Raw genomic sequence first — 112,500 nt, 5'->3', positions numbered from 1 at the left:
TTACTTTGGGAAGCTCGAAATGGCACTGTTAGGTGTGGTATTCCATCTGTAGTCAGGCCTTTCAGCCCAGCACCCAGGAGGCAGAGACAAGCAGAACTCTTAGTTTGAGGCCAACCTAGACTACATAGTGAGTTCCAGGACAGCCAAGACTACATCCATTCTACCTCAAAAAAAAAAAAAAAAGAGACTGGAAGGTCAGATGGGCGAACCTGTCACAGGATTCAACAGTAACAGAACTGAATGACCGCTTAAGCAGGTTCGCGGGGCAGCAGCCTGAGCACTCTAGGAAGAAAGGAAGTCAGGAGGGCCAACCCAGCATGCTCTGAGGTTAACCAAGTGTTCTCCATAGCCTGCTTCACATGCTAAGGCAATGCTACTGAGTGAGGCAAGTAACAGCTGTGTGCTTTGAGATGGCTGTGAGGGCTGGCTGTGGGTGACTGAGGACGAAGCTGGCACTGACAAGGTGAGAGCAGGGCAGTCCTCAATGCATCGTCATTCTCAGCTACACAGAAGGTTCCAGGTCCACATGGAACACATGAGCCTATGGCTAAGGAGACAAATTTAATTTCAGAGTAAATTTAAAAAGCAATGTTGCAAACTCTTCTAGACAAACATAAAATTTTCAATTAGTGCACACACCCTACTAACTGGTGGGTCTCTACAGTTGAATTGCACCAATTGTTCAACTATCGAGCAGAAAGTTTGCCATTTTTTTTTTTTACCATTTTTTTTAAGTGGTTAGTGGGGCCAAAACCCAGATAGTTAATGAGGCTAGAATTCAAAGGTTAGATGCCTGTGTCCCAATATTACCAGGTATGTCTGAGCATGTCAGACAGGCTGCTGTCCAGTGCATCTGCAGAGGACCCAAACAAGTTCCACATGGTTTTCCTCCTTGGATGCACACTGGGCTGGACCTGCTTTTAACACCCCACCCCACAGGCAGACTGAATTGATTTAGGGTTGGCTTAAGAACTGCATTCTTTAAAAAGAAAAAAAAAAGCTAAATAAATATGTACCTAGATTACAAAGTTACATTTCCATGTTTGTACAAGGGATGAGAAAACCAGAGGTGACTTCACAAGCTGGAATTGTCTACAGAAATGTCAAGACAGAGCACTCAATCCTCGGAGCACTCAATCCTCAGAGCCACTCTGCAGAAGAGCTGAGCAGCTCAGAGAGCACGGGCTGTGAAGATGGTTACACACTGCCCTGGACCTGAGCTTTAAAGCCAAGATTTCCCACTTGCCTTCACTTAGCATGATCCTAATACACACAGGACTGAGATAAACTCCAACTGCTTAGGACTTGGGAACCACTACTTGACCATTAACTGGACTCTCAGGCATACTAAGAGTCACAGTCATACTCAGCCTACTGAGTCACAACCATCAGCTGCCCAGTCCCCCTACCAAGTCATAGACACTCAAGGGAGGGAGTGAAAGGCCAACTCCAGTGTAGGAGTGGTCAGCTCTGCAGACTGCCTCCAGCCTTTCTCCCCTGACTCTCCAAGCAATAAGCAAACTTTGGAAGGGGGAAATTATATTTTGATCATATTTTCCCCACTACATAGAAGCCAAGGAAAAGCATAAAGGTATAATCTGACACTGCCCCAGAAGCAGCTTCTATTTATGGTTTGGAATGAGTTTTCATGTAGTTTACACCTGTTAATCTAAGAATGTGTGAGAGAGAAGAAGACTGTTCGAGGCCAGTCTGGGAGATTACAAGGTCCTGCCTCAAGTGTATTACATATTGTTTGTACCCTTTTTCCATTTAAAGTTACAAAGCACTATTTTCTGCCTTTTCTACAAACATTTAAAGCAGTCCCAAAATAGCTTAATAATCCAGTTCGTTTTGACCCCTGCCCCCAATTCCCCACTAAGTACAAAGGGGTAACGTGGATGAAAAGGTTTTAATCACACAAACATCCTCCCAGGACACTGTGTGGGCTTTCACCAAAGCTGGATGAAATTTAAGCCCTGGCCTGTAAGACTGGACTTAACAACTTGAATTGAGCGACTTGAGAAATGGTTATGGGTGGTGCTTTCAACCCCCAACTCAGTGCTGCGAATCCAACCCCAGATGACTCCATGAATGCCAGGCAAGCCTACCACTGAGCTAACCCTCCAGCAGGCTTTGCTGCCCTCAAGAGAAAAACCCAATTCAAAGCTACCTCCTCCACCAATCTCTGTTGAAGCCACCTTAGGCTTGGGGTTGTTGCGGTATTTTTGGTCAGAAACTTTCTGCATTAGCTACTCCAACTCATTCCGCCTCACTGCCTCCCCGCTAAGGAAAGTGCTGTGACTGCACTTGTCTTGCTCACTCCTAGGTCTATTGACCCACCAGGCGGGTCAGGGCACTGCACACACCACCTCACCTCCCATCCCCAGCTGCACACACACACTCTGTGCACCATCTGGCTAGCAGCTTGCTCAGTCTCCTCCCTTGTTTAATGAACACATAGAGAACAACCACACTAGCAGATGACTCTTCCAGTGCCTAAACTGAACTACACTATCAACAGCCAATGCATGTAAACACCATGTGTGTAAGGATTCAGGACATTACAGGAACTGGACTGTTGCAGCTGACTGGGTACAGAGGAAAACAACAGTCACTCTGAGAGGACCGAAACCTGTTTCAATCACAAGAGGCCTACGCACAAAATTAATTAATGTAAAGGGTTTTCCAGAGTCACTATGGAAACTGGTTCACTGGATGAAAACAAAATTATCTTGTGTTGGGCCAAACATGAGAGGGAGGTGGCGTTTTAGAATCTGGAGAAAGCAGCACAAAGGACACTGTAGTCACAAAGGAGTAAGTTTGAGAAGTTCTGCCTGTCTTGTTCCTTTGGTCAGATAGAGGGACATGTTAAGAGTACAAGACAGCGCACATAGCGGAGCACACTGGGAATCCATGCCGACGCTGTGATTTCAGGGCGGCACCTTGTTAGTTTTGACTCGATATTCATATAAGCTTTAAAGAAAATTCTCATTCTTAATGATGCATATGTTTCTGAGAGTGGAAATGGGCATGCCAGTTACAGACAGGTGTGAGCTTCCCGAGGTGAGTTCTGGGCTCTGAGCTCAGGTCCGGTGTTTGAGCAGGTAACAGCACATATCTTAACTGCAGAGCCATTTCTCCAGTAACTCATATACATTTTCTAAGGAAATGGTAAAGCCTTTTAAAAAACAACAAACCAATGGCTTCTAAATTGAATGTTTCATACTCCAAGAGTATTATTAAAAAGGGGGTAAAAATCCAGGATGTGGCTTGTTGGTAAAGAACTTGCCTAGCGCATATGTTCAAAGCTCTGATTTAAATGCCCAACATTACCAAAGGGAGAAAGTGAAGGAGCACCAGGAAGTGGTGGCGCAAGCCTTTAATCCCAGCACTTGGGAAGCAGAGGCAGGCGGATTTCTGAGTTGGAGGCCAGCCTGGTCTACAGAGTGAGTTCCAGGACAGCCAGGGCTACACAGAGAAACCCTGTCTCGAAAAAAACAAAAAGAATAAAAGTGAAGGGGCACAACTGACCCAGGTTCACCTCCCTCACTCACCTGCGTCAAACGAGCTGCATCCTCCAGCACCTCGTTCACTAGTTCCAGCTGCTCCTCCTATTCTGAGGTTTACACACCAGTCAAGCACGGATTTAGGTGTCTAAACTCTGATCTGGCGCCATCACTAAGTAATCATGAAATTCGATAACAGTTCATATTTACACACTTCGATCTTCATATGAATACCAGAATTGGCTTTATAAATTAAACAAGGAAGGAACACAAATGACATAGTAAAAGTCAGTAAATATGCTGTTACTATGGCAATATCAAATTTAACATGTGAAGAATCAAATGCTGACACATAAGAGGTAGGTAGGTAGGTGTGTGGTGGTGAACAACTGAATATTCATAAAGACCCTAGGAAGAAGTCTTAGTCGTGTTCAGTATCAACATCAAAAGCAGAATTAGGAGCTGGAGAGATGGCTCAGCATTGCTGCTTTCAGGACTGGGGTTGGGATCTTAGCACCCAGTTCTGGGGAACATGATGCTCTCTTCTGCTCTGAGCATCAGGCATGCACATGGTGCACAAAAAAAGGCAGGCTAGAAACACAGACAAAGGGTAGGTTCAAATGAATTAAACTCCTCCGAGAATGAATTATCCAGATTTAAAATAGGAATATTCTGAAATCCAGTCGCCAGAGTAAACAGAGAAGGTAAAAATCATCAACCAATCACAGAGGGAGCTCACCAGGACAGGTAACAACCAACCAACCACTGCTTTCAGAGAGTACAGTGAATCCGCATACTGACTGCAGGATGCATCGCTGTCCTATGAGGCAGGCAAAGAGCAACCCAGAGCAGTAGTCACAACAAGGGCAGGGACGTGAAATGCGCTTTGCCACAGACCTCATAAAACTAGTTTGACAATGGAAAGAAACACTTTTTTCCTGGTGTGTCTCTATAGACAAAAAAAAAAAAAAAACAAAAACAAAACAAACAAAAAAATGACCTGAAGTAAATACTAGTAATAATTGAAAATATACAAATTTAGAATTTGTCAATCTTTAGCAAAAATTAATGAATAGCCAATTCTTAAACTATTCATAACTAACAGTACAACGTAGGTATAAAAACTCATCTACAAAATGCTCTCCTATGAACAACTTTGGGTTGTTTTCTGAGTATCGGATAACCCAGGCTGAAGTCAAACTCAGCTGACCATCTCGAATCCCTAACCATCCTTCCTCGGCCTCCCACATCCTGAGGCCAAAGCTCCATGCCCTACACGTGGACAAAAACATTTTGGTTTTGGTTTTGGAGACAGGGTTTCTCTGTGTATCCCTGGCTGTCCTGGAACTCACTCTGTAGACCAGGCTGGCCTCGAACTCATCTGCCTGTCTCTGCCTCCCAAGTGCTGGGATTAAAGGCATGTGCCACCACTTTCTGGCTAGGACAAAAACATTTTTAAGTAAAACTTTGTACTCCACTAATTTATGTAATCAATATTTGTACAAATAATGTTAAGCATGATGGTGTATACCTTTAATCCCAGAACTCTGGAGGCAAGGCAGAATCTCTGTGAGTTTGAGGCCTGCCTAATCTATGTAAAGGTGTTCAAAGCCAGCCACAGCTGCATGGTGAGACTGCCTCAAAAACAAAACAAAACAAAAAAAACCAAAACCAAAAGAACAAAGCAAAACATCAAACAAACATCCAATATTAAGGGACTGTTTTCAAAGTACATCTGTGTAATAGAATACTATACAGTCACCAGTAGTCATGCTGTCAAATTAATTTTTATTAAAATGGAATATTCTCAATACATTAGTTGAAAAGAATAGGTCATAACATATAATGTGCATTGAAGCCAAGCTTGCAAGAAGTTAACTTTGGTAGAATTACAGATAATTTTTTCTTTTGCTTCCCAGTCTCTTCCATCTTTAGAAATTACTCAATGTTTTAAATTTGCTACAGTGATTATATAATTAGGAAAACTACTATTAAAATATATGTTTATAGCTAACTCTGACCTTTTTTATTGCCTAGATATTAATGTAGTCATGATGCTCATTACTTTGGTAAAAATCCAAGAAATAATTAAACACATTGGAAATGGTGTAAACTGATATAAAAGTCAGCATTCCCCAGAAAACTTAATAAAATTTTAAAGACACTACTTTGTTTAGCAAAAAAATTTATTAGGATATATTACAGACCACAATCTGTTTTTAGAGTGTTGTTTCAGCAGACAGCACTGCAACTTATACTACCATGTCTCAAACTCAGGGCAGCCACCACGCTTGAGGCCACATGTCTGGGTGTGGGGGGTGGGCAGGGACGGTCAGCAAACACACCATGGCCATTTGAAGGCAGGTAATGGCGAAGATGTAGTGGTCATCACCAAAACAGCAACAAACAACTGCACAGCCTTTGGAATGTTAAAATAATGAGTAAGTCCTACTGGGCATTTCTACAACCTGAAACATAGGTCAATGTGACTGCCAAGTTAAAGGGCCCATGGCGCCAAAGGTCAAGTCAATACTGAGTCACGATCAAGAGGGACCTGCAACTCCCAAACTGTGTTAACTCATATACGTGCAAAACGAATGTGGATTTCTAAGAAAAAAATGAGAAACCAAGAATGTAAAAGCAATGGTATTTTTTAATGCAAAGTATGCGTTTTCTAACCCAGTAAGAATACATTTCTAATGTATTTCTAATCCAGAGTATATTCTAATACTAGAATATATTAGAAATGAGCTATTCTGAAGCACTCGACCCAGTGCCCTACCAGATACAGAACACAGAACTTCAAAAAGAGTGGAGTTCTACCAAAGCATGGGACCTTAAGAGTTCACACAGCGCCTACTTTTCCCCTAAACTTTAAAACTTGCTTTGCAAGAGCTAAACAGTATAAAACACAACTTAAACTGCCATTTACTCCCAGGTGTCAGTAGAACAATGCAGGCAGAGCATTGCTGCAGAAGAACGAGGACAGACAGCATCTGACACACAAATGTCAAAGCAGGACCAGAAGTGGGCACCACTGTTCAAGGGATCCTGAACTGAAAGGAACAAGGTGAGCCGCTGGTGTTTGCAACTGTCTTCCAAACATCTGCCATCATAAGCTGAACACAGACTTTAATTAAAAATGTAAAATATTGCATCATAAATGACAGAAATGTAGAAAAGAAGATCACAAACTTTTTGGAAATGTTTTAGGACTATAAGCACAACCTAACAAACCTTATTTACCTAGTGCAATCACTATGGGTTAAAATCACAAAATTAGCCTTCCTTTCAAAGCTAGCTGGAATGCATTATGCAGAACTGAGAACCAGGTTGCCTGTACTCTAGAAAGTACAGTCTCACAGAGACCACTGTCCTTGTCAGTGAATGGGTAGGCCTCACTGAGTGTTTATCCTGATCTATCCCCATATTATTGGCACATCTTCTCAGCTATTTGATACCTACTGAACACTGTCACTGGAATCCAAGTTTATCAGTTTCCTTTCTAGATGTCAATGAAAGTAAGTGTCATAATCACTGTCAACCCACTTTTCATAAACATCAACATATTAACATCTTGGTGCTTTAAAAACAACAACAACAAAAAACTCTAGTCCCTGATATCTATGCAAAAATAGCATTATTTAATTTTCCTTTCTTCTGTCAGACATAGTTATCATATCTAGAATTGTGCAGCACAGCTACCAATCAACAAATTAACACTTTATTCACTGTAAACCATTAGGGAACTTCTTTCTTATTTATTTATTTATTCATTTTTATTTATTATTATAAATAAGTACACTGTAGCTGTCTTCAGACACACCAGAAGAGGGCCTCAGATCTCATTACCGGTGGTTGTGAGCCACCATGTGGTTGCCGGGATTTGAACTGTGGACCTTTGGAAGAGCAGTCAGTGCTCTTACCTGCTGAGCCATCTCGCCAGCCCCATTAGGGAACTTCTGAGGTGTGAGAAGAATTTCACTGACACCATGACACAGGAAAAGCAACCCGGAGCTGCAGAAGCAGGTCGTGTAACCTATGCTAGTCCCCCGGACAGGAAGCTCACCACCAAGTAGCATGTCTCCAGGTGGCACAAGTAATTTACTACCACTGATAAATAGAAGGTATAATGAAAGAGCATAGTTTTGGTTTTTTTCCCCAAATTAGTCTTCTAAATTCAACAAAGCCTTGAAATGGCAAAGTTGTAATGTAGCAAATTAAACCACTAATTTTTTATTTTTTCCTAGGTTGGGAGAGAAGACAACAAAAGCAACACACAGTGTGACCTTCACCTGGTGACAAAGAGGCGAGGAGCACCCTCAGGTGTGAGGCTGATTTCTACTCAGGATGACTTGCTCTCCGTCTAAGCCATTTACTCAGATGTGTGCTTCACAACTCCGTATTTGGGCCCTGCACTTGGCATGCTCTATTAGTATCAGATAGATTTAATAGCAACACACTGTTTAAGTTTCTATAGTTAGAGGGCAAGGTCCTAAAGGTCATCCTCTTTGAGCCTGACAGAATAAATGTATTGTACATAGATCCAGACAGACGTCTTCCAAAGCCGGCACTCGTACAGGCTTCTGGCTTATGCAGGCCGCTGTTCTCCTTAAAAGCTATACATCTTTCAGTATCCACACGAGAGGAGCACATTCCTGACAGAAACGCACATTCCATTACACCCTTGGTTTTCCCTTGAATTTGTTTTATTGGAGTTTAGGGTTAGATGTAGAAGTTGCAGTGCACAGCTATATTTTGAACAAAACATATCCTACAATAAAAAAAATAATTTTATCAAAACCAGATTTCCATCACAGTTGGGTGTGATTCAGTCAGGGAGCACGCTGAAGTGCACGCTACAGACATCTCCACAGTGTCCTGGGCAGGGCTCCTCCCGTCAGCCTAGGTTTTTATCTGTAGACACGGGTTCTTCCAGAGCTTTCTTCTGGCTTCCCTTCCGTGAGTATTTGTACTTGTCTACGTACGCTTTAACCAGATTGGCCACTTTGGTAGAGTTTACTTCTCCACTCTTACTATGACAAACCTAGAAAACAAGGCGGGGGGGGGGGGGGGTGTCAAGCTCAATGCCAAAAAGATGGCACTATGAAAAATCCCAGCTGAAGAGGCTACAGCACTCACGCTGTAGCCACACTTACTTTGTCCACTGCCTTCCGCACGATCTCTTTGTACTCTTCCTTAGTGATGTCTTTATTCTGATAAAACGGCTTAATAGCCAGTTTCACCTCCTGTGCTGCTTTCTCTTGAATTTGCAATTTCTGATAAGAATAAAAAATGTATAATTAATCTGTCAGTCTTACACTCTCAAATGCTTTCTAGAAGTTGATGAAATTGAGAACAATGCATTTAGACATTGTAAGCAACTTTTCAAATGACATAAACAAGATGCATGCACATATAAAACATTTCTTTTTTAAAGGGGCTGCTTGCTCCCTCTGCTCTCGCTCTCTTCTTTTTTTTTAGATTTATTAGTATACATAAGTACACTGTTGCTGTCTTCAGACACACCAGAAGAGGGCGTCAGATCTCATTACAGATGGCTGTGAGCCACCATGTGGTTGCTGGGATTTGAACTGAGGACCTTTGGAAGAGCAGTCAGTGCTCTTACCTGCTGAGTCAAGTCAACAGGCCCCATACCAAACATTTCTAAAAATGATTAAGCAATATTAGCAGTAACTCACCAAGCATCAATACCATTTAGACAAAATCCAACTTTGAATTTCAAACTCGTAATAACAAATCCCCTCCACCTCTCATAAAATCCACGCTGTTATCGTCCATCTTTACTGTATACAGAATTGTGTGGTTGCTCTCAACCTGGAACTTGCCTTGTCTGTCCTCGAGCTATCTGCGCTGGCTTCCACTGTAACACTTACTTTGCTTTCTGCCAATTTTACAGCAGCGTTAGAGGCTTGGACGTGACTTGATGACGAAGTATTACCAGAACTTGGTCCCTGAACTGATCCCGTGTTTGCTGGGGCTGCTGATGGAGCAGGCAGCACTTGTGTAGTCATGTTATTACTTACATGAGAAGCACTTGGAAGGCCCTGTTTTAAAGAGTTAAATATCTGTCAATAGAGTACTATACTCAAAAGAAATATTTACGTCATGTATCAGCAATGACAGAAAAAGTGATTCAACCTTATGCCTCAGAGAAGCACTTAGTTTAGGAAACATAAAGGGCCAGGTGAGGAAAACCAAATGTATGCTTAAATACAGCCTTTATTTCAATGTCAAATGTCTTTTAAATTACGTAGCTGAAGACAGCAAAATGGCTGGAGTAAAAGTGCTTGCCACACAAACCTGAGGACCTGAGTTCGATCCCTGGGACCCACATGATAGCAAATCGGCTCCTAAAAGTTATCCTCTGACATCCACACACCCACAGGGTGTTATGCACCATGTCTACACACTCTCTCTCTCTCTCTCTCTCTCTCTCTCTCTCTCTCTCTCTCTCTCTCTCTCTCTCTCACACACACACACACACACACAGAGCAATGAAAATACAATCAATAGAAAAACATGATCAGTATCAATAAATTACAAGCACCAAAAATGTTTGCCAAGTATCTGCATTTCTGTTGCCCATAGCGATTCGTCTCTTAGTGCAGTAAATTTAAAATGGAAATACAGCAGACGGTAATGGATAAAATCTTTATCCAAAGTTTACCCAAGCAAGACTCCCACAAGTATTCACTAATTTCCAATCACCTTGCTCCCAAAAGCCTTTAAGATTGTAAGAAAATTTTAAAGTGAACTCAAACTTGATAACTAATTCACTAATTTGATCCAGCCAAACAACAGAGATGTATTTGGCTATAAATAATGGCAAGCACACAGCATGTATGGTCCTGGCCAATTTCCTGGGGCTGGAAATAGGAATTAGCAGAGGATAATGAGTAATTTCTAACCAAATATACCACCATTTCTACATGCAAGGAAACCCTTTCTTAAAATGTCTGTCCCTAGTTACTCTGTTTATAAGGACTGTTGATTTAACTCAAGCTAAAAACATACCTGCACTTGTTTCCCATCTGGTTGTGAGGCGATGTAGCTGACCTGCTGGGATGGTGGTGGAGGGGGTGGTGGTGGCAGTCCCTGAGGTATACTTGCAGGGGCAGCTACCTGCATGAGAGGTACTCCTGTGTGGAGATGCAGGGGCATCGGAGGGTGCATGGTGAATGGGTTCCGCTGCATATTCATCATCGGGGCGGGAACACCCACTGGGTATGGGAAGATCCCCATAGGCGGGTGCTGGGCATTCACTGGAGGCTGCATCACACTCATGTGTGGCTGCATCATATTCACAGGCAACTGAGAACCGTCAACTTGGTTTGTTTGGTCTTTTAAGTTAGAATCTGTCAAAAGAAAAAAGGCTTTGTAACAACAAAAACATGTCATACTTATCATAAACACAGAATCAAATAGCAATAGGCTTAGGACAACAATACCAAAAGCTACTTATTTAATCTTGTCGTTTTAAATATGCAATCAATTTTAACAACACAAAAATTCTCTAAGTTTCTAATGCCAGGTTACATAGCATACATCAAAATTAGTAAAGAGAGCTAAGAGGTGGCTCACACTTCTTAACCCCAGCACTCAGGTGGACCTCTTTGAGGCCACCCTGTTCTGCTTAGGAAATTATTGCAAGGGCTACATAGCTGTCTTCAAAAACAGAAGAAAAGAAAAAATTAAAAATTACTAATTCAAAAGACTAGTTTCAAAAAAAATCACATAAATTACAAAAGTTATACCAAATATTTAACAGCTTTTTCTTTTGTTTTAGAAACAAATGAAATACTAGTTAAATTATGTATAATAACATCCCAAATTCCTCTAATGTACAAAACAGCACATAAAATATTTAAGCCTTTGGTGAAATCTGGTGCTAAAAAAAAAAATATTCATTTAGCCAGGTACGGTGGTGTACTCAGGAAGCAGAGGTACGTGAATCTGTGAATTTAAGACCGCCTGGTCTCTTACAGCCAGTTCCAGGCTAGCCAAGGCTACACCATGAAACGTGCCCCCAGCTCCCGTGTGTATATACACATATATTTAAGTAAAATAAATGTTGATTTATTACGTAGTTATATAATTAAAAGTGAGTTACGAACACTGGAATTTGGTTTAGTGTTATAATTTTAGTACCTATTGAGTTAAAGATCACTTCAATGCAAGCTGTTATAATCATAGCATCTTTTTTTCTCAAGTTAAACTTTCAGAACAAGCCAAAACTGTTACCCTGCTCAGGTGTCTCCTCCTCCTGTCTCATCCACCCCGACTGTGGGCCTGAAGAGTTCCTGCCGCGCCGGGAGTAATAGCTCTGCACGTCTGCGGGCAGGGTCTTTCTTACTGCCCAGCTAGATGCAGACGTCCACCCTGACCTGTCTGCTGCTGTGCCAAAGGACAGCTCCTGCTCATTTTTCCGCTTAGAGGGCTGCTGCTCCGCAGACTTGAAAGAGTCGCTCCCTGAGAGGGGTGTGCGGCTTTGCCACCTGTTCTCGCTCTGGTCACTACAGGTAAAATTACCTCTGTAAGCACCTTTCCCACGGCCGCCTCGACCACGGCTGGACATCCAGCCGGGGCCAAAGTTTTTAGTCCAAGAATTCCCTGAATTTTCATTTCTGTTTTCTTCCCAGTGGGAATCTTTTAACTTTTCTGGATTTCTGGTCCTTGGATCTGGCCCAGAGTTTATTTTTTCTGTTACCCAACTGGGACAGTCATTTCTATGCTTATCTGTGGAACCTGGATCATTAGTATCTGCAGTCATGTCATTTTTTTCATTTCTTGTATTTTCATTTTGTTTCTCTGAATCATTCCTCCGGTACCGGTCACTTCCTCTAGGACACCTCCAGCCATCATTTGTCCATCTTTCCTTCCACCGAGGAGAGTAATTATCTCTCTCATTTCTACCAAACGATGAACTCTTACTTTTTGTTCTTAATCTTGATGGCGATCGAGAGCGGGATCTGGACCGGGACCATCTTCTAGCTCTCCTCTCTCTGTCTCGCTCTCTCCTCTGAGCTTCTCTATCACTTTCTCTTTCTCTGCTCCGGGACCTCGACTTTTCTCTTGAGGAAGAATCTTTCACTCGGGACTGAGACCTCTGGTTCTCTCTAGAAGTATCTCTTCTTGGGGACCCTGACTCAGATCTTTTAGCTTCCCTAGCATTCTCTCTCTTTGGAGAGCGAGACTGCCTCCTTTCTCTTGCTACATCTTTTTTCGGTGAGAGAGAACGAGATTTTCTCCGTCCTCTGGCAGACTCTCTTTTGGGTGATGGTGACTGAGTACTCTGACTTTCTACTGCAGTCTCTCTTTTTGGAGACGGAGACTGAGCACGCCTCTTTTCTTGTACAGCATCTTTATTAGGAGACCAAGTTGTAGATGGAGAATGGAACCTAGATCTTCGAGTACGAGGCTTTGGGGCTTTATCCACTAAGCTTTCAGCTGGTTGTGCTACAGTTTCAACCTTCTCAACTGCAGGATCAGAAGACAGCTTGTCGTCAGAACCGTGTGGCACAGAATTTTCACTCAATTGTTTAGAGTCAGGATTTGCCGAGGACTCTACTTCAGACTCATTCTGGTCACTACAGAAGGAATCACACTCCATAGGGACTGTTTCATTATTATCTTCACTGAAATGTTTCTCACTCTGTTCAACCTCTCTGTGAGGTAACTCTGCATGGATGGGATGTTCAACCAGAGATTCTGTCCTTTCTTCTAAGAATGCATCTGACTGGGGGTTGTCAAGATCATGTTTTAATAAGTTATCTTCACAATCTTGAACAGCATCAGAATTTTCATTTTCTGAAGTGCCACACACTGGGATTATTTTTGTATTTTCTGTTTGAATATGCTCACATGCTGGAATTATTTCTGTATTTTCTGTTTGAATCTGCTCAGGCAGCTCAGTGTCTGAGCTGGGAGCACAGTGTCTGTTCAGGTCATGTACAGTTTCACCCTCAGAAGATTCCATTTTGGGGCTCTCTACAGATGCTTCTGTGTTTACTGCAGAATCTTTCAAATCAGTACTTTCCACAGTGGGACTGTCCTCTCTTCTTTCATCGTTCAAATCAGTACTTTCCACAGTGGGACTGTCCTCTCTTCTTTCATCGTTCAAATCAGTACTTTCCACAGTGGGACTGTCCTCTCTTCTTTCATTGTTCAAATCAGCACTTTCTACAGTGAGACTCTCCTCTCTTCTTTCATTGTTCAAATCAGCACTTTCTACAGTGAGACTGTCCTCTCTTCTTTCATCGTTCAAATCAGCACTTTCTACAGTGGGACTCTCCTCTCTTCTTTCATCACTAACCACTGGTGTGGTGTTATCAGATACTTCACCCACGGGACTGGACATGGGTTGTTGTTCAATGTCAGAAGGTGGACAAGTAAGAGACCCTTCAGGAGGACTCTGCGTACACACAAGTGCCTGTACCTCTGGCTCTGAGCTCCCAGACACCTGCTCTTGGTTTTCTGCGGAATCACCTCCTCTTAGAGAAGTGTCTTGTGAAATATCATGGTCTGCACAGAACTCCTTGGCCTCTATCTCTGTATCTTCTCCAACAAGCACAGGAGGATACTGAGTGCAAGATTCAGAATTTAAACTTTCTGTTTGCTCCTCCATCTCATGATTGTTGGCTTGTTCATTTTCTTCTGTTTGTTCACTGCAACTTTCCAGATGCAGATGATTCTCTTCATCTGTCTGAACCGAGCAAATGCTGCTGCTTTCTACACATGATTGTTGCTCCTTCTCCAGCACGGGTGGAGTGTCAGAGTCCACAGTTTCTTCCTCTACTGAATCGCTGGATGATTTTTCAGCGGGAGGTACAGATCTCCTAAGTTTCTTTTTCAATAAAGGCGGTTTTCTTCCTCTCCTTACAGACTTCCGTTTTGGAGCCTGTCTTGTTTGCTTTTCTGGTTCAGCTGGAGGGGAAATACTTACAGAGGAATTACTATTCCCTGGGGCATCACACTCAGAATAGTTTGACACTGGGGACTTCTGGGACTGACTGACTGTCTCGGCTCGTGTGTTTCGTGTGGACCTCCTTGTAGGAGCAGTTGCTGCAGGTTTTCGTCTTGATCCTCTGGTGTTTGATGTGCCTGAAGTTTGCTTTTTTTCTCCTCCTCCTTGGGTATGTGCTAATGCATATCCCTTATGAGAAGTACCTGACAATGAAGACAAATAAAAGGTGTTAACATAGAATTTGACTATAGTTAGTTTCAGAATAAGTAACTAAAATACAGTAAAACAGTATACTTGTGACTCAAACTGTTAAGTGCATCTCTAACAAATGAGTAATAGCTTTCATCAATATCTAGGGGGAAAGAAATTGCGACTCTCTCTTGTAGCCCAGGTTAGCCCTATATCATTATGTAGTCAAGGATACTCTTGAGCTCCTGGACCCTCTTACCTGCAACCTCCCAAGCATGGGACCATGGGCATGAGCCACATCACATCCAGCTGGCCATCAGTATCTCTCTAATGGTACTGACAGAGGGCACAGACAGAGGGATTTCCTTAGGTACAAACTGTTTATGAACTCTCATTTTCTAGGCAAAGGAAACAGGAAATGCTACCCATGTGTGAGTATAAAGACTACTTGTCTATACTGAACTAACAGATGTTATTTTTAAAGAGCTACGATTTAGACATTCGAACTCTAAACAAAAAAGACATCTAGTCAGTTTCTCTAAGTTTTAAAAATGTTTAAAACAGATTTTCTAGTTAGAAAATTAAAGTAGTCCATGAAGCTATATATATTTGCCATGTACATGATGTTTTAAAGAACATATTGTGAAATGATAAAATCTAGTTAACATACACACCATCCCACAGTTATCTGTGTATGTATAATGTGGACATTTCACACTCACTCAGCATTTTCCAAGATGATAACTATCCCTTACCCTAATCCATACTCAACCACAGCCCACTGCACTTTATGGTAACTACCATGGTAATCTCAATTCCACCTGAGTGTAATTAGGTTTATCGTCATTTCATGCCATGACTCTATCACTCAGCATAACACCATCCAGGTTCATCCATTTCAACAGATGGGATTCCTTCCTTTTAAATGGCTATATAATAAGCCACTGTGCACATGTACTCTAGTTGTCATGATTTTAAAGTTGCACACTGCCCAAATAGTACATAAATATCCAAAAATCACTGTCATTTATTCTAAATCATCAACACTCACATGTGTGTGAAGGCAAATGGAGGTAATAATTATTTTTGTAACAAAAAGTAAATTCACAAACTTTTACCAAAATGCTCTAGTGACGTGGTACTTGCTGGGAAAACCGTCCTTGGCAAGTCTGTGGAAGCCAGAGAGAGGAGGCCTGTCTCTACACTCCAGGGTACGGAGCCAACCCTGAAAAGTTAAGCAAAGATTTCTTTAGTTATGTGCTCTAGAAACTTGAGCTACTACAGTCTACAAATTAGATTAGTAACATTAAAATACATTTAAATAACATTAAAATAATTATACTTTTTGGTCCATTAACTAAACATGCAAAACCAAGGTTATTCATTACCCAAACATGGCCACAAAATATTTGCAAAGAAAACAAAACAAAAACAAACTTTAAAGGCATATCTTTGTATTAAAATGAAAGCAAACGTTTCTCTTTTAAATAATGGAATATTTTACACAGATCCCCACCCCCACCCCCACCCGGGCGGGAGGAGTTATAGCAGGGGGTGCGGGGTGAGGAATGGTGGCTTAATGGTTCGGACTCGTTCAGTCCCAATGAGCTGTATGGCTCACGCACTGACGCTAACTCCAGATCCAGGGGGCTGATGCCCTCCCCAGGCCTCCAAATGCAGTCACACAAATGTGCATGCACTCACACTTGGACGGACACACACACACACACACACACTTAGACATAGTTATATAGCTTCGAAAAAAAAAAAACAAAATAATTCAGTCTTTAAAAAAAGATCTTAACTTTTATTCTTTTTTGCTACTATAAAAAACACCAACTTTCAGGTACAGCTGATGTAAAATATAAGTTCATTTCAGTATACAATTTGATGATGTTTAAACAATACACACACAGAGAACATTTTCATTTCTCAATAAGCATCCTCACTCACTCTTCTGAACCTGCCTCCCTCTATCAGGCCAACACCTAAAGGAATCTTCATACTACGCTACACTTTACAGGTCCTTAAACTCAGTTCTGAGGAATGATGTGCAGCAGGGAAGGTCCCCAGGTTGTCTGCATTCAAGTCCAACCGACTTCCCAAGCATTTTCTAAATAAATTTAGAGATTTAGTTAAGTCTCCTAACGGAAGACCACTTCAGTCAGGATCAGATGAGATTCTACAAGAAATAAGACTTAAAAAAGAATATTTAACTTGTGTAAGTACAAAAACAAAAACAGGAACTGCAAAAAATGGTTGGAAGTATAAGTATGTGTGAATTAGAATTCCTTTGTATTTATGTTCCACCATCTCTAAAGCATGAGAGCAGGACACACAGCATCCATCCCAGTGACAGATAAAGTCTGTTATGAGGAAGAACAGAAAGCTCAGGAACTGCCATGAGTGCTGGCAGAAGCCTAACTCAGTAGAACCTATCTGCCCTGCACCAGCCTTGGGACTACAGAAAGGAAAGACTGGACTACAGAAAGTCCTAAGGCAGGGGCAGAGTAAGCAGATGACCAAATCACTATTAGAATGTGTATGTCTGAAAACAGAAATGCAGAAACAACGCTTCAGCAGATAGCACGAAGGTAACCTTTATTAGGCATTTATAACACCAAGTTTAATTTATACAGAATCTCCTTTAGAAGTACAGATGGAGCCTATAGTTAAGAATTTTGCGATATTTTGGGGTTTATTAGATATAAGTTTTAGTGAACAATTTTTACCTTCCATTTCCAGGTAATGTATTAGGAAACCATGACAACTCCAGTTCCTGTCGTTTTTGTCTAATCAATGCACTGATTTCATTCATTTCTATAGATTCTGTACTAAAAGGAAAAAAAAAGTAAAGTTTCATTAGAATTCCCAGAAAGTTTAAGAAAAGCCTGAGTTATAAGGTGAATAGTACACGTTTCCACAAGCATCATAGATAAACACCTTCAAAATAAGCACATCCCTGCCACAAGAACTTTTATAAAACAAAACTGTATTTAAATGCATACTACAAAGAATTGCTTAGAATTCTGAATTAACATCTGCAGGATGTTGTGCGCCTTTGAGAGTCCTAGATACAGAGGCTAGGTTGGTCTCAAAAGTCCATCATGTACTAGTTCTGATGAGGACTGACAGAAAGCCATGAACGCTGGGCTGAGTGGGCACTTGAGTTATTAACACAGAGTTATTAAGATCACCTTCAATTCGGACATTAACTCCAACTGGTGTGAGAAATTCTTACTCAGGACAATCATGTTCTACTTTAATCCAAAAGAAGAAAATAAAAATGGGTGTCATTATCTTGACCCAAAATAGATTTACCTCAGCTTTTCATGAAGGGAATCAGATGTAATTGTTTCTTGAGTACTCAGACAAGCTCTAAAAATATCACAATTCTACTTTGTTGACTCAATAAGTCTGTGTGATTTTAAAACATCAGTATTTAAATCACACAACTATATACCCAATATCTACCTGTTGATCACTATGTATCCAGAGTACAGGATCAGCTCTGACACAGTTGATTTCATAGGTGCCACACTTATGATTTCACACTTATGTTTCCCCAGCATATATCGAAATTATGCTCAACAACCTATTTAAGCAAACATTGTAGAACACCGAATAACTATCTATCACAAAAGTTCCCTCTTTGCTAGTACTAGTTTGTTTTCTAAGGAACAAAAGTAAAATGAGTTCTATCACTTTTATTGAGCCCAGTTTAAATCTCTACCAAAAGTCAATTATGACTACAACACAATGTGTAACAACTACAAAGCAAGGACAGTAAGCACTAACCAGGAAGCTCTATAGGTGCGAGGTCCCCAGCTGTGGCTGCCACATAAAAACACACTGGACATGTCATTTCTAATACAAGAATCTGTACACTGATTTGATCTTTGAACCTAAAAATATAAAAAGTTGTTAATGAAACCAGAACACAAAAATATTTAAAAGGAATTATATGCACCTTAAGCAGTAAATCACTAAATAATAAATCACTGAATAACTATGAAGAAAAAAGAAGTTTTCCTTTATTTCAACAAACCTTATTTGTCTTTACTGTAGCATTTTTCTTTCCACCCATTTTGTTTGAAATGTTTCCTATAAAACAAGCAAACAAAGAAAACAGAACCTGGTTATTTGTTTCAAATTTTATTTCAGAAGCCTATACACCTTTGACATTGATAAAGAATGTCAAAATGTCAAAGTGTCTAGAAGTGCTGCATCTCTAATAACATTTGCATTAAAAACTTTGCAATTGTTCACTGCATCTTATTCGACCACAGACAAAGGGAAATGCATACAGTCACAGTGAACAGAACCCGTACACTCACAGCATTATGGGTATGACTCTAAGCAAGGCTTTTATCACCTTAAGCAAAAAATGTGACATAGAAGTCTTTAAGCTTTAAGAGCAATTAGTTACATATAGGGATTCTCATCTACCTAATACTTAACATAGTCACAAACTCATGTCAAATGGGAGCTTCTTAAGGGAAAGGGAGGTTTGGGGCCAGGTTAGTCAGGTGACCTTCAGTCACTCAGCCTTCAGAGCAAGCACCTCGTTCCTCAAACCTTAATGAACACGAGGTGCTGCATGGCACTGCTTCTGCCACAGCGTTGCTGCTGGCCATTGCTCACTGCCTTCTCTTTCCCTTCTTTCTCTTGTTTTCTTTCTTGGTTTTTCGAGACAGGGTTTCTCTGTGTAGCCCTGGCTGTCCTGGAACTCACTCTGTAGACCAGGCTGGCCTCGAACTCAGAAATCCGCCTGCCTCTGCCTCCCGAGTGCTGGGATTAAAGGCGTCTGCTACCACTGCATGGCCTTCTTTTTCTTTTTCGTTAGTTTCATCAGGAAATATTTCTGTGTAATTTCAAATTTGGTAATGTAAAGCATATCTTCCTTTTGTTTAAAGATTGTTTTATCATTTTTTAAATGCATATGGGTGGGGTGTCTGTGTATGTATGTGAGTACTGTGCCCAAAGTCCAGAGGCATCAGACTCTCCATAGCTGGAACTGCGCAGGCATTGAGCTGAATGCAGGGAAATACACCTGAGTCCTCGGCAAGAACAGTGCATGATCTGAACTGCTGACCAACTCTTCAGCCCTTTAGAAAAGATAAATTCTATTAACATCTTTAGAGCTTACTAAGTTTTTGTTTACTGCTAAGCCTCATGTGTGCGTGCACATATTCGTGCATCATGCATGCAGAGACGAGAGAAACAGGTCAGGCGTCCTCCTCTACCACTTACTCCGTTGGATTAGGATTGTTCTCTGACCGTGAAGATCTTCCAGGACTTACCTACCTCCACCCCACACAGCCAGGAATACACTTTCACTGCTAGGAACTTACATGGGTCCTGGACACTCAAACGCCTCCACATTTGCACAGCAAGTGTCTGACCCACTGAGCTATGTTCTCAGCCCATGAGGTCCGTCAACGTATTTATGGTTTATCATAGACTGTTGCTGATACAATCAGAGGTATTTCCTAAGAGTTCTAGGAAACATCTACATTACAAATAGCCAGGTTTGCTTGCTTCACAAAAGGAATATTGATCATCCCATCACTAAAAAACAAAACAAACAAACAAAGAAACAAAAGCACACAAAGTTGCAGACCTCTTTCCTGCTGCTCAAGGCCATATGTCCCCGTCCTCAGTTTTCTTATGTTAATACTATTGGTTAAACATATTTTCTATTTAATAGCACAATAATTTCCTTTTTGATTGCCAGCAACATGCCTTAATACTGATGATATAACAAATATAATGTGAATATAGAGGTCAAGGGAGCTGACTGAGATTTGGCAACTTACTGTTATGCATTATGAAGCAAGCATAACTAAAAGATGAAAGTTATTTTTTTTTCAAGTCATGGTTTTGCTGTGTAGCTGTGTCTGCCCTTTCTTAGAACTCGCTCTGTAGAACAGGCTAGCCTCCAACTCAAGAGATCCACCTGCCTCTTTCTTCAGAGTGCTAGGATTAAAGGAATATGCCACCATTGTCCAGCTGAAACAGTGATTTTTAAGTTTCTTAAAAGGCCATCGTAAAACCTGAGTATCCAGCTGCAGCTTACAAATAAGCACTTTCTGTTCAGCCGCATACAGAGTTGCTGTACTGTAGTTACACCGTATCTTCTATGTCCCAAAGGCATTGAACTGTTTGGATTCATCCACTACCTAATTAATATGTAGCGTTTACATAATGCTGTTTGTTGTTTGGGAAACGACCTTTGAGAACCCATCATCAGACAAACAGCTTGTGGAAAGAACTGTTCATTTTCTACCAATGTTAAATACTGAGAGTTCCACTGGCACTCTCATTAAAGGATTCAACGCTGGTTAATGTCTCTAAATTGGAGCTGGAGAAATGGCTCAGTGCTTAAGGGCACTAGTTGTTTGTATAAAGAACTAGTTTGCAAAGGGCCAAGGTCGGGTTCTCACCACTCACGTGGCAGCTCACAATCATCCATCCGAGGTAACCAAAGCCTGACTAAACTTCAAGGGCACCGCACAAAACATGAATACACATAAAATTAAAATTAATTTAAAAAAACACCTCTATATTGTGATTATCTAGAAATAATTTCACATGCCCACTATCCTTCTAAAATACTGAACGTATTTTGAGAAAGCCATCAAGCAAATCATTCAATTTCTGCTTCTCATCAAATCAAGCACTCATCAAATCCTGTTTCCTGCAGTGTTGATTTTATTGTTTTTGAGAAAAGCTCTCAGTCTATCTCAGGCTGACCCTGACATGAGATAGAGCCATGCTCCTGCTGTGGCCTCCCAGGCCCAGTGTTATAAAGATGAATGACCTCACGCTACCTTTCTCTTTCTAAACAACATCTCTATCTTGGTTTCTTTTGTCTTTTTTAATCACGTAAGACACCTATGTTTGCTCCTCATGCCCCTGGCCACCCATCTCCTTTGCTACCTTCACTTTATTCTACTTTATATAGTAACATCTGGCACTGCAGGACAAATGTAAAACTTACAGCCACAGCAGGAGCTAACTTAGGATTCATTTCACAAGTTCTTTGCTCTTGTTAAGAACAATCCTTTGCTTTCCCCTGATAAGACACTGAGAAAGTGTCTGTGGAAATGACTGTCTAAGCCCTAACATATTTACTATGTCTTTGCTTTTATTCCCGCCCTTGGCAGAGCATTACAAAACTTCCTAGATGATGCACTGTTGTCCTCAGTGTTTCCAGGTATAACTCCATCAGGATAATCATTGTTGATACTCCTACAACTAGCCTGTTATGCGTGATCTGCTGTCTTTCTCTCCTCACTTAAGACAAGCAATATTTTTAAAACACTTGGTGTACACAGTTCTTTCCTTATTCTAGGGTGCATTTTTGTATATGTATGTGTGTATATTGTTTGTGTATGTGTTTATATGTATACGTGTGTGTCCATGTGTGTAGGAAATTTCCTTTTGAATAACTTTAGAGCTTTATTATCTAGTATTTAATCTTCTATATAAATACCATCTTTGTTGATTCTACTTTCTGAGATACTTAATAAATCTCCTATTGAAAATTTAAATCTCTAAACTTTTTTAATTTCTAAAATACAAAAGATCTTTAAAGAACTTTTTTCTTAGGGTTGGAATTGAAGTCAGTGGTAGTTTATGTACCTAGCAGGTACAGGAGCCTAACTTAGGTCTCTACCTTGTTCCTTCTTATGAGATTGGTGGCTTCATCTCTCAGAATATTAATTTCTAAAGTTGTTCAACTCCCAACATTGAGTCTCTGACCATGTCTATTCTGATTTGTATACTGTCATTTTCCTCAAAAATGTGGAAATCCTCAACTGTTTCTGGGACACTAAAATATGGATAGAAAATAAGGCCCAGGGGACTAGGCTAAGTGTGTTCACTGGGAGACTCCTAGAAGCCATCAACTCTGAGCACGTATCCGTGGATGCTTCCTAGCTTCCTATTTTGAGTAAAATATTTAAGAAGATATCAACACTTTAAAAATGATCATCAGTGGAAGGCCAGTGACTTCAACATTGGATTTAATTTCCCTCTTTATCACTGGTTCCTCTGTCTCCATTTGTCTAGAATTTCACCTAATTTATTCTCCACTCCAGAAAAATGTTGCAGTCTGAACAAATACTCCCTTTCCTCTTATCTGTTGAGGGAAGAATCGACTGGAGGAACTGTACCTTTAAAAACTGTTAAGCAGCCAGGGTGGTGGTGCACACCTTTAATCCCAGCACTCAGGAGGCAGAGGCAGGAGGATTTCTGAGTTCGAGGCCAGGGCTACACAGAGAAACCCTGTCTCGGAAAAAAAACAAACAACCCTGTTAAGCAAGGCATAATGGCACTCACCTGAGAGCAACACTTGGGGAGCAGTGGCAACTTGGTCTCTCTGAGTTCCAGACCAGACAGTTCTAAGTGAGCTCAGGACAGCTACGACTACCTAGTGATATTGTTTTTTATTAAAAAAAAAAAATGTAATGTAAAAAACTGTTTCTTGAGCCAGGCAGTGGTAGCACAGGCCTTTACTCACAGCCCTCAGGAGGCAGAAACAGGTGCATCTCTGAATTTGAGGCTAGCCTGGTCTACAGAATGAGTTCCAAGACAGCCATAACTACAAGAGAAGCCTAATCTCAAACAAACAAACAAACAAACAAACAAAGCAAAACAGAGCTGTTTGTCACTACACCTCTTATCGGTCTTCAGATAACAGAAGCCTCTAAATCTGTGAACTGACTCTCAATTGTTAACTCCACTCCCCCTATGAAAGCTTCAAGTTTCTGCTAAGGCGATTTTTTTCCATCCCACTTAGAGAATCACATTCAAGCTTCTATTCTAAGGTCATCTCTTCTGTGTTCTTCCTTTCCTAGTTCTCTGTGTTGCTTAAACAGGTGTTCAATCTGCTATGCTAAACTGGAAGCATGGCTTGTCTTTAATTCAATGTTACCCTTTTAGGGTACATAGTGTGAATGTGTGTCTCTGCATACTCAACTATTAATTCTGTACCTCAGAGAGCTAACGGCCCATCCCTGGTCTCATAGTTTGTAAATATTCATTCTCTCTTCTCTACCTAAAGCAATCTAGAAGTGTATCTAATTGGCTTTAATAAAGAGCTGATGGCCAATAACTGGGCAGGAAGTGAAAAGCAGATCTTCAGGGTAGAGAGAGGGACTATGGGAGAAGAAATGTCCAGAGAATGTCTGTATAGATGCATCTGCCAATAATAATTCCGGCTAAGGCAGGAAATAGAAGATGGGACATCCGGGAGGAGAAAGTTCTGAGATAGAGCTAGGCATGGGAAGATCAGCCCGGGAGATGTGAGGAGATGGATGCATGGTACCTGAACACAAGCAGCCAGCCACATGGCAGAATGTAGATTAAAATACTTGGGTTATCTAAGCTATGATCTAGTCAGAGAAGAGCCTAGCTACATGGTCAAGGTATTTATAACTGTATGTTGAGTCTTGAGTATTTTGAGAGCATGCAACTGGGAGGACGAACCAAACCCAACTTGTACAGAAAGAGGCTAGGGAGCCCGTTAACATACAGGCAAGAGCACAGTAGAGAGGTAGGCCTGGCCACATGGCAGGATATAGTGCAGAACTAGTCAGGTTAGAGTAGACCACCCAATGAAAGGCCTAAGCTTTACAATATTAATAAGTCTCAGGGTCATTATTTATATCGTTGGCAGGTCTGAGATAGTCCCATTATATCTCCCAAACACATTTCAGTAAACACTAATCCCAAAGACATTTGATGAAAACATCTTTCCATGGACTAGGGTACAGTTCAGTGGTAAAGCACTCTCTCGTCCAGACTGTAAGAGTTCCTGGGGTTCAATCCCAAGCACTTCTGGGCAAGTGTGGGAAAACTCTTGTATACAACATAAATTAATAAACACTCTGAGCTTCATGTTAAGCAGGCGTTCAAAGTCTGACTAATACCAACAACAAATGTGTAATTAAATACAGATAGCATGTCCTTAAGAAAGGCCTGAAAGGAGTTGGACAGAGGGCCCAGGGAGTAAAGTGTCTGCTGGGCAAGCATAGAAACTTGCATTCGGATCCCTAGAAGCCCCATAAAAAGTGAGAATGGAAGTGGATGACTGTAGTTCCAGAGCTGAGGAGGTACAGACAGGAGGCGCCCAAGGGATTAGCAGCTGGCCAGTGGAACTGAACTGACAACCAAGCTGCAGGTTTGCTGAGAATCCCTGTCTCAAAACGAAGGTTGAGAGTGATTAAAGACACCCAACATCAACCTCTAGCCTCCAAATGCCAGGACACACACACCCACAGGAGCATTTGAACCAATCAGGACAAAACCCTAATGTGTATTAGCACAATCCTCTCAGTATCAGAAACAGAAATCATCAAGTGTCTATCGCTCCTGGTAGTAAATTTTTATTTCTCATTCTATTATTAAATCAACAGGTTGGGAAGTTTTCATTTGTTTGTTTGACATATTCTTTTATTTTAAAGGTACTCTGACACACACGCTCTCTCTACCCTTTCCTCTCCCCTCATGCATGGCCATACACATACACCCCCATCCCCACCAAAGGAAAAGGGAAATGCCTGAGAGACTTTTGTCATAGATTTACTATAAACAAACACAAATCAAAGTTCATCTTTAAAAGCAAAATCCAGAGAGTGCCCTGAGATGATGCTCAGCCAGTCCATGCCAATATCCCAGACCCCAATGTCTGAGACCCACAGGCATTTACCACCTCCCCAAGCTATGTGCAGTAAGGCTACAAGGCAGGCTACTCAACACCAAGTATTCAGGAGATGGTCTTTCAACACATACTTCCTTTCCTTCCTTCTCCCTTCAAGTCAAAAAAAAAGAACAAGGAACAGTAGAAATGACCTCCATGAAAGCAAAACAATGTAGCACATATGATATATATTGTGGAGAGATCTAAGAAGTGCCATTACCAACTATTTTCAAAATCAAAATAGTACTAAGAAATATGGCATTAACACTGAGTTACAACACAAAGGACACACAAGCGGAGTTACTTACTATACAACACCTTCAAGCCATCAGATCTTTCACATAATACATCTTCTCTTATGGTGTTTCTTTTTCTGTAGATATGAATAAGAGTTTAAAAAGATTTTTAAAAACTAAAATTTTGTTCAGTTTTTTAAATCCACTGCCCATCACAATGAAATATTCTTATATACTCAGATCAAATAATAATAGGCTAAACTAGGTTTTAAGATACAATGAACTCTATTAGTATTTAAACAATAATCTTACTGACTTTCACAACTGGCTACTGAGACACGCAGAATAGAGGTCATTACTTATTTAAAGGAGCGGTTGGAAATGTCTAGCAAAATAAGGTATGCATGAGTGCCACTTGCCATCCATTTAACCTTCTCCCTCTAATGACTTCAACGGGCGCTTTATAGAGGCAAAAACATAGCTGCAATCCTTTCCTTAGAGGCATGGAGATGGATAATCTCATCCCAATATCCCACCCACTGCAAAGGAAGCCCCCACACTACTTCTCACACTTATGTATGGTCACACTGAGTCCCACTGTAGACTTAATTACTAACCTCTTGTTGCCTTTGGAGCTCTCATGATAAAAGAGTTGATTCTTAAAAGACCTTTGATTTTCCTTTTCCTCCGTTTCTCTCAACCATCTTTTCACTTGAATCTGTAAGTAAAGCAAAACTACCTATTAAATAAGTACACCAGCATTGCAAGCAGCTTTGCCATTCTCCCTTGTAATTACAAAATTAAACAAACAAAGCCGCCACACTGAAAAGCGCAATCACAGCCTGACACTATGGTTACACCTTTAAACTCAGGAAAGACAAAAAAAAAAAAAAAAAGAAGACTTCAAGACCAGCCTAGGCAGAACTATATAACTTTATAAAGATGATTGGAAAATAGTTTGTCTTCCAGAGAATCTACTTTGACGTTTATTAACACCTACGTATGTTTTGTCCAATAAATGATAATTTGCATAAGTGAAGAAGACATAAACAATGAACTCTATTAGTATTTAAACAATAATCTTACTGACTTTCACAACAGGCAGATCCTTTTGTTTTGTGTATACATGTTCATGTTCAAGTATGAGCATGCTTGTTTAGGCCAGAGGAAGATTCCCGGTGCTTTTGCTCAAGCACCATCCACATTTCTGTTTGGAAGTAGTAACTAAGTAAGTTATGCTGCTGGCCAGTGCGACCTTCTATTCCAGCTATTCTTTAAATACAGGGATGGAACTCAAGGACTCGTGCTTCTGCAGCAAACGCTTCACTGAGCTGTGCCCCTAGCCCTTCTCTAACAACTTTTAGTGCATTGCCATACTGTTTGTACATTATATTGTTGTGCCGAGTTCACGGGAAACCCAGGCGAGCCCAAGAATTGCAAAGTCCGCAACTCGCAAAAGAGTCTTTTATTTTCAAGTTCAAACTCGGTTCAACCACCTCGCACTCACCAGGTGAATGCTGGCAAGCGACCCTGAGTCCAGAAACATTGGGTTTATATACAGTATAGGGATAGTGTGAATATTTAGAGAAAAGGAGAACAGAGGGTGGAACAGTACTGAAGCGGGAGGGGGGTTAACAGGTGTCTGTTCAAGGACTAATTTTATGGCTGTCATAACTGTCTGTGACCTGACCTCTGTTTACCTTTTTCCCATGGTCTCCCTTGAGCTTGTCATTTCTCTAAGGTCTCAAGGACAGGTGCCCGGAGTCCTGCTGCTCATCAGCAGGAGTGGTGAGTGCCACTGCCCATCTAAGGCTAGGAGAGGGGGAAGGAGCCCTGGCTACTGTAGGAGGATACAGCACGCTGTCATAGATTGCAATCAGTTCCTCCCTTAGAGCTATCACACACATGCATGCACAAGTGTGGTTTGTCATTTTTTAAAGTTATTTATCATTTATTTTCATACATTTGTTGTTTCTCATATATCTTACTCACCACTGTTCTATCTTCCTCTTTTCCTCATGAACTCAGTAATGGTTCTATTTATTTTCTTCTTTTTAAACAAGCAAAAAAAATCAACAATAAAATATTAATCATTTGTAAGGGCCAGAGAACAGGATGTGTGCTATGAAACCAAATCTCCTAGAAATGTCAGAAGCTCACCCGTCAGCACGGCTGCTTAAACCTGAGCAACCCTGGCACCATCAAATACTCTAACATGGAAATGGGTAATCTCAAGGGCCTTCAGCCCTGGATGAAGAACTACAGCCATGTAAAGAGATGGTGTTCCCTAAGAAACAGTCCCCAGTTGGTTATCCAATACCAAGGGGTCAGTCCTGAAATCACACATACAAGGAACATTGTATAGCCCCTAGACATTTAGGAACACACACACAGACACACCTATATAACAACAACGAAAGAAAAAGAGGCCAGAGGCCATCAATTTGAGAGCTAGGAAAGCAGGAGAAACCTGAGGAGTTGAAGGAGCAAAGGGTAAAATGATCTAATTTTAATCTGAAAAGCTAAAAATGTTTCTTAATTATAATCATGATTCATACTAAGGAATATCAAGGCCATGTAAGAACACAAATGTCAATTTATATTAGTTTTATTTATCCAATCTCCAAATTATGCTTTTCATAACAACAGTTTTTTTTTAAGATTTACTTATTATGTATTTATAATCCTGCCTGCATGTACACCTGCAGGCCAGAAGAGGGCATCAGATCCCATTACAGATGGTTGTGAGTCACCATGTGGTTGCTGGGAATTGAACACAGAACCTCTGGAAGAGCAGCCAGTGCTCTTAACCTCAGTCATCGCTCTAGCACCCATAAAAACTATTTTTAGATATTTGGAGCTTAAGTATTATAAAAGTTTATCTTTGAATTCAATACAATTAAAACATTTTTGATGAAAAAATGTATTCACTGTGTTGGGCAACTAAGGTGTTTTAAATACAATCATGCTGCTGATGAAGCACTTCCATATGCATGTGACTTCTTCTGAAGCCATTAATCTATTACAGCATTAGGTGGCCACTGTGGGGTGCCTGCTTTAGAAGCCAAAGGAAAAGCAGTCCAGTATTAGTTACTGGCACTAAACGCTGCGAACTTGCCGTGTTTAAGAGAAAGGATGACACACATTAAACCTAAAGGTGAGCCAATTTTAGCTGGAAATCTATCACAGCAAAGCAGCTGCAGCTAACACCATGAGTGAAACTCAAATGAAATCAAAGGCTTACCTTAGCACAACCTTCAAAAGCACTGAGTTCAAACACGGCCTGAAAAGGTTTCCGATCGATTGGACAAGAAGCCAATATCTGAGAAATGATTACAAATGTGTCTTTAGAAGAGATCACAAACTACACTAAATACAATCATAATTCCCCACTATCATAGAAATATATTTTTCTAATTTCAAAATGAAGGAAAGGAAATATTCCCAGACTGTACTATACCACACAGCAAAAGACACCTTCAGCCTGCTTCATTCTTTCCAATGTTTCCTGACTGAGAGATAACACACTGACTGGAGTCAGGGACCAGAGTAAAGAACCCATTCCTAAGAGCCCGTAAGGACGGGCTGCCCAGTGAGAACTCCTGCTAAAACCAAGGCTCAGCCTTGGACCTAAAGAACAACCCTAGAGCTAAGTACTTAGATTCTTTTGTAGCTTCCTAATATACACTTATCTCTTTAAAATTACAATTCATATGCTGAGTTCCATTTTATTTTTTCTCATAAATTAATGACCATACATTGGTTCACAGTAACTTTTCTTAACAGGAGGGCATGTCACAACAGCGTTAGTTTTCATTTTCTTTAACAGACACATAAGGTTGAGCATATTTTATTTAAGGACATATTCAAAGCTTCTTTCTATCCATCCATACTCTTTACCTAATTTTTCTTCCGTTTCTATTTTTTTTCAAATTGAATTATGTGTTCTCTATTTTGTAGGGAAAATTGTCTTTCAATTATTTTATAATTCTAAATCAACCTAATTTAGATATATGTCCCTGTGCTTTCAAAACTTTATATGTATCAACTATAATTCTATTATTAGATAATTTTGGAATTCAGGTAATTCACTTTATACTATTCCTTATGGAAAATGTTGTAATTTTTGCCCATATTTAAATAAGCTTATAGAACAGAGTATGTGTGGCCCCAATCATAAAACACATTTCTACAAAACTCATGGAATTCTTTAAAACCAGCTAAAATATAAACCGAGTTACTTTCTACTAATTTACTAAAATGTATATATTTTTTATTGTTAGTAAGTAGGCTCTGACATGAAAATGTTTCACCATCGGAAAGAGAAGATGAGGACTTACTACAATAAATCAATACTGACAAGATAATAACTTAATGTACTTCCAAGTTCTCAGGACTTAGGATGCTATAAATTTGCTACCAAAAAAATGTGTTTTAAAAGAGCAAAACAAAGTATTTTACGTCTTAGTCATAATGCGTTTCAATTAGCAATTTTAATTTAAGGAACTGGATGTCCTAACAATAAAGCTGCTTGTCAGCAAAAGCTATAACATTTCTTAGAGATTAGTAAAAGCTATAACATTTCTTAGAGATTAGTAAAAGCTATAACGTTTCTTAGAGGTTACATTCTTAGACTTATATTGAAAATATCTAAAGTACTCTTCATTTTCCCAAAGTTTTTGAATATATTAATTTTATTTTAAAGGTAATTTTAAAAGATTAAACAGTTAATAAATGAAAATTAAAATGCACAGCGGCTCTGTATTTACTGTCTTTCACATTTCCTCTTTGTCCAAACTCTGGCCCTATTACATAAACTCTTTGTGCTTCATGTACTTAATTTGTGAAAACAGGGATAAGAACTTTAAGGTTAATTTATGTTAACTGACTGTTAGCAATTCTTAGAGATGTTCCTCTAAGAATGTTTGTGGTATATACTAGCTCCTACATAAGATCCAGTCTAACTACACTGAGAAACACCTACGTCAACAAAAGGACAATCTACAATGTGATATAGGAAACATGAGTCCTCAAATAATTTATTTTGTTGGCCAACCTATAATAAATTTATGACCCAAAGAAATAAGATTTATCAAATCAGCTGGTACCTGAAATTATACAGTCTCACTGTGTTTCTTATTAAATTTCCTCTTGACATCAACTAGCCATCATTCTTTCTTTTTAATTTTTAAAGTACCAAGATGTTAACCTGATCCATTCCTGCTTTGACATGTTCCAAACATGTGGGTTCTAGGCAGGATCTCCATCTTTTTTCCCACTATGACGACCAGTTTGTATCTGACTAGACTCATTGAATAAGGATCTCCACTGCTATAACAAAAACATACATACAAAGGAAATCAGGGAAAACCTGGCAGGAATGAGAAACTCTACTAAGTTATAGTCTAGACACATTTAACAATCCTCATAATGATGACTTAATTAACATCAGAAAATAACTCACTTTGACCCAATCTTACCAAAGAGGAAATATTAATACCCTAAAATTACATTATCTTCTCCAGGTATGAAAAGTTTAAATAAATAAACCCAGAAAAATAGATAAGATGCTTTCTCTGGGACTAAGAAACAATGCCCATATGTAATCTTAAACACATCTAACTACTGTAGAAGAGTATTTCAGAGACGAAACAGAAATCTATTATTTATTCTCCATTTTCATAGTACACACAAATTAAAAAAATCAATGGAAAATCAAAACATGTTTTAAAAATTAAGAAACATAATTTTCCTTAATGTCCCCTTTAGGTATGAGAGTTCATTAATATATACAAGTATCCATCCACACATCATGTAATAATGGCATTAACAGAAAAGTTTTACAAATGGGATTTTTTTTTTTTGCTTTGTTTTGTTTCAAAATGGCTTAGATTGTCTATTTTAAGGCATTTATAGGGGATTCCCATCCCTACATTTAGCAGATAGTGAGACAATCCCAAGATAGTTTGGTCTTTAAAATAGCATTTTCAAAGTAAAGTTTGACTAGAAATACTGACTGATTTTTTTGGTTTTTCAAGACAGGGTTTCTCTGTGTAGCCATGGCTGTCCTGTAGCCCAGGCTGGCCTGGAACTCAGAGATCCGCCTGCCTCTGCCTCCCGAGTGCTGGGACTAAAGGCCACTAACCGACTGATTGAATTTTTAAGCTGCAAAGTTTTAAGAGCTCCTATTTAAAGCTAATGTAGAGAAAATTTAATATTTTAAATGAGTTTAACTTTAAAGACTATCAAACTGTTTTATATGTAAAAACTTTAATATTCATTATTTTGATTACTTATATAACAAAAATATCATTATTCAACTATTTAATGTGACTTTAAGTAATTTTAAAAATATCGAATTAGTTCCATAATCAAAGTATCTAAAAACACAATTCAACTTTATGATACAACTACAAAGTTAATAGAACTTGCTCACTGTTTTACGTACAATGTATATTAAAAGCAGAGCACATATCTTATAGCAAATGCTCTGTACTACTGTTATATAAGAGGGAAAATTTGATAGAAAAAAACTTTCCTGATGATTTCAGTAAAACATACCCTAGTATTCTGAAGCGTTGTAAATTCCCAGTTCAGACAAACTCATATTTAAATGTAAGAACAGGAAACCTTCCTTATTTGAGAATTCAGCTTCCTGATGCTGCTCTATCCTCAATCACAAAGGCTGCCTATAGATAGCCCCTCCTAGAGAGAGAGAAGCAAGTGTTAAACACTGAGTCTCAACACCTATGCTTACAGCGAAGTCTCCCTGTTCACAGGGACCTACACCACCTTCTCTGCCACTAAGAAATAAAGCACATTATCTACAAAATTACAGTTCAAAATCAAAGAGGGCCTAGGATTGCAAACCGTTAGATGGTCGGTGCTTACTTCCTCAGTGATAGTTCCAACACAGCTAGCCATGGACCTCCAAAAGGCTCACCTGGAGCCAAGCTACATGTTCCCTATCACACCTAAACATTCATCCCAAAACCCTCTGTCAAGGCACATTTAGTTCTTGACAGCAGCTTTCAAAAGCATATGCATAAAATTAACAGCTGTCAGTGGTAATATTAACACTAGGAATATATTCAGCATATCTACTCAAAAGGAATGTTTTCACACTTCCCAAGATACACTCTAACTCTAGGGTAGACTTACACTTTCTCTTAATGTCATCTGACATCTAATGATGATTAAGGTTTTTTTCCTAGTATAAAAACAGAAAATTCAGGAAATTGACTGTATAAATCATTTTAAATATTCTGACATTTGCAACTGGTGTGTGGCATGTGTGTATTTTACCTGATGGGTGAAAAGAATATTAAAGAATCTCACAGTATTCTTATATTCTTTAGATAACAACGTCAACTGCTCTGAGATGTTTGCCTTTGCTGTTTAATCTGAAACCACACTTGCACCTGCCTGTACCAGCCCTGCCCTTCAGGAGCTCCGGGTCGCCTGGTGAATGAACATCTTCAGCTAACTGTCCAGTCTGACTTCACTAACCTTTTATTCTCAGACTGAGCTGTCAGCATTCCACAGGTATAGAGGAAGTTCAATCAACTCTTTATGTAGGGAAACTAATTACATTTTTAAAATGCTTAAAATACTTAAAAGAAATATGTAAGAAGAACTGGGGCTGATGAGACAGCTCAGAGGTTGAGCACACTGACTGCTCTTCCAGAGGTCCCGAGTTCAACTCCCAGCACCACATAGTGGCTCATAACCATCTGTAATGGGATCTGGAGCCTCCTCTGGCACACAGGTATACATGCAGGCAGAACACTGTACATAATAAATACAGGGAAACACCTCAGACGCTATCAAGACTAGGCTAGCTCTATATACTAGCTCTATGTACCGTCAACACTGCATGTCCTTGCAGTGCAGCGCATCTCAGAGCATGGACTTTGCATATTCAACACTTGAGGTCTTAGTTTAATCCTCAGCACCAAAAATAGTGAGAACTACACTAAGCCCTTTAAACATAGAGTGTTTCTAAGTTCTCAAACCATAACTTTCTAAACACCAAACTTTTATTTTAACTATCTTCTGGTGACTGTGCCAAGGTAAAAGGCAAACAAGAAAACAAACCAAAAAAAAAAAACCTATTCTCATATTAATGCATATAGGTGGGATACTTTGTCTGTGAAGGATCATAAATATGGTCAGTTGCCACTATTTCTATTGATGCATCAGACTTTTCTAGTCTTCATGCACATGGACATGAGAATATGTCTGTGCACCATGTCAGTGCAGGAGCCCCCAGAAGTCAGAAAATGATGTCAGATCCCATGGAACTGTAATTATAGACTATTGTGTGCCACCATGTAGATGCTGGGAACTGAACCAGGTCCTCTGCAACAATGGTCAATGCTCATAATTGCTGTGCCGTACTTCCAGCTCAGAAATGCAGTATGTGAGATAAGGAAATACCTTAGGTAGGGTAGTAAACGTTAGCACACTGCCTCTAGTATACTTAGCAGTACAAAGGCCTTCCCTCAATTTCAAGACTCTTAGCTCTAATAGTAATGGTTTAATTTTTATTATGTCAACAGGTCATTTCTGCCAATTATTAAATATCCTATTTCTCTTTCTTCTAGTCCCCATTTCTCTTATTTCAGACAGAATCTTGGTATATAGACCTAGCTAGCTTGGTACTTGCTATGTAGCCCAACCTGCCTACCCTCTAAAATCCTCCTGTCTCAGCTTCACAAGTACTGAAATTGCAGGTGTACACCACCACACTGGTTTTTCAGAACTCTATATACTCTGGTTATACTTTAAGCTAAGAGGCTTACCACCAATTCTTGTAACTGGCCACCATTACAAGAGACTCAATGTGTTCTAGTGTACCTATGGTGGGCCATTAGGTTCTGGAGCCATCAACATTGGTAGAGGGAATATCAAGCTGAAATCTTTTGCCTAAGTAAAGTAGATTTTACGACATATCTATAGATGGTCATTTACTTTAACACTTTAATTTTGCTTATTTGTTTAAATAACCACAGAAACAAGACCTTAGAACATGGAGAAATTCAAACTAATTTTTATTTGAGAAATGGTACTTTAGGGACATGAAAATTTTCAGGAGTGTGTATAATATAAAATCACTAAAGACTAAAATACATTCAAACCTTCGAAATACCAGTTTCTTGTGATAAAATATCTTCAGTGACTAAAGTAAAGTGGAAGGGAAGGGTGTGCTTGACCTCTGTCTTTAGTCCTGCTCAGTGAACTTCAACTACAAACGCAGCAGAGCTAATCCAGAGAAATGATCCAGAATGTGGTCCACGCTTCTTCTTATCATATAGGTTTCCAAGTACAAGCTCACGTGGATCCCTACACTTCTACAAATGGATATTAGTAAGGTTTTAAACTATAGAGTCTTAAATTTTATTTTAACTTTAGGCTACTCTTGAGATATCTGGAAACAAATTACAACTTGAGTCCAGAGCCTTTACTTTTTGCATGAAATAAACATTAAAATAGTGGCCTAAATGAAAGAATGTTGACTATAACCTGCGAAGAGTCTTTACACATACACATTTATTTCTAGTACTGAATCTGAAACAAACTGCATACATCTTTAAACAGGAGGTTGGAAAGAATGAGAGCAAAATCCTTTAATGATGACAATGGAAAAAAAAAAAAAAAAAAAAAAACCATGACATTGAAATCTGATTATATTTTCCAAAGCATTTATATACTTTAAATCCATCCAACTGTTATCACAACAAGACTGGATGGAAATTGAGAGACCTAAGTAACTCTGCAAGCATGCATTTATTCATGATTTATAATGAACAATTTGAGTGTCCCATTGCTAATGGTCAACTTAATGCAAAGGTTGTCAACCTTCCTAAAGTCGCAACCCTTTAATATGGTTCGTTTCTCATCTTGTGGAGACATGAGAATTATTTTCATTGCTACTCTATAATTCAAATTTTACTACTGTTACGAATCCTAATGTAAATATCTGTGTTTTCAGATGGTCTTTAACGACCCCTGCCATAATCCATAGGTTAGACCCGATGACGTAACGTAACGGCTTACTTACTGATGGCTGCTATATCCACCAAGGACAAGGAGATAGTTCAGAATGTTCTCTCTCTCCCCTTTTAAGGTTAATTACTTCGTTAAACAGTAACACAACTCCACACCACCCCGCTATCACAACTAAAGACAGCAGTACAACAGTACACATAACTTGCTTTTGAAAAGCAAAACAATTTCACTTCAATAAATTATTTATTTTCAAAAGAACATTAGAGGCTGGAAAGATGGCTGAGCAATTAGAAACATGTACTGCACTCTTGGAGAGGATTCAAGTTTGGTTCCCAGCACCCATGTTAGCAGTTCATAACTGACTGTAACTCCAACTCTAAGGGCTCAGACAGCCCCTGCTGGTCTTTGTAAGCACATAGTCCCATACACACACACACACACATACACACACACACACACACACACACACACACACACACACACACATAAATAAAAACAAGTATTTCTTATGAAGTATCAAAAAACAAGGAATACATTATATGTAAAAAAAAAATGTGTTGATTTTTACATATACTGCCAGGTATTCTCAAATTTAAAATAAATGAGCTAAAATATAGCTAAGTTTACTAGTGTTTATGCATTAAATATGTGCAGTCTACAACCTAGCAGTTACAACGTCTCCATATGAACCCTAAAGAGACCTGCTTCATGTACATCATGATAAAGCTTATGTTGAAAATGCCCTGGAGGTGGTAAAGGAAGGAGACTCATGTCTACACATTCTATCTTAAACACACACACACACACACATCTTATTTTGTTTGAAATTCATAATTATGTAGTCACTGAACACAATCAGGAAAAGACCAAAGCCTTCAGCTCATGCAGAAACAGGGTTTGATGCGTGGCACATTACACCTACATATCACAGACACAGCAGATCTACAGCTGAGTGATGGACAAAGCGGCCATGATCAACACTGCAGTGCACCTGGAGAGTTACCAACAGTATTCTGCCCAAACTCACAGTATTTTCTCAAAATACATTTCCACCTATCCTTAAGTCTCTTTTTGTTAAAGCTAGTTAGGTTTTTAATCTAAATTATGTTTCTTCTTATACTCTTATTAATTCAACTAGTATAACAAATCTCTTACAAAAGTTAACCAGAAAGCCAGCATTCACTATACACAAAGTCAGTTCTTTCAACAATATTAAGGAACATAAGTACAAGAAAAAAATAACTTTGAGATACACCTAATTCTTTACTAACTTTTATACATTGACAAAATACTACATCAGAAAACATAATATAAAAAACAGTAAATGTTTGATTTTATAATTTATAATAACAGGGCTTAAGATTAATATATACTTCAATTTATCTGGCCCAAATTGATTCACTATAATGCAGTCAAAGCCCAAGATATCTTCTTAATTATTTTTATAAAGAATCTTAAGTAAAATTTCTAACTCAGACTCTTAAGTTAGTTTACACTAAAGACCCCTAGACTTTATTTAAAGTGTAAAACACTGTGGCAGCTATTCTGATTATTCCAGAGGTTTACAGAAAGAAATCAAATAACCTATGTGAAAATTCTCTGAAAAACATTTATATAAAAAGTAGACAGGGATGTTATCAGTAGCAAGCAGGTAATATCGTGCAAGGGTCAGAAGGCTGTTTGGCCTGCTTTTCCTGTAAGGTTTTCTTCAAAGTACAAATTAAAATTGATTACAAAAGAATGAAAAGACTGAGTTTAAAAAAAAATGGAAGAAAATATGAAGACAGATTTTAAACAAACAGGGGGGAAATTTTTTAGGGAAAAACTTAGTATGCGATAGTGTATGAAAGGCAGTGGCAATAAGTGAAATAAAATCATGATAAGAAATTAAATGCTCATTCTCAGACTTACCTCTGCCCATTTAAGAATACAGGCCATACAGAAGACATGACCACAACTTTCTGGAGAGCCAACTTCCTTCCCTAACAGGCAACTGAGACATACTGGACATCTGTCTGCTTCACTGCACAGTGAGCCAGAGGCGTCAGCATTGTTTCTGTTTTCTTCACCTGCAAAGAAAAAGACAGGCATGCTTTCAAAGGCCCCAAAACCAATGGTTTATACTTAACAATATGGCTGCCTACATCCTCAAAGGGCCAGCCCTGCTTCTTTGCAACTAGCTCTTGGATGTCAAATGACAAACACACTCTTGAAGTTCAACAGCACGAGCATTTACTTTTTGTGTGCCCTGTGTGTCTGTGTGTGCTGTATGTGTGTGTGGATGTTGTGGGGGTGATGTATTTATCTGTGTTGTATCTTTGTGTGTGTGTGTGTGTGAGAGATTTCTAGGAAATTTAACCCAGACTTTGTCTATACTACACACATGCCCTACCACTTAGCTACATTCACAACCAACTTTCTTACATACTTCAGTGGGGAAGGGGGACATAATGGACCATGGTTTATTTTTAATTATTATTTACCTGGTTCAGAATTTTCAAATAAAAATGACTATACTGACAAACCTAGTCACATTACTTCTACCATATCCAATAGTAACTTGTTTCTTTTGCTATATCAATATTTTTTAATGCATAGAAGAAAAGCAATTCCTTCCTTGCCCTCCCCTCAGTTAAAACAAGGTTTCTCAAGACAGGTGGTGACGGTGCACTCCTTTAATACCAGCATTTGGGAGGCAGAGGTAGGTGGATGTCTCAGTTCAATACCAGCTTGTTCTACAGAGTGCATTCAGGATAGCCAAGGATACACAGAGAAATCTTATCTCAAAGAATCACTTGCTTCAAACTCAGGATATTTCTATCTCAGCCTCCCAGGTACTAGGAGCACAGGGGTGAGACAAGAAGCCAAGATAAACCCTAATATACATTCTCCCATATGTCTTTTCTTTCTTCATCGAACACTGGAGTACTATACATATTAATCTGCTTCTCAAAACAACTCACTAGTGGACATTCATGTGTTCTCCGCCACTGGCTATGACAACGGATGCTGAGGATAGAGCCCAGAGTTCCACACATTAGGCAAGTTAAGTATTCTACCAAGGAGCTTATATCGCAACACAATTATTTCACATTTCAAAAAGTGTTATCTACAGATCAATTCTTTGAAAATGGATTTACTAGACAGGTGATGGTGGTGTATGCCTTTAATTCCAGCACATGGATGGCAGAGGTAGGCAAGGCCAGTGTGGTCTACAGAGTAAGTTCCAGGACAGCCAAGACTACACAGAGAAATCCTGTTTTGAAAAACCAAAACAAGGAGCAGTGTGGGGTCAACATGTATATTTGTAACACAGGAACAGATATGCCAAATCTGTCTCTGTACCAATTTAAATTCCTAACAATAAAGTAACCAACTTACACAAAAGCGTGTAAGCAAGCAATAGGAACTACATAATTCAACACAACCTGGAGCCATCCAAGCTAGGGGGACAAATTAATCTAAGAGATCAGTATTAAGCCAAAACACTCAAATGAGCTCACATGGTTTCAGTATGAGTTTGGAATGAAGAAAATACAAATTCTATAAAGAATACCTGAGTTGGGCATTTAGGGTTTCAGATTAAATTTTACAAATATAAACTAATATTAGATACACACAAGGTACACAGACATGCAGTGCAAATAAAATACCCATATACATAAAATAAGCAAATAAATAAAAAAGATTAACTTTACAGGGAGAAGAAAATATTAATGCTATTATCAGTTTACAAAGGAAGAATGCTCAGTCAATAACATGCTTGTCAATTCCCAGAAAACACATTTTAAAAGCTGGTCAAGTAACGCATGCATTTTGGCTCTAGTGCTGAGAAGACAGAGACAGGCCAACTGCTGAAGCTTGCTGGCCAGCCGACTTGGAAACTCCCAGACCAGGAAGAGACCCTGTCTCAAAAACAAAAGTGAATGGTGCCTAAGAACAACACTCCCAACATCCAAGCTTGTCCTCTGGCCTGCACACACGTGTGTGTACACATGCATGCATGCATGCGCGCGCGCACACACACACACCTGCATACCTACATAGGAACACACACACAACCCAGAAATTCCAACAACAAAAAACAAAACAAAATCATCAATTCAAGTAAAAATTTTCAATGAAAACAAGGAAAAGTGTACAATTCTTATGTCATTTATTTCAGAATATAAAAAAGACAGAAAAATTTAGAAACCTTAATTTTAAAGTCTAGTGACACTATTTGACATTTAACATTACCTTCCATGTCTTCATACTCCTGATCACCCACATTCTGATTATATACAGATTTCTTCTTCATCTCTCCTTGTGAAGGAATTTCCTATAGGATAAATCATAAGAGAATGTTCATGTTTGCCATCTCCCAATCATATGAATTTTAAAAGTTTTGAACCATAAGAAGCTACTTTATAAAGAATGAGCCAAACCAATCAGTTTGTGGACAATCTCAGTACTCTTATTAAAATTATTTATTTAGCTATTATTGTTATGCTGTGGAGGGGTGCAAGTCACGGCTCATGTGCAGAGGACAGCTGTGTAGAGCGCTGGTTTCTTCTTCCACCTTTTAGATGGGCTTTAGGGATTGAATTCAGGTTGTTAGGTGCTACAAGTGACTCTGATCATCCCACCTACTCAATAATCCAGTACCCTTTCATAGTACTTACACATCAAGAAACAAAGGGTTGCCTAATTGACAAGACCTAGAATCACCTTGGAAACAAATCTCTCGATATGTCAGACAAGGATTATCTAGATTAGCTTAAAGTGGGAAGATCACCCTATATAAATTCGGGCAGCAGCATGCTCGGAGTTACATAAAGAGGATGCAGTGATCCTGGCCTGCTGACTGTGGAATCCAGGTGTGCAGCTGGCCTCCTGCTCCTGCCACTTAACCTCCCCTTGAATTCCAAGGAAAAATAACCTCTTCCTTCAACTGCTTCTTCTCAGGTATTTTTCAACAAAAAACAAGAAAAGTATGTAACTAATGTAATAAGTTTTATATAATTATTAATTAGCAAGCTTAATAAATTCCACAACACAGACCTAAAACTATGGAAAAGAGATCAACTTAAAATGGAATTAACTGGTAAACTGTGGTTATGTGTAGAACTTACAATATTCAAGAAACAAAATATGGAGAGATATAAGATAGGTTCACAGAAAATCCCCATGTGGCATCTATAACCACATGCAACCTCCCCTGCTATGAACATCCCACACCAGACAGTGCATTTGTTCCAATCAATGAACCTTACTTCCTAGAGTACTACCACTCAATGTCCACACTCTCTGGGTGTTGTACCCTCCGAGTGTTTTGACAAACCTAAGACTTTTAGTAACCACTTACAGCTCTGTGCTTCAGTGCCCTACAACTCATCTATGTTCTTCCTATTCCTGCCTTCCCACTCCAAATCCCTGACAACTATTCATCGTTTTAGCTGTCTCCATAGTTCTGCCTTTGCTACAACATTATCTGGTTAGAATCATAGCTTATATCCTGTTTTCAACTGTTTCTCTTAAGTACAAATGAATTGAGGTTCCCTTTTTCTTAGCATGTATTCCTTATATAAGACACTGAGTTTGATGTGGTATTTTCCTATGTGCCTATTTCACACCATGATCATGATCATATTCATCCTCCTCCATTCTGCCCCGGGTCTTCCCACTAACCCCTGTGATCTCCCTATCAGTCTCCTTCTGGCTTTATATCTACCCCACCTTTTCTAAACCCAGATGAGTGAAAACATGTGACACTTGCCTGAACCTGGCTTTTCTCAGTTAACATGATTTCCAGTTCCATCCATTTTTCCTGAAAATGCCATAATTCCATTTTCTGTTACCATCACCTAAATTTCAAAGTCAAATATAAAGACCTTGAATGTTATTTTTTAAATCAGTAATTCCTTAATGCTTATGAAGTTCCCTGAAGAGAAATATTATATGTATAGAAAGGAATTTACATTTAGCAGATTAAGCCTATGTCTATTAGAAACAACAAAAAAGACCAGAGATGTTACATGCTCATTTCCTACCCAACCAGCCACCATGCACACACACATACATGCACATCCACATACATGCACACACACACACATACATGCACATACACATACACACACACCTATAGGCCCACAAGTCACAATCAAGAGCAGTATAGCCTCATATCTGGCAAGCAAAAGAACTATGGATAGCAGCATATGAAGTGCAAACTTAAAGGTTCTTTGGAAAGTTAGTTGTGTCGGATGGTGTTTTTCTGGGGCAAACATGTGAAGGAGTGTTGTCCTGAAGCAGACAAGTGAAAGGCTAAGGCAGACTCATGAAGGAACGCTTCGCTGAAGCAGACATGGGAGAGAGGATGCTCTGCTAAAGTAAGCACGTGAAAGGACGGGTGATGAAGGATTCTTTTCTAATGACACACATGTATTGGTCCACCTTACATTATGTAGTTGAGCTCTATTTGTCAGGATGAGAGACAGACAGACAGGCAGACAGACAGACAGACACAGTGAGTGAGAGAGACACACAGAGAGAGAAAAGACCAAAAAACTTCTGGTGGTAGACTCTGGCCACTTGGCAGAGTGCTGTCAGCTGAGACAAACTCAGTGGACTTCTGCTAAGTCCAACTCCAGTGTTGAGGCAAGGTCTGTGGAGTGGAGGACACCCGATTTTTGGAGAGTATAAACAGGACTCCACAGAGTGATGGAGAGAAAGAAAGCTCGGCTTGTTGGTACAACTTAGCTGTGCAACTCTGGTTGGTCTCGCATCTTTGCTGAGATAGGTACAGCCCAGAACTTCTCCTGGTGCTCCTCCAGGTCCCTCCTGCTGACTCATGCTGACAGTCTGGCTGTCTCTGCTAGGTAGTGCCACCACTGCTGATTCACACTTGCTCTCCTGACTCTACCAAACTAGACTGATGGTGTATCCATGAAGTGTTTGCAAATGGACTGGGCTGACACTGCTGACCTGCGAACTGATCTGCTGACTTCCAGACAACACAGAAGGGAGTTGCTATAAAGAACCTTTCTAACCTTTCTAATCTCCCTCCAACCCATCCTTCCTTTTCCTCTACGTCTGGTGGGTGGTGGGCTACAGTAAGGGAGGTTAAGCCCTTAAGAATCATCATTAAAATAAGTCCTGAAAAACTTAAAGTTACGGGGATAGGAGTAGATCTGGTGATCTGTATTGTTGCTGCCATCCTTAAATCCTTCTCTAACCAAAACAGGACAATGAACAACTAAATGGTAATTCCTCCCCCCCTCACCAACCTTAAAAAGAATGGAAAAAGGACACAAAAAATAAACAAATCTGTCTTATTCCATTAGTGTTTTATATGAAAACAAATAAAATTAATGATCAAATATAATTATCATAAAGGATGAGAATCTATAATAAGAAAATGCTCAGCATACTGTTTCTGAATGGCACTTTATATTTTTTAAACAAAACTTGTATCAGAAAAAAAAAACAATACACTAATAGGTTATTTTTTGCAAAGTCCAACACAGATCATAAAGTTTTTAGAAATCACAAAATATTGAGATTCTCTACTAAATGTAATCTTAATATCAATATTACAAATTATAAATGGGGTTCTCAAATTATCTAACTGGTCAGACAGTCTGTTATATTCATTATGACTCCTATAGCCTTCAGTAAAAAATGGAATATTTGACATGGTAAGATATGTCAATAAAATATGTTAACAGCAAGAGGAACAGGAGAGAAAAGTAAAAGCCGAATGAATTCATTCCTAGAACAAAATATTCTAAATAATGGGATTATTCAAAAACATTCTACAAATCTACGCTAAAATAATAGCCATAGACTAATTCAAGTTCCTTAAAGGTGTATAAAAGCAAGCCCTAAACAAATGGTCCCTCCCTTAAAGTTCAGAAATCCACACCCCACAAATCAGAAGTACCTTTCGTTTTTATTTTTTTGAGATGGGGCTTTGCTATGTCAACCTTTTCAACCAATGAAACAAAAACCTAGACTTCCTCCTATAAAAGAAACTAGATCTTTTACCCTACACAAAATCATCTCAAAATGGATCAAAGAATCAAAATGGACCTTAATACAAATGGGTCTCAGCCTTCCTAATGCTGCAACCCTTTAACATAGTTTCCTCATCTTGCAGTGACACCCAATAAAATTATTTTTGTTGCTACTTTATGCAAGGTATCTGATATACAACCCTATGAAAGGGCCATCTGACTCCCAATGGGGTTGTGACCCACAGGTTGAGAACCACTGTGGTGTCAAGACATAGACATGGGCAAGGATTGCTCTGAAAATTCCTCCAACATCACTAGAAATAAATTTGGTAAACAGATCGCCTGTAAGAAGTGTCTGCACAGCAAAGGAAACAATCACTGAAATAAAAACAAAGCCTCCAGAATAGAGGGGAAAGAATCTTTGCCAATTACATGGCGAATTTTACCCAGGATATATACATGGTGGATTTTATCCAGGATATATAAAGAACTACAAAGTTTAAACACCAAAACATCCAAATCATCCATTACTTAATGGGGCAATGAACTAATAAATGAGACAGTTCTCAAAAGAAACCCAAGTGATCAACAAGTGCCTGAGAAAGTGCTGCTATCCTTGGCAATCAAAAAAGAAAAACAAAAACAAAAACCAACAACAACAGTCATTTTGGAAATAAATGATAACAAACACTGGGCAGGTTTCAGAAAAGGCAGATCCCTTATTTATGGAAGCTAGGAATGTAAACATGTACAGCGGCTATGAAACGCTGTATGGAGGGAGGGTCGTCAAAAATAGAACCTCCTACACACACACACACACACACATACACACACACACACACACACACACACACACAAAGACCCAGTACATCTAACCCAGTACATGTCCTCTCGAGTACATCCCGAAGACTCCTAAGTCAATATATCAAAGAGATACTCGTCCATGTACAGAGCTACACTACCCACATTGGTGAAGAATCGAGCAAGTACAGATGCCCGCCAACAAGACAACTGGAAGAATACAGTACATACACAGTGGAGTTTTATGTACCCAGTCACTAAGAAAAATAAAATATCTGAAGAAATATGGATACAAGTGAAAATTATGTTAAGTGATATAAATTACTCTTAAGACAAATAGCATGTTTTCTCCCATATATGGAACATAAATTTAAGTGTGCATGTGTCTACATGTGTGTTCACAAGTAATCAGACTAGAAAGGGAATCAAGAAAAAGGAGATCTCAAGGAAGCAGGAAATAAGGTAATGAAGTAGACGCAACAGGAAACCAAAGGAACCTAACTACAAGAAAGGGAACCAGATAAAAGAGAGAAAAAAATGCAGAGGGCAGTTAGGAAGAGGAATCAGTGAGAATAAAGTATAAGACAGACACACACTTGCATGCCTCACGTGCCATGATGGAATGTAGTATTTTGTGTGTAACCTTAAAAAAATAAAAGATTATTTCCAAGCCCAACAATAAATATATAAAATAAAAAGGAACATACCTCTATTAAGCATAACTTTAATTTTTTCAAACTTATTTTAATGATGATTCTTAAATGCTTTAACCTCCCTTGTAGCCCACCACCCACCAGAGGTAGTGGAAAAGAAAGGGTACGGGGGAAGTGGACCTGTTTAGAAAGGGTTCTTTGGAGCAGCTCCCGTCTATGTTGTCTGGAAATCAACAGGTCAGCAGCAGCAGTTCCATCCACTTACAAACACTTCACGGATACACCAGCAGTCCAGCTCGATAGTGTCGGGACAGCAAACACGAATCAGCATGGCCATGGCACTACCTAGCAGAGACAGTCAGGCCTCAGCCTCCACACGAGTCAGCAGGAGGGACCTGGAGGAATGCCTCCTGGCTGTGTTCTCAGCTGTGCCTCTCTCAGCAAAGCAAAGATCAGCAAAGATGTGAGACCCACACTATAAGCAAGCCAAGATCAGCCTGTCACTGTCCTTCAGGTCCTATTTATACCCTCTAAACATCACGTGTCCTCCATGGGTCTTGCCCCAGCACGTGAGTCTGTCTCAGCTGACGTCATGCTACCAATCAGCCTGAGTCCACTGAAGGTGCAAGAAGCTCCAGCACACCACCAGAAGCTTTTCAGTGAGTTCTCTTTATGGAGGAACAGTAGAGCTCAACTAGGCACTGTAAGGTGGACCAATCCATGTGTGTCATCAGCATCACCTGTCCTTTCAAGAACTTGCCTTAGCAGAACATCCTTTCTCCTGTGTACACCTCAAAAACACTCCTTCACGTGTCTACCCCAGCAAAACACCACCCAACACAACTACTGACTTTCCAAAGAACCCTTAAGTTCCCACTTCAATCAAGTTTAAAAACATTTCTAACACCCTAAAAAAAACCTATTCCCTCTCAAGATTAGCTGATCAGATTCCCTAGTGTTCTTTCCTACCCATATAGCCTTAAGGCGTCATCACTGTGTTCCTTCTCCGTCTCCTCTCATCTCCCCACTCCCCTATCTGTCTCAAACACAGGAAAAAGTGAGGACCAAATCTGAGACTATCCTCTGACCTCTATATATGTTGCGGCATATACATGCCAATACACACACACACACACGTGCACACACACGCGTGCACACACAGACTCCCTAAGTAACTCACTTTATGTACCAACATTAAATTATAGGTGGCGCTGGAAAGATGGCTCAGCGATTAAAAGCACCACTTCCAGAGGTCCCGAGTTCAATTCCCAGCAACCACATGGTGGCTCACAACCATTGTAATGGGATCTGACACCCTCTTCTGCTGTGTCTGAAGAGAGCAATGGTGTACTCGTATACATAAAATAAATCTATCTTTTCTTTTAAAAAAAGTGTCATATTGACAGTATCTTTTGCCCTACAGAAGCTTTGCAATTTTATGAGGTCCCATTTGTCGATTCTTGATCTTACAGCACAGACCATTGCTGTTCTGTTTAGGAATTTTTCCCCTGTGCCCATATCTTCGAGGTTTTTCCCCACTTTCTCCTCTATAAATTTCAGTGGCTCTGGTTTTATGTGGAGCTCTTTGATCCACTTAGACTTGAGCTTTGTACAAGAAGGTAAAAATGGATCAATTTGCATTCTTCTACATGATAACCACCAGTTGTGCCAGCACCATTTGTTGAAAATGCTGTCTTTTTTTTCCACTGGATGGTTTTAGTTCCCTTGTCAAAGATCAAGTAACCATAGGTGTGTGGTTTCATTTCTGGGTCTTCAATTCTATTCCATTGATCTACCTGTCGCTGTACTAGTACCATGCGTAATCAGCCACCAAATGCAGACACTACTGCATATGCCAGCAAGATTTTGCTGAAAGGACCCTGATATAGCTGTCTCTTGTGAGGCTATGCCAGTGCCTGGCAAATACAGAAGTGGATGCTCACAGTCATCTATAGGATGGAACACAGAGTCCCCAATGGAGGAGCTAGAGAAAGTACCCAAGGATCTGAAGGGGTCTGCAACCCTATAGGAGGAACAACAATATGAACTAACCAGTAGCCCCGGAGCTCGTGTCTCTAGATGCTTATGTAGCAGAAGATGGCCTAGTCAGCCATCACTGGGAAGAGAGGCCCCTTGGTATTGCAAACTTTATATGCCCCAGTGCAGGGGAATGCCAGGGCCAAGAAGTGGTAGTGGGTGGGTAGGGGAGCAGGGCAGGGGAGGGCATAGGGGACTTTGGGGATAGCATTTGAAATGTAAATGAAGAAAATATCTAATAAAATTAAAAAAAAAAAAAAAAAAAGGTGTAAGTCTCGGTCGCGGTGGCACATGCTTGCAGGCCAGCTTCTTGGTTGGTATGACCCAACCGTCGGTCTAGGGTGAGGGTCTACATTGTGAGGTTTTGCCTTCAAGATGGCTAGCAGAGCTGAGAAGAAGCAAAAGTGGGTGGCCCCAGGAGCTGCCGAGGCTTCCCAGCTCTGTTGTTCAGGAGCCAGAGCTTGAGTCCATCAAGGAGAAGTCTGAGCAAAAACCAGAGGAACCTGAAGTACTGGACACTTCGATGGACATGAAGGCCCTCTTCCTCTCAAGGAGCTATGTAGACAGGTGCTGTGTAGACAGGGGAGCACGACGTGGTTCTGTCACACTTTGTCCAGGCTCCCACAGCACCTGCCCTTACCATCTTCATTGAGCCCATGGTTGGGCTGACACTGGAGCTGGGCACACCTGTGCAGGTGAGGTGGGTACCCTGCTTTCCAGGCTCCCTCCTGGAGCTGCAAGTGCTGCATCCCTCTCTAATCCTGAGGCACGGTTCCTGTGCCCAAGGCTCATGGAACCCACCGTGCAGGCATCACTCTACTGGGAAGCAGATGTACAGAAAAAGATGGCGAGATGAGGCAGGGAGACCTGGGTAAGGAAAGGCAAACGGAGGCAGTTTAGTAAAGGTCAGCAGTGGAGTGCGGGTGATGGGACCACCTTTGTACAGTAAAAACTTCCCTTAATTATCTATCTATCTCTCTATCATATGTAAGCACAAGCACACGTGCATGCCTTGGTATCTGTGTGGAGGGCAAAGGACAACATGTAGGACTCAGGCCCACAGGCATGGTGGCCAGCACCTCTGCCTACTGAGCTATCTCACTACCTACTGGGCCATCTCACTGGCTCTGATTCTTCTATTTCCTTCTGTATATCTGAAACATTTAAAAATATAATGTTGGGAAAGAAAAAAAAAGTATAGGTCTCTTTTTATAAAATATGGAAAAACATGCCATGCAGACAATAATCAAGAAAGCTGGAGTAGCTTTGTTATTAATATGAAATGCATTTTAAACGTTCTTAAAAGCTTATTTATATTGGCTTCCCCAATAATTTCAACTTTACTACTTCTATGGCAGTTTTAAGACTTTTTAAATATGTATGGATGTTTTGCCTTGTTTAAGTCTGGGCACACGTGGGTGCTGGGAATTGAACCCAGGTCCTCTGAAAAAGCAGCCAGTGCTTAAGAGCTCAGTCATCTCTCCTGCCATCTGTAACAGTTTTGAAGCAATAAAGACAATTACTGTTTCATATATCTCATTCATATTATATTATTGTCTAATTAAGTGTTCCTACAGAAATACAGTATTGCACTGAAGTCACCCAACTAAAAAGTTCTTTCCAATAAAGCTTTCAAGTGAATAATAGCTTTCAATTTTTCTTGAAATTAGTAACATTATATTTGTTATTCTCCACTAGAACACTAGCATTACAGAATGTTTTCTTACAAGTTATCAGGCATACAATAGAGCTGCAACTATATTTACAATAGAATACCATATATAATTTGAGAGATTCATTGCTCTGGGAATTTTCAAAACATGTTGTCTTAATAATGTTTTCATTTATTTTATCTCTTTTATACTGTGTTGGAATATAGAGCCTGACATAGGATAGGACAATGTAAATTAAGATACTGTACCCTTTCCTATACACAGTTGGAGAAATAAAATTCAGAAAATGAACAAAACTGCACATGCAAAGTGCCAAATGTTTGATACAGGTAAGAAGTGTCTAAGAAATCCAGAAGGGAGTAACTATTGACTAATTACAGTAAAGAAAAAAACTGTTTAAAAACATATTCAGGGCTAATTCACTCAAATTTGCTTAAGAAGGGAATAAGTCTGGGCCAGGAGAGAGAGAGAGAGAGAGAGAGAGAGAGAGAGAGAGAGAGAGAGAGAGAGAGAGAATGAAGAGTACTAGTTTCTGGATGATAGTAAGAGAGCCTGATTAATACTAAGCTCGATTTAATAATGTAAGAATCATGCTTTGTCCTATACCTAACAGTCAATGAAAATAATACCAACACTAGTCTTTAAAAGTCTGCATTAACGAATGCAGTGGTTCACAACCACTGCTAGAGGACCCTTTGATACAGTTCATGTTTAGTGACCCGCAGCCACAATATCACTTCATTAGCACATCATAACTGTAACTCTGCTATGGTTATAAATCGTAACGTAAATATCTGATGTGCAGGCTATCTGGTATGTGACACCCTGCCCTCAAAGAAGTCATGACCCACAGGTTGAAAACAGTTGCAATGAGCGATGTCTTAACTGTCAAAGTACTTGCCTTACAAGCAACCTGAGTTTGATTCTCAGATTTGTGTGCTGAGTGAGTGAACTGCATTAAGCAAGAACTATTTTGAAGGTTTCTGAGGATTCTTTCCCTTGGCATTAAACACAAACACAACACCCTTTCCCATATGGTTAAGTCCTTATGCTTTGTTTGCTCACAGTTGAAAGTTCAGAAGATATACCACAAAATACTTTTTAAATAAAAGACAGTAAAAGTCTAACCTCACTGTTGGGGGGGGGGGGAAGACTTGTGGAGCTAGTTCCTGGTATACAAGATCCCCAACCTTTTCTTCTCTTATTCTCTTTCTATCTCACATTCAACACCCATACATCCCAACCCACCCACCCCCACCCCCAAAATAGTAAGTTCTCAACATACTCAAAGCAACTGAAAAGGTAGGCTGGAGAGATGGCTCAGCCATTAAGAGCACTGACTGCCCTTGCAGAGGTCATGAGTTCAAATCCCAGCAACCACATGGTGGCTCACAACCATCTGTAATGAAATCTGATGCCCTCTACCTGTGTGTCTGAAGATAGCTACAGTGTACTTATATATAATAAATAAATAAAATCTTAAAAAAAAAAGCAACTGAAAAGAAAGGCTAACAGAAACTGCACTAAAGAACTCTTTCACTGACCAGATTTGAACAAGATAAATAAGTATCAAGTTGGTTAACAAATGGGCCTTTAATCTCAGAATACTTTCCTACAAAATATTAGCTACTAAGACCTTAAGATTTTTCTAGGTTAACAGTCTAAAGAGACATTAGAATGAAATGGAAACCAGAATGCTTTTGTTACAAAATTACTAAGGAAATTCCCAAAACAATGAGGTCTGATAGTGGTACTATACTAAGATTAATTATTTGACTTTGAAACCTACATTTTAATTACATAATAGAACTGGGTGCTATTAATCCCAGCACTTGGGAGGCAGAGGCAGGTGGATTTTCTATGAGTTTGAGCTTGGTCTAGTGAGTTCCAGGATAGCCAGAGCTACACAGTGAGACCCTGCGTTGAAAAAACAAAAACAAATAACAACAACAACAGAACAGATGATAACAGAACATTTAAGATGATAAGACTGCATCTGCAACTGAATCAAATGGTTCAGATTTTAAAAAAAGCTTAGACTTACAACTCTTCTAAAGTTTGCAATTAAGTAACCTACAAAACATAGAGCACCTAAAAGTCCTAAGTAATCAAAGTGCGCTTAAAACAGAGCAATGGCTCTCAACCTGTGGGTCATAACCCTTTCAGCAAACCTCTGTCTCCAAAACACATTTATATTACAACTCATAACAGTAGCAACAAAGACAATTTTATGTTTTGGGGTCACCACAACTTGAGAAACTATTAAAGGGTCACAGCATTAGAAAGCCAAAAAACAAACAAAAAACCATTTTAGAGTAAACATTTTCCCTTTGAGGGGTAGGGGCTGGGGGATTAGAAATAGAATCATTATACCTGTTAACCAATGCTCCACCGCTGAACTAAATCACCACCCCTTCACTTCTACTTGTTATAAGACATTTCATAGGAGATTCTCATGACTTCTTCTAGTACCACCAAGGTTCAGTCAGGTAACCATAGGTAACCACACTCTCTAGTTCCCCAACTACACCAGCCAGATTTCTTGTCGTTATCAGCAATGGAGATAGACACACAATATTTCCATCACAGAGATGTCTACTGGACAGCAATGCTCTAACGGCTGGAAGGACAACTGATATAATGCCTATCTATGAGCCAACATTAGATGACCCTACACATAGCTATGAAGCAGAGACTCTATCACTTAAATCAGTTAACTGCTCTAGAGGCTCAGGTCAGTTCTGTAAAACAGACTAATTCATCTACTCTTACAAAGCTGCTGCGAGGAAAGGGTAACACATCTGCAGCAGACTGGCTGGCAGCAATCACTAAGGAACATCAGATGTCTTCTATACTCTGGGTTAATAATTTTTTAAACTGATTTCAGCACTTTTAGAACTGGTCAAGCAATTACACAAACACCAATTTGAAAAAAAACAATTAAGGTCCTCCTTGGTCAATACACCAGTGTGTTTCATACTGTTCTATCTGACAAAAGTGTAATTCTCACCCAGTGCTCATCCACATCCGACCTTACTGACCGCCTCCCCTGGAGACACTGTGGCTTCTGTAACACCACGTTCCACTCGGGCTCCTCTGACCTTCAGTGTTCTCTGGGAGCTCACATTCTTCCAGTAAACTTTTTAAGGCCACTGTGTTTCCATTCTAGGGCATCTCTACTTTTCTTCCTAGTTATACTCCCTCCCAGGGCAATTTCACCCATGTCTATTGTTTCAATTACCTATTCAGTGAATTGCATCTCCCCTGACTCCTGCTAGAAGCCTCCACACACACATCTTCCCACACACACTAGGACTGCCTCTCCTTCAAGACCTAGCCCCATAATGCCAGTTGTGTCTATCCTACCAACTATGTATCCACCACAGCTTCTAAACGAACTTTAAACAACAAAAAACTAAAAAGACAGGTTACACCACTTTGCTTTTAGCTAAGTACTCTAGGATTTCTATGTTTCCACAAATGACAGACTTAAGGCCATAAATTGCCACTCTTCTTTTTAAAAGGACTCCTAGGCTAGAGGGGTAGCTTGGCAGAAAAAAACCAACAACAACAACAACAACAAAAAAAAAAAAACAAAAACCACCTGTTCAATAATGAGAACCAGCGTTTGAACCCAAGCAGTCACATGGCTCACAACCACCTGTAATAGAAGTTGTGGCCTCTGCAGGCACCCACGTGCACATGTAAACAGACACTCAAGAGATATATATATACATGTGTGCACACATTAAAAAAAATGTGGACTCTATGTAAACATGGTCTATATGCATGAACGTAAATAATTTGGCAAATTATTCAAGAGTGGAGACTTAATAAACATTAAAAACCTATAAAAAACTTATAAAAACAATAAAACTAGCTTTAATAGTTATAACAGGAAACATGTGAATCCACGAAATAGTTGTCATTTACCTACTACAATGCTATGCACTGTTCAAATTGTTAGGAGTAAAACATTGACAAAATGACAAACTCCGGGCCAGTGAGGTGACTCAGCAGGTAAAGGCACTTCATACAAAGTCTGGTGATCTAGTCGGGTCCCTAAGGTCCACGGGAGAACACACTTCCCCAAGTTGTCCTCTGAACTCCAGTCACTGCACATATACTTGCGATATAAAGAAAAAACGAAGACAAAACCTGTTCCCATGGAAGTTGCATTAGGCTGAAGAAACATAATAAACTTGTTAGATTAACAGCAGTATGTCAGAAAGAGATAAAATGCTGTGGGGAAAAAACTGACATAAAATGGAATAGGAAGCGTGGCAGACAGGGATGCTGCTTCAGATGCAAGAGTCAGAGAACACCTTGGTAGCCCTGGAGAAATGTGGTTGGAGAAAAGGGAAGAAGATGGAGTCAGAGAAGAAACCTAAGTAACTTCAGAGTTATGTCAAGGCCACAGTGATTTCCTGGGACTGAGAAAGAACGCCGTTTGAGAAGGTAAGTAACACAAGCTAATAAAAAAGGTTCATTCTGGCTTAAAAGTGTTAAAGACTGTGGGTTAACAACAATAAATGGTGTTGTCACGTTTGTCTTATTAGGAAGTTATTTTCCAAGCAAGAGAGGATGGTGTTTTAAAATTCTCACACTGAAATTTTATTGTGCCAGCCATAACTTTAATTTTTAAAAAGGGACAACAGTCAAAGGTAATTCTTAGGAATAAAATTCAAAATACATTTTTCAATTAATTTATTACTATTGTGCTAGGGGTAGGGGTGTACAACATGGCACACATACTGAGGCCAGAGAACAACTTCCATCTTTGTATGAGTTCCAGAGATTGGACGCTCAGGTGGCCTTCACCCATTGAACCATCTCAGGCCCACAAAAGCCCTTACTACCAGACCATGGTACAGGCTATTTTAACTCTAGACTCTTCCGCTTACTACAGTCACCACTGTCCAGATGTGAAACAAAGTGCAAGGTGAGGAACAGAATTTTAAGAATTTGGGTTTGGAGACTAGAAAGATGGCTCAGCAGTTAAGAACACTTGCTACTCTTTGAGAGAATCAGAACTCAGTTCCCATTACCTAGGTCTCATGGTTCACAACTGTCGGTTACTCTAGCTCCAGGAGATCACACACCTTCTTCTGGCCTCCAAGGACAAATATAAGTAAATAACAAGGCAAATGTTTAAAAAACAAATGACCCGGGTTTTAAAGCTAGTACAACTGTAATTCCCAGCACTTGGGAGACAGAGGCAGGAGGATCACAAGTTCAAGGCCACCATGAGCTATATGATGTATAAAACTCATCTGGCAAGGCAGCGGTGGGGCCCACCTTTAATCCCAGAACTTGGGAGGCAGAGGCAGGTAGACTTCTGAGTTCAAGGCCAGCCTGGTCTACACCTCATCTGATTTTCAGTAGACAAGGTAAGGCAAAACACCACTTACATCCCTAAAAGACAAGAGCAGAAGCTGGGATGCACGGTGAACATTATTTTATAACTAGCTTGTGTTACTTTGAGGCACACTGCCCCTCTTAGAAGGGTGGTTTACAACTATCTGGCATTGAAGTACCTAAAATGTGCAGGCTGATGGGTAGTTACCATTATACTTCATTCCTAAAGGTACCTGTCAGGGATGACAGCAGGTCAGGTAGGTTTTCATGAAAACCGCTCGTAAACTATCGGTGCTCCAGGAAGATGGGAAAATTGGGAATACCTAATAGAAGGCCCATAAGCACGTGAGGGACTTCCGGGAAGAAAACTCTTCTTAAAAGTTCTCTCCGCATCACGCCTTTAAGTAAAGTAATTTACACTTTCTTCTGCATTTTTCTCCTTTGTCATATTGAAGGCTGCCTTTGCAGTATATTTACAGAAGGGCAAAGAAAAAACTATTAGCTAAAGTGAAGCTTCAGTAGGAACTGCTAACCTTTGAAACTCTGACCACAAGAGGGGCAATGGTGGCGCACACCTTTAATCCCAACACTCTAGAGGCAGAGGCAGGCGGATCTACAGAGCGGATCCAGGACGGATCCAGGACGGATAGGGCTAAACAGAGAAACCCTGTCTTGATAAACAATGAAGAAGAAGAAGAAGAAAAAAATGACTGCATAAACAAAACGCAGATTAATTCATATCTAAAGATATTTTCAATTTTTCTTTTTTGTCTAATTGGGAAAAAAAACCAACAACAATAACAACAAGAAAACTATCAACCTTTTCCTTCCATTTTAAATAATAGTAAAATGGTTAAGCCAAGTGCCAAAGCAGAGGGGGAAGTGGGGGTGGAAACATGGTGTGGAGAGACAGAATTACCCAATAAAATTTTATTAAAAATACTGGTTAAATGCAAGGGCTAAGAATCTATTGCCTTCACTGTTGTGGGGCTGCGGCAAATAAATCATACATGAGTTATCTTTTCCTTGAAAAATGAAAAAAAACATACTTATTGATATACTTTCCCCAAAATTCAGAGAAAACTGCCCAAATTAGGGAAAATTTGAATACTACCATCTCTTAGTCAAGGCTTACTAAAAAACTTTTTCGTCAGTTTTGCCTAAATCCGTTAGTTCGCTGCTAGTATATAAGGATGGTAGCCAAAATGTAATCCAAAATGAATGAGAAGCAGCCGCGGGCAGCCCTGGAAGACGGTAGTTTTACGTAGTACGATCAGCACGTAAAACTTACATTCTGCATTGTTTACTCCCTCACACACGCAGATGATTAGCCGGACTACCGGAATACGATACTGTACAGACCAACGCATGGGGAGTGTAGGTCACCATTTCAATCTGGGACTGTTGCCCTCAATTGCAACCAGGTGTGTCTTTCCAATTAAATTCTTCGAGATCCGTGCGGAAGACGCGCATGCATTGGCCAATCTTCTAATCGGTACTCAGTCCCCGGCTCTAAGGCGGGGTTGAGCGGGGCTGAGTTTCGATCTCCGGGCCGGTTGGACCGCGGGCAGCCCGGGCAGCGGGTTTTAAAAACGGCGGCGGGGGTGGGGAGGCGGCCGCCGAGGGAGGGAGGGAGGGAGAGGCCGAGGCCAGGCGCCGGCCGGCGCTTCCTCGTTCAGGCGCCCGAGAGGTCACAGCCTAGTGAAGTTTGGTTTCACCAGCGGGACCCGGACCCGGAGGCTCGGGGACGAACGCGAACTCCACGGGAAAGCGGGCCAGCCTGGGAGCGCCCGGAAGCCCGGCCGACACGTTCCCACTGCGGGTGGGGGAGCTGCGGGCCGGGCCTGGAGCCCCTTCCTGCCTCGGCCGAGGCCCCGCAGCCCGCGCCGCCCCGCTCCGCTCCTAGGCCCCGCGCGCGCCCAACCTGGACCTCCGCCCCGCGCCGCCCGGGGCCGCGGCTCCCAACTTTGCTCGCAGCGAAAGACGCCGCCCGAGCCGCGCGCGAGCCTCAAACTTTGCCCGCCCGGCCCGCGCCCCCGCCGCGCCGCGCCGCGCCGCGCCGCGCTGCGCCCCGGAGCGGCTCGTCCGCTCTCTCCGGCCCGCCGTGTTTACCTCAGGCCGAGGTCCCGCGGCCGCGCCGGCGCAGGAGGCCCGGTCTCCGTCAGTCCGCCGCTAAGTTCTGCACCATGGACTCCTCCGGCCGCTCGGAAGCGCGCGCGGCCCGCGGGCTGGCTCGGACGGCCGGGTCGGGAGCACGCAGGCAGCCACGCAGCAGGAGACCCGGGCAGGCGGCGCTAGCTCCGCGCCGCTTGCGCCACCGCCGCTCCCCTCCCCCGCCGTGTCTGGCGGCTCCCTCCCTTTCTCCCTCCCTCCTTCCGCGGGGTTCAGCCGCGCCGCCACAGGTCGGCGCACTGTGGTGACGACGCGGGCGGGCGGGCGGGCGGGCGGGCGGGCGGCTGGACCCGCCGCACGCTGCCTGCTCGCGGGCGCTGCCGTACTCCCCCGGACCTGCAGGGGGCGCCCGCGAGCCGCGACGGACGGACGGACGTGGTGGGCGGGGCACGCCGCCCGGCCGGAGAGCGGGAGCTCTGGCGGCTGCGAGTGGCCGGGGCTTCTGGGAAACATTCTTCTTGCCCCGCCTCCTGCCGCTCGGAGCGCTACGCGCACGCGCCGTGCTCAGGCCTCGCTCCACCCCCAGCCCCGCCCCTGCGCCCTGGCCGCTCTCTCTCTCTGGTGGTGGCCTTTCCTGGCAGGGTCCGTGGGCGACAATAAAGATGTTTTGGAGAGACTGCAGTCCCGAGGAGAACTCGTGCGTAGTTGGCACGGATGAAGTACTCAGCCCGCTGCCTAGGCGCACGTGCGCGGCGGCCGGCCAGCCCGAGACACACTCCCACGCCCTAAGCCCGCGGCCCCGAGGCTAGCCGAGCCTGGCTGGCTTTAAGTGCTTCCACTTTCAGTCACTCCGCGATGTCCTCCTTCCCTGCAGCGCCCTCGGATCTTTTGTTTCACCTCGGAGGTGTCTTTACAGGCTTTTCGTCAGGCGCTGGCTTTTTCACCCCCTGCTCCACGCTCTAGCTTTTCCTAGTTGTCCTCTTGCAATCCACGCTGTCGCCTGGCCACCCCAACCCGGGCTGTTCCCTCCCTACCTCCAGCCCAGCAGTGTCCCCTGCCCTCCTCTCTGATCCTGTCGCTTCCCTGCATCTTCATCCTGTGCTGCTTGGCTGTTCAGTGCCCTTCACGTCACACCGAAGTTTGGGATGGTGTCTCCGTTAAGCTCTTGACAGAGCCGAGCACCAGCAAGGGACTGGGTAAATAACCGCTTAGGAATGCATGAATGGCAGCCTTGTCTCTCCCAATGTCGGCTGCTTTGCAGTGAGCTATCTTCATAGGTTTGGAAATGTGGTGTTCCTGTGTGCAAGTATTTCGCAGTGATTTGGAGGTGTTAAAATACTTTGTTCTGATGAAACAAGATTTTCTGAGGGACCTTTCTCTTGTAATGACGACGAATGAAGCTGGTGATTAAGAAAACCTAAAAACCTGTTGAAACTGTTGTGTGACAGAATCAAGTCAAAGGCACTGTTAGCCATCCTGCAGAGATGAAGTTTAGCTTTCCTGTGAACACTCAGGGTCCAAAATTCACCCTAGAGAATATTATCAGTAAGAGCAATTCCCGGTGAAGATGTACAATGCAATATTCTTTTGTATGTATTTTATTTTGTTTTTAATGCAGAATCTCACTGTGCAGACCAATCCTCAAACTCCACATCTCCTACTTCAAATGTATTGCTCTACCTTTTGTGTTCACAACATTTAAAATCCACTCTGTAACCATCGTGCTGGGTAACAGAGCACGAGAAAAGGCTCCTCCTGCCTAACTGCCCTTTGACCAACTCCCGCCCCCATCCACCTCCCCCTCCACACACACAATATTTTACCTAATAGAAACGAAGGTGCATTGTAATATAGGCTGTCTCTTGTTCCCCAAGAGAAAGACCCTGCCTATTTCTATATATGGTGTTCTCCTCTTTACTGTGTTTGCATGATAAGAATGTGTTTTGTTTCCATTTTTTTAAATTTATCAAAGAGGGTAACTATAAAACGGATGGATAATGTTGATGGCATGCCTGTTAATATTTTAGACTCATTTATAATCAAAAACAAATGAGGGCTGGGGAGGTGGCTCATTAAGTGCTTACCACACAAGCATGAGGACCTGAGGTTGACTCCCCAGAACCCACAGAAAGCTGGGCACCATAGCAGGCATCTGTAATTCCAGGGCGAGAGGCGAGAGGTGTCAACAGGAGAGACCTCAGAAGCTAGCCTGCTGTCAGAGACAACAGACCCTACCTGTAGAGTGTAGAAGGCAAGAACGGATACCCAAGGTTGTCCTCTGGCCCCACTTGTGCACTGTGGGACACACACTTTCATGCATACACCACAACAGAGAAGTGCCCCATGAACAGACATGTACATACAGACAGCATTTTAGTTTATTGTTTATGTATATGGGTATTTTGCTTACATGTATGTCTGCACCACATTCTTGCAGTGCCCATGGAGGCCAGAAGAGGAAGACAAGATGTCTGGGGCTGACTTCCAGGTGGGGTTATGAGCCAGTTTGTTGTTGCTGATACTCAAACCTAGCTCATCTGGAAGAGAAATGCTAATAACTGACCTGAACTATCTCTCCAGCCCCCCCCCTCAAAAAGAGATTTGCTAAGATCTACAAATGGTGCACATAAAAATACCTTCATTGAAATTCTCAACTGTGTTGCAGTTGCTCAAGCAACCATCCTTTCACAGTGTGATGGAAACCCATAGCATCGAAAAACCAAAAACAAACAAACAAACCCATAGCAGCAGCTTTGAAAATGAAAGGTGATCCATCAATGTATACATTTTTATGGGTTCATCAGAAATAACTGCTACAATCTGTCTTTTATGAATGTAACACAAAACAAAATCCACATTAAGAGAAGAAGAAAGAAGAAATCATGGGATAAAGACCTTGGGTTACTTAACCCCTTGGCAGTTTTAAACAAGTAATCCCATGTTTTCATCTTCCATTTTTATATAACGGGAGGTTTTCAATTTAATCTGTATAGTGTGCTTATGTCAATAAAAATTTACAAACTCAAAAGGTATGCGGTTAAGACTCATGAACAAAGTGTGGTCAAATAGGCAATGTCCATATAACGGATGGAAAAGAAATGCAATAAGGAAAGGTTACAGGAACTTTCACAAAATAATCTAGCTTTATTAAAACCAATATTCCACTCAAGAAAGATGAGCCTCCAGATTAGTCTCTTAACACTAATCAGCATAACCAAATACAGATGGAGTCAGTGGTGTGCCCGCATTGGTGTGCACGGGGGTTAGCGCTCTGCATTGTAAGTCAGTAAAGCAAGCCCTCCTAGCTCCAGCCCCAGCCACTGGTAAGTACACACGAGTGATTGTACACTGGGCAATAATACCCTAGCCGTGAACTTTGAATCACTCGGTAAATTGCCACAGGCGTGGGTGACACCAGAACCCCCACAGCCCTAGCACCAAATTCAGTGCTGTTCAATCTTGGCATCAGCTGTTCTCACACCACCAAACAAATACTGTGGCCGACCACGGCTGACATGATCGAGCCTGTGTCATTTTACCCATGTTACCACTTATCCAAGGTGCATCACCTTCGAGAAAAGCTGTACCCTCTTTGATGTCACACCCTCTGGCAGAGGCTGGCTATACCTGGGTTTATCGCTAACAGTTGTCAAACAGCAGGGCAGAGACGTCTTCAAAGGCGAGCAAGGCCAGTTTGCTATGTCAAATGTCTTGATTACCCTGAGAATATAACAACCAACACTCCACTGGTAGTGACAGACTACTGAACTACAGACAGCTCGTTTGGTATGGGAAGGAAATCTTGGCTGCAGGCAGATACTTCTGTCCTCAGAGACAAAGTCTTTCAGCATTGGTCATTGATTTCTTTCTCAACGAGACAAATTTTAATCATCTTTTCCACACTCCAGGAGATATAGATGCTCTAGATAATGCAAGGGAGGCTTGATGACACCTCCACTAAACTACCTTGGTCATCCAGTCCATTTGCCAAGTTTGCATAGTCACCTAGAGAGCCAGTTCATCATTGTAGTCCATGTTAAACATTGCCTCCCATCCATCCTCATGTGTCCCTGGAAGCGCTGGGTCCTTCCCAGAATTCCATCTCAGGGCGTGGCAGACAAGCCATGTGACCATGTACAGAGAAGTCCACCTTTGTGTCCAGTTAATGATAAGATTTCCAAGGCTTTGCATCCTCCAGCTACTTCATTCTCAGAATAGCCCTCAGATAAACCTCTTCCAGGACAAAACATCCTGAATGAAATCCCCTTCCACGAAAATGTCTACATGCAGTCTGCCGGGCCTCCACTGTTTAGAGGCAAGTCAGCACTTGAGCAGGATCTGGGGATTGAGACATTGTAACACATAGAAACTGAACTCCGAGGGAAGGAGTTTAAGGATAGCACCGTGTTATGGCAGAAGATGCCTGGGATGATTGGCCCTACTCCGACAAGTCCAGAGATCCAGAGTCATTTTTCTGTGAATCTGGGAAAGAAATGTAACGGAAATAATACCAAGTCATGTCTCAAAGTCCTTTCTTCCCATAAGTTTATGAAAATATTTACCTAAGGGAGCCTGACAGTGACTTAAGTCACTCCTAGTCACGGTATCTGGAACTGCAGACACTACACCTGGTCTACAGTCTCACAGGAGCAAGAGAGATGATAGTTGGCCTGTTTGTGTGTTATTTTTTAATTTATTAAACATTTTGATGCATGTGTAGAATACATTCTGGTCATGATTATCACTCCTGCTGGACTTCCATTGTCCCTCACCTCCTGTTTCCAAGCCCCAACCCCACTTCATGGCGTTTTGTTTTGTTTTGTTTTTTTATTTTTTTTCTTTGTGACCCACTGGGTTTAAACAGGGCCCTTCTCATGGACATAGATTTAATGCTCTCCACTAATCCTCTCGCTAGTGATTACATCACTAAAGATGATGGCTTCCTCTTCTCCAGTAGCCTCCCACCGCCATTCGCTTCCCAAAGTTGAGTCTTGTGCAGGATCTGTGCGAGCAACCATAGCTGTTGGGAATTCGTGCATACCATGCGCGTATGTGAACATTTCACACCTGGCACTTACATTCTTTCTGCCCCTGCATCTACAGTGTCCACTAAACCATGGAGGGGGTGATATGGCTTATGATCCTGCTTACGGCTGAGCATTGGACAGCAACTTAGTCTTAGCACCATGACCTCCCATGTATCACCGCTCTATCAGTGGTGGGACCCAGGAAAATGGAGCCTGAAAATGAGGTAGACCAGGTAGATAATGAGGTAGAAAATGAGGTAGATAGCCAAACAGAAATCAGCAGTGGTGGCACTATCTAGCAGAGACCGCCAGCCCTTGGCCTTGGTTCTTTCAATGAAGCAAAGATCATCGAAGACTCGAGACCAACAAGCATTGCAGATTGTACTAGCATGCCTAGCTCAGTCTCTGCCACTGTCCTTCGAGTCCTTTTAAAAACTCCTTCCAGACATCATGTGTCCTCCGTGGGTGTTGTGTCAGCACATGTCTTGCCTCAGCATGTGGATCTGACTTAGCAAAACTCCATGTGAGTCTATCTCGGCTGACATCACACTGTCAGTCAGCCCCAGTCTGAGGAAGTGGCCAAAAAGCCGCAGCAAGCCACAGCACACCACCAGAAGGGTTTTTGTTGTTGTTGTTGTTTGTTTTTTGTTTTGTTTTTGTTTTTGCGAATTTCTCTCTATGGAGTCCCGAAAAATGTAGCTCAACTCTGCAAGGCAGACCAATTACCTGTGTGTCGTTAGCAAAGAATCCTTCATCACGTGTCCTTTCAAGTGCTTACTTTAGCAGAATATCCTTTCACTTGTGTCTGCTTCAGCCAAACATTCCCTCACAAGTCTGCCTTAGCCTTTTACCTGTGTCCGCTTCAGGAAAACACTCCTTCACGCATTTGCCCCAGCAAAACGCCATCCAACACAACTGACTTTCCAAAGAACCCTTAAGTTTCCACTTCAGGAAATGGAAGAGACAACTATGGCATCTGTAGATGAGAGATAAACAGAAACCAGATAGAATCAGAGTTTACTGGAACTCACAGTGTAATCCCAGAAAGGGATTAGCAACACCCATGGGTCACAGGCAACAAAATCAGTGTGTCTCTCCCTCAGTGGTGAGCCACATAGTCTGGGTTGGTTTCTAGTTAGCACTAAGACAAAAAGAGCTTAAAGAACAGACCAGCTTTCCTGTCCTTGAGACAAGGTGAGACCAAGACACTAATAACAGAAACTGAGACTCTCCTGTCAGAATCTGTCCAGACCACATTCATCACTCACACAATTGGCCACCCAGCCACTCAAACCCTGGTCTCTGTACAGATTTGGGAGGTAGAATCTCTGCCGTTAGCATCCCAATGTAGAATGAGAAGGCTCCTTGTCAGGTATTTCCTTTCCAAATCTTAAAGAGGGCTTGTCAGGAGCTGGAATGGTGGCTCTAGGTGTTAAGGGCACCAACTACTCTTCCAGAGGTCCTGAGTTCAATTCCCAGCAACCACACGATGGCTCACAACCATCTGTAATGGGACCTGATGCTCTCTTCTGGTGTGTCTGTGGAGAGCAACAGTGTACTCATATACATAAAAATAAAATAAATAAAAAGTAAAAAAATATTTTTAAAAAGACATGTTTGGTTTTTTGTTTTTTTTTTAAAAGAGGGCTTCCCAAGAGACCTATCTTCCTTAGACCTTAAAAAAGCTCTTCTTCAAGAAGCCAAATTTTATTTATTTATTTACATCCCAAATGTTGCCTTCTTCCTCCCTCATCCCCTCCCCTTTGCCTCTGAAAGATCACTCTCACCCCCATTCCCCTTCTCTGGGGCATCAAGTCTCTCAGGATTAGGCATATCCTCTCCCACTGAGGCCAGACGTGGCAGCCCTCTGCTGCATATGTGCCGGGGAGGCTAATCTCTTTAGAACCGACTTCAGTGTACAGACTTACCTCCTAGGAATGTCCGTCAGAAGGATTTGATCCATTTTGGTGTCCAGGATAGGGCAGTCATTCCAGACCCCTCTGGGCTCAGTGGTAGGGGCCTGGAATGTTTTCAGGGGATATCTCCCCTACAACCTCCCCACTGGCCAGGGAGGTCTGAGTCCTATAGTATGTATGGGAAAATGTCACTGGGGCCTCAATATATCCAGGTAAGAAAGTTATAGACCACCACACACAGAAGGCCAAAACAGGGTCTTTTATATAAGCCAGTGACCAAGAGCAGGCTACGACCTCAGAACAACCCCTGGCATGGAAGTTCATGGTGACAATGTTTACAAAGGCAAGAACCACAAAACCACAAGGTCAGGTGTAAGTGGGGAGAAACTGGTAACAATTTGCCTAGACTATACACGCAGCAGGTTGTTTTTGGTTGTGCACCTGCAGGGTCACCAAAAGTCTGGAGAGTGTTGCGGAGGTGGCTATGACTGTTCAGGGGGTGAGGGCTGAGAGCAGGAAGCAGGCACAGATGGAGCCAGGGTGGGATCAGGACAAAGTAACAGTCCTTCTGTCACATTAGTACCCATTCAAAAACACAGGCATGTTTAAATGTATTCACTCTCCAGATTAATCCCTTTCATTTTTCACTACAACTAAGTAAAATAGCTCTGTGCATTATACAGCGGTGAAACTGATGGGGAGTGCAGTAGACTGTTGTGTGGTGATTCCTGTCACGGACATTATTGCTAAGTTGACATCCTGTGTCTTACGTTATTCTGTTTATAGAGAATGTGCTCATTTAGAAGTGTTTGTGTATTAATTTTAGGGACGTTAGAACTGTCATGAGAGAGATGAGAAGAGGCTAATAGTCTTACAAACCAGCATGGAGCTGACTCAGGTGTTGGAATGGCAATCCTCAAGGGTAGAATCAATAATGTTCCATTTCCCACCACTGTTTAGAGTGGAAAGCCTCTTCAGGTTTCTGTCCTTTCTCCCGTCTTTGACAACGCTCTCTGGTGCTTTTCATGCTTCATCAGCTATTGCATCTTTAGTTTTCTTTCTGGAAAGCATCTAGTTGATTTTTTGCTCTATTCTGGGATGTCTGAACAAGAGAGTGTTCAAGATACGAACCAAACCATCAAATAGCCTGCACAAAATGGAAAGAGCAAACATAAGGGGGGATTTTCTCTATGAATCTCATCCTGAAGCTACAGGGCTCAGCCAGTGCGCTACTGCTGAAAGAATAGATACACTGATAGACGGGAACAGAAGGGTTGGGGAGAGAGAGAGAAAGAGAGAGAGAGAGAGAGAGAGAGAGAGAGAGAGAGAGAGAGAGAACACAAATGCAGCAAATTGAGTTTTGACAAAGTCAATTCAATGGCAAAAGAATAGAGTTTCTAAAGCCAGTTTAATAATGACTAGACATTCTAATTTTATAAACTAGTAACAAATACAGTAGAATTCTCTAGAGGAACAAACTTATACAATGAATCAATCTCTGTCTCTGTCTCTGTCTCTCTCTTTTTCTCTCTCTCTCTCTCTCTCCCTTAAATCCACAAATCTGGATGTCTCAGCTGATCTTCAGTAGATGCCACAATCTCTCAGGGGCAGGCTCTAATGTCCATGAAGGAATGGACTTACTAGTGAGAGCGAGAGTAAGCAGACAAAGAGAACAAACAAGCTTCCTCCATCCATGTCCTTTCTATAGGCTACCACCGGAAGGTGTGACTCAGATCAAAGATGGACCCTCCCACCTTAAAGATCCAGATTATAAGTGGGTCTTCCCACTTAAAATGATTTAATGATGAAAAATTAGTCACAGTGGTGCCCAGCCATTTGGGTTCTAGTTAATTCCAGATGTAGTCAAGGGGACAGCCAAGAGCAGCCACCCCAGTGGACAGACACACTGTGATATGTTTAGATGCAGCGGAATCTCTTTTCTGTAAGGAAGTTGTATGGCACGGGCTAACCTTGTAACTGCTGTGCTAAGTGACATAGCGTAATCACAGAGGCTCCCAGGGTATCGATTTTTGTCTTCCGTGGAAACTACAGATCACTTCCATTGTCCTAAGCATGGGAATACGGTTCCCCACCATTGTGCTGAAGAGGTGGCTTTTCTCCGATAAAGGTTTCTGAGACTTTGGCAAAAATTGGTGGCTGTAAGGCTAGTTTGGTGGCACACACCTTTAATATTGACGCTCAACGCAGAGGCAGGGGGATCTCTTTGACTTCTAGGCCATCCTGGACCTTAGTTTGGATCCCCAACAATCACACAAAAGTCCAGCACTGAAGAAGCAGAGAAAGTTTTTGTGTCAAAAACTGTCAACACTAAGTGCACACACACACACACACACACACACACACAGTGGGCTGTTTCTAGGTCTTGCTTCTATTGTAGCACGTGTACGATTTTGTGCTGGCACCAAGGCTCTGTAAAACAGCCTGAGAATAGGTCTTGTGACCCTGCCACCGTACCGATTTTGCTACGAGTAGCCTTGATTCTTGGGGATCTTTTTGTGATCCCATTTACATTTTAGAATTTTCTTCTATCTCTGGTTCTCTATCTCGGTGAAAACACATCATTGGAACTTTGGGTGGAGATTGTATTGAATCTGTAGATTACGTTCAGGACTGTAGCCATCCCCACAGTATTAACACTGCCAATCCAGGAGCATGGGAGGTCTTTCCATCTCTAACACTCTCTCCAACTTCTTCAGTGCCTTGAAGATTTCGCTGTCGAGTTCTTTCACCTCCTTGGTGACAGTGAGTCCTAGGTATTTTAATTAATTAATTAATCAACTAATTAATTAATGTTATCATGAATGTTATTCCCACTCCTGATTTTTTTTGTCAGAAATGCTCCCACGTATTTATGAATTTTGATGTATATCCTACAGTAATGCTCCCAGGTCCAATAGTGCTCTGGTTTAGTCTTTAGTCTGTCGAGCATAGGATCATGGAGCCTGTAAATGGGGACAGTGTGGCTTCTTCTCTTCTGTGTGTACCCCCTTTTCTTTCTTTCCTGTGTCTCATTGCTCTAGCTGAGACAGTGAGTATAACATTGAATAAAGAGAGTTGGGCACCCTTGCCAATTTCCTTGACTTTGGAAACAATTCTCACAGGATTTCATCATTTAGAATACCACCGGCTATGGATAATTCATGCGTTGCCTTTACTGCATCGCCTTTACTTTTTTTAAATATGTATTTGTTCATATGAATGCTCTATGCATTTGCATAGGAATGCCAGAAGAGGGCGTCAGATCTCATTACAGATGGTTGTGAACTGCCATGTGGCTGCTGGGAATTGAACTCAGGACCTCTGGAAGAGCAGCCAGTGCTCTTAACCTCTAAGCCATCTCTCCAGCTCACATACATAGCCTTTATTGTGATGAGGTATGTCTTTCTCTTCCAAGCTTCCTTAGGGATTTTATCATAAAGGGATGGTGGAGCTGTAGCTTCACCACTAGAGCTTAGAAGTCCTTAGGCTTTGTCAGGGACCAACACTGAGGCTGACTTACCCGGTGGCCTTAGGCTCTGTGTAGCCAGCCTCTATAGTAATTACCAGTCTACCAGGAATGCTCCAGCTGGCAGACGGCTCCTTATCTTGCTCGACTGGAGCCTTCTGCTATTCATACCTTTGGCCTGTTCAGCACCTGGCTCTCTGTGGTGCCCTCCCCGCTGGCCTTCCCTCTCACTGGAGCTGTGCCAAGCTGAACTAGGACTTGATTTGTGGTTGTTCCATGATTTCAGGCCCTAAGACTGCAACACTAGCTTCTCTCTCAGGATGAAACCTGGCCCTTGAAGTCATACGGATTTATCTCCACCGCTGACCTCTGGGAGAAGAGTCACTGGCTCTCCAAAGCCTCGAGGCCCCTGGGCTTGTCCCGGGGGCTGACATTTTGAAAGTAGCAGCTGTCTCTTCCCTGCTGCCGGTGTCTCTGGCCTTTCCTCTGCTCTTCTAAGGTGACCTTCCATTTCCCCTGTCAGTTTCGAAGCTCTTCCTCTGTGACTCTCGCCCCCTCTCCCTAACATTCATGGCGGCACCCTACAGTAGTCCATGTCACCTGTCAGTCCTAAGGTTAACGCTTTTCTTCTTCTTCTTCTTCTTCTTCTTCTTCTTCTTCTTCTTCTTCTTCTTCTTCTTCTTCTTCTTCTTCTCCTTCTTCTTCTTTTTGGTTTTTCGAGACAGGGTTTCTCTGTATAGCCCTGGCCGTCCTGTCACTTTGTAGACCAGTCTGGCCTCGAACTCAGAAATCTGCCTGCCTCTGCCTCCCGAGTGCTGGGATTAAAAGTGTGCGCCACCACGCCCCGTGCTTTTCTCCTTTTTAAAAAGCCATGAGGAAGAAAGGTGAGGGCAATCTCACCATGTAGCTCAGCAGCTGTGCTTCTAAGTGTGTGTCGTCCTGATTTGAAAACCTTTGTCAACCAGGTGGTGGTGGCGCATGCCTTTATTCCCAGCACTTGGGAGGGAGAAACAGGCGGATTTCTGAGTTCAAGGACAGCCTGGTCTACAAAGTGAGTTCTAGGACAGCCAGGGCTACCCAGAGAAACCCTGTCTCGAAAAACCAAAAACAAACAAGCAAACAAACAAACGAAAGAGAGAGAGAAAGAAAGGAAGGAAGGAAGGAAGGAAGGAAGGAAGGAAGAAAGAAAGAAAGAAAGAAAGAAAGAAAGAAAGAAAGAAAGAAAGAAAGAAAGGAAGGAAAGAAAACCTTTGTCCACATAGGGCCGAAAGAAAGAAAGAAAGAAAGAAAGAAAGAAAGAAAGAAAGAAAGAAAGGAAGGAAGAAAGAAAGAAAGGAAGGAAGGAAAGAAAACCTTTGTCCACATAGGGCCTAAAGATAAACTCATAGCGGTGTTTTCACATAACTATCTAGCAGAATCAATAAGTATGTCCTTCAATAGATGGACGCATAGACATAGTATATACATGTGGTGGGATGCTCGTTAGCCATTCCTTCTGAATGTGCTATCAATTAATCAAACCTGGTACATTTTAAATGTATGTCACCAAGAAACTATCACCATTTTGACTTTGAAAAATATGACACTATGTGTGACTTATCCGCCTAGCATTCTAGAAGTTGAATCTGTATGATGGGATACAGCCAGTGGTTGCCACACGATTTGGAGTAGTTAGGGCAGAATAAGCAAATCATAATGGATTTTTTTAAAAGTGGCGTTGATTATATGTGTAACAATAACCGAATATGTGATTTTACGTCCTTTAAAATTAACAGAACTCGGGCCTGGAGGTATGGCTGAGAGGCTGAGAGTGCTTGCTGCTTTTCAGAGGACCAAAGGTTCTTAATGCTCATGCCATACACATCACTGCTGCCTGCAACCCCACTTCCAGGAGATTCAAAACCTTCCTCTGGCCTCTGTGGGTGCCCACACTGACCACCGCAGCCACCACATTCACAAATGTAAATCAATTCTTAAAGAAGAAAGTTAGAATAAAGAGTGAATGTTATTGTAGCAACTTTTAAAACCTATACTCTTCCCCAGGTGGTTTAGTTAGGGTTTTACTGCTGTGAACAGACACCATGACCAAAGCAACTCTTATAAGGACAACATTTAATTGGGGCTGGCTTACAGGTTCAGAGGTTCAGTCCATTATCATCAAGGTAGGAACATGACAGCATCATGGCACAGGCAGGCATGGTGCAGGAGGAGCGGAGAGTTCTACATCTTCATCTGAAGGCTGCTAGCAGAGTACTGGCTTCCAGGCAGCAAGGATGTGGGTCTTATAGCCCATACTTACAGTGACACACCACACCTACTCCAACAGGGCCACACCTTCTAATAGTGCCATTCCCTGGGCCCAGCATAGACACACCATCACACCAGGGAAGAGCAAGCCAATTGGTTATCCAAAATCAAGTGGTCACCCTTGAAAACATACACACAAGTAGCCTTATACAGATTAATCGGGTTATATTTAGGAATATATACATAGGTATGTAGGCATACATAGATGTATATAACAGCAATGAATGGAGGGGGAGACCATAGATTTGAAACTGAGCAAGGAGGGGTATGTGGGGATTTGGAGGGAGAGAGGGGAAGGGCAAATGATTATAACCTCAAAATCTAAAAGATGTAATCTTAAAACTCGCTTCAGGTGGTTTGGAGAGAAGAAAGGTCTATGATGGAAGGCAGGCTGTGAGAAGAGAATATAGCACATCTGGGAAGTGGGGGGCAAGGAGGCGGTGACCTGACTGTGGAATGAGTCAAGGGTGAGTCTCAGGGTAATTGCGTGGGTAACTTCCTCTCACGCTGGGATGTGGACAGCCCCCATATTGGTTCAGATCTATCCTGGAATGAAGTAAATGCATGCCAAGCCCTGGAGAGTGGGTTTCTGACCATTGAAAAGGGAGGTAGAAGCCGCAAGCAGGCAAGACTGGAAGGTCCACTGTGTTCAAGGAGCAGAGATAGGCACACCTGTGTGAGCTCATATCTCAGCTGAGGCACACAGGGCGGATGCCTGTGGAAATATTCATAAGTAGGTGCATGCGAGCAGGTGGGAACACACCCAGCTATTTCCTCGCCCGATCAACATAAAAGACCGATAGGTGAAGAAAATCTGACAGCAGATCTTAGTTCCTAAGGGTACTCTCTGATAGAAGGAACTAGGGTTCCTTGTTGAAATGGCTGGTTCTGAAGATGAGGCCAGGGACACATGCAGTGGTCCGGCAGCACCTTGTGGTTCCATCAGTAAAGACCACAGTGACATGTGTAAAACAGCAGGTTCCAGAGGTCCCAACCGGATCAGCGGAGCAAAATAGCGTAGTACTGAATGATAGCTCAACATGTAAAACAAATGTCCATGCGTTCACACCAGTATAAAAAGGTGAATAATTAGGTAAATTAGGGAGAATATACACATTTCTCGTGCAAAGGGACTACCCACAACTTGTACAGATGTCCCACTGTCTCAGAGGTCTCCTAGCTGCAGTGAATGGTCCTCCCAAGAAACCAGCATGGAATACAGCATGCTCTCACAGATAAGGCAAATCCCAGAAATCCCTGGCACAATCTAGGTCCACAGCACGGAGACCCTGACACACCAGTGTTAACACAGCACTGCTCAGGCTAGCTCAAGATAGGGCACAACCGACACATCTGTCCGCTGACTGACTAACGGAGAAAGAGACCCCGGCGCGTGCACGCAATGGAGTTTTAGTCAGCCACAAGGAAGAGTGAAATTAATATCATTTGCAGGAAGCAGACGGAATTGGATGTGACCATGTTAAGTGAAGCAAACTACGCCGAGAAAGGCCAAGAATCAAAGGTTTCCTCTCATACAGAATCTATCTGATATATACCTATGCTTTAAACTATTATATAATATATAGCATACATATCATTTACACACTGGTGTTATATAGATAATATGTTACACAATCTATTATAGGTTTACATATCACACTATAAATGCGCCTTCACACTAACTATGAAGTCATATGAGTACATGTTCACCAGTTATAACCAGGTGCACTATGCAAATGTGGAATGTTAGCGAAAGGGAGGCTGGCGGCAAACGTGTGTGGGACAGTACTGATTTGCAAATGTTCTAAAAAGCTAAAAATGGTGCCAAACAAAGCTATTTCTAAAGAGGAACTTACCTCTCACTCAGGCGCGTGCATTCGGTGATGTGGGTGAAGGAGAAAGACCCTCTGGCCGTCTCTGTGGACCTGGGCTCTGGTAGCTCAGAAGGGCTGCTGGCCACTGGGTGAGAGGAGTGAGCACAGGGGTCAAGTGGAGAGTTCGCTATTAATAACAAGCCGGACACAAACAGGAAACAGCTGCGACCATCGATGCCCGAAGGCATTTGCATGGCTTGCTGACAAGCCATTCAGCTCTCGTCCTTCCCCTCTGGATTTCTCTCAGTCTCTCTCCCCGCGGCTTTCCTAGATCTTCTCCTTGTTGCCGTTCTTCCCCCTCCACGCCCTTCTCCACACCATTCTCTTTCTCTCTTCCACCTCACCCTTCTGGAGGTTTCTGCATACTTATTCTCTCAGATAGCTAGTGCAGGCAGAGGCTCAGACACTTGCACAGGCTCAGCTGGGGGGTGGTGGCGCACGCCTTTAATCCTAGCACTTGGGAGGCAGAGGCAGGCAGATTTCTGAGTTCGAGGCCAGCCTGGTCTACAGAGTGAGTTCCAGGACAGCCAGTGCTACACAGAGAAACCCTGTCTCGAAACCCCCCCCCCAAAAGAAACCACAGGCTCTCCCACCTTACACCTTTGCTGTAGCATTGGGTCTCTACAGTGTAGTCCAAAATATTACATATTTTTCACTCTCTGATCTACGATAACTTTCACCAGAACCTTTCCTGTTGTCGTTCCTCAAACGGAGACGTCTGGGCTCTGCTATGCAGCGCAAGAGGGTGATACACAGTGGTGAAGACATCCCAGCTCTCTTGTCTGGGTTTCTATTGCCCAACAACCACGCCATGGCCACCTCTTAATCCTAAAATATAAGCCTGAGGAAGAAGGCGTGGTGAGAATCCAGACGCACGCTCTGCAAGATACCTGAGGGGAAGGGGCAAGAACTTGTCCTAAAGGATGGATGGCTGGTGTTGTGGTTTGAAAGAAAATGGCCCACACAGGCCCATAGGGAATGGCAACTTTAAGAGGTGTGGCTTCGTTGGAGTGGGTGTGGCCTCGTTGGGGGTGGGTGTGGTCTTTGTGGAAGAAGTGTGTCACTGGAGGCAGGCTTTGAGGTATCAGATGCTCAAGCCATGCCTTGTGTAGAGAAGTCACTTACTTATTGCCTCTGCGGATCAAGATATAGAACTCTCAGCTACCTCTCCAGCACCAATGTCTGCCTGCACTCTGCCATGCTTCCCGCCATGCTTCAGATGGTAATGTCTGAACTCTAACCAGCCTCACTGAAATGTTTTCCATAGTAAGAATTGCCGTGGTCGTGATGTCTCTTCACAGTGATAGAAACCCACACTTAAGACAGCTGGTCGAGGGGAAGGGCGTTTCAGAGTCTCAAATTTCTACTGTTTGGTCTCAGGTGGGAAGTGTGATGATAGTGGGAGAATTTTCTCTCAGGTTTCAGAGTACTGAGCAATCGCTACTGCCTTCTTTTAAGGTTCCACTGAGATCCAAAGTTCGACTCCAACAAAGTTTCCCTTGGAGAACCAATGAATTTATTGGGATTACTTAGAGTGTATATGAGGGGTTACTACACCTACATGTAGATGAACTCCAGAAACGCCTCACTGGAAAGTCCTCAGCCTGCATGGAGGATGGCTTCCCTCAGAGCTGCTGATTCCCTTAGATTTCCCCAACCGATGTACTCTTTTCAAGGAGACTGGCCTCAGTCCGGGTTAGGGTGTAGCACTCAAAGATGACCGTGCACGCCCGACAATGGCCACTAGAGGGTGCCAGAGCACGAGGTTGGCAAACCCAAAAAGAACGTCTTCTGTAGCCTGGAGAGTCCTTAGCCTGCCAAGAAATAGACCATAGATGGGTATCAGGCTACGTGGAACCTCATTTGACTGGCCACAGAGTAGGACAAGCAGCCTTGGAGTATAATGGCGGAGTGACCCCCTACTTCACTCGGGGACAATGAGTGAGGCTTGGGTCTCAGGACTTTTGAGTTCAGAGAGGAAACTGCTTAATGGATAACTGAAACAAATAGACTTTCTGCTTCCAGGAACCCCAGTTGACTCTGAGGTAAGCGACCAAGAGCACTGAGCAGTAAAGTAGTAAGCTTTAAGGGAGAGGTGTAGGGTCTCCAAGAAAGCGGTCGGGAGCATGCTCAGATGAGAGCAAGTCTAGAAACAAGGGCAGGTGAAAAATTGTCCTTCCCAGCACCGCATGGAGGAAATGGTGGGCGAGCGGACAGCTAAGGCTTAGCCGTGGAGCACGTGAAGAGGACGCATGTGGAGTACAAAAGAAAATGCCCAAATACTCAGAATCGTCATCGGGTGAAAACAGTATTATAAAGTTGAGTGATAGCCTAGAAGCTGACATTGGGTTATTAAGGCCATATAGCAATCCAAGAAAATTTACATGCGCATGTGTGACGGGAGAATTTTTGAGTGCAGAAAAGGGTAAAATCTTGTTGCAGTTCTCAAATTACTTAGGGCACATAGATGATGCCTTTAGACTTGAAGTAAAACAAAACAAAACCAAACAAACAAAAAACCATGACTGAGCAGGTATGTTGTAGTGTATGCTTTTAATTTCAGCACTCAGGAGACAGAGACAGGCTTCTCTCTGCAATTTCAAGGTCAGCTTGGTCTACTTAGTGAGTTCCAGAGCAGTCAGAGCTACATAATGAGATCCTATTTAGTGTATATTCATATATATATATACATATATGTGTGTGTGTGAATAATATATATATATGAATGAGTAAATAAGGTGCACCGTTTTCAAATTGTGTTAAGAAAAAAAAAAGGTTTGAAAAACCCACTTCAGGAGCTGGAGAGATGGCTCCGCGGTTAAGACCACTGACTGCTCTTCCAGAGGGCCTGAGTTCAATTTCCCCCCCAACCACATGGTGGCTCACAACATCTGTAATAAAATCTGGTGCCCTCTTCTGGCATGCAGGTAGAACACTGTATACATAATAAATAAATCTTTTTTAAAATGGTGATTCAGAGGAAACAATATAGAGGTAAGGAAAGCTATGCCAGTGTGTACCGAGGGCGTGAAGCAAGAGTGGCCACGCAGATGCGACAGGCTGCTGAACAGGCATTTCTCAGTTCGACTGAGGCCTAAATGCTAAAATCAATGCAGTGTGCACTCGATGCTGTCTCAAAGCTCCTCCCTCACATCCCTCGTGCTGACATCGAATCGCCAATGTATAGTATTAAGAAGTAGGCCCGGAAGAGGTGATCAGGCTGTGAGGGAATCTCCCTTCTTGAGTCGCAACCATGGGCGTGGCTTATTGAATGGGCGTGGGCTTTTTGTGGGGGCGTGGTTTGTGGAGGAGGGTTCGGTGAACAATACATTTGTTTCTCTTCTCTAACTCGCTCTCTGCCCTTCACCAGCGATAAAGCTGGAAGAAGACCCCAGCCAAATGCTAGTTCATAAATCTTGGTCTTTCCAACCTCCAGAGCCACGAGCCAATTAAATTTCTGTTCTTTCTAAGAGATCCGGCCTGTGACATTCTGTAACAGCGGTCCAATCTGAAGTGAGGTGTCAGACCCCCAGCCGGATATTCTAATACAGTCACTCCAGTCTCAAAGTTGGTATAAGAGACTGGCACACGGCGCAGACGAGTTCCTGAGGTGCTGCGCCCTTCTCTCACGCTTCCCGATGACCTTCCTTCGCCAGGGAAAAAGGGCTCTATGAGGAGAGCTTGATTGGCATCTCTGGAATCAGGGGAGTCCTTGTGCTATGTGAAAAAGCCTTGGCTGGATTAGCTTAGAGCAACCAGGTTGAGAGAGAGGCGCTTAGAGAAGAAGCTACAGCAGGTGGTACAGTCGGCGAAGCAATGCGCACACTTCTTATTGAATTTTATTGATTATTGATTATTTGTGCATGTTTATTGATTATTTGTGCATGTTATGTATATGGATGTTATGTGTGTACGTGCCTCTGCACATCAGAAAAGGGCGTTGGATCCCATGAGACTACAGGTATAGATGGTTTTGAGCCACCACGTGAGTGTTGGGAATTGAATTCAGGACTTCTGGAAAAGAAAAGCAGCCAGTGCTCTCAACCATGAGCCATCTCTGCAGCCCTGAAATGTATGCTTCCTATGCACAGAAACTAAACCGCCGTGTGTGGGGATGGGGCAAGGGAGCTGGCCTGAGGTTAAACTAAAGAATCTGTTTTCCAAGAGTCTCCAGCAGAGGTGATGGCTTCTGTTCATGTGATGCCCTGGAGCAAAGGCTGAGGGCAGAGGGCAAAGGACCATTAGAGAGGTACGAGACCACTGGGGTTGTCCCTGAGAAACCCCCAAAACTGCTCCTCAGGAGAAAGCTGACTAGGAGTGTCAGATCCTGTGGAGCTGTGCAGCTTCCTCAAGCCCTGGCCCTGGGGAGAGAAAGTAAATGAAGAAGACAGAGGAAGGGAGGGAAGGGAGGGAGGAGGGAGGGACGAAGGAGCTAAGTAAAAGAGAGTTTGGAATCTTTATTGTTTCCCAGGACTGGACCTCTAAACTCCAGGACTAAACAAACAAACAAACAAACAGACAATGTAGACACCCTGTACCTTGCGTGGTGGGAACAATTGTGAAGACAGAGCAGAGCAGCGACCACAGCAGCAACTCTAATGGCAGGAGGCAGCCACAGTTACAACAGTGAGGTCAGGTGATGGGAGACACCCAGGGTTACAGCACTGGAGTTCACGTGGCCCAGGAGGCATAGCATTGTGGGCAGCAAAGCCTGGTGCATTATTACTCGGAACCAAAGCAACACATTGCATATGTCTACAGGTGGAGATCCACTCAAGTTCAGTGTCAACTCGGGGCAGCTTCCAGAGAAAACCATACATCCAGATGCTAGTGGCCATGGAGACGTAGTTTGCAAACACCCTCTAACATAACATTCAGGGGGACAGTGATGGTACCTTTGGTCTTCCGGCTGTTCTCACACACGGAGACTGACTTTGATGGGCAGCCACAGTCAGTCATCTAACTTCTGTGTCACCACAGTGCCAGAGACACGGGGAACACAAACATTAAAGGGTTAAGGGGATTGTAATATGAAACAGCTAGTGTGTCTATAAAAAAAAATCACCTCTGACAAAACCAATTGGGTTTTGTTTTGTTTTTTTACAGAACTATGAAATTACTCCCTTGTGGGATAGCAGTTAGATTTGAACACAATCAAATCATTTGCCAATCTCTCATGCGACTTTAAATAATTCAGATTGGACTTAAGCACTGGCAGCCACAAAACAACTCAGTGAAAACTGGCTGAGGGTCTGCAGATGAAGAGGACCTGCTGGTACTGTGAGACACTCCAACTGAAGCTTGGCCAGTCTGCTCTCCACATTCACAATCTTCATTAATACAACACAGTGGACTACGGAGCCGACCATAAAAGTACAGAGTGGCAACACCTGTACTCTGGGGGCCTGTGGTACCTCTCTGATCAAAACTCAAAAAGAGCTACCCTATGCCTGGCCTTGGGGTTTTTATTTGATAAAAATATGGTGTCTAGGAGAGGCACTGTCTCCTCATTATAGGGAGAGTCCATTTTAAAACTATGTGTGTGTGTGTGTATGTATGTGTATATGTGTGTATGTGTGTATATATGTGTGCATGTGTGTATGTGTATGAGTGTGTGTATGTGTGTGTATGTGTATGAGTGTGTGTATGTATATGTGCATGAGTGTGTGTATGTGTATATCTGTGTGTATGTGTGTATGGGTGTGTATGTGTGTATGTATGTGTTTGTGTGTGTATGTGTGTGTATGGGTGTGTATGTGTGTGTATGTGTGTGTATGTGTGTGTGTGTGTGTGTGTGTAGGCTTCTATAGTAGAAGGTTTCCATTAAGTTCTTTCTCCCCTCTCCCTCCCCTTCTTCCTCCTCCTCTCCTTTTTTCTGAGTCAGAGCCCCACTGTGCAGCTCTGGCTGTCCTGGAACTCATTGTGTAGAGCAGGACAACCTCAAGCTTACAGAGATCCATCTGTTTCCAAGTGCATGAATTAAATGTGTGCAACACTATGTTTGGCTCCATTCAGCTTTTCAAATCTCTCTCTCTCTAAAGATGTTTGCGTATATAAGTACACTGTAGCTATCTTCAGACACCCCAGAAGAGGGAGTCAGATCTCATTACGGATGGTTGTAAGTCACCATATGGTTGCTGGAATTTGAACTCAGGACCTCTGGAAGAGCAACCAGTGCTCTTAACCACTGAGCCATCTTCCCAGCCCCATTCCAATGTCTTAAACATTATTTATTTCTCTCCATACTTGTGGGACCATGAAAGGCAGCCTGTTTTCTGGTTGAGCTGGGTTAAAACCCCAGAGACTAAGCAGATAACTCTGCAAGGGACAGAAGGAAGTTTGCCAAACTCCTAGACCCTAGCCTCCTGACACAAGGCCCCAGCTCCATAATTCTGTGGCCATCAGTCATGTAAGGCAACACCCTAAGCCCCTGGTATTCTGTCTGGACTCTACACCCACAGTTATCTGGCAATAGCCAGGTAGCTATGGCCCACTATAAACGGGGCTGCTTGCCCCTCCTCTTTCTCTTACTCTCTTACTCTTGCTTCTCTCTTGCCCTCTTGCTCCCCTTCTCTCCGCATTCCCTTTCCCCCTCTCTCCACGTGGCCATGGCTGGCCTCTACTTCTCTACTCTCTCCCTCTCTCTGCCTTTCTCTGCATCTACTCCATGACAATAAATGCCTTAAAACCATGGACTGCCTCTTCTCATCGGGCTCTGCCTTGCTGGAGCAATGAGCAGGTCTTCCTCTACAGAGCTGCCCATCTAATCTCCCTCAGGAGGCCTCCCTGTGTTCTCAGTCAAGGTCACCACCAAGCCAAGCCACCTGCTTGACCAAGCCAAGGACTCTTCCTAGCCACGATAACCAGCCAGAACTTTTCTCCTGCCCCTTTCTCTTCATCCCTGGGCCAGAGCCAATGCAGAAGGCCCCTACTCTGTTCTCAGCTCTTCCATGGCATTCAGCAGCATCTGCAGTGTCCAAGAGCCTGAGAACCTGTCGTCCTCGGCCTCCGTGCAGACCTGGGGATCTCGAGCCAACTCCAGCGGTCCTCTGGTGGCAGCATGGTGACTCTAGCCCTGTGGCAAACCGGATGTGGGGCACCATTCTAATCCACACATACTCACTCCTGTGTCTGCTTTCCCATTCCCCACCCCATTTAACCAGTTCTGATCCATTATTTTCTCCTCCTCCCTTGTGTTCTGTGCCCCTGTGTTCTTCCCTCAAACCTTCCCCTACAGAGTCTTACTATTTCCCTTGGTTGTCTTAGCTTGGTTTACCATTGCTGTGGTGAAACACCGTAACCAAAGAAACTCGGGGATGAAAGGGTTTTATTCTGCTTACGCTTCTGCATCAGGGCTTATCATCAAAGGAGATCGGGACAGGAACTCAAGCAGGACAAGAACCTGGAGGCAGGAGCTGATCCAGAGGCCATGGAGGGGTGCTGCTTACTGGCTTGCTCCTCGTGACTTGCTCAGCCTTTCTTCTAGAACCCTGGACCACCCACCATGGGCTTGACTACAGCTTGATCTTCTGGAGGCACTTTCTAACTGAGGCTCCTTCCTCTCTGATGACTCCAGTTTGTGTCAAGTTGACATTCAACTAGCCAGGACACCATGAGAACTCCAATTTAAACACGCACACTTAATGATTCAAAGCTAACATCTGCATCTGAGAGTGTGTGGGAAGTCACATGTGCCGTTGCAGGGTGGCACAGGCTACTGCTGGCCACCACCCATAAGTTTGGGCAAACAACCAATGCATACTTATGCAGTAAAGTTTTTCGCCAAAACACTGCCTGGCCAGGGCATGATAATGAGGCTCTGCAAAGTACTAAGAGAGTTAACCAATCAGATGTGAGACATGCAAATGAGGTATGATAATGAGGTACTGAGAGAATAACCAATCAGATGTGAGACATGCAAATGAGGTATGTTAATGAGGTTTTGTGAGGTACTGAGAGAGAATAACCAATCAGATGAGGAACATGCAAATGAGGTAGAATGCACAACCAGTCCGGGTGTGAGACACGCCTCTCCTAGGCCTATATAAGCAGCACCAGTTCTGGGCTCGGGGTCTCTTCGCCTCTACAATCAAGCTCTCCCAATAAACGTGTGCAGAAGGATCCTGTTGCAGCGTTGTTCTTGCTGGTGAGTCGGACGTGCGCAAGAAGAGTGAATATGGCACGTTTGTCTTCTGGGTCTGGTTTACCTCACTCAGAACGATTATTTTCAGCCCTGTATTTTACCTATCAATTTCATAGTTTTGGTTTTCCTAAGTAGCGTAATATTCCATTGTACAAGTATATCACATTTTCACCATTATCCATTAGTTGGTGGGCATCTAGACTATTTCCATTTTTTTTTTTTTTGGCTATTTGAATAGAGCAGTAACAAGCATAGATAATCATGTATCTCTGTACAAAAAACAATATTTTTTTTTACAAATATGCTCAAGTGGTATAGCTGGATTACGGTAGACATTTTTCTTGGTTATTATCTAGAAATCAGTGGATGGCAAGACCCTGTGGCTGAAAATCACACATACTTGAGTCATAAGACTTGGAGATATCAAGTTGATTTGGACCTAGAAGTTTCATCCTTGTGGTGGCTTGAATACGCTTGGCCCGGGGAGTGGCACTATTTGGAGGTGTGGCCTTGTTGGAGGAAGTGTGTCATTGTGGCCATGGGCTTTAAGATCCTCATGCTAGCTGTCTGGAAACCAGCCTTCTCCTGTCAGCGTTCGAATAAAGACATAGAACTCTCAGCTCCTCCAGCCCTATGTCTGCCTGGATGCTGCCAGGCTCCAGCCTTGATGATAGTGGACTGAACCTCTGAACCTGTAAGCCAGCCCCAGTCAAATGTCCTTTAGAAGAGTTGCCTTGGTCATGGTATCTCTTCCCAGCAGTAAAACCCTAACCAAGACATCTCTACTGGCTAACATTCATAAAAGTTTCTACACGTTCTATCAGGAAATAAAAGTAATCAATAGACTTTCCCAGCCACCAACCTTGAGGATCATGCACCAGAAGAGTAAGGACTGTCCCCAACAAGATATCCCCACTGGCACAATAGTGGCAGGGGTGTTATGGAACTAACCAACCACTTTCTGATGGAATTTACAAATGGAAGTCATGCCCAGTTCACTACACCAAAAATCCATGGCTGCCTATATCATATGCCCTAGGGAAGAACCTACTATTACTATTCAGCCAAATGTACATCGTATTAAACCAACCCCTCTAGGCTGCTCACTACACCCATAGATTAGTGCATGTCTCAACCCTTACCATAGAAGCTTCTTCTTGCAATAGATGGTGGTTTTTAATACATGCTGCCTCCAGGGTGGCTGGGACTTGACCTGACTGGAGGTGGGCAAGGAACGAAGAAAAATAAAGAAAAAAAACAGATGCACTTATCAGTGTGCTGTGCACACTCTGATGGAGCCATGCCAATTATGAAATGACCCAGAAGTCAGTGAGTTTATTATGTATAACACAGAGGGATGGGGTTAGCTAGTCTTGGCAGGAGATATCTGTAGGAGAGCAGTCTCAGGCTATAAACATCCTGAGCTATGGTTGTTTGCATACGCTGACAACATTCACACTTGGACCAGAGGATGGCTTTGCCGTTCCATGCCTGACCCATATGCCGACAGTTTTTGCGAGATCCCGCGGGTCTGAGCCATTAGGTCCTTGACGCGGTCATGCCCTTGTCAACACTGCCCTTCCTGCAGAGGTTCGTGGATTGTCCGGGAAGAAAGATTGTAAGAGTCAGAGTTAGTGGTAGACTGCGGAGAAATAGTGTTTTCTCGCAGGGCAGGACCGTTGCATCCATGAGCTCACAGCAGCTGTGTCTGCATGGATGAGACCGGTACAAAATCCATGCCAGATAAAATCCCAGCTTAGAAGGGGGAGGGCTTTGTGAAGATTCAGCCCACCTGAGGAGTGATTGGCAGCTGGTCGCTGTTGGAGGAGGCAGTTTCCTTCAGTCATGTGACCACTGAGCATGCGCCTGTGCTCCAGTAGACTGTCTTCTGTCGCTCTCGTCTTGTTCCATTGAGACAGAGTCACTGAACCTGGAGCTAGGCTGGCACTCAGCCAGCCCCGACAATCCTCCTCTCTCTGCTCCTGCAGTGTTGGTTACAAGCGTGCAGGAGGCCATTCTCCGCTTTTTATGTCGATGATGGGGATTCCAACTCGGGTCCTCTTGCTTGTGCATAAAGTGTTCTTCCGCAGAATAAAGTGTGATGAATACAGGGTCCAGGTGGCCCAGGTGGCTTTGCGATATCTGGTTCTGTAAACAATAGACAAAGTTGACAAATCCATTGGTAACCTGGAAACAGAATAAAGTTGTGAACCAGATCATCATCCGTGGGGGTTTGAATAGGTATGATCCCCATAGATTCATGTGTTTGAATGCTTGGCCAGAGGGAATGTTCGGAGCCGTGGCCTTGTTAGGGGAGGTGTGGCCTTGTTGGAGGAGGTGTGGCCTTGATGGAGGAGGCGTGGCCTTGTTGGAGGAGGTGTGGCCTTGTTGGGGGAGGTGTGGCCTTGCTGGACAATCCCATTCTGCTGCCTGTAGAACTCTCACGGTTCCTACAGCATCAAGTCTGCCTCGCTGCTATCATGCTTTCTACTCTGATGATCATGGACTAAACTTCTGAAACTGTGAACCAGCCTGAAGTGAAATCTTAAGGGTTCTTTGGAGAATCAGTTGTGTTGGATGGTGTTTTGCGGGGGCAAACACATGAAGGAGTGTTTTCCTGAAGTGGACACAGGTGAAAGATTAAGGCAGACGCGTGAAGGGATGTTTGGCTGAAGCAGACACAGGAGAGAGGATGTTCTGCTAAAGCAAGCCCGTGAAAGGGCAGGTGATGAAGGATTCTTCGCACACACGTATTGATCCACCTCACATTGCGTAGTTGAGCTGCATTTGTGGAGACTCCATAGAGAGAAATGCACCAAAAAACTTCTGGTGGTGTGCCGCAGTTTGTTGATGCTTCAGAGGACTCTGGGCTGATTGGCAGAGTAATGTTAACTGAGACAGACACTTGTGCTGAGGCAAGACACGTGGAGGACACGTGATGTATGGAGGGCATAAGCAGGACTCGGCAGACAGTGATGGGAGTGTGGGGCTGAGCTTGGTTTGTTTATAGAGCTAGCTATGCAACACTGTGGGTCTCCCCTCTTCACTGATCTTCACTCCCCTCTGAGAGGCACAGCAGAGAACTTCTGGCATTCCTCCTGGTCCCTCCTGCTGGCTTGAGCTGAGGCTGAGGCCTGGATATCTCTGGTAGATTGTGTCACCACTACCGAATTGGACTGCTGGTGTGCCCATGAAGTGTTTGTGAGTGGATCAAGCTGCGGCTGTCGGCTGACCTGTGAAATGAACTGCCAATTTCCAGACATCACAGACCGGAGTTGCTCCAAAGAACCTTTCTAAACAGGTCCACTTCCTCCATATCCTTTCTTTCCCACTACCTCTGGTGGGTGATGGGCTAAGAGGGAGATTAAAGCATGTAAGAGCCATCACTAAAAATAGGGTTGAAATAAAATTAAAGTTACGCCAACCCAATTACCAGAGTTGCCCTGGTCATAATGTTTCTTCATAGCAACAAGTCCCTAACAAAAACATCACCCCTCGACAGAGTCATTATCAGTTAGGTTAAATGTCAAAGTGGAAACATTTAAGAGACCTACATTTTAGAGACATCAACCTGAGCCTGAAGGTTTGGTGAACAGCTAGCATGGCACAGGTTTTTGGAAGGAGGACCACCTACTCCTTCAGGGATCACTTCAGTCTGTCACAGTGGCCACGATGATACCTGCTAAGCTCTGTCCTCGTTCAGAAGTCTGCAGCCAACTGTTAGGGTTCAGTTCCCACCCATGCTATTTCTGATGGGGCAGTCTTTTTTTTTTTTTTTAATTATTTATTATATGAGTACACAGTCACTGCCTTCAGACACACCAGAAGAGAGCCTCAGATCCCATTACAGATGGTTGTGAGCCACCATGTGGATGCCGGGAATTGAACTCAGGACCTCTGGAAGAGCAGGAGGTGCCCTTACCCGCTGAGCCATCTCTCTCTCCAGCCTCCTGATGGGGCAGTCTTAGCCTGTGTTGTTCACTTGCCCTGTTTCCTAATCTGTAAAATGAGGATTAAAAACAGATTCTCCCAGTGCTGTTGAGAAGACTGTCAGCTAATAGGTACAAAATGCCCAATGTGGGTAGTTCAAATATTCAATAAATATTCTCATTCGAGTTTTGAATAGACATCTGAGGGAAATGTTCAGGGCCCTGCTCTCTACTTCCACAGTGGGGGTCCCAGGAATTGAACTCAGGTCACCAGGCTTGGTAGCAAGCCCCTTTTCCTGCTGAGCCATGTTGCTTGCCCTCAGCTGTCATTAATATAAAACACCATAGAGTTGTTTTGTTTTGTTTCAGATGCTTTCCTGGAAATACAATCTATGGAATACATACTGGGTATCCTTTCTCGGAGACAGAGTGAGGAAACGTCTTATCTTATGATGTTCTTTTAAAAGATACAGCATTCTTAACGCAGTGGTACACACCAGTAATTCCAGCACTTGGAAGGTAGAGGCAGGAGGATCAGAAATGCAAGGTCATGCTTGGGCTATCTAGAAAGTTTGAGGCCAGCCTAGGCTACCGGAGACCATATTCCAAAACAAACTGAAAAAGACAAAATAAATGATGAATTCGTCTTAATACTTGCAACTCAAGGTTACGGTGTTTGTACATAAACTCCTCCTCCTCCTTTTTCTATTCTCTCTTTTCCCCATGCGGAGGATCTCATTTGCCAACGACTGTAAAAACGCTGAAATGAAGATCTTTACCATTTGTCTGGTAGTTCTGCGCTTGGTTCATCTCTTGCCACAGAATCACAGTCATGCCCCTGCCAACAGCAGGCTGACTGGAAGAGCTTCGGGGTGATTGGTTTTTACCCCTCACCCTCTATTTTTTTGTGAGCTCTTTCGTGCTGGAATTTCACAGCCAAATGTGCTTGGAGATCGTCCGCAGAGCCATGGCTCCGAGTGGCTCTGCCACTCTAGTTTATTTGCTTTGTGCTATTTTTACGGTTTTGTTTTTGTTTTTTATTATAGCAAAGTAAGATGTTTGTGTTCTTCCAAATTAAACCTCTAAAATAAGGGACAAGCTGGGTGTCCACCTGCCAGCCTACTGCTCGGGAGACCGAGGCAGGCAGGAGCCCATCTTGGGACCCAGGCACCACCCGTGTTAACAAGGTTTCCAGTGATGGTGATGGACTGAGTGGGTTTCCCCGGGCTGTGGCTTATTCCGCACCTCACAGATGAACGCTGGGTGGCTTCAGCCCTTTTCTATCTCAAACAGCCGCATAACGAATCTTTTGTGTGTGGGTTCCTGTTTTTCCAGCGTTTGAAATCTCAGGGTTCCTCTCTGGTGTCACGGAGATGAATCAAAAAACTTTGTCTAATAATTTTGCTAAGATCCACCATTTCTTTCCATTTCCTTTGTCAGATGTTTCACAGTTTGCCTTTCTAAGGGTGGGATGTGTCCACCGATGACATTTTTCATTTGCATTCTCTTACGGCTCACGCCCATATTTCCCCAGGTCCCTAACAAAACATTTACTTCCTGTGGTGAGAAGCTCTTTTGTATCAAAGCTCTTTACGCACCAACTCTTTCATTGTGACAAATAATGCAAATATTTTTTTCTCACGACTTATTTTGTTATCACTGTGCTTAATATGTCTCTTCCCAAGCAAAAGATTTTTATTACAGTTATTAACCAGGGATGGGCCGGACATGTGTGTATCACAATATGGCTGTAGAGGTCAGAGGACAACTTGTGAGCGTTGAAGCTCTCCTTCCACTCTGTATGTCTTGGGGATTGAACTCATGACCTTGGACTTGGCCTCAAGCACCTTTACCTGCTGAGCCATCTTGCTGGCCCACATTTTTTTTTTCTATTCCTACCCAACCATTTTTTTCCCCTCTCTACATCCCCTAATTTAGTCCTTTCAAATTTTGGGATACCCTGAATGTCTTTGTGAGTCCTGTGGGGGAAGGTCTGCTTTTCCTAGGCTAACTTGTGGAGAATATACAGCATGAGGAGAATGTGTGGAAATTGCAGGAGAATGTAAGCCTAATGTGCTTAGGGGGCTAAGCATAAATTCACCATGGCGCCGGGCGGCGTGGGATGCAGTGCAGTGTGTTCTAGGGCCTCTAACTTCTTTACGATCACTAACAGGTGTTCAATGGTGTTGGCTAGAAGTTCAAGCTGGGTCCATTACACACTTTCTGGGCTGAATCTTCCTCTTATTGGTTTCCAAATAAATTGTTGCATCAATGCAGGTTTGCAAAGCACTGGGGCTTCCCACTGTGGCCTCTGGTGAAGCAATTCACATAATGAAAACACATAGACTTCGGACACATTGGGAGGCTCTGGGGAGAGCAGATTACATTTGCTTCCCTGGAGTGAGTTAATTAAGAGAATTCAAAGGAAGTTCTGTTACCAGTTCGGCTCTTCTGCCTTCGTTTCCTTACAGATGCATGGCGACCACGTGGTGTATAGACTGCGCTTGGTTTTTTGATGCAAATCCCCAACTGGACCTCAAAGGAGAGGTTTGTGACCTAGGTGTGGCAGTCTCCGTCTCTGGAAATTATGTACATGACTTCATCTTGGACCACGCCATCTAATCTCCTATACTTCTGGCTGTTTCAGAAATGTGAGCCCTTGGCTGTCATATATACATATATATACTCACATATATAATTTTCATATAAATTATTTTCTTTAGCGTCATAGTGACAATGAGGCAGATGGAGAATTGCTTACTTGTTTCAGGAATAACTCAAGACTTTAAAACCATTTGTGTATGTCGCCAGTTGTGCAGAGATGTTACAAGGCTGTCTCCTACAGTCTCCCAGCAGCTTCAGAGAGGTTCTCTGCAGTTGGCCAGAATCCAGCACACCAGCTTACTTTTCTGAACTTGATGAATGCAGGCACTGTGTTAGCAAGGGAAAATGTAGGTAGGCAGATTATAGTGGTCGGAAAAGCGGCTTGAGACATCGGGAGAGAGCAGATTCTGAGAGAGAACGAATGTGAGTAACTAGTCAGTGCTAGAGAACCATGCTCTGACCAGTCAGTGCTAGAGAGCTCCACCCCCACATCCCTGGCCCCTCCAAGTGGAGTCTGGGATGTGGGGGTGGAGTCAGGGCAAAAAACCAGAACTCATTTTAATAGAATGATAAAATAATAGAGCAAAGCAAGAAGAAAAATCACATATGGGAGGTGAAATTAAGGTAGAAGATATTAAATTCATCTTTCCCATAGTCAAAATAAATACAGATAGACTACACTTTTAATCAAAACATAGATTGTAGCACTTGATTATAAAAGTATATAGCTATTAAGGGGTAAGAGGGGACGGTAGTTTAGGAGCGGCTTATAGTATGTGGCCCAGTTAAAGAGAAGAATCGGAAAAAAGCAAAGCAAAACAAAACAAAACAACAGCAACAACAACAACAAAGAAAACCCAGAGCTGAGATGATGGCTCAGCAGGTAAAGCGCTTCCCCCGCAAGTGTAAAGACAGGAGTTCAGGTCCCCAGCACCCATGTACTTGTTGGCTGGGCATGGAGGTTACAGGAGAGTTAGAGACAAGGAATGCCAGAACAGGCTGACCAGCAAGATAGCTGAAAGGGCTGGTGTGGGCCACTCAGCGAGACCTTATCAACGATAAATAAAGCATAAAAGAAAAAGCCTCGTTGAGCAATGGACCGGCTGTGCCGTATAGCCATGCGCCTCTAACCCAGTTCTTGGTAACAGGCAGAGGCTTTCTACCCCCTACACCTTTATATGTTAACAGTTATTTCCCTCGAGGCCAACACCGGTGGCAGAGAAGAGATGGAAAATGCCAGCGGGACCTTGCCTGTTTCAAGAGCTTGCTTCTAGCCAGTACTCCAGGCGAGGATAACAGATCATGCCTGGCGCCGGGCGTGGTGGCGCACGCCTTTAATCCCAGCACTTGGGAGGCAGAGGCAGGCGGATTTCTGAGTTCGAGGCCAGCCTGGTCTACAAAGTGAGTTCCAGGACAGCCAGGGCTACACAGAGAAACCCTGTCTCGAAAAACCAAAAAACAAAACAAAACAAAACAAAACAAAACAAAACAAAACAAAAAAAAAAACAAAACAGATCATGCCTGGCAGCCTGGCGGGTTCCAGGACAGCCGAAGCTACACCGAGAAACCCTGTCCCAAACGAAAAACAAAACAAAAACAAACAAAACCAGCCATTCTCCTGCGTGTGCCCACGGAATATAACTTAAACTGGAATACAGCTGTGCAAAGCTGACCTTGCTTGTCTCTTTTCTGCCCCTTCCCGTTTTTAGTATTTATTGATTTGCTTGCTTGTGTGTGGAACGCACGCTGCGGTGCATACGTGGAAGTCAGAAGACAGTTTACAGGAGTGAGCTCTTTCCTACTATTTGTCTCTCTGCCTGTCTGGCTTGGCCACAAGGACCTTTACCCACTGAGCCATTCTCCCCTTCTAGAAATGAAAGAAAATGAGATTTTGTATCTTGTGATTCATGTAAAAAAGTTGTCTATGAGCCCCTGGCCTGGGGCCGAGAACAAAGCAGAACAGACAGGGCTGTTGTTAAGACATTCTTAAGAACATCTTGATTGTACAAGCAGGGCTATCTTGTCTGGGTCAACACCACCTGGCCAGAACCTCCCCTCTGTCTACTGCCACTTGACGCGGGGTAAAGTCATACATCAACTGGTTGCTATGTGAACAAAGATAAGCCCCCAGCCCACAGGAACAAAGTCCTGATGCCCTGTAATCTTTCTGTTAATGTTTGAATAAGCCAATAGTGTGTCGATATGCTGAATTCCACACCCCTAAGCCCCTTACCCCATAAAAACCCCTAGCTTTCGAGCCTCGGGGCCGACATCCGTTATCTCCTGTGTGGGATGCATGTCGGTCCGGAGCTCCGTAATTAAACGTCCTCATGTATTTACATCAAGAGATGGTCCTTCGTGATTTTTTGGGTGCACGCCGAATTGGAAATTGGGTGGGGGTTTCCCCACTAGGTTCTATCAGAAATTGTGCTTTTCATATTAGAATAGTGAAACTGAGTCTCAGGGCCAGGACTTAGAAAAATTCAAAACCAGGTACTCAAAATAAATAAATAAATAAATAAATAAATAAATAAATAAATAAATAAATCTGCCAAATAATTCTGCCTGAAGACAGTTGCTTATTGGTCAATGCAAAGGAAATCCACACCCTCTCCAACATCCACAAGCTGCTACTTATTAATGAGAAAAAACCCGGAGGAGACCCTGGGAAGCCAAGTGCCATTTTGCAGAAATGATGAGCTCAGAAACAGTTCTGGCCCCAAATGCAAATCCCGTGGGAAACAAAGCAGGGCCATTTGTGTCCTGAGGCTCTTAGACCCTGAGCCACACCCAGTCACTCGCTGGCTCCCACTGTTTGCCTGCAGGGCTCTGGAAGACTCGTCCCTGCCACCCCCTGATCACGAGAGTAAAAGTCGGTTTTCCAGTTGCTCAATTATGTAGTAGCTCAGCTGCTGTTTGGAGATTTTATGGAATATTTTCTAAATATTTTACGAGCAGCCAGAGGCTATTGGTATTTGGCGCCTTCCAGACAGTTCCAGAACGAAGTTTAAAGTGCAGTGTGTGAAGGCAAAAAAAGGCCCTTATTGCGGAAGCAAGCATTGCACACCCTGGATAATTTAGACATTGTTTAAACAGTCTGCTTATCCAACCATGGGTTTTGAATTTAGATAGAGTTCCTTGAATAGAGGGATACAACGATGCCATTTCCCCCTCTGTTGAGCTTCTGCTCTCAGAGTCTGATGTAGAGCCTGAGTTTTGATATGTACCTTAGATTTTCATGAGTTTGCATTTTAAAAGATATATTTAGTCGTAATTAATGTGTATAAGTGTTTTGTCCACATGTGTGTCTGTGAGGGACTTGCATCCAGTGCCCCAGGAGGCCAGACGAAGGTATCGGATCCTCTGGACGGAGTTCTCTATGGATGGCTGTGAGCTCTGTGGTAGTGGGAACTGAACTGTCATCCTGTGCTAGGAGAGCCAGTGCTCCTGACCACTCCCCATCTCCCCAGCCCCTAGTTTGCATTGCTTCAAAAAACCGTCAGTGTGCTAATAATAATTTTTAGCAATAATAATTTCGATATTACTTTCCAAATTCCCTCTACTGTTGTGTTTTATAAAAAGATAAGGAGAGAAGGAATGTTTGGTGTCGGGGAAGGGAGTGCCTCTGTGGGCCCATACTGAGACATCCCTACTCTGTGAGGGACTAGACACGACTTTATAGTATAGAAGAGAGTTTATTCAGGGCACAGGAAGGGGAGGGGAGAGGAGAGGGAGGGGGAGGGGAGTGGAGGCAGGGGGAGGAGGAGGAGGAGGAGGAGGAGGAGGAGGAGGAGGAGGAGGAGGAGGAGGAGAAGGAGAAGAAGAAGAAGAAGAAGAAGAAGAAGAAGAAGAAGAAGAAGAAGAAGAAGAAGAAGAAGAAGAAGAAGAAGAAGAAGAAGAAAAAGAAGAAGAAGAAGACGACTCCAGTGATCCTGTTAATTCAGACCTCAGAGCAGCCAGGAGTACCCAAAAGACCGACCACAGCACCTGAGCCAAAGGATTTCACCAGTCACAGCATGGTTCTCTAGCACTGACTAGTCACAGTGCTAGAGACTCCACCCCCACATCCTTAGCTCCACCCCCACTAATAAGGACGTTTTTCTTTTTTTTTTTTTTTTTTTACATTCTGTATCTAGTGTTTTGTTTATCACTCCTAAAATGATAGCATGCTGTCGCAGTGTCTGATATAATTGTGTGTTTATTCAGCTCCTGGAGAGATAAGAAGGTTCTCATTACTCCCCTCTGGTTTTTAATGTATTTTCACCATTTTATATTTCTCGAATTAGTATTGCACGCAGTCGGTGACCCAACGTTGTGGTTACCTAGATGTTTAACAATTTGTTTTTAATCGTACCATGATTTCCACCTCACCCTTTTGGGTTCCATTCACTAGCTCTTTAGCAAAATCTCTTTTTTCCCCCAATTTTTTATTAGGTATTTTCTTCATTTACATTTCAAATGCTATCCCGAAAGTCCCCTATACCCCCCTCCCCTACCCACCCACTCCCACTTCTTGGCCCTGGCGTTCCCCTGTACTGAGGCATATAAAGTTTGCAAGACCAAGGGGCCTTTCCTCCCATTGATGGCTGACTAGGCCATCTTCTGCTACATATGCAGCTAGAGATACAAGCTCTGGAGATACTGGTTAGTTCATATTGTTGTTCCACCTATAGGGTTGCAGACCCCTTCAGCTCCTTGGGTACTTTCTCTAGCTCCTCCATTGGGGGCCCTGTGTTCCATCCAATAGCTGACTGTGAGCATCCACTTCTGTATTTGCTAGGCCCCGGCATAGCCTCACAGGAGACAGCTATATCAGGGTCCTTTCAGCAAAATCTTGCTGGCATATGCAATAGTGTCTGCATTTGGTGGGATGGATCCCTGGGTGCAGCAGTCTCGCAAAATCTCTTTTACTTAGAGAGTAGTTATCTGGAGTAGCTTAGCTTCCCCGTAGAGAAGGGACTATTCCTCCCCATTAACACACAGCTTAGCTTCCTAGTGAAGAGAGGATAATTACACAAAACCATTCTCTCCATGGATGTCTAAGTCACTTTCCTTGTCTTCTGGCTTTGGCTCTGGAAGACTCTGATGAGCTTTAGCTTACAGGGAACCCCTGAGTGAACAACTCAGAGCTGGGGATGGATGCAAAGAGCAAGAGGAATTTATTGTTCCAACGTGTTGGGATCACCCTACACCTGAAGGAGAGGTGGCGACCTCGTGCACACAGCCCATTCGGTGAGTTTTTATACAGTTTCAGAGCAGCAGCAGCCAGGCACAATATGATTGGTGGGACAGTGTTCCCTTTAAACTTTAAAGTATTTAGGGACTGAGGTAGCAAGGGCTTTCCTTGATTGTGGGGGTTCAACAGTCCCTGCACTCTGAGGAATGTGTTTACCTGCTCTGGGCTTTCTTTATACCTACATGCTCAATGGCCTCTCTCTTCCAGGAGGGGAGGGGTCTGGTGGAATTTTCCAAGTCCCTGAGCTGACCTCTTCAGCTCAGACTAACCAACCCATCCAAGCTTGGGAAGGTTTTCCTTGCTGAAGCACAGAAAAGGTTAGAGTGCTTGGTCCCAGCGAACAGGAATGACCTTCTCTTACTGGGAATATCACTGTAGATCAGTCTAACTCGGGATTCATCTTTTTTTTTTTTTCTCGTAAGTGTAGAAATAAGAAGGAAATTAGGATGAAAGCCACACTGAAAGAGTTTTTCCGAAATGGAGTCTGGAAGCGACACAGCTTATTATTACAGCTCCAGCTGCTGCCTGGGAATGTGGACTCTGGAAGGCCGTCTCTGGAACTGCTCAAGTGACAGGATAATTACTTTATGTCCAGAGGCTCTAGATGCTAATCGGGAGGTCACAGGACTCCGGTTTGGGGTGGTGGGGGTGGGGGGCGGTTTAAGTCTTTGTGCACATTCTTTGTCTTGTGTGGTCTCTGCTGTTTCTTAGCTGTTAAGAAATTGAGTTTGAACAAGAGACCATGCAAACTTGGGAGATGGAGGCTGGATGGTCAGAAGTTCAAGGTTATCTTCAGCTAAGCAGCATATGTATTCAGAACCAGTGCGTGCCACACAAGACTTGGCCTCCAATTCTACTGACCCTGAAAAATATTTTTCTTTTTCGTCACTGTGACAACACACGTGAACAAATTAGTCTACAGACGAAAGCCATTAAAGCTCTTGATTGTAGACTTTTCAGCTCATAGTTGACTGGTTTTGTGGTTTTTTTCAGCCTGTGGCCAAGCAGAAACACCTCAATAGAGCAAAGAGTCCCATTCTGTAACAGCTGGAGGGGAAGCCTGGCAAAATATACCACCGAAAGCCTGCCTCCACCAGGCCTGCCTCCACCAGGCCCGCCTCCACCAGGCCTGCCTCCACTACACTAAGGTGCACTAGTAGCCAGAGGTCGATAGTCAACACATGATCCTCTGGGGAACTTCATATTCAAACCATAGCAATTACCTAGTTATTTTTAGCTTTTTTTCAAAAAAAAATTCAATACTGGTTTTCTATTTAATTATCAACCAAAGGCTTGGATTTTCACTTTCTGCAATTCATTGTGTCAAGTGCGGAGCCAAGTTCCGGCCTGCAGAGACTTGCTGGCGCGTATTGTCTTCCTCCACTGGTCTCGGCCTTGAATTCTTACTTTGCTCTCTCTTTGTGCAAGAGATATCTATTTTGGTGGAGTTTTAGAAGTCAATAACTGTTCATGTTATACTATGACTCCTGAATTATATATAATTTTTTTTATAGAACTTATATGTAGATTTTGTAAAGTCTGGATTTTTTTCTCCCACCTTATTTTTTTGTCATAATTGAGTGATTATAAAATTCTAATAAGTTTTAAATGTTTTGCTTTTGGTTTGTTCATTTGTTTTGTTTTGTTTTTGAGATAGGATTTTACTCTGTAGCCCAGGCTACCCTTGAACGCCCTAGGTAGGCCAATCTGACCTCAAATACACAGTGATCCTCTTTCGTCAGCCTCCCTAATGCTGACGTTACAGGTGTGGGCCACCACGTCCAGTTAGTTTAAAGTTTGTTTTTTAGCTTGATTTTCAATATCAGAATTGGACAACAGTTGGTTCCATGAAATGAAATGGCTGCTCTGAGAAGCCAGGCCGAAGACATTGGCTTTACAGGTAAAATGGGTAGTCAAAAAGCAGAAACAGGAAACAGGAAGGTGGCCTGGTTTAAGTCACTTTCCCTGAGGGGGTCAGAGAACAGCAGGAGATGAGGGACTGAAGTCAAGGAGTCATTTCTCTTAGGGCTGAAACTGTTTAGCATTTAGTCTAAGCTCTGTCCCACAGTTACCTGGCAACAGCCAGGTGTGCCTGACTCAGGATAAAAGGGCCACCTGGACCCTCCTCTCTCTCTCTCTTGCCTTCTCCCTCTTGCTTCCCTCTCTCCCAATTCCCCCTCCCACCTATGTGCTCATGGCCCGCCTCCCTCTGCCTCTGCCTCTGCCTCTGCCTCTGCCTCTGCCTCTGCCTCTGCCTCTGCCTCTGCCTCTGCCTCTGCCTCTGCCTCTGCCTCTGCCTCTGCCTCTGCCTCTGCCTCTGCCTCTGCCTCTGCCTCTGCCTCTGCCTCTGCCTCTGCCTCTGCCTCTGCCTCTGCCTCTGCCTCTGCCTCTGCCTCTGCCTCTGCCTCTGCCTCTGCCTCTGCCTCTGCCTCTGCCTCTGCCTCTGCCGCTACTGCCCTCTCAACTCCCCTCCCCATGCCCTAAATAAACTCTATTCTGTACTATTCTGTATCTGTGTGGCTGGTCCCTTCATGGATCAGGGATGCTTCAGCACGGGCCCGCGGAGGTACCCCCTGTCCCCACACCTTACCTCACCTCCACCAAACATATTCTCTCTCCTTATAACTTTTTATAAAACACAACAGAAATAGAAAAGCCTCACTATAACGCGTGTGAAACCCGCCTGTCGGGGAATTTAGTAGAAGGAGCCGAGTCCAAACGCGATGGCTGCCGCGGATGAAACAACTTAATCCATAGTCTTATTCTGTCTGAATTCAGGAGGGATCTGGCTCATTTTCTCTGTTGCTCTGTGTGATATATGCGCGCGCGTGCGCAGGATGTGCGTGGGCGTCAGAAGGCAACTTTGTGCTGCCCTTCTACGCTTCCATGGCGTCAGAGAGTCACGCTCAGGCTTACATAGTGAGAGCCTTTCCCTAGTGAGCCATCTGGGGGCCCCCCTGTGTGCGTTTAACTTTAACTGGACTTTGAACTTTTCTTAGGTAATCATATGCAGTGTGTGCTGTGAGAGAGTCTGCCTAAAGTGGTTTTGTGGGCTAAGCCAACAGGGAAGCACTTGCCATGGTCCCACTCCACAGACAGGAATTCTTAGGCTCTGAGAGGCGCCTTGAGCCTGCGCAGGCGCAGGAAGGACCAGGGGCTTGCTCTCAGTGATGTCACCAGGTGAAAGACTTACTCGCCGGCTTCCTGTCTTTCTAAAGTGCATTTCCACTTAAAGATAACGCTGAGATTCTTATTTTTCATGCAGAGATTTCCAGCTCACATAGATGCAAAGGAGTCATTGTCTACTCTTCCTTGGAGAGTGAAGACAGAGAGAGCCATGGACTCTAATGACTGCTCAACGGACCATCTCAGAAAGGCTCCTGTAATTACTGACTTAATGTTTAGTTTTTGCTTCATTCCTGTACCTGGAACTTACACCTCATCCCTTGGGTGTTGACTTTTTTTTTTTTTTTTTTATTTAATATCAAGAGAAGGGAATGTCCTTGTTTCTTAGCCCACTCTCTTGATTTGCCACCAAAATACTGGTAAATTAAGGTTTAAAATGCAAAGACAGATGTGGAAAATGAGTAGTTTCTGTTATAACGAGGAAGGTGTCTTTTGTGCAGCAAAACATAAACTACCTAAGAAAGAGGGTTTTAAAAAAAAAGAGTGTGCATAAAGATTGTAACGGGGCCAGGGAGGTAGCTCTGCAGTGAGAGAGCTTGCCACCAAGCCTAATGACCCGAGTTTGATCCCTGGACTTTATGTGGGGGAAAGAGACTTGAATCTTGCAAGTTGTCCTATTAAAAGACCAACAATGTGAGGACTCCCTCAAGTTCTGACTCAGGAGAGGCGACACCCCAAATCACTCACGAGAAACGGTCTTGATGCAAACTGCAAGAGGACTTTTATTTCAAGAGCACTCTGGGACCCACAGTCATACACCACTCTGGGTTAGAGAACTGTGGCGCCCCGAGTAGCTGGGTAAGGGGGTATTTAAAGGAAGAAACCACAACTCAAGGGGGTGGTTTGCCTTATATACCTTTGTTGAGCTTAACTTGTGGAAACTCTGCCCCTGAGAGAAACTCGCCCAAGAACTGCTCATGAGCTCATGAGGTTCCTGCGGGAGCTTGCTGCCTTTGTGGCCTCCCCTCAGGCCTGTTGGCGAGCCTGACAGCTTCTTCAGAATTGAACGTCTGCCTGCTGAAAGGACTGGGCTGTAGCTGCTGGTTCGTACCTGGTGTTTGCCTGCCTAGAGGACTGGTCTGCAGCTGCTGAATCATATTTGATGTTTGCTATGGGATGAGCTGCTGACAAAGAAGATCGAGCTTGCCCCCAAAGAACTATCGCTGAACAGGTCCACTTCCCCCATGTCCTAATAACTTTTCCACTACCTCTGCTGTGTGGTGGTCAGCTAGAGGAGAAATTGAACCCTTATTAAGAGTAGGTTGCAAAAAATGTATTCCTACGTGTTGGCAGAGGTGTGAATATCGAATAAAGTTCCTATGAATGCACATATACACTCCTTGCTTCCTTCCGCTAAGCTAAAGGCTAAGGATGTCATTGGAGAACATCTGAAACTGATAACAGAGACATCTATGCTTTGCTGCAAAGTTTGAAAAAAAAAAGAGCCTTGATTTATAATAATTTTTTGCTTTGTTATTTCATAAAGCATCATTAAACTGTAACTGTCTAGGGATGAGGTATTTGCAACAACCTGGATGTCTGTTCCTGGGCCATGGTCACTCATATTTGGCTCTGATATAAGCAACCTCTTGCTCCCTTGAAGGAGAGAGAGGGCTGTATGGGTTTGAATCATCACTAAATGCTGCTTTATTGGGTTGCTGGGTTGTGCCTGGGACTCACAGGGATCGACTAACATTCTTCTGAGAGGTTGGTAGAAACCAAAACTCTCCAAGAAGGGAAGACATTTTAAGTAATTATACAACGATAGACATGCATACAATTCTCTCATAAAGAGATTATATATATATATATACACACATTCTATGTATGAAGACTGCTCAGTAACCGGATCGTAATTGGTAGACTTATTTCATATAATAAAGGCTACTCTGAACTTTTTGAGTGTTTGTGTGATGCTGAGAGCCAAACCCAGGACTTTGCAAGGTAGGCAGAGAGCTCTGCCGCTGTTAACTAGGCTACACTTCCGTATGAACCATTCTGCATTCTGAACAGCTAAGGGAGAACCAAATGTTGGCAGTAACCCATGGACAATCATCTGTGCTTTTAATATGCTTTTTTTTTTCATCTACCTGGCCTCACTTATCGAACCTCAGATTTCACTCTGTAATGATTTTCTGCTTCTAATTAGCCACTTTCTTCATGGCCTGCCTTTCTGTCTTCACGTTTATTCTTCCTCCACCCGAGACTGCTTTGCTCCCACTGTCTTCTCTAAAAGCCCATTCTTGAAAAGGTGATATGTATACTTCATCCATAACCCCCCTTTTTTTTTCTTTTCTTTCTCCCCCACTGTCTTTGAGGAAGGCCCTGGTTATGCAGGCATCACAATCCTGGTGCTTGAGCACTCTGGAGTTACCCATGGACACACCCCTGGGATGATTCGAATGAGACATCTCCCCCATAGTCTTGGGCATTTGAACACTGGGTCAGCAGTTGGGGAGGCTTAGGTGGGATAGCCTTGCTGGGGGAGGTAGGTCACCCAGGGTGGCCTCTGAGAGCAAAATCTTCACCTATTTCTACTTTGCTCCCTCTGTTTCTTGCTTGAGGTAGAAAACAGGAGCTCCCAGCTTTCCACTCTGGCCACCACGCCTGCCATTTCCTGCCATGCTTCTCTGGCATGATGAACTCCTGTCCCTCCTGAACCATGACCCCAGGTGGTCATCTGTGAGTTGCCTTGGTCATGGCGCTCTATCACAGCAACAGAGAAGTAATCCAGTTCACTGCTTCATCCATGGTCACCTCACCTAGGGCACATGTTACTATCTTACTTCTTAAGCTAATTAACATTAATTAAGCTAATTAATATGGCAGCCTTCTGACCAAGGTTTGGAAGGTCTGAGAGAGGCAAGTGTAGGGGGGTGGTTCTGATGCTTTGGTCAGGAATCTGTTTACTGACGCTGAAGTTTCTCGCCCCCAGTTGGTTTTTGATTTATCAAGAAAGATGCTAGTGGCCATTTTCGGGGTGGAAAGAAACAGGCAGGATTTCCAGGTTCCCATAGGCTAGGAGAGAAGAAGAGAATTGAGATACTTGGGGGAGAGAGATGGGACAGACTCAGAGCTACAAGGGAGCTACAGGGAGCTACAGGGAAGGGCAGCCCGAAAGCATCTTGGGCAGCAAGACCAATGGGCTTCAGAGAAGGTGACTGGGCAACTAGGTTGAGGACAGATTTAGAGGTATTGAACTAGGAGTGAAGGTAAGGGCTCACTAGCCATGGAAGGCTTAGAAGAGCCCAGTCACAGAGCCAATAAGCCAGTTTAAGAATGTGTGGGTGTCTTTTATTCGAAGATCTGAGATAGCTCCTGGGCGGGTGTGTGCATGTGACTCACTGAGAACTTAAAGCGGTGTAGACAAAACTACACACAACAGGCAAGTTCAGATGGCTAGGGTTGAGAAAGTGGAGACATGTGTGGCCAGGCGGGTGCAGAAACGGGACCAGAGGCCTCCTTGGATGGTGTCACCACTAAGGGTGCCCTGAACCATAAAGCAACTTGAGTCATTCTCTGTCACCTCTCCTGTTTGCTTTCTCAGAGCTCTGGTGTCTTAGTCCATAGTCTCTATTGGTTTTTATGTTTCCTTATGAGCCAGATTATAGACTTAGGTGCTGCATATAGTAATACTCAAAACAGATGGCCCTCTAGCTGCAGTGGAGTATGCCTTTAACCTCAGCACTCAGGAGGCAGAGCCTGGATCTGAGTTTGAGGCCAGCCTGATCTACTTAGTGACTTTCAGGCCAGCCAGAGCTGCATAGTGAAACCTGGCCTCAATAACAACAAAAGAGATGGTCTTTATGTTTACTTTTGAATCTCTCACACCATAGCCTATAGCACAAGGCTATGCTACTGGGGATGCTACTGCATCCTGGGAACCCAGTGATAGCTTTATTGCCTACAGTATGGTGTAGGATATGTGCCCTTCATTGCTGTTGTTGAAGTCTGCGGTGAGAACCTAGGACCCTACTGAATATATTCTAGTGCTCTTTTTCTAGAAAAATCCATTAGGAGGACCCAGGGGGACTTCCAGAGGGCAGAAAGATATTCAACGAAAACTGAGGTTAGGCCTAGAATGTAAATACTTCGGGTGATAACAAGCGTTTGTCAGGCTAATGAATGGGCAGGCAAACCAAAATATAGGCTGCAAACGATCCTCAAATTATAGATCACTGCTGGAGGAGTACAGAGGAGCATTCTGGCTTTCCTGGAAACCGACAGTCACCCCAAGTGCAGAGCAATTCACAGTAGGCACGGAGGCACCTATTGAGCTGCCTCGCAAGTAGAAATCATATGGTTTATGGGGGCTTAGGGTCAATCACATGAAATTAGGCAGACTGAAAATCCCAACCCACTTGCTTACAGTATGTTGTAGGCTAGTGGAGAGGGAGCTGGCCCAGCAGCCCAGCTGACTCATGCACAGTCACTGGAGGCTTTCCTCCAGGGGGAAGGTCAATAGCTTTTGTTCTGCAAGGGCAAAAAGTGTGTGTGTGTGTGTTTGTGTGTTAGTGTGTATGTGAGAGTGTGTGTGTTTGTGTGTGTCTGTTCATGTGTGTTTGTGAGTATATGAGAGTATGTGTTTGTGTGAGTATGTCTGTAAGTGTGTGAGCATGTGAGAGTGTGTGTGAGTGGGTCTGTGCATAAGTGAGTGTGTGTGTCCATAAGTGTGTGTGTCTGTGCATGTATATGTGTGCTTGTGTGTCTGTGAGTGTGTGTGTGTGTGTGTCTGTGAGTGTGTGAGTGTGTTTGAATGTGTGTGAGTGAGTGAGTGTGTGTGAGAGTGTGCGAGTATGTGTGTTAGGATATAAGGAATGCTAACTGTATTTGGGGGAGTGGCTTAACTGGTAGCTATTATGTACCTGGGAGTAATACATTGAGGTTAGATGTCAGTGTGCCCTCCCCAGCCTTGAGCAGGCTGAACAGACCTTGAGTGCTTTTCATAATGGGCTTAATGGCCTAGGTGGAGTTGTACATGCAACCAAGGCAAGTAACTCCACCTGGGTTGTTAAGGTCCACTGTGGCAAGCACTCAAGGTCTGTTCAGCCTGCTCAAGGCTGGGGAAGGCACAATTCCCCTTTTTTGTGTCTTAAAGATGAGCAGTACCAGTTGCTGGATGGGGGCACAAGGTTTACTTGTTTTCCATATCCCGTCTAGGGTAAAGAGTGGCCAGGCGACCGTGCCTGTCTTAGGTCAGTGTCTATATTGCTCCTTCTTACCCACCTACCCATCATGGAGGACAAACATACATTGATGTATGTCTCTGTTTTAGGTAGATAGGAGCTCAAGAACACTCTTACCTGTCTCTGACTACCGGTTGAAGCCTTGATCAGAAACTTTGTCTTGGCTTCATTCTTCTCTCGCCGCCACCCCCCCTCCCCCACCGTCCTTTTCACTTCCAGCCACCCTTTCATATAAACCCAATTTGTCGATGTCCACTGGATGGCTACAACTTAGGGATGAGAATTTTTATGAAAGACAAAATGCAAAATGAGAGAATTCATGAGGGAGTTAAAAGAATAATGTTTAGCTGGGTATGACGACACACACTTACAATTCCTGAGGTGGAAGAAGGAAGGAGGATCTCAAGGTGGGGCTAGCAAGAGCTATGTGGGGTCTCTCCTCAGGCACAAAATAATTCTCTCCTGACTCTGCTTCCTTACTACATGTTCTGTACTCACCATGCTAAGTGCACCCTGCCCACAAGCATTCAGTATCTTCCAATCCCACATACATACTGGTTATGGCTTGAATAGGAAATGCCCCCTTCCTACCCCCAATTCACATGCTTAAAGCTCAGTCCCTAGGTGGTTGTCATTACTTTGGGAGGTGCCCAAGGATTTCAGAGGTTGGACCTATCCAGAAAAAAAAATTAACTAGGGGTCAAGAGCATGTGTATTTTATCTTGGTCTATATTTTTTCTTTAGGCCTATTCCTCACTCCTTTCCATTCTCTCTCTCTCTCTCTCTCTCTCTCTCTCTCTCTCTCTCTCTCTCTCTCTCTCTCTCTCTCTCTCTCTCTCTCTCTCTCTCTCTCTCTCTCTCTCTCTCTCTCTCTCTCTCTCTCTCTCTCTCTCTCTCTCTCTTGCTCTCTGCTTCCTGGCCACTATGGAGTGACAAACTTCGTTTTGCCCTGCCCTCTCTGGCATAAAGCTCTGCATTACTTGGTAGCAGATTATGGACTGAGGCATCTGACACTTTGAGCCAAGACACATCTTTTCTTCTTGTAAGCTGCTTTGTCAGATATTTTGTTATACCAGTGGAATTTCCAACTAGGAAACAGACTATGTGAATCATCTGAATACACATTATATTTTTAAAGGCCCATTTCTTCTTCTTCTTCTTCTTCTTCTTCTTCTTCTTCTTCTTCTTCTTCTTCTTCTTCTTCTTCTTCTTCTTCTTCTTCTTCTTCTTCTTCTTCTTCTTCTCCTTCTCCTTCTCCTTCTCCTTCTCCTTCTCCTTCTCCTTCTCCTTCTCCTTCTCCTTCTCCTTCTCCTTCTCCTTCTCCTTCTCCTTCTCCTCCTCCTTCTTCTCCTCTTCCTCCTCCTCCTCTCCATCCTCCTCTCCCTCCTTCTTTCCCTACTCCTCTTCCTCTTCTTTCTACTCCTTATTGTTTATTCGTCTATAATTTCATGTATGAATATAGGTATTTTGATCCTATTCATCTTATTACCCACTTTTACTCATTCTGCTTCCTCTCAAATCCTTCTTTCCAACAACTTACCCTTCTATTTTCGTGTCTTTTCCCTTATAGCCCCCTAAATTAATTAAAGGTTGTATGTATGAGCACAGTCGTGGGGTATTTTCTGGAACATGGGCAACTCACCAGTACTTTATGTCAGTGAAGAAGGATGACCCCCCCCTTCCCAAAACCACTATCAGCAGCTCCTCCACTTGGGGTATGGCCCTGTATACTGAAAAGTCCAGTCTTGTGCAGGTAGCTGTTAGTTCATGAGTCCAATGGGCATGTCATGTCCAAAAGACAGCATTTCACAGTACTCCTCCCTGTCATTGTCCCTTACCTGTCTCTCCACCCCCTTGTCTGATGTTTCCAGAGCCTTGAGATGAGGGTGCCTTGAATGGTCTGTTTACACTGAGTATTTGACAGTAACTCAACTCTCAGTAGTTTGACCAGTTATGGGTCTTTGTGTTCACTGCTACCACTGTAGGAAGAATCTTCTCAGACAAGACTGAGAGCAGAGCTAATCTATGTGTATAGACGTAAGTATTTAGAAGGCAATTTAACATGGTCATTTAGTAATGGGTCCCACCATATGGTCTATGACCTCCCCAAGCATGAACTTGTGATGAGATTTCCAGCACTAGACATGGAGCCCCTCCAGTGGAAGGGGCCTCACAGCCACACAAACACAAAGTGGTTGGTTATCTCCAGAATAGTCATACCATTATTGTACCAGTGGGTATGTCTTGCCTGGCAGATCAGTATTGTAACACACATGGTCCACTGGAGGGTAAAGCCAGTGATGGCTTTTGTCCTCCAGTGGCCTGTGTAGCACCTTCCAGCCTTATAAACACAGCCAGCAGGGAGAAGTTTCCAGCCCAGGCCACCTTCTCTGTGCTCTGCAACCAAAGTGTGTGGTGTCTTCATCAACAGGGTCTTCCCATCTGGTACAGTGAGGAACCAAGAGCAATGGAAACGTCTTGTTTTGTTTGGGGGGCTCTGAGATTATCCCCGACTAACAACTCATGGAGGGGAGATGTTCTATACCTGAAACTGAGATTTTCATATAGTAGCCCCTGGCTTCTGGGAGCACTATTGTCCACCCATGTGTAGAGAGAATCTCTTGTGAACTATATAGAAGCTTCACCTGCCAATAAAAACAACAACAACAACAACAACAAAAACCTATGGCCCATGAGCTGAGTAGTATTAGAAGACGGTTAACATCACAGCCTTCAGCTGAAGACTCTGAGTAGAGTAGATACAACATAGGCTGTCCAGGCTGAAATTTCTGTGGACCTCTAACAATGTAAATAGGTGATTACTGGAGGTGAATGTCCTGTAAAAATTGCACGGCCGCTCCCTTGCCTTGGCTATGTGAATACCATTTTTATAGATGAAAAAGGGGGTAGGGAAATGTGTCTTCCCAAACTAAATAACTGTCTTTGAAAGGAAATCCAAGCCAAGTAGCTGACAAAGCCCTTCATAATCCTAACTAGTTGCCGATTCTTTTCCAACTTTCCCCTCCATGCTAGCCCTTGAAAAACTAACCCTCAGAGCTGAACCAAGTTACTCATTAAGTTACAACCGAGTAAAACTTTGATACATGATGTCATCCGAGCTGGAGCACTGAGGGGCTATCCTACCGACTCAGGAATAAGCTAGCCCATCATTCCAGTAGTTCAAACAAACCAGTAGAACATGAACCAGAGTCATACACACTGAATCTTGAGATGCTAAGCAGCCTCATACACTACTTGGTGCTCAAGCAGAGAAAATAGAGAGGGAGGGTACAGGTGGGAAATTGCTGTCTTTGTTCAGATGACTGCTGTGTGTTGAGGACAGCACATGGGGTGGAGAGAGAGAGAGAGAGAGAGAGAGAGAGAGAGAGAGACAGAGACAGAGACAGAGACAGAGAGAGGGAGAAAAGAAGGAGGGAGGGAGGGAGGCTGGAAAACCACAAATGTCTAGCTCCTGTTCACTCTCCCAGCTTTCTGGCATCCCTGACTGGTGGGCGATGGTGTAACTTTGCTTGCCTGGGACTGAACTCTCAGCAAAGGCTCAGATCCCTTCAGTAGCCGTGTGAAGAATGGCGAAGGGGAGACAGAGCTTGAGAACAGGTCACTATTCCTGGGAGGAGCAGCATGGAAGTCACATCCCTCATCCACAGACAGTAGTATGCTGTTTTAAAAATGTATATATTAAATTCCAGGTTTTCCTTTCCTAGCCCCGGCTCCCGGAGTGACAACTCTGAGACTGTGTATTATTAAATGCCTCATAAGCTTTGTCTCATTCCTCAACTAGGTCGTAATTTATTTAACCCATTCAAACTATTCTACGTCTTCCATTTGGTTAGTTACCTCTCCTTCAGTCCCACCTTTGAGTCTTCTCCGCATCTCCCTCAGTATCTTCCTCAGTTTGTCTACCTGCTGGTTTATGTCCAACTTCTTGCCGGTCTCTCAAGTCTCCCGTTTATATGTATAGCTCACTATTTCCCAGAATCCTCTCTCTTCCTGCCAGACTCCCACCTCCTACTTCCTGCCCTAGCTTTGACCATCGGCTTTTTTATTGACAGGAGATGCTTGCGAGAGATCCTCTCTACAGTAGTAATAACTAGATCGCTGGCTTCCTCAGCTTGAAACTGTTCCTGCCCTCTTTTCTCTGGCTCTTAATGAACTGATCAGAATTTCCTTCCGTCCTTAGATGCAGTTAAACTTTCTGTGAGTTCACAAGTTGAGATCACAAATGTAGGTCACTATGGCCGGCAGATTCTTTTTCAACTACATCAACTTGTTTGATGATGTTACTCCCGAGGAAGAATCGCTCTGGTGCAAAAATGTCTACGTTTCAAGAAAGATCATCTACGTGTCCTGAGCTGTCTTTTCTTTCAGTTGCCAGTAGGTGGCAGCAGATTACTCCCGGCTCACTGGGGACTTGATTTTTCTTCAATAACGCTGTTGACACAAGACAACCTTAATCTAAAAACGGAAAATCCGTTCCTTTCTGTATGGAATCTGAGTTGACTCACAGGAACATTCTTTTAATTCTATGCACTATTTTATATTTGCAATGCCTTTAATTTACATCCCACTCACAATATCACTATGTGTTACTAAAATAGCTTTATTTGTTTGTTTGTTTGTTTGTTTGTTATTTTAGGTTTTGATCAATATAGTTCAAGAGCTGAGAACCCCGGAGTGTGAGCGTATTTTGAGAAGCCTCCTTTGAAGCCTGTCATACATCTGGGTTGGAAAACTGAGGAAAATCTCTAGTGTGTGTTATTTTTCAAGACAGTGCTGTCTCAGCCCGGAACAGAAAGGAAAATCACTTTATTTAGCCGACTGGACCTTCTGCCATTCATAAGAAACTTAATCTGTGCCTTTGTCTTAGATTTGTCTTTGTAAAGAGAGAGACTATTTATTCCTCGAGGTCACTCATTTGTCTTTTAAAACTAAAGATTTACAGGTTTCCAAAAGTGTGTATGTGTGTCCGTGTGTGTGTGTCCGTGTGTCCGTGTGTCCGTGTGTCCGTGTGTGTGTGTGTGTGTGTGTGTGTGTGTATGTGTGTGTGATGTGTGGAGTTTAAATCACAGCTTTCGGGAGTCAGATCTCTCCTTCCAACACGTGGGTCCCAGGAATTGAACTCAGGCTTTTAAGTGGCAGGTGCCTGCACTCACGGTTCCATCTCTCTGGCCCTCCACCTTGTTTGTGGAGATAGAGCCTCTCACAGGACCTGGGGCTTACTGGCCAGGCTGGCCCTGTTTCTGTCTAGCACTGTGGTTACAGCAGTTTCTTTTCCTGGGTCCTGGAGATAAAGCTCTGGTCTTCAGGCTTGCGTGGCAAGCGTTTTAGTGACTGATTTGTTTCCCCAGCCCCGAGCTTCTGAAAATCAAGACAAAACCATAAAATCAATTCACCTGGCGGCTATTAGTCTTCAATCATTAAGGCTACCTGATAAGTCTTTTGGGATCCTTTTCTTTGAATATTATTCTGCTAGACACTGTAGACTACCAAATGAGTATAGCATACTTCCTGAAAATGGACCTCATAAATTCAGGGAGTGGCAGTATTGGAGGTATGGCTTTGTTGGAGGAAGTGTGTCACAGGGGGGTGGGTTTTGAGGTCTCAGATATTCAAGCCTGGCCCAGTGTCTCACTCTCTTCCTGCTGCCTGCAGATCTAGAGGTAGAACTCTCAGCTAGCTCTCCAGCATCATGATTGCCTGTGTGCCACCATGCTTCCCACCATGATGATAATGGACTAAGCCTCTGAACTGTAAGCCAGCCCCAATTACATGTTTCCTTATAAGAGTTGCCTGGGTCATGGTGTCTCTTTATAGCATTGGAGACCCTGAGACACTTCCTGTCCCTGGGAATTGGTCTAAGGGAAATGAGAAATGCTTCCACTCATAAAGTATATGATTGTAACAAAGTATATAGATCATGTTCAGAGAATGCGCTGCCTGCGAGAATGGCCGAAAGATGGTTTAAACAGGGCAGTGGTACTTCAGAAAGTGAAATCAGCTAGCCAGGTTGAAAAGCAGGACACAAAAAGAATGATCTCTTAGAGGAAACACACCATCTAGCACTCAGGGAGGAGGAAGGCATCTGGGAGACTGCGTAGCAAGTCTCAGGAAGTGACAGCCAATTTGGCAGGAGGGTTGCTCAGATCTGCACCAGCCTCCCACTTAAAGAACCAGCAAGGCGCACCATGGGACATAACACCACTTGGTGGCAGCACCGTTATCAAGGCGGGAGCTGGGTATAGGCTCCTACAGGCAGAACTTCAGCCAGACTTCCAGGGCTTTGGCACTCAGCGGCCAGTCCTCTGTGAGGGGCCTGCAAACCCCTATGCTTCCTTGACAACCAGCAAGTGATAAAATGTATTTAGTTCAGTAGCTTTAAGATACATATTTACTTTTAAAAGGTTATTCTTGAAATAGTAAGATAGTATTTTAAAAGTTATTTTGCTGTGATAAAATACACCGGCAAAGAGAGAGAGAGGGTTTACTCTAGATCACAGTCCCTGATTATAGTCTGTTTTCGTTTTTTTGTTTTTTTGTTTTTGTTTTTTTTTTTTTTTCAAGACAGGGTTTCTCTGTGTAGCCCTGGCTGTCCTGGAACTCACTTTGTAGACCAGGCTGGCCTCGAACTCAAAAATCCACCTGCCTCTGCCTCCGGAGTGCTGGGATTAAAGGTGTGCGCCACCACTGCCCGGCTTATCGTCTGTTTTCGTAAGGAAGCCACAGTGCAGGAGTCTGAGAGAGTTAGTTATATCACGTTTATCATCACGTACAGAGAGAATGAGGGGCTCATATGGTGGCCTCTGGTTCTCTCCTCTTCATCCGGTCTAAGCCCCACCCAACCCCACTCGCCCCCCACCCCCACCCCACCTAAGAAACGGCACTGCCAATATTCAGGACGGGACTTCCCACCTTAATTACCCTGGTTAGGAAAATCTCTCCTAGAGATGCTCTAAGGCCAGCCTCATCTAGATAAATCTGAGCTGAGACTCCCTTCCCAGGCTATCTTAGATTGTGTCAAGCTGACAACATTTACCATCACAAGACGCAATAGCGCAACATATTAATTTAAACGTGTCCCAAATTTCACTTAGGAACAACTACGTTTGAGTTTTCACTTCAGATTTCTGGCTGGCGGGGATAATTTTGAACCTTTTTGTGTTAATTTTATACTAAGGTGTTGAATTTTATCATCCTTTAAGTTTTAAATTTTAACACAGTGGTCGCGGTATGTGTATGAGGAGTCCAACCCGAGACCAAGACACGCCCTCTACCACTGCGCTATACCAAGACTGTGATGAAGACGGAGAAACTGTTGGGAATCCAGGTAAATATTTATTGAGTTTCAGTCCACATTTTAAACAGAAAACAAGGTGCAAAAGCATTTCCTGGCGGTACAAGTGGTCAAAGCTGCAAGCTGGCGAAAATCTCCCTTCCGCTGGCTGCTTTCCCACTGGCATCGGTGACTTCACTATGACGGGAAGGTCCACCTCTCCAGAAAGCTGTCTTTAAAGTTTTCTTCACCATTGGTTCCTAGGATTAAGAGAAAATTTATAAAATGTATAAGAATTCTTAAAAATTAAAAAATTTTAAAATCGTTTTAAAAATATCATTACGAGTGGCGGTATCTCTGTAAAGTCCCAAGGGAAAAAGAATCATGAACCTTACAGCACCACGAAATAAAATTAAAAAAAGCAAAAACACTCAATTGGTGTAGGCTTAAATTTTTCTCAACCCTACTTTTACTAATGGTCCTTAAATGTTTTAACCTCCCTTCTAGCCCACCACCCACACCCAACAGAGGGAGTGGGAAAAACGGTTATTACTAGGATACGGGGAAAGTGGACCTGTTTAGAAAGGTTCTTTGGAGCAAATCCCATCTGCATTGCAGTTCAGCTCATAGGTCAGCAGAGGGAGCTCGATCGACTTGCAAATACTCCACATATTCACCAGTAGTCCAGTTCAGTAGTGTCGGGATAGCATCCGCAGTGGCACGACCTAGCAGGAACAGCCAGGCCTCAGCTGAATCGGCATGAGTCAGCAGGAGGGACCAGGACCATCAGAGATGCTAGGAGAAGTTCTTGACTATGCCTCTCTCAATGAAGCGAAGAGATCAGTGAAGACTCCAGACCAAAAAGCATTGCGAAGTTAGCTCTAAGCCAGGCACTGGTGGCACACGCCTTTATTCCCAGCACTCGGGAGGCAGAGGCAGGCGGATTTCTGAGTTCGAGGCCAGCCTGGTCTACAGAGTGAGTTCCAGGACAGCCAGGGCTACATAGAGAATCCCTGTCTCGAAAAACAAAACAAAACAAAAAAAAAACCCAAAAAACAAACAAAAAAAAAAGCAAAGTTAACTCTACAAGTAAGCAAAGCCCAGCCTCTCTAACTGTCTATCGAGTCCTATTTATTCTCCCTCCAAACACCACGTGTCCTCCATGAGTCTTGCCTCACCATGGGAGTCTGTCTGTCTGAGCAAAACTCCACAGGAGTCTGTCTCAGCTGACATCACTCTGTCAATCAACCCAAGTCCACAGAAGCAGCAAGAAGCCACCAGTACACCACCAGAGGGTTGTTTTTTTTTGGGGGGGTGTGTTTTTTCTCTCTATGGAGTCATGACAAATAGAGCTCAATAACACATAGAAGGTAGACCAATACATGCATGTGCTTAGCAAAGAATCCTTCATCACATGTCCTATCACGAGCTTGTTTTAGCAAGACATCCTTTCACCTGTGTCTGCTTCAGCCAAATGTTCCTTCATGTGTCTGCCTTAGCAAAATATTCTTTTACTTGGGTCTGCTTCAGGAAACCTCCCCCCTCAAAAAAAAAAAAAACCACTCATTCACATGTTTGCCCCAGCAAACACCACTCAACACAACTGACTTTCCAAAGAGCCTTCCCGTTTCCACGTCAAACTGGTTCGGTTGTTTGAGGATAACATAATAAGCACATTCCTAAATATAAATGGCTCTAGCGAATACGGTCCTTTTGGGGAAGCCCACTAGAGATGAGGCCGAGCTACACATCAATGAAGCATGCCCACATAAAAGTAAAAGCATTGGGTTCTGTGTTAAGACAGCAGCGTGCAGTGGGCAGCTGGGGAGTTAGACCCACTGAATTGCAATCTGGGCTCTGCGGATGCTCCTTTTGGGCCTCAGCTCATTTATCCCACCTTGTTCTCTCACTGAGAACATGAAGATGGATAATTTTTATGGAAATCAAATGAAATGATGCATGTACAGTTCTTAGCACCACGCTGGTACCGGATGCCACCATTCATGACACGAAGCTGTAGAGAAGGCTAGATCACTCCCACGCTGCCGTCCTTCGCAGGTGACTCCACCTCTACCCTGACTTTTCTAACCCTTCTCTTTCAGTCCCAAAGCCACCCATCTGACCTGGCCACATGTTTGTTTTAATTATTCTATATCAGTTCTTTTCTGGGACTCAAATAGTCATATATATATGTATACAATTAGTTGTTCAGTTACTATATATAAAGCTTTGAGGCCGTTTTCAGTTTTGTTTTTATAATCTGTACTTAACAGACTTCAGCTGTCCTTGTACAGGATCCTGCCTGTCTTACCAGCCCTTATCCTGTTAAACCTTTCTCCCCCTTTCTGAGTGTATGATGCTGGCTTCTGGGTGTCCCTCTCTGTCACCGCTGTGCTTACACGTCCACTTGTCTCTTTCCAATGTGTTGGTTCTCTTGGATGATTTGTTTGTTTGTTTGTTTTGTTGTTGTTCTCTATTTGTGGTCTTGGCTCATCCATGGTTTCCCATGTCACCTCTTGTTTTATTTCTTTGCCCTTGAGATCTTAGCAAGTTTTTCTGTAATTTGTGACATAGGCAGTGAGGTTTTCTTAGCCTGAGTTATAGTTCCTGCCATACTGGGTTCACTTCGCCTGGTGTTTTAAATGTTTGTTCCTATGGGCTCACATACACATACATACATGTGAGCATGTGTATGTGTGTGTGTGTGCGCGCGCATGTGCGCGTGTGTGCGCGAGCGCGTGTGTGTCTGATTATTTGCATAATTATTGCATTATTTATTTTCTTTTTCCTTCTGCTTAAATAGGGGGAGCATTTGTGGAGACGGTCTACGTAGTGTGATGTATTGTGGGTAACGTCTTGCTTCTTTACCCACACTACTTACACTATGCTATCATCCCCAAGTGACAGCTCCGGCCTGTGTTGAAATGAGTCAGCTGGAGCTGCTCTTAACTTCGGAAGGAAGATCGTTGCATACCTGTTGGCTATTTCTTCTCTTTAGTTCTCAATCTTTCTCTCTCTCTCTCTCTCTCTCTCTCTCTCTCTCTCTTACACACAAATGCACATACACACATTGCAAAGCTATCCCTTCATTCCCAGACATAATAAAAGTCAATATTGACATTGGAAAAGAGACATGACCCTCACAGCAGCCCATGCAGTGGCCTTCACAGTGCAGAAACATTTCTTTCTTTTGTTTGCTTTTTTGTTATCACACAGCAGATAGCTGGGGTCATAGCAGCCCTAGACTGAAGTCCTAGATCTGTCACGTACTAGCCGTAATGATGAGCAGGCACTTCTCTGTTTAAAACCTCAGGCATCTGACCTATCCTCTTGAAAGTGGTGGTAGGGCCCACCTTTACGGCTGCGGTAAGTAATAAATTGGATGTAAGTACAGTGTCTTGCAAGCAACAAGCAGGCAGTTAATGCTCACTGTTACCCCAACAGTAACAGCTTTCTTCTGTTCAAGTCTCTTAGTCTGTAAACAGGAGCCTATTGGGAGTTGATCTGGTGCTGCTGTGTATTCGAATGCTAAATTACGTACCCTGAGCTCTGGTTGCCCCAAGTTGAGCAAATTCCCACGTACACCCACCTGTGCTGTATAAACCTTGCTCCCCAATTTAAAACAATTGGTTAAACAAAAAATGGCTACAGCCAATTACTGGGGAGAATAGAGAGAAAAGGCGTTACTGGGCTGGGGGTTACAGGTAGGGACCAGGAGAAGGCGAAAGAAGGGGGGGGGAGAAAGAGAGAGAGGAAGAAGATAGGAGGATGGAAGGAAGGTCTCCATATGTTCCGTTTGATGTGATGGACCAGCAGCACATGACCAAGTGAAATGTGCCCCCCTCTCAGGACACCAGACTGCTGGAGCAGAAATAACCCAGAAAGATTCAAGCAGCAAGTATTTGGGGTCCACAGTTTGGGAAGCAGCCAGCCAGTTCAGCTGATTACCCTTTCCCCTGCGCCAGTAACTGCCAAAGCCAAATAAATACACCATAGTCTCTTGTCTCACTCGTTTTTTAAAGCAAGATGGGGGTTAGCATAATTCAGTTAATTTACAGAAGTCCCTATGAGTGACAGACACTGAGGGCCACCCACCTGCTGACAGTATCTGCAGAGTTAGCAAGAAGTAAAAAAAGATTGAAAACTACGCGTGGCGTGTCGGGGTACCAGTGGATTTGGTCTGGGAAACAGATTGGCACTTTCTTTAACACCTAAACGTGCAGTTGCCACTTGACCCAGCAATTGCACCCTTGTATATTTTCTCTAGAGAGCTGAAAAGACAAAAAAAGCCAACCTTTACACAAATATCTGTAATTCCTTTATTTGTTGTAGCAGAAGAAAAAGGAGTCAACTTCTTGCCAGAGAAAATGCAAACAAACCCTCTAACTTTGCCCACTGGGCCACAAGGCTAGGTGATAATTATGTTTCCTTTAGGCTTCTCTGTACCGTTGGGTGATATTATGGGTTGCAATGGCAGTTGCCTAGGTTATGTTTGGGGTTCCGAAGGTGAAGGCTGCTTTTGTTCTTCCTTCCCAGTTCTTGAAGTAGCTGAGGCTTCAGCAGACTCTACCCAACCTTGCTACTCAGCGCCTGCTGTCCTCCTGACAAGATGAGTTCCTGCTAACCCATTCCAGACACCTTTCCGCTGTTGTGGAAGAGACTGGGTGGAGGAGACTGGGCGGAGGAGACAGATCTGTAGCTGAAATCCCGACCAGCCTGTGTTGTATTTCCCACACTTCGCTCATTCACGCTTCTATCACTTTCATGCTCAATGACTCGAAATGTCTGGCAGTGACTCAGCCATCCTTAAGCAAACAACAGATTAAACAACGTTTTAAAAGATCTGTCTGTTCATATATTCAACAACTGGGGTGAATCTCAAGGGAATTAGACACAGGAAGCTGAGAGTGCGAGACCCTATCCAAAAGATCTCAAGCTTATGATCCATTTATATAACATTTGCCAAGGCGAGTTTTTACACATGAAGATGCCCAATTAGTGATTGCTGGGTCTTGGGGGGTGTGGAACAGGGTTGCGGAAGTGGATGCAGTCGTAACAAGATATGAAAACTTCTTTCTCTTGACTGTGTATCTTGGCGATACACTGTTAGATCCAAAAGAAATTTGGGACCAATGGCTAACTGTGGTGCCTAATGCACGCAATAGTGTTCAGGCTCACTCAGTACCAGTGGCTCCTCTCAGCTCTTCTCTCCCCCAACCCCTCAATCCCCCCGTCACCCCCCTCCACCACACACCACCAAACTTCTCCAGTCCATGGGCTGCCCTTCCCCCAGTTTCTCCTTCCTAGATAACTCTGCCATTTCAGCAGGGTTACAGAGGGACCCTCTTGCTCCTCGCTCTCTTGTCCTCTGTCTTGGTCTCCTTTCCCACACTCTATTCTCTTCCTCTCTTGCTCTTTCCCCATCTCTTCTCATGGCTCCCTTCAGTCTACTGGCCACATTCATTCTACGTCTTTCTCCCTCTGCTCTGGACTCTTTCAGATGTCCCTGGCTGTCCTCCCCTTCATACCTATAATAAAAAGCTGCCCCTTGGGCCAGAGCAATGATTCAGAGGTTAAGAGAACATTGGCTGCTCTTCCAAAAGTTCCATTCCCAGCACCCACATGGCAGCTCACACCTGTCTGTAACACCAGTTCTGACACCCTCACACAGACATACATGCAGGCAAAACATCAATGAACGTAAAAATAAAAATCAATCAAACCTTCCCTTCAGCCTTGGACTGGTCTTGACTTTATACATTCATAAGCCTACAAAAGTGATTAAGTTATTTATATACAACAGGATATACAAACACACAAGAGTACAACTTAAAAAGTGAAATTGGGAAGTCTTGATGAAGGGGGTAAGTTGTATCAGCATCAATACATCTGACCCTATACTGCAGTTTTATACACTATCAGCACTGCTGGGATCTGGGCCGGATGTGTAAGGAATATGCTCTTGTTGTGTCTCACATACTCATGACAAATGATCTCATAAACATTTTCAATTAAGAAGTAAAAAGGAACTAGGCACAAGGCACAGGTCTACAGTCCCACCATGTGGTTC

General features: G+C 43.1%; 1 protein-coding gene across 4 annotated transcripts; it reads right to left on the bottom strand.

Moving 5' to 3' along the window:
* Nucleotides 1-8,193: 8,193 nt before the first annotated feature.
* Nucleotides 8,194-56,504, bottom strand: Scaf11 (SR-related CTD associated factor 11). 4 transcript variants are annotated; one of them, XM_029469602.2, is made up of 17 exons: nt 56,266-56,504; nt 45,266-45,430; nt 41,396-41,483; nt 39,877-39,958; nt 37,549-37,706; nt 28,871-28,948; nt 26,244-26,344; nt 25,699-25,763; nt 18,731-18,786; nt 18,481-18,587; nt 17,415-17,516; nt 15,801-15,907; nt 11,772-14,696; nt 10,545-10,885; nt 9,356-9,574; nt 8,666-8,785; nt 8,194-8,553 (listed from the first exon to the last, which is right to left on the bottom strand). In XM_029469602.2, the coding sequence occupies exons 3-17, from the start codon at nt 41,465-41,467 to the stop codon at nt 8,407-8,409; spliced, it is 4,680 nt and encodes a 1,559-aa protein (XP_029325462.1). In that variant the 5' UTR covers nt 41,468-41,483; nt 45,266-45,430; nt 56,266-56,504; the 3' UTR covers nt 8,194-8,406. The 4 variants fall into 4 exon arrangements, with proteins under 4 accessions (XP_029325462.1, XP_029325463.1, XP_085687871.1 ...); XM_029469603.2 differs by having other exon boundaries at nt 9,404-9,574; XM_085831745.1 differs by lacking the exon at nt 45,266-45,430.
* Nucleotides 56,505-112,500: the final 55,996 nt, after the last annotated feature.

This window comes from Mus caroli, unplaced genomic scaffold (genome assembly GCF_978045245.1).
Source record: "Mus caroli unplaced genomic scaffold, Mus_caroli_1 scaffold_16, whole genome shotgun sequence".
NCBI lineage: Eukaryota > Metazoa > Chordata > Mammalia > Rodentia > Muridae > Mus > Mus caroli.
The sequence above is the reverse complement of the archived record's forward strand: the minus strand, read 5'-3'. Positions and strand labels throughout refer to the sequence as shown.

Bases quoted from the DNA above. Each gene is read 5' to 3' on its own strand.
- Scaf11 (XM_029469602.2), bottom strand. From the start codon at position 41,467: ATGGAATTATGGCATTTTCAGGAAAAATGGATGGAACTGGAAATCATG. The intron at 37,707-39,876 runs GTAATGTTAAAT...TTTTCTTTGCAG, and splicing joins GGAGTATGAAGACATGGAAG to GTGAAGAAAACAGAAACAAT. The intron at 28,949-37,548 runs GTAAGTCTGAGA...ATCATTTCTCAG, and splicing joins GTATTCTTAAATGGGCAGAG to ATATTGGCTTCTTGTCCAAT.